Source organism: Drosophila sechellia, chromosome 2L (genome assembly GCF_004382195.2).
Source record: "Drosophila sechellia strain sech25 chromosome 2L, ASM438219v1, whole genome shotgun sequence".
Taxonomy (NCBI): domain Eukaryota; kingdom Metazoa; phylum Arthropoda; class Insecta; order Diptera; family Drosophilidae; genus Drosophila; species Drosophila sechellia.
In genome coordinates this window covers 3,845,519-3,952,028 of record NC_045949.1, presented here as the reverse complement: position 1 = coordinate 3,952,028, position 106,510 = coordinate 3,845,519, and the positions used below count along the sequence as shown (strand labels likewise).

Here is a 106,510-nt window from a genome sequence, read left to right as displayed (position 1 = left end):
CATTATATGTTCGATTTTAACTAACTGCTGCGCAAATAGTTTTTTATCATCTTGAACATATTATCTATAGTACAACTAGTTACATATACCTTGATACTTTTACTTTTTATTAACAATATATAAAAAAAGTTGAGAGATAGGAAAAGTTAGTGTGTTAGTTAGTGTGTGATACAAATGTACTTATGTTATATAAAAAAAAATATATATATAACTATAAGAATATTAAATTACTATTCTTCTAATTTAAAACAACGGAATATACTTTTTTGTTTTCTCAAAAGTTTTATTATATTTCGAAAAGCTTATTTTTCCAGTTATTGGGTAGACACAGCTGGTACTGGTACAAATGTAGTAGTGGTGGTGATGTTGTTGGTGGCAACTGGAACTGCAACCTGAGTGGGGACAACCACAACATTTCGGGACATCATCCTGCGGCACTGGCGACAAGGACGTCCCCAAGCCAGGGGATTTGCGTAGTACAGGACTCCTCGAGGATGGTTGCACTCGGCGCACTGGAGGTTGATATTGATGTCGGACATGGCTGTGTCTTATCCTGGCTCTCCTTCTATAAGTTGTCTCTGCTCGACTGCACTTCAATTTGGCTTTTAACTCTAACTTATAACCTTTTTATACAGCCAGTTCGATTGCGATAAGAGGAATTGATGACTTGCTTATCACAACAGTGATGAATCAAATTCGTAAATCTGCTGCAGCAGTCGTGATTCATTTAGAAATGGTAGTGCATGGCCTATGACTCATACTTCATGTTTCATTATGGAAATAAATTTAATTATTTCAATGACATTTTCTATGTTCATAGTAAATGCACTATGGAAACTTAATCACTTTTTCTGGTCAAAATCAATTTTCTAAAAGTCGATCGATTAATATAATATTAAATGCTCGCATTCATAATTGACCAATGCACATCAGAGTTATCAGCATTGCAATGCTTCAATTTTTATAAGCTTGTCTAAAAAAATTGTATATAACTTAAAAATTTTAACAATATAAAAATAAGATAGTTCGCTAAAAGTATCTAAGTAAACACAAAACTGCAAGCAAATTTATAAAATATACTAAGTATATTTTGAAGATCTAAATAACAAAATAAAACTAAGTCAATCTCTCACAGCTTATAACTTAGCATTTAAGAACTTTTAATCTGTAAATTTCAAAATGAGAAGCAAAGAAATGTTTGGCTATTTAGCTCTTATTAAGCGCTTAAACAAAAACATATATTACATTTTCTCAAAAAAATTTTTTTTAAATATGTTTCAATTCTTATAATTAATAAAAAACTAACAAGCAGCCTATCTAAATAGAACAACTCATGAACACATAATATACCGAACCCAAATGTATAAATACCAAATAAATAATTGAATTAATAGGTTTATATTTTTTTAATACGATATCTTTATTCGCATGAGCCCAACAAAATAGAGGAAATTTGAAATGCTACTCCCATATTAGTAATTTTTAGGAGCGGACATAAACCGGCGTAACAGTAGTGGTCACAGCAGGAGCAGCCAATCGAGTGGGCACCACCACCACATTTCGTCTCATCATCCTGCAGCACCGGCGGCAAGGATGTCCCCAAGCCCAAGGACGCGCTGCGTAGAGGAGTCCTCGGCTACACTCGCGTAGAGGAGTCCTCGGCTACACTCGCGTAGAGGAGTCCTCGCTACACTCGCACTGGATGCTGATGTTGCAGTCAGACATAGTTTTTTGATTTTTGGGTTCTTCCTTCGTTGAATGTTCAGACTTTTAGTATGCATTTCGCCAGGTTTTAGCTCTATTTATATGTGATAAGAAGGCCCCCTATCTATTTGTCAGGGAAAGCCCTCAATCCCTCGGTTTGCAACTCATATGTTCTAGGGATGTTGAACTTGTCGTTCTTGAGTGACTCATCGTAGTCCTTTTAAGTGGTTTGCTTGCCGTGATTCTTCTCTTCGTCAGGAAGTTTGTTATAGTTCCTTATTAGTTATTAATCCCCCAAACTCTTATAGTGAAAAATATTTTAAATTTGTATATATATATACTTTTTTAAGCCATAATTGGATGTACAATCCAAGAATGGTCTAACTTTCCATATAAAACAATAATTCAAATTTTACATTGCGTCCAGCAAGATTATTACGCCATTTAAATAGAGAAAACTATTGCCCAGTTTTCGTTTTAATAAAGCTTAAAATATGTTTATGTACTGACAGCACTAGTTGTACAATAATTGATAAGCTGGCTCCGACCAGAGGACATCAATCATTTCCCGCCAGTCAGATAGCAACCGAAGCCAAATAACATATACAAAAACCAAAAAATCCACGAAAGCAATTACCCGTACAGAAAATAGAGAGAGAGGAAACGGAATCATGACCATGACCATTGTTTATGGCGTTCGCCTGTAGTTTAATTTTCATATTTGTACCATTAACATTGCAAATAAATGCAGGCATATATATTCACAATATGAAAATGTGTCACAGCAAGTACCGACATTGAAAACCAATCAAGTATATTTCAATTAAGGTAAAGTGCATTTAAGTTATTTAAGCAAATATTTCGAGCGGATTTACAATTGCATTGGCAATAAGATTGAGCCAAATTAAAACGTCAGTTTACATGAGGAAATATGTGCGTAAACGTTTTGGTGGACTTTTTGCCAATATAATATAGAATATTCTTTGTAGCAACGAATTTAAGTAAAAATTAAATTCAAACATGAAGGAGTGAACTGTTTTTTATTTTTTTATTTTTATTATACAAGGGCTTATGTTTTGTAAAAGGTAAGTTTATAGTTTCTATTTGCAGAAATACAGGAAGTTTAATAAATATTTTGTTGTTCACTTCGTTGTTGTTCGACGGTCAGATTGAGACCACGCCTACCACCTGGGCGGTGGGGGCTGCTGGACAATGATGACCTCTTCCCTGGGAGGGGGACGCCGACCGCCTATGTTGAACTCGATGAAGGGGGCTCTTGGTGGCACCACATCCACCTCGATAATGGGTCGTGGTGGTGGCGGCTGGTAGACGGCAGCTGGTGTGATGACCTCCACCCTGGGCGGTGGTGGTGGATAGCGACCGCCCACTCCGATCTCAATCACTGGGCGCGGAATCCTCGGCGGCACAATGTCCACCTCCACAATTGGCCTGCCATGGTGATGGTGATGATGGTGATGGCGACGCTCCTCCTCGTAGTACGGCATTTTCTTCAGAAACTATCCAAGTGTTGTATCCTCAGTGGGGGAAGTGAATGCCTTTGACTGCTTTTTCGAACTGAACTTGCTTCTTCACCTGCTTAACTATTTAAGCCAATTTTTATCGCTAATGGGGGGGAATTTTTTCTAATTTTGTTATGTGCGTTTCGCACAGTAGCTAAGTTGGTTATCTTGTCAGGTGGAATTAATGTGTTTTTCGATAAAAAAATAAAATTGATAAACGCCATTTGATAAACACGAAGTTCCGAATTGAATTTCATTACGCGAGTTCAAGGTTTCCATGAATCACAATTTGCGATTTAAGGGGAAGGACATGATTCGATACTTCTGATTGATGACTCACACCAAATTACTTAAACTTAAATAATATCGATAATGCAGTTTTTAGAATCGTTTTAGAATTAAAGACGGGTATGTTTTTTAAAGAGCAAGATATTTTATTTATTTCGTTTTAAGGTTATACAGCACAACTAGTTTTTAGTTGATAGGAACCTTTAAAGTTAAATTCCAATTTTGATTTATGCACCTTCCTTTGGTTATTACTTTGCTACCTTAGTGGTAAGTAATGACAACACCATTGCACCATTTGCGTTGTCATTTCAACTTAAGATTAGGACAAAGTGATATTTGTTTTGATTTCTTGTTATCTATCGCTCCCTTCACTCCATCGATAGTACATTTTATTTGTTGGTGGTGGTTGTGTCTTAGTTTCCAGTTCGACCTCGTTCACCACTGCGGATACGGTGGATTGTTGTAGGGCTGCTGATACTGGTACTGGTACTCGTAGGCCTGCTGCTGCTGCGGATAGTATCCATTGGTGGTGGCCACCGTGACGCCGCCGTAGGGCTGCGGCATTATCACCTGGGTGCCGGGCACATATGTGGCCGCCGGGGTCATGTAGACTACCTCGGCGGGCCGAGGCGGAGGCGGCGGCGGATAGTAGCCGCCACCCCAACCGGGAACCACATCAATCTCGATATTTGGACGAGCATGGTGATGGCGAGCAGGATAGCCACATGGATCTTCATAGTACCGCATAGTTGATTAACTAACTAGCTAAATAATCAACCACCCAACCGAACCAACTTCACCACCCAGCAACGCGTTGAGTACTGGAAAGTCCGTGGCACTACACGTCTCGCTCGAAACAAACTGGAACTGCGAAGCTCCATCAATCAGGGTTTGTGGGAATTATTCCAGTGGTTAGTGGCAAAGATAAGATGGCTTAGTCACCCGACAAGGTCTGATAACATCGAGCGGACAGTTGTGCATTTACAGGTGATCGGGTTTCGCTATTTTACTCGCATTTTGTTTACTATATTAACTGATTCTGGCTTATCTATGGGTAACGCGTTATTATTTCTGAGATAGGAGAAAATGCGAGGAAAAGCCGAAAAATACACACAAAGTATTGGTGAAAATGGATTTAAGTTGTGCTACATAAACAAGTGGTTACCGTCTTAATTAACCAGGTGTTCCGATAAAGACGGATTAGAGATTTTGATAATAAAAAGAAGGAGCTCGATTGAAACTCAACCATTACTCATGACAAATATGCTAAATCCATTTGCTAAAAATTTGTTTATAAGGTTACACTTTATTGAGGACATATAGTTGTTAAGTAAGGCTACGTAGTATAAATTCATTGTGAAGGATTTTGCACATCAAAGTTCCTTCTCAATACTGTGGATTGTGGTAGTGGTTGCTGCCGGGCGGAGGAGGTGGTGGATTTTGGTAGTACGGTGGTGGAGGCGCCTGTTGCACCACCATGACTGGTGGCGGCGGCGGAGCCTGCTGCTGCACCACCACAACTTGGGGTGGTGGGCGGTGATGGCGGCGTGGCCATGGCGGTGCAATCTGTACCTTAATCACGGGTCCACGACGAGGAGGCGGTCCTCCGCAATGACCGTGGGGTGGTGGTGGCATAGTGGTGCTGTAATCTTCTGCAGAAACTCCGTCCAAATTGTCGACTTGTCGGTGGTAACTGAACTAACCGAATGCTCAGCTCATGGGACTGACTAACTAAACAAACGCCAAAATATTTGCACTCATAAAAAAGCTCAATATCAGCATTTGCTGATAGCGAATAGTATTGATTCTAGAGCACAGTTATCGATAAATCAACTGAAAAATGGTAAAGCTTTTTTTTCAAATAAGCTTTTCCAGTATAATTTGAGCCTACATATCAATAGATTTTCTCAGTTTCTTTAATGAGTCATGTTTGATTTTAGGGGATTTTTTCCTTTACTTTCTTATATTTGTGTAAATACTTGTTTAAAGTTTTAAAAAGAAATAAAGTATTTGCTATTAAAAACATTTCGTTGTCACGAAGAAACTAAATGAACCAAAGTGCAAATATTTGTGTCTGGTTAAATGCGATTAAATTCCTTAACTCTACTGAAAACAAACTTTAGCTTGAGAAAATGTTGTCAAGCCTCAAATATTTATCCAATTTTCAGCCCCGAAAAATTCCCAATAATTCTTTACACATTTTCCTTGGCCGCAAATATTTGGCAAACATTTGCACGTCTATTATGCAAAGTTTGCAGACACGATTTTGCCTCCAGGGGCGACGTGGGCAAATATTAAATGCATGGATAGAAAAACATGGTAATTTCTGACGGTCAATCAAAAAAAGTCTCTCGGGACTCTCTGAATCTCAATCACTTGATCAAACAAATTCGGAATTTTCGATTTGACAACCAGGAGAGCGATGCCTTTATGGTTGTACTTAATTGAGTGGTTCGTGCTGCATTTCGCATTTCATTCGCTCTTTGAATTGTCACTTCGATCAAGGAACTGGGGTGTTAGCCATGGGGTTAAGGGTTACGGCTTAAGGGTTTAGGGTGTTTGGCCTAAAAAGTTAAACATGCACAAAGTGGCAAACGAGTTTCGGGAAAGTTTTCAACTGCCGCAAAAGAAGGAAGGAAATGAGTGCCGCATAACGCGCAACATATCGACTGAGCTTTTGTGGGCGGTCTGCGTTGGTGGGGCGTGGCAGGCCGCATGACAGCCACTCACTTTAGTTATTATAGCCTTTTGAAGGAAATCCCAACTGGCTGTAATAAAATCACTGTCCATAACAAAAATGATTGTTTAAAAGTAGCCAATTCACTTTAGGGATAAGATATAATGTCAATTTTCAAGACCTCTGAAGACGAAGAAAATTTCTCAAGCGAATGTACTCGAAATAGTGTATTAAGTGCGTCTTCTTTGAAGCTTCTGCTTTTTCCACATGTATATTTTAACTCCTTGTGCATATTTTAGGAAATGAACTGCGTCCTGGCAAGATAAAATGTCTCCGTCCCCGATTGAAGAATCAAAATCAGAATATTGGGGCTTGGAATCGGGAGTTGAATCTGGATATGAATCTGCAGCTGAAACTGAGGCAGCACCCTCGAATCGATAACTGTCAAAAAATAAGCCGGCAAGCAACATGCAAGACAGGCGCATAAGGGGGCGTGCCGAAAGGGGTGCTGCAAACGGAAGGGAATGGGGTTGGGGTTGGTGGTGCTGGTGGTTTTTCGCGGTGGCGGCGGCGTCGCACAATTTAAATATTTATGGCGCTCCGCTTGGTGCACAAGAAACGGAACCAGGCACACGGCATAGCCAAAAAACCGTAACCGTAAGCCTAACCAAGAAACCAGGAAAAGCAGCTATCCGAAATTTCGCAACCCGTTTACTGAGAGAAAATTATGAAAGTATCTGCAAACTCAGCGTCGCACAAAAGTGCAAATTATTATTTTTAAAGGGACTTAAAATTTGAAAAAAAAAATATCGGTTTTATTCAGAATTACACCATGTACGTTGAAATATGTATAAGGGATTTATTTAAAAATGGATTATATGAATTTTTGTTCAGTGCATACCACCTTTACGAGGCTTCTTTAGCAGCGGCGTCAGAAAACGCATTTCCTGCTCATGTCATGACATGCAAGTGTGGCTGGGAAATCGCGTAACGCAGCAAGAGTTGGCAGGAAAATCGGGAAAGTTGGAAAATCGGGTGGTGCAGGAATGGGTAACCCAAAAGGAATCATTGCTTTTGTCGACATGTCATGGCAATACTCGTATCTGAAAAGTGTTTTCGGGGTTGGGCTGAGATGTTTTCCGAACATTTTCAAGAACATTTTATTGAGCTACCGTTTTCAGGCACTCGCTGCAAGTTGATGATTTATAGAGTTGTAAAACTGAAGACGGAAAGGCAAAATGCTGCCAGAGGTGAGGAATGACTTGACAGTTTTACTAAACTCTTGAAATGTTGCCGAATCTTTTCACCATTGAACAATATGCTCAACATATTTAATAATTCAAATATTTTTAAAAATATTATTGCATTCCTAAAGTCCACACATTTTGTAAATTAACGCAGAATCTTATGCACAAGAATTTTCAAAGCACTGACGCTTGCCTTCCTCTCAACTTTTAATTGAAATCAGCTCACAGTTTTACAGCCATAGGAGTACACCAGTAACCGCCACTCCCCCTTACGCCCACAAGGCCATTAAGGAACTTGTTAATTTGCATTTTCCATTTCCATTTGCATGAAAATTTGTTTCTGTTCGCGAGGCGCAAAAATTAACCGGCGAAAGAAACAAAAATGAGGCAAAAGTTGAAGGGAGTACAAAGTTGTCCCTTTAATGCCTGCGGTTTGCACTCCCAGAACTCCAGGAAAACCAAGGTCTTCTTATGCGTATAAACATGTACATACATATATTCCGTTTCACTTTTCGCTTTTCACACTCAAGGCAATTTCCGGCTCTCACTTTCATGTGCCGCCGTATAATTGCTTTTCACGTATTGTCGCAATCAAAACAAAAGCCCACGAAATTCATAAACGATTTTGCGCTTTTCAATATACTGGCAAATCCAAATATTGGGTAAACATTTCCGAGGGAAAGGGCCATCCAAGAAATCGGAAGGATAAAATGTTGCACGCAAAATGCTTGGCAAATATTTTTGTGACTTTGTTGCGTAACAGTAAGTGACCAACTCCCTGCCACACCCCCACTTGTGGAACTCCCCAGCCGCCCGCATTTTTTTGGACAGGCAACCAAGTGGAAAAAGCATCGTCTGTCCACTCGAGTGTGCAATTAGGTGAAAATAAGTGGTTCAACAAACGCCTCCGAGTATGCAATCATTTAAATTTCACTTCATTTGTCCTTTTCATGATTTAGCCCTCCCTTTGATGGACTTGCCTACACTGAAAATGAAATTCTAAATAATGCTTTGGAATTTAATTAAGTTTTATTGAACATTCTACATTTGTTGTCAACGATTAAATAACCAACAATATCTGCACATAAAGTTATAGCTTAAAATGCACAAAATGTCATACATGAAATATATTATTATTTATTTTGATTTATTATATATATTGATTAATATAGTGCCACATCAGCCTCATATGGAGTTTCATATTTTTTCGTCATTTTCATTAATTCTTTGCTTACATTTTACTTGTTCGATTTGTAAGTCGCCAAGTTTGTTTTTAAATTCGTTTTCGATACTTTGAATTAGTGTAGTAATTTGATTTATCTGATTCTGAATAATGCGATTGTGTTCAAAGAGTGGCCTTTGAGCGGACATACAGAATGCCCCACATTGATTAGGCGCATCCGTCAGGACGCACTCTGAATTTTTTCCATCCTGAGGACTAACCATTCCAAACGCGTGGAATGCGACGATAATGCAGAAATAATATGTTCCCAACTTGAACATTTTCTTAGGGCGTTGAACTGCGATCGGCGAAAGTTGCCAAAACACTGATTTTTCATTCAGTTTCCAACTTTCGGAAAGCACACATATTTGCCACGCATTTGTATATATTTCTAAAAATATTAAACAGTGTAAATGTTTACACACAGTTTTTGTTTTTGCAATCAAAAATCAACAGAAAAAAGATTCGAAGATATGTTAAACCATAAACAATATACATTTAAAGACGATCATTTGTACGAAAGAAATATTGCAGCTCAACCATATTTTTTTTAAGTGTACACATTTTCTGAGCCCATTGCTCCCCTTGTGAAATTACGGCCACCAAACGAAATTATTTTGATTTATATGCAGGCAAGCACCTGCTCATTCAAGTTCCGTGTTTTCCTTTTTTTGCCCTGATATTTTCCCGCCCTGGGATTTGTCTAAACTAAACGCTTTGATTTGCGAAACTCCCCACCAAGGAAACTGCCATTCGTTTCCCGGATGTCAACAAAAACGGAATTTGAAATGCAAATTTAATTTGAGACAAGACGCGCGACTGAAGGCCTCCTCAAGACCAGTGGTTCCTCGCTTTAATTGCCCCAATGAAAAGGACGAAGGTCCTGCTGGGAAAACCAGCAAGTGGGTGGTGGGGAAATAGAGGAAAATTCTGAGGAGCTGACAGCTAAGCGCCTGCTTTGCCTGTTAATTTTGCGCCAAATCAGCAACAACTTTGATTTCGATTTTATGCCATGTGCATAAAATTTTTGCGCTGACTCAAAAAGTTCGCACAAGTACAAGTAGTATATGTATGTATGTATGTATGTGTGGGTGTGCGGAAAGCGCTAGGAAAATTTTCGGGTAAATGGCAGTGAGGAAAATCAAAACCCTAGCAGTGCCGTATGGAGTGCTTGGCCTGATTGAAATGTTGGCAACTATTGCGCCAAGTACTCACAAGTTTATTGGCAAATTGATGAAGTGTGTTCGCCTTTGCATGCGCATGAGTTTTCCACAGCCTGCAAAACAATTTTCCATTTTCATTGCATGCCGCTTGCAATTTGGCGGCGCTGATATGCAAATTAAGTTGTTGCACTAAACGACGTGCCGGGAAACAGGGAAACCATGGGCGGCGGAAAATGGGGGGATTGGGCGCCCCCTGCTTTGGCTCATTTGTATTACAATTCGTCAGTGAAATGTTAATGTGTGTGTGGGTATGTGGCTCCGGGAAAGTTTATGAGCAGCGGTGCCTTTTCTAAAAGATTTCTTTTAGTTAACGAGAGGGGAGTTTAAAGTTATTGCAATGCGCCGCTCGCTTAATTTACACATTAAATATAATCATGTTGATAATAATTTGAAACTATATTAAAACTTGAAAAAACCAGAGAATGTGATCAATTTGCAAAGAATTTTCTTTGCGTACATAAACTTCAATTGATTGAATAGTCAACGAATTTACGATAAATTTGAACTTACATCCTGAAAACTGGTTGTACTTTCGGAGTTACACCTCGAAACTCAAGGGCCGCCGCTACATTATCCTCAGCTCAAGATCCCTCAATCAAACACCCATTTACATTTCCCAACCACACCCTCAATCTCCACTCAAATCGCAATCAAAACACCTTGAGCAACCTCCTCGAATTCAGATGATTTGTTGCCAGCTTAAGGGTGTTTCGATATATGTATATGTTATAACGCTATTCGTGGCAAGATTTATGTGCAAGTTTAGGAAAGGAACTGCTTTCCATGCATGCACTGCATTTCTGTATAAATTCGAAATAATCTCGCAACCCAACTCTAAATAAGCAAAAAGCGAGCGGCACGAAAAGCTCACTTAATAAGCTTAATAATTTGGCGATAAATTTGGCGGAAACCAAAAACATTGATCAGAAATGGCAAATAAAAAGCAACTAGCATTAAACAGAGCCAAGGAACAATTCAACCGTGGAAACGCACACAGAATTTCAGAACGACGAAGATACTCACTTTCTAAGAATGTTACGATTGGTTACTTTGGTTTATCCATATTCTTGGATAATTACAATTTCACTACTCTGGATATCACTTCTGCAGGTTTTTCTTACGAATTAATAGTTAGAACATTATTTTGTCACCGATATGCTTTCCGCACCTCAAAACCGACCCATAAATCCGCATATAATAAAGTTTCATATGACGCATCATAATCTCAAATTGTTGATGAGGAAATGCGTATGTGGCTGATGGTGAAATTGAAAAAGCGGCAGAAAGTGGGCCTGCTCTTGTCAAGACCATCATGGCGTATGCGTAATATTGTTTCCCCGAACAAGAGAACGCCAAACGCACAAATCACGAATGCCGAATCAAAATTCGCCATCTATAAATCGAAAATCACAATTTGGCAATTGCCAAAATCGAAATGCATAACGAACTTATCAAGGGATGGGCACCACAAGGGCATAAAGGGAGGAGGGAATTTAGGCAAGGGGGATTGACCTTGTCAAATGTCATATTATATGCTGAACGACGCTTAGCGGCAACGGAAATTCACATTACGAGCACTTTGTTATGGCCGCCAGCACGAGAACATTGTAGTTTAAATCACCGTACCCGAAATTTTGGATGTTTCATTTATCAGCGAGTGAGACAGATGCATCCGCCGAGTGAAAAGGGACGGGGCGAGGCTGACAGAAAGAGAGGGCTGGACAATTGGCCTGGCTGATTGGGTCGTTGGGTCACTGCGTATGGCTGCAATTTTAATTAAAATTTATTGATTTACAGTTGAATAAATGCACATTGCATCTGTAGCGCGGTTCACGAATGGCGATGTCCCTCACCGAATGGAAACGACCTTAAGCTGGTTTTTAAGGAGACTGGCTACTAGGGATATTTATCGGAACTTCTTATACAACGATCACGATATATATCTATATTTATTACCTAGATTTGGAGAGCTCCCATCTTTGCTTTGCCAGTTTTTTTGTTAGTTCAGCATTTGCTTCTATCCTTATTTCTGGTTTTAATAATACATTTTCCACTTTTAATTAAAGTTTTAGTTGTTCACCGATTTTTTGAGAAAGTTTCGCCCAAAAACAAACAGCAGCACCCGACCAAAAGCAGTTGGCTGAGGATTTGGCTGCAGATTTGGTGTCTCGCAGATTGTTGCATTTGTCGTCTCTATCCGTACACAGGTAAAAACAGCAGTGAATATTAAAATGAATACTTATCGGCAAAATGGGATAAAAGACTACATATTTATATATTTGCTATAAAAAGATAACCTTTAAAAATTGGCTGGGTAAATACTCCAGCTGTATTCCCGCTGCAGCATTTTTTGCTGTGCATATCTACGTGTCGTGTGCCACGTCATTAACAGGTGAAAGGTGAAAGTTTTCGCCATGGCACACATCATTTCGAAGCCGAGAGAGTTTTTAGGCAAAACAACCCGAAGAGCAAACTCAGTGAACACAATTACAATTGCGGTTCATTTGACAGTTTCCATTTAGTTTTGCCAGTTTGCCAGCCTGCAGATGGCAGGAAAGTCCGGAAAGGCCGGAGGAAAATCCGAGCAGGAGGAAGCGTCAGCAGACGAGGGCTGTTGCATAATTAACGGCAACAAAGTGTTAAGGAGTGCATCAAGCTAATGTTAACTGCCCAACAAGGGGACAAAAGGGGCACAAGGGTTAAGGAGAGAGCAAAACTTGCGGCTGTAAATTAGCCCAAGAGAACAAAAGCCATTTTTCTGTTTTTCATGCTGCATTCCCACAATGAAAATGGGGAAATGCGAAATTGTTGGGACTAAAAGAGGCGAAAAACGCAAAATGAGCGGAATTTGCTCTAAAAATTCTTTAGACTGTGATATAATAATTTTATTAGAGAAAATATAATTTGAATAATTTTTCTGTTATTATCTAAAAACTCTTAATCGAAGTATTTATTTGTAATTTAATACTTTTTTTTATGGATTTTTTACTTCTTTAATATTTTCTGCCTAACCATCTGCCGCTTAATTTCACACAGTTCGCTTGGGGAAAAATTTCGCGGCATAATTACGAATAAAATATTTAAAACCTAGACTCAGAGGAGGACTATACTTATACTACAATACTATACTTCTTCACGAACTGAAGCTTTTATGACTGCTCCGCGAAAACACATATCCTTGGGTAATGTGATAGTTATGAGTGCTCCCACGGGGGAAAATGGGGTTTCCTTTTGCTCAAGCTGTCAATTGAGGAAAGGCCTGAAAGGAAAACTCAGGAAACGAGGCCTCTGGAAATTCGTTCGCATGAATATTTAGTTGCGTAATGTGTCCACGCCCTCGAAACAGTTTAATTTGTGCGGCAGCAAAACAAAAACAAAGGCGAATGCTAATTTTATTGACATCCAAAACTCAAGAAGGCGGCGCGGAAATTAAAGTCTCGTCGGGTGGAGGACGTGTAGGCGTGGCCCCGCCCACGCAGTCATTAACACATTTGCGGAGAAAGAAATTCCTCCCCAAAACTTCCGCCCCTTTTCGCCGCCTGCTAATTAACACGTTTTGAATTGTGAATTTTGAAATGTGTTAAATAATGGAAACAGGGGTGCAAGAAAAACAAAACAATATGCAAAAAGGATTTGGTGTCAGGAATAACAAATCGCGGTCATAGCCGACTCAAGGAGCGAAAAGGAAATACTCTTTATAAAAAAAAAATATATACTAATTACCCGATGAGAAGGAGGAGCATTTTATAAACTATATAAGTTATTCTTTGGTTTGGTCCGTCATTAAAATTAAATAATGTATACTAATTCTTAAAAGTATAAAAAGCCCTTCAAGCTGTATACCTAGTGTATTTCATTCCTAATTTAATTGTTAAGCAGTTCTTATTTTTTTATATTTATATTTTATATATTATTATTTATATTCTAACACTATTTAAGTCTCCATGCTGATGAGTCAATTTCATTCGTTGATTCCTTGACATTTTCCTTCACGCCCCGAAACTTCAACACCAGGCCAATTGTCGGAAGTTGGCTGAGATGGGCGCAACCTTGAAGGTGTCAAAATAACATATTCGCCCCTTTCACCTATTTCATTACTCAATTCCCACCGCCCTCTGCCGTCTGAGCTGCTGAGGTGGGCGTGGCACTTGTTAGGCACCAAATGAAATTAAAACGGGCATAAATTATATGGCTAACACAAAACGTTGACGACGTCGATGATGAGGCGTCCCTGAATATATTAACGCATTTGCCACGTTTCGTTTGGATTTCCAATCTTATTTCTGCCTTTTCTGAGGAGCTGTCTTAGAAGTTCGGTTAATTCGGCTTACAGAGAACGAATTTGGATAATCTTGGCAGCAAGCGGCCATTGTAATTTCAAATTGAAAATGGTTAGAAAAGTATACAGAACAACAATTGGTTTTAAACTTTATTTCAAAGACATATGTATAGTTCTTAAAGTGCAACACGCAATCGTTGCTTCTTTTTTCCTGAATAGTACACCGTTTCCGTTTTTCTGACTGCATAATTGCTCAATAGTGCGTTGGCAAAAGGAAAAGGCGTCGCTTTTGTTTAAGCAATTAAGTGCGAATTGGTAGCCGGGGGTGAAAGTGGGCGCGTCTGCTCTGATTTATGTGCCACACCCCCTTTTGGACCCCATTTCCCAGCGTAGTGCTCATGTCATTTCACATTTGATTAACTGTAGTTGCTGTTGCAGCTGCAACCAAAAGTATTTCGCTACAATTTTAATTCCATCTGCACCTCTCATCAGTTCCCATCGCTTAATTCCCCCGGCTGCCACGCCCGCCCCCCACCGCTTTTCCGGCTGGAAAATGAGCCCACGCATCTTACGTGCATCACATGCCAAGCAGCTGCTGTCATGTAAATTAATTAAAAATGTTTAAACCGCCGCCGGTTTGGCAGCTGCTTTTCCTGCAACATTTTCAGGAGTGAAGTAAAAAAACAAGAGAGAATGCTATAGTCGAGTTCCCCGACTATCAGATACCCGTTACTCGACCATGGATGTGGCAGCTTCTCCTAAGATCTCCATGTCGAGCTCAGACAGACAGACGCACAGATCCCAGAGCTTGCTAAATCCCGCCAGATGCAACCAGATCCCGCTAAAGCCCATCTGGGCCCGCCCGAGATCCCGCCAGGTTCCGCCGTGTTCCGCCATAAAATTTGTAAATGTATTGCCAAAGCTAAAATTCCAGCTTTTTTGGTTATAAACATAAATTTGAGCTCATAAAATTGTTATAAAAATATATGCTGCTAAGAAGCTGTTGTCTACCTTTGACTATTGTAAAGACTGGTTCCAAAAGTATTTTCCTAGAATTTTTTATAGTCCTCTATTAAAGTTCAAAGTGTGTCGCATTGCTGGCTCTTTATTTAAATCGAAAAAAGTTTACACTGCGAATGGGTTTGTGTAGTATAGTGAAAGTATTGGGGTAGTTGGGGTTAAGTCTGAAGTTGTAGACAAGTTGCGAACTCCCCTCTTGGGGAGGTCGAAATGTTTGGCATTCACATGCAAATAAAAGAATGTCTACAAGCTACTGTAAGATACAGTAAAAAATAAAAATAGTGAATTTACATATTTTTTTTGTCGTTTAGTTGTTAGTTTTTTATAGAAATGATATCCTAATTAGTGTTATTATTTAAAATTAAATTTATTATTGAATTAAACATGTTGCTAAGATATAATATAAGTTTTAACAGATATTACCGATAAAGTTATACAAAAAATGTACTTTTTTTTATTTATTTCCTTTTATATACACATTTTTAATTTTTAAAAGACTTTCACTGTTGCTACCTCAACCCGTCAATGCGACTCCTGCCCAATGCTTTTATGACAACTCAATTTCGGAACACACTTTAGTTTGGCATCCTCAACGATGACTGCCCCGAACTACTCCACCCCCTTGATTTTTCAACCCCTCCTCTAAAGTTTCCAAACCCTCCGCCCCAAAATGAAATTGTACCATCTAACATGATCTACAAGCAAAGTTGAGGAGTTTTCGTGGGCAACACACAAAACGCATAAATTTATGTCAAACATTTGTGAGGCGCCTCCACTTCCGACCTCTCGCTTACTCCCACTACATCTTTCTCTTTCGCTGAAAGAGAAAATTTATTTATTCGGACTTTTTAACAACTTTTGTACATATCTGTGTGTATTTGAGTGCCAAGGTGTTGGCTCAACCTTTGTGGTGGTCTCTTTTTTTTTACTTTTTTTTTCCCCAAACTTGCCACATTTAGTTTGCAAATATTTTTTATGTGCCACGACATGTTCAGAACGGGGAGTTAGGGCTGCGAAACAACAGCCTAAGGGCCCGAAAATGTTTATCCTGCGAAGCGTGGGCCATAAACTACTCAGAAACATAGCTGATGTAAAATGGCAGACACTTTTGTTGATTGCTCAAAATATTCAGAAGGACCCTCCAAATATGTAAGTTTCAGTAAAATAAAATGATTTCAAGAACATATATTTCATGTGAAAACATAAAACAAAATGCAGAGCTTCCCGTACTTTCTGTCTGCACTAGTCAGGACCAACTGTTGATTGCCTTGATTAATAAAAACGAATGCACTTGCAAGTGCAACAAATCAACATGTTGCCAAAAGAGAAAGTTTCGGCAAGAGAGTGTGAGAGTAAGGCGCACGGAAAAGAGAGATGGGAACGAGTGAGACAGAACACAGTTGCTCTCTGGAAAAGTTAGCCAGGATTGGGGCAAAAAACTTGTCTAAAACCGAGTCCCAACGATTATGGTCCAAAACAAAATTTCGTGGACTAAGCTTCGTGTGTGTTTATGGCCATAAACAACATACTTCGACTGACCCCAAAACATAAATAAACCAAAGAGCAGAAAAGGGCCACAACAGCAAATAAAACTAATAAATGTAGCATTGAATTACGAAATAAAGTTAAAAAGTCGTCTGGACAATTATAAAGCCATATATGGCTTTTGATTCGAATAGTGATAAGATCTACAAACTGAAATGGTCTTTATAGTATCAACATGAATGGAAACTAAGATATTATCCAAAGTATGCGATGTTTGACAAGAAATAATAATGGACCGATTGATTGATTAACTATTTCATAAGACTAAGAATTATATTTAACAAAATTTCCGTTAATCCATGGGACAATTACGGGCCTAGGACAATTTGCGGCTCGTTGTTTTGAGTCCTTTCACTAGAGTTCCTAACCTACCACAAAAGTCTTTAGCCGCTCTCTCTTTTTTTAGCAGAGAACTTTCTCTCCGTTGGCAACATGTTGCCAAGCCTTTCTCTCAGCGCAGCCGCTTCGAATAATATTCAACAACCGAAATTGGCCACTTCGTCTATGGATTTCGTCACTCGTACGCGACAGCCGAAGTTCACTGTACTCGTGTATCGCAGCTCGGCATATCGAACTTCGTTCTTAAGCTGGAACAAAACCGAAATTGCACTTAGTTGGTAAGAAGCATTCTGCGGCCACGGGCGGCAAAGCGGAAAAATCGGGAAGAACTGGAAAGGCCGAGTGGAAAAGTCCCCAAGAGCAGGACCCCAAGTATATGTAGAAACCGAAGAAACGCGAGTGCGGAAAAGCGTTGCAGTGGAAATTGCGGACAGGCGGAAACCGCGTTTCGCTTACATGTGCGTTTGTAATTATGCAAATTGTCGGGCAACTCTTTCGACAAATGGCACTCAAGTGCAACTGTTGCCCCGCTTTTCCCCGTGACCTTGTCCCCCGCTTCAGCTGCCCCCCGCCATGCATATTTATGCCGCCAAAAAGCCAGAAACAGAAACTGGGCCAAAACTAGTGCAACAGAAATAGAAAACGGGAAAAAGAAATGAAATGAAATAAAATACGAGCAAAGCCCAAAAGGGGCCAGCAAACACAGTGACAAACAATTTCTGCTCAATTTAAAGCCGCTGCGAAAGTTGTGCTCCACTTACCTTCGCTCATCTGTCAAATCCGTATAATTTCCTCCTTTTTTTGTGCGTCCTTTCCGTTTGTGTGTCAGCAACTTGTTGTCCTTGGTCCTTGGTCTTTGGTCCTAGAGAACAAGTCCGACCCAGACTCCCAGGCTGGGCAAATAAAATGCAAATAAATTATTTTTATTATTCCACTGTGACAGCTGATTTGGGAGCTTTCTTTAGGATTTCTCTTGCTTTTTTGCCAATTTTTATGACGGCTGGTTATTTTGATGTCGTTGAAAGTGGTTTAGCTTAAAGTTCTTGGCAGTGCATAAGTGAATTAGGAGCTATGTTTAGTTCGCTGCGTTGTGAGTTGCCGAGAGTTTCTTCAATAAAATGTTGACTTCAATGCACAGGAGTCCAATAGTAAAAAATATATATTCTCATTAATATTCGATTCTGAAAATACAGCAAAGACAATCGAGATAAGTGTCAGCTAAAGCGTTTTGTGATAATAATAGTATTTATTGCTTAAAACACATAAATCTGCCAAAGAAAAACTAAATAAACGAGGAAAGTTTTGGAAAATATGCAAGTGGCCTTAATAAAACTTTTTAATATTCCAAAAATTAGATTTTGTGAAAAAATAGATGACACTTAAGTGATTAAATTGTAAGTTAGTGACTAAAAAACTTGCTATAAACTCAAGCTGTGTAAATGCATAAAATTAAAGGTGTTTTATTTTAAGTACGGATTATCTTTCCAAAGCTCTGGCTCAAAGTAAAAAAAAAAGCAGTCGCCATTAATAACTCATAATTACTTAGTGATTAGTGCCGAGTAACGGAGGAGATTTCCATTAACAATTGGGCAGTAAAACGCTCCGGCTTTGTGTCCCCTCGGCTCCGGTTTAAATAAATAGCCCGGCAATTGCCGAGGCTTGGTCAAAAGGAGGCCCATCAACCATTCCGGCGGAACCAGTTCACCTGGGGCTAGGATGTGGATGCGGATGTGGAGGGTGTGGGATTTTCGTTAGGATGAAACCTAATAAGTTTAGAGCACGCAAGCGATGGGCCATTTTCAAGCTATTTGACTGACATGCTGTCCGCTCATAAGTCGCTTTTTGCCGGGCATTGTAAACATGAATAAGACATTAGCAGCACAGTTTACATGTGCGGGCTGGAAGGCCAACTGAGTGGGCACAATTCCATTTGGGGGATCCATCTCTAGTCGGTGCTCCTGCAAATTATTATTATTTGGGAAATATGTTAATTTAATGCCTGGGCATGGCTTCAATTGGACCTTTCGGCCTCGGTCCGCTTTGCAAGCCAAAATTGAAATGTCTGAGCCTTTAAATATTCATTGCCTACTTCTAGGCGCCTTCCATATGCATTTTACATGAGCACGAGAGTGTGTGTGTCGCATTTAATTTAATTGAAACATTTAATTACTGTGTCCAGCCGTAGTATCGGCATCTCGAGTGCGTGAATATTTGAACGAGCATTTCAGCAACGCTGCAAAATCAATTCTCGAGTGAGCCTTTAAAAACAGCAAATTGAAACCGAAATAGAGAGAAAAAACGCACAACCGCAGTAACAAAAACCGAAATGTGTCTCGGGATAATCGTCAGCCAAATTGCATTTCCATTGCGACATTAAAATGCAATTTGGGCGGGTCGCCGACTCCAGTTATTGTCAAACTGTTGCCTCTTTAGCGGATTAATATTTCTGTAAATACCACCCAAAGAGCTGAACGAAATAAAAAAAAAAAACGCACAAGAAAAACGGGCGGAAAAACGGAAAATTCATCAGCACAGTCAAACATGTCGACCATAAAGCTGCTCATTATCGGTAAGTTTTATCTCACAATTAAACAGAAACAAAAGGGAAAAACCATTAATGGAGGCACGAACTCGAAATCTGACCGAAGCAGCGGCTGCTGTGGTTTATTTTATTTTTCTGTTTCAATTTTATTTCCATGACCCCTCATCACGAGCTTTAAAGTGGATGAAAAGAAACAAAATTAGGCCATTCAAAGTAGTTAAAACTGTTTGTTTATATTTAAATGAAACGCATCTGAAAGCTTTTTAATTACAGTACAATTTGGAATAAGCCGAGCACGAGCATATCATAATTTAAATGCAAGAATATAGTTTAATAATAGTATTGTCATATAGTGCTTTATATCCTTGTCTATAAAATGCTATTACTTTCTTATGGAAAGCTGCTTTTCTCGGTTTTATTAAGAAATTCTTTTAAGAGATGCACAAACCGCGCTGTTTGAAGCCATCGCCATATGCACCTCTTTTGCAACCCAGTCAATTGCATTTTCCCTGCCTGACTGACTTCCACATTTGCCCCTCCTGCATTTTCAGTTTCCATTTTTTCCAGCATGCCACGCTCCCGTTTTCCCTGCCACTTGTTATCTGGCCCTTCTGGCGGTTTTCATTTTTATGTGCGCTCTGGGAAATTTCACAATGCCGCAAAAGGCGTTTACGTGAAGGGGCGAAGTGGGCCGAGTGACCATAAACAAAAGACACCACCACCCACTCATCAACAACATTATGGACATCATCCTTCTTCCAAGCCCAATTCCGAAAAAAAAAATTCGGTTAACAATTCATTTCCGCGCTTTGGGCTCCATAAATTGCTTTTATTAGGCAGGCGCAACGAAAAGTGCGGAGTTCGTATATATGGGTAATAATAATATACTTCAAGTTTTTGCATAACAAATAAAACGAATCAAATTAAGAGGTTATGCAGGAGCGCGGGTGTAACGGTTCTCGTGCACGGAAAAAATTGTTATAATACATATATATAAAAAATTAATAAATGGCAATAACCAATAATCAAACAAAACCTACAAATTTCTAGCGATGAATGGGCCATATGAATAAATTATAATAGCATATATGATGATATATGTCGCACAATGAATTTGCATTAATGTTGGCTGTTTATGAACGTAGGTTTTTATAGGGACGATGAATTTCGCATATTTTTGTATAATTTGTTATTACCCAAAGGCAAAGCTTAAAGAAATAAGCGTACATAAACTTTAAAATTTGCATTGTTAAATTTGGTGTATAAACGTATGCAAAGGCAAGAATATTTGAAACACAAAAGATGTGCATAATATATTTATGTTTATTCGGGAGCCTGACAAAGCGAGAAAATCATTATTGTTTCCAGTGTAAACCAGCCCTCGAGGCAGTGACAAGTTGTGAAGCGGCCCAGTCAGGGTCAGCTTTTGGTTTGGACCAAGTTGTTGACAGCGCGTCCTGGGCACGCAGGCAATAAAATTCAATATTTCATTAAAACGCACGTTACGCATACGCCGTGTGGCACGAGTCCAAGCCAAACGAAACGGAAAAAGGCAACCGCAGACTGCGTGATGTTGTTGTTTTTATCACACGCAGGTCCGACGTTCAAATCGGATTTCGTGTTATTAGCACTGGACTCACCGCTCCCCATTTCCCATTTCCCACACGCTTTTCCGCGTTTTCCTATCCGAATTTCCATGCAGAGAGGAAAATATTCATTAAATACTTTTGGTTGGCATATAAAACAGCATCTTTTCTCTTTAAAACTTTAATCAAATTGTACACTTTTTATATTTAATGGAATGTTGTATCCTTAGATATGACCAAATTAGAGTTATTTTTCTCTGTATACCTCCTTTTTTTTTTTTGATTTGTGAGACAGAGCAAATGTCGACTGAGAGTTCTCGAATTTCGCCCACGAATTGAGTCGTTTGTCGCTGTGGACTTCTCACTGACATTTCCCGGTTGTTTGGCCATCTCTTTCGCACCACATGCCGCCATCTCTTTCCATTTCTCCGGGCTTTGGGATTGGGTTTGGCTTCGGGTGGCCTCTGGCTTTTGGTTTTTGGTTAGGCGGCTGCGACGCTGACAGATTATTTGCTTTATTATTCATAAGAACTACAGCGAGCTGGGGGTCATGAGGCACTGCTGTAATTCATTGTGTTTCAGGGGGTAACAAAGGGTAGATTGTTACGATTCCATCACAGTGAGAGTTCAGTTGTGCCGAAATGAAATTGCAATTGCAGTGGAATTGAAATGGATGAGTGCTTCTGGTTAGACGAATAAAAAGGAGCTGCGCTTTCTTTAGAGCAATTTACGTTAATAGAAATGAACTCAATTTTTTTGTTTAACTTTTGAATGTTCTATGAATTTCACAGAAAGTAAAATTTGAAATCAGTTGAATTAATGGAATGTTTAATTATAATATTGCTTTGAAATTTAAATAAATGTAATAGAAACATTCCAGTTAACTAACTGGCTAGAGGTTTTTTCACTCACCTCGCCATAAAATTTGTTAAGTCCCTAGAATCTGGATAATTCCTTAAAACCAAGTGTAATTAACTTTGTAGCCGGCAGGGGGCGTCAGCCACAAGTCCCACCAGCTTAATGAGCCCTAGAGGGAACCACTTCCAGCCGTCGATAAAAAGCATTTCAATGCCTAATCCGCTCGAAACGACGTTTACAGGGTGTTGGGTGCGTTCAGGCCCGTTGGCTAGTGTCTAGATTGTAATGTAGCTACTCATTTGGATTTATTAATTGCGTCCTGGCATTGTGCGTAGCAAGTAAATTAATTAGCAAATACTTGCTTTAATAATCAGTTTAATGGAATTTGTAATTTAATGCGCCTAACGAGGGAGTTTTATAAGGAGATTACGAAGGCATAGACGCCTGCCCGCCTTCCCCACACTTATTGATTTTCCTCGCATTGAAATCGCTCCGTCTGCGTTGGCAATGTTTTACTGTCTGACAAGTCACCGCACGACCAGACCACAATTTGTTTAAGCGGCTTTAAATATTTCAACATGCCAACTTGCCAATCGAGCCCGCAAATGGAAATGGATGGGGCCCGGGGTCAGGGGTCACTCAACTCCAATCGGCGAACTGGACAGTCAATCACTTTGTACAACTTTTTATGGCACGACATTAATTGATAGCCAGCCGTAGTGGTGTTACTAAATGCTGGCACTCGGAAAATAAAGAAAGCTATAAGTTTGTAAACTGGTAATTAGCCTAAGCTCAAGTCCAGTCTAATTACAAAAGTTTATTGCTAATCTATTCGAAGAAAGAGCAAAAAATGCACTGTGTCTAACACCAATGAAATCATTCGCAATTAATAAATATTCCGCTTGATTTATTTATCGAAATTAGTATTCCTGTTTTTTTCCGAGTGCATATTTAACAGAAATACGGATCGTAAAGCCAATTGAAATTGCTTTTTTTTGGCAAGAGCCGGGAAATAATTATTTGCGTGCCTGGCGAGTTTTCCATTTTACGATTTGATATGCTAAATAGCCGAAAAGTCGGCCATAAATTTTTAAAGCTTTCAATTATAATGACGATAAGCGTCACGTAGCCATGGCACCTCTCCACCTCCGCAGAGATAAGTTTCGTCGTATATTTTCCGGCACATTGCACAATCCACTGCAAAGCTCAAAAACACACGCCCAAACCAACGAACAAACTCGAATTGCATAAATTTCGCAAGAGCAAGCGGGGTGGTGGGCGTGGCCAAAGTTGGCCCGATAAACGCTGCTGCAAATGCTTAAAGACTTGTCATATCATTGCCACACACGTGTGTGTGTGTGTGTGTGCGGTCTCTCTGTGTGTTATCTTTTAATTAAACATGAAAGTGAGTTTGGCGAGCAAATTTGCTCAAACACACTGCAGCAAACAAGACAAACAGACAAACAAACCGCCCGTGGCAAGCACACAAATCATTAAAAAATAAAGCAAAACAAGCCAAAGGAATCGGGTTTAAAAACGTATTTCTAAAGTAAGGCTGGCTCAAAATTCACCACATTTTCCCGGACAAAGGTGAGTGTCAACGACTTGGAGCTGCGTCTGACAGCATGCCAAAGTATCGCTTTAAAGAAACTTTGGAGCATTTCAAGCTCCCTTCCTGATTTTTGGTCGTATTTAGGAAGTTGCTCGACAAAGTTTTGGTATTTCAAGCGAATAGTTATGGAATTTTAAAAGCAGGTCTTGTCAGAAAACTAAAAAGATACCGACCAATGAATACTAACACATTAATTAGTAAAGTACATTCTCGGGCAATGAGATGAAATTAAAGTGAGGCTTCTTGGCTTTCCTTCAATTTTATTAAATTCCGCGTAACTTAGTTTACCCCAATCAATTTCTGCCACCGCCTGAAAGCCTTCCCCTTCGACGTGAAGCTTATCCAACCAATTTAGACAAATTCCTGTTTGCTCAGTATGAGAGAAACCAACCGTGGAATCAACCCACACACATTGCCGCAAAAAAGACCGGAGACACAAGTTCCTTGTGTACCTTCAGCCATAAGTCCACGCCGTACAAACATGTCAACCGAGCACTAAACCACATTAAGAGGAGCGCAGATATAGCCCACTTTCCGCCCTGAAAATATAGAGAATGTGGGCGGGTTGGGATGGATCTTTATGCCCCGGCATCTTTTCAAGCGCCAGAGGAACTCAAATAGCGAAAGCAGTCAGTGACAAGACAATGGCATTAGTTGCACCGAGCTCGGCTGCCTTCTGTATGGTATACGGTATATGGTATAGCCACCATAAGTTATGAAAGTTATTCCAAAATTTATAAGATTTTTCCACCTGACACACAGAACACGTCTGCTTTGCTGGGCAATAAAAACGTGGCAAAAGTCCTAAAAACAAACAGCATACGCATATCTAATTGAAGCCGTTCCATAACACCCATACCCCCAAACAAGAAATGTGAACCACATTTTACACAGACGCTTATACCAGTCTGCAAAAAAAAGAGGAAAAGAATTATATAGAAGCAGGAGTGGGAAGTCGCTGGAAATCAAAGGCAGCGAACAAACCGCAGACACAATCACCAGAAAATGTCCTTTGGGTGTAAAATCGATTAAGGCTTCTTGGGAATGGGCGACAAGAGCGGAAGAACGGAAGTCAATCAGCGGGCTGGGAAATATCACTGCTCCCCAGACATCAGGGAATTACACATGCTCGGCATTACAGGTGTGTGAAGGCATGCGAAAGTGCCTGGCTAATAAGCCATCGACATCTCGAAGATCCCATCTCGGTCTTTGTGCCGGCGAAATTAATACTTGGGGAATGGATAAAGATTTAGTTGTTAGCATAACGACTATAAGATACCGAGCACGGGCTTGATACTTTATGATTTTGTGGGATTTTTAATGTGTAAGCAATTCCCACACTTTGATGTGATAGAACTTAACTTTGCATTCCTTACTTCATTTGCAAGATATATGTAGCATATTCTGCCTTCGCATATTTTCACTACAACTTGTTACGCTCCCTTATTAAGGGTATCATATAAAGAACGGATGTGTTTGGCATTAGCAAAAGAATTTCCCTCGTGTTTGCCGCGACGACAGAGCTGGCAGGGAGCTGGATGTGGAGTAGGCGAGTCCTGGGAAGACATACACGATAATGAAGGGTGATGGAGTGGGCGGTCTCCTGTTTGGTGTACATGCTTGGTTTACTGTAATTGCACGACAAAGTAAGCGCGTAACTGCATATTTACATATCACTCGGCGACAAGGACATCAACTCGATGAGGAGCGCGGAGAAGGGCGGGGCTGGAGAATGAATTAAAATAAATTAAAGCGAGCTTTCAGGCGCTCTTCGCGCACATGTAAATAATGCAACGCAATTTTTCTCACGCGAGAGTTCCGACAATGACTGCTTTTTTCCTGATTGATATGTCTGTCGTCCTGCTCGAAGGATCTTATCCGCTCAAGCTCAAGGTGTTGAATCATTTAAGATGTCGCAGCCATCAGCATCTCCATCTCGCTTTGATTGCAACGTTGCCCAAGGATGCTGATGAAGGATGTGCCCCCGAAGCACTCGAGTTATTACGACTGCTCGTGGCATTCCATTCCGCGCCCTGGGCGTTCTCCCCTTGAAAGGCAAATCAATTAGATACATGAATCTGGTGAAAACCAGTGATATATGTATATGGAAAACCTCGGGCGGTTGATTAAAGTGCAGTGCCAAGCAAAAAAGTAAAACGATGCATGGTATTCAAAGTGTGGAGATTGATTTAGGGTATGTTATGTTTAGACCAATTGATTTCATTTAAACATAAAGGATTTCAATATAAAAGAACTCTAATTAAAATGTATATCTGGTTGTATTACTGTTTAAATTTAATGATGTTCAGATTCTATCAGATTTCCAGCGAAAAGCAGCTTGCCATAGAAACTGAATGCTGGTTGTGGCTTTTAATTCAGTTTTTCTTCCATGAAGGGACTAAACCAAACATATGTGCACAAACGAAAGCCAACTATAAATATTCTGCTAGATAACACACATATCGCACAACTTTTGCTGAACAGGGAACATAAATTATGTGGTAAACTATTGCCAAAGCGAAAAGGAAAGCGCCGGACAAAAACGAAAAGCGAAGAATTCGGACTTTCAGCGGAACCGACTTGCAGCACCTTGGTTACCTTTGTCCACTCTTTATCCGTTCTTTGTCCGTTCTCATTTTGAGTCAGGTATTTTCCCCGCCTTTACCCCCCTTCCCACCCTCACAACTGTCAACTGTACACTTGGACATGTCTTCGCTACGCATTCGCCACTGGTCCGCCCCTATTTTCCGCCTTGCATGCTCCTCTTTGGCGGCAGCAGGTTGTTAATCCACATACAAATATTGCGCATACGCCCCGTGAAGCTGAAAGCAAAAACTAAACTACACACTCAGAGAAATATTTTGAAAAAAGATTAAAAGTTTTACTTATTTAAGCACATGTATTGTTAAAAAAATATTTCGTTGGAAATTTGTATATGCTATGCACTTTTTCCACTAGATTAAATTCCTGCATAAGCTGGCATCTGCTTGGCAAATAAAGATTTATACAATTGTTAAGCTAACTATTTAACTGCAAAACTTAGTGAAGCGTAATATAAATATGTGCAGGTAGATATTAGATCTGTCTTCTTTTTTCAGTTAGTCAGTCGTTTTGGTCAGAAAGAGTTTTCCCTTTTTGCGCATAGTGTTGGGTTGGACTTGCTGGGAATTCCAACATTTCGTTATCCGAGTGCATTTCGTTCACAACTAGGTGAGCTTTGTTTTGCCTTTGCTTTCGCCCTCACACTGTTGTTTTATTAACCCAATAACTAAATGGCGAGTGCCCCTTTAAAGCACCCCATTCTATTCTCTTTTTACGCGCGCGTCAGCCGTAGGCAAAAAGCCAGGGTCCAAATGAGTGGAATGCGGGTGCATTGTCTTTTGTTTTGTGTGTGTACGCTCCACTTGTCAACTGCAGGAGGTGCTACTACTGCACCGGGAAGCCACGTTCTCCGCCTTTTACTATATTTTTGCCAGCTACTTATCTAACACCTTTGACTCCATTACGTCGCTTCCTGCGGCAGCAGGCTTACCTGTCATGGCAACCCATCCCGAGCTTGGCTTGTCGGGATTTTAATTAGCACTAGAGATGCAACAGGACCTTCTCCTCCGGCTGCTCTGGCGCCCCACAAAAGCGGGGGATGTCCAGTGCAGAGTTTCCTGCATGTCCTTGCTTCACACCGTTTTAGCTGCTCGCTGGTTCGGCAAAACGTTTTGGCCCCCGTTTATCTGCTTTCCTTTCGTTGACACGCTCTTGTCGCTCATTATCCTTTATGAATTTTTCATAAACGGAGGAGCACAGCAGCGGCAGGAGCAGGATCAGGAGCAGGAGCAACAGCAGTAGCAGCTAAAAATTAAATAAAAAGGACCAAACGCAGCGCGAGTTGCCAAAGAAACTTCCAGCAATTGAAATTATATATTTCTCTTTTTTTGGCGGCGAAGGATAATTTCTTAAGCACGTGCCGGGCAAGCTAATGCCACAAAAGGCAGAAAGATGGAGCCAACCCAAATTAGATTTAAGCAACTCCATTGAAGTGTTACCCCGTAACCTTAGCTCAGCAGAAGTCGCCCCAAGGATGAAAAAGGTTTTCTTCCCCTTCTCCTTCCTAACTGGAAATTCGCCCTCTTGCCACGTGGCGTTGCATTTTTTATTACAATTTCGCACTTCTGCAGCTCTTTTCTTGTGGGGGCTGTCAGGGGTTAAAATTTGTGTGGAGTGCGGTTTAAGGAGGGGAATATGGCCCTTTGCAGGTGCTGGTTGCACTTTTTGTGATGCCGTATTCCCCTTCACTCGAAATAATATTTTGGCTACTTGTAATTTATTTCAAGCAAAGCTGAGCGAAGGGTAATTTCACAGAAAAAAAGTTTTTAAATTAATTATAATATAATACGTTTGTCATAGTCCCATTAAAATGATTTCTAGTTACTTTATAACATTAATATGACAATTCGTATTGAATTCAAAGGACGGATGATGATACTCTTCGCACCTTTCTCATTGTTTTCCCAACAGTTAATTGCTTCCTTTAGCACTTTCTAATTTCCAGGGTATCTCTGAGTGGCCATCTCTCCTGGGACATTTTCCCAGTGTTTCCCTGCCACCTGCAGAGAATTGTTACCCAACGGACGGAGCTGTGTGCATAATTTCTTTTTGTGCAAATTGCGGCGCTTAGTTTTCTTATTTCCCTCGCTTTTTCAGTGTTCCAGTTGTTGTTCTGCTTTCAATTAGAATGAGCGAGGCAACAGTTTGTCCTCAACCTTTTTCATCTCAAAGCCGCCGGCAATTGTCTTTCTGTTGTAAGTGGGATGCTAAATCTGCGGCAACTTCTTCGCATTTTATGCAAGGAAAGGAGGGCGCAAAGATTGGGTATGGGGAAAACTCGGAGAAAACCCAGGGAAAACCCAGGCTCAGTTCCACTTTTGTTTCGAGTCGCTGAGCCACGACACTCTTACAGTTTTTGGCCCCAAGGCCCAGACGGATGCTCCCTGCCATAACTAAAATAAGACACTCGTCGCTGCTGCTCTTTCCTTCAGGTTTTTCTTCACGTTTTCCACCATTTTTTACCGTGCACTTCGCCTTTTGCACTGGCCGTTCCATTTTGAATTCCCGCCTCTATTGTTGTTTTCCCACCGCCACTCGAGTGACACTTTTGGCATTGTACACACTGATATTTGGATCTTTTGAGTCTCTAATTGTTATGCTCTTTTAGAGGGTATATCGCCGTTTTTCTGTTTGTTTTCCAATTGCTTGTTTAAATTCCTAGTCATACATTAACATATAACCTCAAAAGGCATTAAATTCAGAAAAGATGCGGTATGAGGTTAATCTTTAAACTTGCTTTAAATTTTTTTAATTTGTATGACTTATGGTTATGTTATACGAATGGAATAATTTCATATGATACTTTACATTAGTATATTCATGCAGTCGTCGAGTTTTTTTTTTGTTTTTATTCATCATTTATTGTTCTGCCCTAAGCTGGAAATTAAAGAAAGGCTTTTCCTGACACCTGCATTGTTTGTTTGCCTGTTGTTTACCAGCTTGTGGTCCAAGATGTGGGACTGTCTGCTTGGCACCTCAGCTGAGTCTCGTTTGCAGTCTCGTAATCTTCAGCCAACTTTGATTATAAACGAACTGAATGCAGCGGTTACAGGGCGTCTCGTGCACTTGCACCTGGCTTTTATACTTCTTCCTTTCAGGGACTTCCCCTTTTAATTTCTCAGGACTCAGGATATCCTGCGCCGATGACAACGGCAGCCTTCGCACTTTCGCTTCAAAAGTTTTTCTCATCATAAAATACCATACCGCGCCAAAGGCCCTTTGACAGTTTTAGAAGGCGCGCGTTTTTAATCAGTCGCATGAGTTGCGCCTCGCTGTGCTTTACAACACTTTACGACCCCTTTTCCCAGCTTCCCACTTTGTGGCGTTCAATGTTCAGCGTTCAGTTTCAAGATTTTAGGGTTCAACGGGTGGTTTGCCGGAGCTCAGAGGGCATTCCATAGCGAAATGTGTGCGATTTTCGGTTCGGTATTGAATATTTGAGATAAAGTTCGCTTTGAAGAGGAGCTGGGAAACTAGTATAATGGAAAGTAAGGCAAAAGAGCTATTTTCTTGCTGCTGAGAGAAAATAACCAACCTTTTGCAGATTATTTCTTACAATAATTACAAAATTACTTATGTAATATACTCACAAAAATTTATTGATCTCATAGCTAAGCACTTGAAAATTCTTCTAATCACTTAAGCACAAACATTTCTTTCGATTCAAATCAATTTGATTTCGTTTGTTTGAAACCACAATCGAGCAATTGAAACGAAATTGCAATCGATTTTAATTAGCAAATTGTTGTTCCCAACACTCATTTAATAACGCCTGAATTGAATGCCTAGTGTCCATTGCTTAATAACTCAAATATCATAATTACAATGGAATTGAATTATTCAAATACCTGAGCAGCAGCTTGTGCGTCTTGTCTTCTTCATAATGAATTCACTCGCTTAACTAAATACAATATTTATGGATTAATTATTTAAAATGCCAGTCTTTACACGACGCAAACACTCGAGCTGAATTGAATCAATCCCATCAGACAGACATTGATGAGCTATAAGTGTGTCAACATGAATTGCAATCGAAGTGATGTAAACATTTGTTGGGCTCTTTTTTAATAAATTTTAAATAAACAGCGAGTCGCGAACAGAAGGTAAATATTTGCATTAGATGCGATACTTTTTCACTTTGAGTTGGGTCTCTATGCCAGCCCATCACCCCTCATCGCCGCTATCCAACACTGTTTATGGTATTATGCCAGGGACAACTTCTGTTTGCTTTATAAATTATTGACACTTTATTGACAGGAGTGTGGAACAATGGCGCATCAGCTTCATTATGCCTCTCGACGCTCATTGATTGTCGGATCCAGTGAACATTCACATTCATGTGTACATAGCTACCCAATTTTCCCCCAGCTCGACAATTACGGCAAAATGAACGCCTTTTAAGCCCTCACGCACAATTGGCCAATTTATAAATTATGAAAAAACTAACAGAATGTGTGCATAAAATATTAAAGTGCAACTAATAAATAATGAGTGTCACAGACAGAGAAAAAAGCATAGCAGCAAAAATGATAATATGAATTAAGTCCATTTGACACCTTTTGTTGGCATGAAAATCTTTTTTCCTTCACTTTGGCACGTCGCACGTGGTCGCAAAGCAAAAAATAAAATTAAGTGCAATATAAAGTTATTTATTTGCATAAATAATTAAATAACTTGTGTGAGTGGCGGTGCGTGCGTTGGGTGGGTGCGTAACCCCAACAAATTGATTGTGGTGCGCAATCAAGTGGAAACAGCCTCCTCGACTGACTGAGCAGCTGAAATTCAAATGAAATATCCAGTTCGCAGTGGGAATTGATTGATTACAAAGCATAACCAACCAGCTCATGGGATCAGTTAAGTGTATGGGTATTTATCTGCAGGGACCTCGAAAATATTTACAAGGAGCTTAGGATTTTTGGAGATTATAGCAGAAAAACAACATTCAAATATGTCTCATATTTACTGAGACTTAAGTTTATATATTCTTTTAATATAGTTGCACAAAAATGTAATTCGTAAATATGTATTTTACTCGAAATGACATAAAATGCAAATATTCATTTATATTGCGGGAACGCAAAAATGAATTGATTAAATTATAACGTAATCAAGTTCAACCAAATAATTTGTTGATCATTTTCCGAGCGTGCAAAAAGTAACATCTCGTGTCAATCAATTCAGGCGGCTAATTGCACAAATTTTATATTCCATATTCTTTACATCTCATATAAATTAATTCCCGTTTTTCCATCGATGTTGGGATTTATTCATGAAGTTGTCATGGGAATAGGGCCTCATATGAAGTGACATAAGCTCCATTTTTTGTATGGATTCGGTACCATTTCACTTTTATTTGCCCACCCACCTAGCCGATTCCGATTGCGATTCGTTCGTCACTTTTGTTTGTGCGACAATTGATTTATATCAATTTCCATGAAGCATTTCTCTTTTGTAACGTGTAACGCGCATGATTAAGCGCACACGGTGTTTTATGAGTTAAATCTGTTTGCATTAATTAAAAGCACCGCGTAAAGACTACAGTTGATGTTGACGAACTGTATTTGCGGTAATGACTTTGGCATGTCTACCACGCAATTTATGGAAAACAAAGGTGAAAAACTGAGCCGAACGCCCCCCTTCAATCACATTAAAGCTTTATTAAGTAAAAATTGATCCAGCTCGAATTCCATTTCGTTTTCATTTTTATTTCCCTCATCATCATCGCAAAAAAAAAAAAACAATACTTTTGGAGAGGGGAAAAACGGGAAAAAAGGGGAAAAAACACAATTTGTCTTAATAAATTTTCAATTAACGTTGAAACATCTCAGCTTTCCCGAAAAGCCACACACAGCTACATTTTAGCGGAGCGGGGTATGCGCTTGTCTAACTGATTGACAAGAAACGAGTCAAAATTGAAATATAAATGAAGCACCATTTTGCGCAGCCGAAAAGGGGGAAAATTCAGCGCGCAAAAGCGGAAAACGCTGGCGAGTTTTCCAAAAGCGAGCCAAAAATTCGCAATATAAATTTTGGGCTATCAAAAAGAGAAAGCCTGAAAAGCGAAAGAGCAGCGGACGAACGAATGAACTTGTGACTGATGCCATATATACAAATATATATCCTGCCGAGGAACCCATGTAAAGCAGTGATGCTCTAAAATTTAAATTTTAAAAAATATTCAAACTTAAAACAAAACCCACTCAAAGTATACTAAAAGCATATCCCATTTTCATTTCCAAACATAAATCGTTTTCTAGCTCTTATTTCTTTTTTTTGCCAAACAATTTTGTTATGAAATCGAAGCAGGTTTGTTTTCTTTTAATTTATTTTATTTATTTGTAATATTTTTCGCATCCACAATTAACACACTCCATTCCACTCCACTTGCACCTGTCCAAAAAATACACATACCCAAAAGTTCTGTGAGGACAAAAACTAAACAAGTTTTTGGCGTTTTGTCAAAAATCAAATTACGACTCTATGCCCAAAATGCAAATTTTTCGCCAGAGGCAGGCTCGAATTGGGGTCCAGTGATTGGTTGGGTGGGGAAATCACTGAAAAAACGAGCGAAATACGTTGACAGGACAGAGATGCTGCCAAAAGTTTAGCAATTTATGGCTGCAACGGAAAACTGATTTTGAATCTGAATCTGCCGGTTTATAACCGACATAAGCATGCAATTGACAGGCTGTCTGCTTTTAAAACTCCAGGTCCACTTCCTTTTCGGAGCAGATCAACAGGATATAATGAACATTACGCTCCCCCCCAATAGTCAATGCACAATAGCTAAATGAGTGGATAAAATGCCCGGGGGAGGATGAAGTTAGAATCTCGGAGTGGTGAGCGTTTCATCATTCAGTTAGCCAAACAATAAGGAGCCAGGATGCGGGGGACTGGGCAGGAACTCGGCTGCAATCAACATAATCGTCGAGCAGGAAAGACCCGTCCACCAACAACGGCGGGCCATGACAATTTCAAATGAATGTTAAATACCAGTGGCGGGCGGGGGGTCTCGTACTTGTCGGGGGGGCTCGTCGGGGGCACTGGGGCCTCAAAACAGAAACAAACGAGCGGCGTCGACAAACATAACAAAAACAGCGGAAGCAACAACAGGAGCAGACAGCAAAAAGAAATTAGTCGGTAAAGAAATAACTCGAATTGTGGATACCCCTTTTATTATCGGTTTAATTAGTAATACAACTGGAAAATGGGAGAATCAACTATAAGCAAGTAGTAATACAAGGAGTGTTCATTTCCAACTGTCTTTTCTATATATTCCTGCGTTCCTTAAAATTGATATAAAATTAGAGAGAATCATTTGTTTTGCCCCATCTCAAGAACCATACTTTCCCTATTGTTTTGGTGTCTGCATAGACAATATGCCCCATTCCTTATGCATACCTCACATAAAAATGTAAAAACAAGCAGAACAAGTAAACATTTTTGCCAGCAGCGACAGCGGCAACAAAAGCTGTGCCACATGCTGCGACGCCAGCAACAAGCAGCAATAACAATTGCTGCAACAGCAAACACACACCAACAACAACAACGGCACATCAACCGGCAACAATAGCAACAATAACTGAGGGGCAACAAGAAAGTTGCATAAAAGCGCAAAGGCAACGCACACAAAAGGACAACAGGCAGTGCACAAAAACAGGACATCATCATCTGTTTGTCTCAGCCTCCGTCTGTCTGTGCAGCAACCTACACAGAGAGAAAATAATCTGTAAGATGTCCTTTGAGTGTTAATTGAATATTTCCAATAGACAGTTGTAAGAGTATTACAAAAAATATAAAAAAAAAGTGAAAATGCTTGAAAGTCGAGAGTATCAATGATCATTATACTTCCTCAAAGGAAGTATTTTAATATGAAAATGCTTTTTATCTGTGCACTTTCTCATTCCGAAAAAAATGCACTCTGAAATCATCAGTGGCGGTATTGTTGGGCTACTCTTGCCTTCTTGCCACAGAATGCAGCATTTAATTGCCGCGCACTGCTGTCGAAGGAGTGGGAGGGTGGCGGTGGTCCAAAGGACCTGCTCCTCGAGAATCGGCAGCTAACCTGACTGAGCTGCGAACTCCGAAAAACGCTGCTCGTCCAAAAGCTAATTAAGCTAAAAGTCAACGCTGTCCACCGAAGTTCCGCTCACCACACTCTTGAGCCCTTGACTATAAGTCCTGCGAAAGTTTGCAACGCGCCAAAACGGACGACATTCATTTAAAATTAATTAAAAGAAAATTCGCTCAACTGTAAAACAAAAAGACAAAAGAACAGAAAAAAAAGTGAATGAGGTAAGGGGAAAGAAATAAAAATTGAAGGATTTTTCTCGTGTTTCCGCATATTTTTTTAAGGTAGCTCCTGCAAGGATCGAAGTTTGAATGCTCTCGAAACATTGAATGAAATGAATGGATGATGGGAAAATTGCATAGCTAGAAAGGTTATGAAAAATTGCAATTCAGACGTCTTTAACTGCGTTTCCTAAGTTCAAAATAACCAAACAAGGACTTTGTTAAGAATTCGAAGTTGACTAATTGGGATAAATTGCTAGATTCATTTAATATATAACATAAATGAATCTTTAAACATGTAGCAATCTTTTTGCAACCTATATTATGAATAAGCAAATATGTGTTAATAATAGTTGTGAACCTTTTGAAAGGGCATTGTTTGGAATTCACATTGTTCGGCATAAATGGCCGAAATGAAAATCTGTGCAAAGTATTTCCCAGTCGCCATCGACACAAATGTAGTGCAATTAATGTTTATTAACATTTGGCTTGAATGTTGGTCGCAATAAGCGGCTTTTCCGACTTACCGTTCTCCATATTGCCCCGCATCTGCCGGATGCTTTTAAGTATCTGTAACTGCGCCGACTACCCATTCCTTTTTAATTGCGAGGACAATCGTCTCGACGGAAGTCTAGACAACAACAATGAGTGGATGGGGTTTCGGTCGAGTGTCATTCCCATTCTCATTTATTTGCAATTTTCGGCTGGAAAATATGGCTTGTTTTCTTTGAATTTCCGGAATTTTATTCGCATGTGTGGATCACATAAATTATGGCTTTTGGGGACTTAAGGCCTTTCCTCATATCCGGCAGGCAGACAAATTGGCGCTTATACTCTCTACTATATCAATTGTTAATTATTTTTATGCCTAAGGCACTGCGAAAAATCAAATCGGATCGGATTTGGCTGCCTTTTGTTTGTGTTCAATTTCCTTCTAATTTTTGACTAAGCCCAAAACGATTTCGTATCGGGGGAAATGGCAGTTTAATTGAGTTTAAAGTTACAACCGAACGACTCGGTGCTGAAAATTTAAGATTGCCTGCTTGAATTTCACAAAAAGTTAAGCACTTTTTTCCACTTCCAGTCACGGCCGGCATTCTCCGTCTTCATCGGTAAAAATTGAAAGTGATCCTTGCCAAATATTTGTCAGCCATGTGTGTGCCTGCCGTTTTGTCAGAAATAATTAAATCAGACACACGAGCCACACAAAACTCGCACAGATAAACAAGCAAATTACGTGAGTTCTGCAGAAATGCGAGCCACTCGAATTGTAGCTATTCACGAACATTCAATACCCTACATACTAGAATATTAATATTATTAATTTTAGATGTTTAATTTACCAAGCAATGCATATGAAAAAGATATATATTTAATATTTAACATTCTGATTTCAATTAGTAAATATTATTGAGTAGAAGTGTATTATTAAACGGTTTCATTCTACTCAGGTGCTGAATTTATGAGGGTACACAACAAAGCTACGGGAACTGTGCTAAAACAATTTCGTAGAAATCGGAGATACACAATAGGTATAAAATATCAAAAAAAAAAACAAATTTTGCATTTCTACGAAGCCATACTAATAAATTAAACAAAAAAATGGGAAAATGACTGGCCTGCCTAGGGTCAACATTAAATATGACAGAATATAGATGAATACGTGTTAAACAATTAAATGAGCTCTATTAACTCTTGTATTATACACTTAGCTAAACGAATCCTGCAATAAACGCATATTTCGAATAGAGCCTAGACGTCAAACATTTCAAGGAATCTCTACACAAATATCACCTTAATCCGTTTAATTTTTGACCAACTTCAGTGGAAGCAATCCGATTAATGTATGAATACATCTGCTGTATCTGCACCCCCTAGAATTTCACACAAAAATTACCTCAGTAAAATGAATCTCCACCGGGGATTCGTTTTGCGAGAGAGGAACGATGGAGAATGCCTGGGCATTTTTTTCCATTTTTGTTTTTCATGTCCCTCACCTGTCTGTCTGAGGCTGAACACTCGGCTGTCAGGTGGAAACGGACAGCAACACCTAGGAAACTGCATACAATTAACAGCACACCGAACTCCTTCTTCTGAATTTGTATCCTTTGTGTTTCTGCTCTACGGCTACCCGCTGCCTTGGCATTCTAATTTGAATTTCTGCATTTCCCAGCGCCTCCGACAGCCTCAATTGAATTTTGACGCGGCCGATCCTGCTGCTCTTGGTCCTTTGGCTCTTTGGTCCTTTGGTCCTTCGGTTACTGGCGGCATTATCTGCAGCACTCATTTTTTTACGGTGTGCCACGGCTTGCATGTTTTATGCATGCCCCAGCTTCTGGATAGGGATGCAGATACACAAATAAAAAAAAACTGCTTGATATGCTGACGAAACGAATCCCAAAGTTCCGCGTTCCCAATCCTAGTATTGATTGCTCTTGATCCACTTTGTAAGATTTTCTATATCTTTTAAATCTTTCTTTGCACATTTTGGAATATAAATTTAAGATGACATTGTATCATGCCATATTTTTTGTTTCTGTGCATAGATACTTGGGTACCAACAAAAAAGTCAGAAATGGTCGTTTTTTCACCATGTAGTTTAAATGAAATGATAAATTTGTCAGGCAAGCGAAAATATCTTTAAGAATGTGGCAGCAAGAAAATTATCGAAATAAAAAAATTGCATGTAAAAATGGACCAATGCTGTCATAAAATATTTTATTTATTATTCAATTAGTTATCTATTCGATTTGTTTATTTTTTGACAAATTCCTTCTTACATTTCTGCTATACGTATCCTGACCCCCTTTTTGAACAGTATATTGAACTAGTGGGGTAGAAAGAAGGATGCATTCAAAAGTATCTAGGACTTGAGCTTTTGTTCGCTCTCTCAACTTAACGACAGCAAAGGATAGCTGCATTTTTTGTTAGGGGGACCAGAACGATTCGCAAGTTTTGGACGGTGGTGTTTATTTTAGTTTTAGTAAGGAAAACACACCTCAAAACTCCCTTTAAATCGCCATAACTCAAAATCTGATTTGGGTTTATCTGTGCTGCATGTGATTTTTCTCATACTTTGCGGATTTTCGCCACTGTTTTCCACTTCTGAAAATGCGATTCCCTTGTAGCGGACATATATGGTTTTTTATTTGCACAAAAAAGGGAATGTAGATTTTTTGGCTGCACTGCGTTTACAACTTTACTTATGCTCCGCTATTTCAATTCCGCTTTTTTCAGAAGTTTCAGCTGTGTCCTTTTTTTGTTTAACTATCGCATTGCATTGGGTTTTCTCTTTTAGTTGTATTTTTCTTCGTTTGCATTAAGCAAATTTTCTTTGGTTTCGTGTTTTTTTTTCATGCTGGCGTTTTTCCCTCTCCCAGTGGGTTTTGTGGCCAATTATGTTTTTCTGCTTTTCTTTCTCTGTTTTTTTTTTTCCTCTGCTCCCAGTCTTCTATTTTTATTTCATTTTTCCGTTTCAGTTCCCTTATGGCTTGTAGTTTTTCTGTTGTTGTTGTGATTGACATTTGACGTTTAAATGCCAAATTAGCCGGCATTTTGTGTGGAGGGTGTTTGTTTTGGCCCAAGATTAGTTTGTTGGCTTAAAGATTGACTCGAACTTGTTGGGCAAACTTTAAGGGAAATCTCTTCAAGCAGAGCAGCTGCAACTGCTGAAATGACGATAAGTTTTTCCGCGCATAATGAGTGGAAAAGTTCTGCAGTATCTTTTCTCCGAAGGTAGAAGCAAACAGTGAGAGTTTGGTTTTAAGTCCATGAGTCCATGCTTTTAGGGTATAACAATTGCATTTTAATGCTCACACAAAAGAATACTTAAAAAAAAAATGAAATTAGGAAGACGTCTTGCATTTCGTATCCACTGCAATCGCAGTGTTTGGCGCAATTTTCTTGCCAGCCAAAAATCTCCCTTAACAAATGAGCACAAAATTTATGCGGGCACAATAAAAAATGTTTAAATATCAATAAAAAGTAATACAGAAAGTTGCAAACTCGAAACTCAGGTGCACCTGCTTCATTGTGTTCGTGCGCTGGTGTATCTGTGTGCCGCATTGTGTTTGCGAGCGCATGTATATGGAGTATCTGTGTGAAGTTAACGAAACAGAAAATGCAGCAAAGGATCTGGGATGTTGAATGGGTTATGAGGGTTTGAGAGCCACTGACGCAGCCGAAAAGTTCAACTACATAAACAAGTCACGTGTGTGCAACGTGTGCGAAGTGCAGCGAAATGAATCGAGTGGCGAAAATCCGGGTTGCGGGGTTGGGCTGGTGGAAATGAGGAAATGCGGTGGAAAAGGGGTATCACCTGCAGACGTTTATGTGGCACTCGTAACCGGCGCCGCTTTTGTTTCCACCTGCCAACTTCGCCGTTTTGGAATCTTTAGTTTCTCGATGCACCTGGAAAAAGTCCTTTTACCAATTTTTTGAAAATTACAACTGGTATGAATTATATTTGTGCCCTTAAAAATTCATAGGTTGGTTCAGTATTATGATATGATATATTTGATATCTGATATGTAATTTCGAAGTAGCAACTAGATCGTTTTCTCACTGTTTTCCGTAGCTCTTGAGCTTCATTCGCTTCTAGTTCTTCTTGGTGCATATTTCACACCATGTGGCAACGCTCGCAAGAAGTTCGCCAGGCCTTTCATTCCAATTTCACCTGCTGCGAAGCGAAGCGAAATAACCGCAATGGCGGCGTGTAGAAGGTGGAAACCCACCCACACACACCCAAAAAGATTTACTACTTCTACGGCACTTCTCCCAACATATTCCCCATGGTCACCACACCCCTCGCCGCCCAAGAAGTTCGCCCAGCTGGCAGTAAAATAGTAACTGACGGCATGCAAATTTGTTTGCATTCGCCCGGGAAGAACCAGAACCAGAACCCGAACAAGAACAATGCGGCATTGGCAGCGAAAATGGCAAACGGCAACCTGCTGGCTGGGCTTTTATTATTACAGGTACAGGTAACACTCGGAAGAAGGATCTGTCCAAAATCAAATATCAAATTTAATCCTGCATGCCTCTGTATACTTATTCAAAATCTTCTTGGATTGAAATTTTGAAAAATATTACGGAGTTGCCAAACAGATTAAATTACAATTTTCAAAATTATTTTAGTAAATTGAATTATTTTACTATTTCTTAATATTATTATTAATTTTGTTAATATTTTATTTATATGAAAGACACGAGTTTCCACTGTAGAACGCCCTGATGACGCCTTCCATGTTGTTGTCGCATAAATTTTGCGGCTTCTTAAGTCGCAAGCAATAAAATAATATTAGCTGCATAGTCTATATGACCTCCGCCCCTTTTACCCAAAAGAATGCAACACGACAGAGCAATATGATTGCAGTTGGCAGGAGCAGAAAGGATATTTTGTGGGGGAAGGCGGGTGAAGTAGGAAGGAAACGGTCCCCACTCAGGACAAACGCATTTGTCGTATAATTTATGACAAGAACTGAAACTTTGTTGCCGATGAGAAGGTTAGACAGGAAAATACAAGCCACTCTGGGAATAAATAAATGACTAAATTCGGATAGTTTTAAGAACATTACATTGTGTACCATTAAATATTGGTTTTAATTTTTGAACACCAATCTTCTGCACCCAATTTCCCCCAGTGTACGGCAAGAAAGAGGACTCCGAATTAGGAACAGCCTGTCGGATACACTGTGATGTGTGAAATGCGATGTGTGGGTGGTGTGTTGGCCTTTTGAAGTGTTGCATGTTATTTATGAGCGCCAGCCTTGGACAATTTGATTGCCCAAAACTGCATGTCAAACCATTGCCAGTGGCCATAAAACTGTAGGTCAAGTGTTTCTCGCTCCGTGGAATCAGAGTAATGCCTATAAAAAGTTTAATGGCCATGGGGGGCCAGAGCAAATAGCCACATAAGTCTAAGGAAACACAGATAAAAGTTTGATGGGGCTAACTGGCGATCAACGATTTGGACTGAGGGGCTAAAAAAGTCGTAAATCAATCATTGCAATTGGGTTTATAATTTGAAATTGCATAGAGAAGCACAAATTTTATTCGTGCTCCGTAGAATTGCCGTAAAAGCTGATTGAATTTCAATCACTGGATTTCAGATGGATTTACCTATTTTAATTGCTTTGGGCTTAAGAGTGATATATATTAAAATGGAAAACTCAAACTATCCCACTGCCATAATCTGTTGATTTTTTTTTATACTTGATGTTTTTGAACTTTTTAAAAACTCGAAGGTTCCTTCAGGTCTAATGTATTTAGATTGTACCATCAACTGCAACAGTTATCTCCATTTCCTACTGCCAGCAAAACTACCGCTCAAAACTGTTTCACAGGTAACTGTCAAGCCGCAATCAACATTAGCTCTGATGTCCAACTATTCCTGGTCTAAGCTAGCTCACTCCCACCGCCGCCCCCTATTTTTCCAACGCTCCCCCCGACTTTCCAGCCCCTTAACGCCCCAAGCTGTCACAGCAGCCAACTCTTTTGCCAAACTGTCATTATGGGCTCGAAGATAAACGAGTCTCTGGCAAATTTTTCTTTTTCCGTGTCTGCCAGGCGGGAAAATTGGGTGGCAGGGAAATGGGGGAGGTGCTGCCGTTGACTTTTCATATGGCCGCGGTAGGAACAATTTAAAGTTTTGGCTATTAGGCGGGGCAACTGGAGGGCGGAAGCAAATGGAGGCTGCCGCCTGAAAATAGTTTCAAGTTGGCCAAAGTTTCAACAGTAAAAGTAGCGCAAAAAGAAAGGAAAAATGTAGTAAAACCTGGAAAAATGCGGGAAAACTGGGGGGGAAAACAAAAGCAGCATCGATTGACATTGCAGTGAATGTTGCAACTCTTTTTTCTTACTTCTTTTTCGCCCCTTTTGCTGAGTGTCTGTCATCAATCTGGGGGCCAAAAGTTTGACTCAGTTTGTGTCTGTTTTCTTCACAGCTGCACTGGGGAAATGTTGTGATAAAATAATCACAATTAATCTACAAAAGATGCATTTTATAGAACTCATAAAGTAGTGTGCCATAGTTTTATACTTTATAATAAATGATAATGCAATGATAGTTGCTATGCCAACCTGAGAAGTTTTTGAAGGAAGTTCATTGGAATTTATCAAGATTTTTCCCCACTGCATTTTTGTGCAATTTTTATCCTCAAACTATTTTTGTTTATGGCATGTCAACGCCTAATGACGCCGCCATTTTTCATGCAGAATTTTTTGAAAAAGGCCTAGATGGGTCAGCTATCATTCCGCCCCCTTTTCCGCAGCTCTGCTCTTTCGGAACTTCAAGTTTGAACTATCCTAACACTTGCACTCACATATGGATGGGGCAGGAAACGTTTAGTTGCAAGATAAATTACCCAGCCAGCTGGATAAAGGGGGCGTGGCACGTGTTAGGTGGTAAGCGGGAATGAAAAGCAGAAGTGTGGAAAAAGGGTAGGGGGTATGGCACTACTGACTAAACTGATTTCATGCAATTTGGCTCGCAGCGTTGGCCAAAAGTTGCAACTGGCAATCGTAAATTGTTCGCTACCAACATTCGTACTTCCTGGCACAGTTTTTCCAGTTTTCTAGGGAATGGAAAATTGAGTGGGGTGGCTGGCGAAAAATCAGAACATAAGTGAAAACTTTGGCCAATTAATGGCATCATTGAATTTCCACTTGACTTTTTCTTTTTGGCCCTCAAAATCCCGACCACCTCACACACATATATTTTTTGGATTTTATTTTGTAGCTGCCAAACTGGACGATGACTGGCCAAAGGGAGTTCAATTTTATATCCTTGGAAAGTGGGAAATGCCTCTTTCTTTGCCCCCTTTTCCTTCTATATATGGGTGAAAAGTTTGCTGGTGAAAAATGGTCCTTCGCATAGATCTTCTAGTGGAAAGTCTGAGAGTCTGAGTTTGAGCTGGGATAAAAGTGATAAATGAATTTTGCACAAAAGTAATTAAAAAGTAAAGGAACTGGCCTCGTGTGTTGTCTGCCGGCGAATTGGGGGCGTTGGAGGGTTAAAATCAGGGACTCCATCTGAAACTTTGCCATCAAAGAAATCTAATAAGATGTTTTAATAGTTGAACGAAGCATTTTTTTCGCCTGAAACTAAGCCAATCAAAAGAAAACAAATTTTCCAACGGAAGATTGATGATAAAGGTAATTTATATGATCTGGTTTCGAGGCTTGGATAATTTAATATCAATCATAAGATTTTCAGCCTTGATTAAAAAATTTTAATTCTGTTTGGCCGCTTAAAAATTCGAGTAAAACTTTTACATTCCATTCGTGTGTGCAAGAATATATTCGGAATCTAAACTAAGCTTGGTCCATTTCCTTTTTCGGATTTCCAATTTAAATTGATGATGTTGATGTTGATGCTGGCTCCACTCCACACACACATACGCACTTTAGAGGAGAACGTTAGGCGCAAATGGAAAATGAAAATCATTTACTTATTAAATCCTTTAGGCAAACATTAATTTCCAGCCACAGAAACAAAAAGCGCCAAGCTAACCCCGAAAACAAGCAAACAAGCGAGTGGGGCGAGGGGCGTGGGAAAGTGCTATTCAGCAGGTGAGGAAAAGCGGGTTACTCGTGGGAGAGTCAGACAAAAGCGCAAATTAACAGTTTGATTTTCACCATCATCCTCCCGCGCTAAACAAAAACGCAACGAAAAATCAACACAACCAGCGCCGGCCAAATCGATTTCAGAGGCAACGAGGAAAATCGGGCAACGGTGGGTTAAGATGGGGCTCTGTTTTGGCAGGGGTTACCAGTTTGGGGTAGCACTTTGTGAAAATCAACGAAACAAAATCAAAGCCCTATTGAATTTTCTACTAAATGGCATTTTGAAAGCAGCCAAACAACAGCGGGCAGAAGAAAATCGAGGAAAAACAAACAAACAAATGGAGGGCCGAAGGCTGCCCTTTCACCTTCGCCCCCTAACACCCTTCGTCACCTATTGGGAAGTCATAGAAAAGTGCACGAAGAGTGTTACGAAATGCCAACAAGTTCAAAAAGCTTTGACATGTGCTAAAAGGGTTCTCCCCAAAAAAAATATCCCCACGCATATAAATAAACATGCACTTGCAGAAAAGCCTGGGCACATTTTAGAGAGTATGGTAATATGTAATGTTTTAAATTAAAACCACTTCAAAACAACATTTCAAAAAGGTTAAAACTAAATTGTACATATTAAATAAGAAAAGTACTCACCGTGCGCGTTGAACTTCAAGTATTGGCTCTAAAATAAACAGGAATAAAATTATTGTTTTTTCAGGCAATTCAGTTTCTATGTGTAAATATATATATAAAAAGGGAAAGCGATGGAAAGCCAGGAAAAATCAGCTACACAATATTTTGCCACAACACCTTTTTGGGTTCCAGCATTCTGACCGCACACACACACAAGAGCAGAAACATAAACTCATATATGTAGCAGAGGTGTCACCTGCCTTTTGGCAGAGACTGTTTTAACCCTTGGCTGGCCTGGGGGTTGGGGAAGTTGGGGGATATGGCAGAAAGAGAGAGGACACCTTCTCGACCTTTGTCAACGTGTTCAACGACGCTCAGACGGAGTTTAGTTGTGACACGCTGAAAACCGTTGAGATGGCCGACGGGTTAAGAGGTTGCAATGGGGCGCGGACACGGGGTTAATAGGGTTAAGGGTTTTTGGGTCAACTCAAGAGTATTTTTATATTTGCGCGCGTAACGGCAATTGAAAATGGGTAATAATTTCCATAAATGTGTCATTCAGAGGCGACGCGAAGAACTATAAATGAAAGAAGGGAGAATGCTTCAGTCGAGTTCCCGACTATCAGATACCCGTTACTCAGTTATGGTCAGCTTCCTTTTGCCTGTAACATACTTTTTAACAAATCTAGTATACCCATTTACTCTACTAGTAAATAAAAAAAAAGGGTAAGACGATGGGCAAATAATTAGATTAAAAAAGATTTACCAGAACTTCTTAACCAATTATTTTACTACTTAAATATGTTTTGAAGTGCTGGCAGAATTTAGAAATTTTCTTCGAATGCAGAAAGTTATTATTATTCACCACAAAAATTGATTTGCGAACATTTTCCGACAAGCGGAAGCGGAAATGTCACATTCTATCTGCATATAGGGAAAATATAAAAAGTATATGTGCTTTTCATATTTATTCCTGCACTTTCGCGTACTGTCATGACCAAAAATAATGGACCACGTTTCCTACCAAATTTGTTTGCGTGCCAATTTTTGGCTGCACGTTGCCAGAGCCAAAGAAAAGCAAAAAGAACAATCTGGGGGAAAATTGCAAAAATCGCGGGAATGCGGAGAAAAACTGTGCCAGTCATTACATTTATTGCGAGCACATTCAATATTGAACGAATGGCCCGCGTGGATTTTCTATTTGAAATTAACAATTCAATTTCATTTGCATTTCAATGGCAAAATGTGCCTGGCAAGTCGAGCCTCATCCACCAAAGTGGGCGTGGCCAATTGGAACGGGCGAGACGGAAAATGGGCGAAAAGTGGAGCTTTTGTTGCAAGCAAAATTTATTTAACACTACAAAAATTGCAGGCAAAAGAATGTGAAAGCATTTAAATTGAACATAAGTGATGCAATGCAAGACATACAAAAAAATAAAACGAATTTCCTTTTGACAAGCCAAATTTAAATGGCATTTCTACTGAGTTGCCTGAGTAAATTAATGCGAAAGGAATCCATGAAGCGTGTGCAATATTTCAATATAAATGTACTTTCATAGTCTTGATTTTATGAGAAAACCATTTGCAATTTAGCCCTTACTTTAAGGAAAAGTGTTTGTTCTCTCATCTCGGTAGTTAAAGTTTTTCTCAATTTAAAATAAAGCAGAACAAAAGCGTTTATTGAAATCGAAAATACATGCCCATAAAGTTAAACTGATCAGCATTTAGGCCGCACTTCAAATAAAATATGTAAATAGAACAGAACACAGTACTCGAATTCGATTATTGATAGATGCGAATTGAACGAACAATGCATTTTTTATGTATTAAACTTTTGGGAAAAACACTTTATTTGTCAATGGATTTGCCACACTAGTGGCAGTATATTTTATATATATGCATCGAAACGGTCAGATGGGCAATTTTTAAATTGAGGGGAGCAATGAAGATAAGGGGTAAACTCGTTAGACTAAATTGAAAATTACAGAATAGAGGCGCAAACTGGATTTTATTCGACTTTTTTCCGGTTGCTGGTCGCATAATTTATGCGCAGTTTGGCAGCCACTGGACGAGTGGTTGATAAATAATTAAGCCCCCAAAACACGCTTACAAATCTCTCTTCAATTATTCATTCAACAGCTCGGCTTGCTGAGTGTTTCGCGGGCATTAGGGGGTTAAGGCTTAATGAAGCGGTGTGGCAGAAAGAGGAAAGTAGAAGGCGCGAAGATGTGAATCCTTATTTAGAAATGAGGTAAACTTTTGCAGAGATAACGTGTTTCAGCCAACAATGAAACCATTATTTATAAGTATTAAATAATTTCAGAACACAAAATAAATCACGATCTTAAACATTGTAAATCATTTGCACGCAAAAGCGGCAAAAAAGATCATAAATTTGTGTCCAATGATACGTACAAATTAATACAAATAGCATTAAATGAAATTTGTATTTTTCTGTAAAATCGCAAAATAATTAATTCACGTTTTTTGTAGACTTTTTTCATTTGCAACTCGGCATCACTAGTTGCGAATCTGAAAGCCTCATAATAGAAGTATTCGATTAGAAGAGATGAATGTTAGAGGGCCTTTCACTTCTCAGCTCATTTATAAATTATCATCATTTCCATCTGAGCAAATGAAAGGGGTTAAAAACTTTTTCAATGTTTTGATGTGTTATTTGTATTGCCTTGGGCTTGTTTGTTAATTGTGGCAACAAAAACAAGAATCATCAACAGGAGTGGAAGTGAAAGAATGCCTAAAGTTGGAGAACATTTTTCAACTTTAGCTTGCATTTGCCAAGTGATTTCATGAAGCGCATAATTACGAAAATTAGCATAAATGAGTGCCAAAGAAACTCCTTGTACAACTTCTATCCACTTGCCACATCTCGACTGAAATTGATAATTTGTAAGAAATAAAAATAAGGAAATATTGTGTTTCTAACACTTGACATTGATTCTTCTTTAGCATAAAAGTTAAATAATATAAGAGGCAATAGAAGCCAAACAATAAATATAAAACAAAAATCTATTTTATTTTAATTTTTCAATACAATTTTTTTGTTAAGTGATTAACAGCTTACCAATTGCAGTGTATTTTTAGGGACCTGCTGACTGAGGAAATGCATAAAAGACTTTTTTATTCCTTGGTTATAAATTATTTTTGCAAATTTTATTCGATGCAAAAAAAAAGAAATTAAAACTGGCGAAGTTGCAAAGGAGTGCCAAGTGTTTGCCGAGCCGAAAAGCAAAACATTAAAATAACTCGACCCCCTCCGCAGTCATTTACAACCCCCCGTTCACCATCACGACAAGCGAGGGAAAAAGTCATTTCAAATGTTAATGAGCTCGTGTAAATAGACAAACAATGGCGAAGAGGATTGAGACGGGAAGGATTTTCGCCTGCAAAGTAGTTAAAATTTTTCCAAGTGAAATTTGAAAACCGAAAATGTAGCCGGCAGAAAGGGACAAAATACAAAAGAGAGTTGCATTTTATGGCCAGCGCCATCAAATTTGCATGCTAAGCAAGCGAAAGAGACGGCAGCAGCTTAGAAGAAAGGGATGCAGCATTTCAGGAAGTAGGAGCTTCAGTTTGAAGTGGATTATATAACGAAATCTTGCCCGACAAGAGAATTTAATAACTTGCGAAGATTCTCTTGAGTAAGTTTTCCAAGGAGCTTCTTCAGAAGCTAAGACGAAACGTTAAAAAAAGCGAGCAGAAATAAGATAAATAGCCATCAAAGACTTAAACGAGCTGACAATGAAGCGGAATATAATTTCTTAAACAAATATTTAAAAAGATTAAGAAAAATATAAAAAAAAAACTTAATAATAATCACTAACCTCAAAGTGCACTTATAATTGTGGGTGTAATCATCGCCTCTTCCCTCCCGATGATTTCCTGATTCCTTCTAAGCACAAATTGTCTGACCAACTCCCGTATGCAAAGCCCTCAAAGCTGAGACAGCCATTTTCAGCTTACCCTTCCCATTTCCCAATCAATCGCCCACCTTCTGGGGACACACATAAATCATTAGGGCGGCTGTGGCGTTAATTGTTTGACCAAAGTCCGGGCCCGAGAATCGAAAGGTAATCCATGGGGACGGGGAAGGAGAGGGATGGCCACCGAGGAGGACTCCTGTCAGAGGAACATTATTGATGGGGCCGAGGACAGGACAAGTCGGCCATAAATGATTTGATTTGGACTCTGGCTGTGGCTGTCAATCCAGCTGCTGCTGCATTGAAACAAATTGATTTAATACCAATACTTTCGTTTTCAAAGCAGTCTTCTATGACATTTAAAGGAATAGGAATAGATTAACTTTTAATTATATTTGCCTTACGTACTACATAGCTAGCCCTTTAAAGCCTTTGATTTGGCCACAAAAATAATTTTAAAAAATGACCTTGTAGAAGGCACTCATATATATGTTTTATTTTTAAGCAGATTCCAGATATAATAGCATTATTAGGTAGCTAAAACTTAATAATAAATAAATGAGAGCTCAATAGTCGCCAATTAATTATCATAACTTAACTTAACTTAACTTTCCTGACAAGCACACATGGCGTATGCGTAATACTTTTGCACCTAACTTCGAATATTGAGTCGAATGAGAAGGGGCTGTATTCATGAGTGTGTGTGAGTGTTTCGATTGTTGTAATGTTAACATCTAGTAGCAAAATGTAAGTAAACATACGACATGGTCAAATAGAGGCTCCTGAAACGGATGGTGTTGCTGTCGCATAATTCAATATTCGATGTCAATTGGTAAGTGTGAGTTTGCTTGTCTAATTAAATTGACACATTGACAAGTTCGTGCTCATTAGCCAAGACATAAACAAACAGCGCGTCATGTTTTAGTTTGTTTCCCGATTTGCCCCATATTGCATCGCCGCACTGTCCCTCTTGCCACTTGTTAGTTTTGTTTAGTTTATAGATTTGCGTTTATTTATGATACACAAGTTCTGCCTAAAAAAGGGGGCGTGGCTGAACACGCAACACACACGTTAATAGGCCACACGCCATAAATCATTAAAGGAACCTGAAAGGGGGCGGTGGTGCGATGGTCAGCGGTTCACAGGTCACTGTATCAGTATATCAATGCTACACACCCCACCCACTTGGAAAACTAAAACAGCAAACTTGGCTCGAATTATTTATATAAAAAATGGCCAAGCCACGTAACGCGTGATTTATTTACTAAACGTGCAACAAGGCGAAAAAAACCTCAGCAGAAATTACAAGTGCCACAAAGGGATACACTGTTAAAAAAGGGCTTGATGAAAAGGGTACAAAAATAAATTGATGAAGCATAACATTTTCAAAATATTAAAAAGCCTGAAACATTTATATAGCGAATGGATCTCTGAAACATTTTGGAATATATCGATATATGGCTTAATTTGTATTGGTTATTTTTTACGTGCATAAAATACGGATACTAAGGCTATGTCGTAAGATCCTGGGCATTGTCTGAGCGCCTTGTTCATAAATAATTTTTCTAAGCCGCCCCAACATGCCCAGCAACATATGTTATGAGTTTTGGCCGTGTTTCTCGTGCTGCGGAGTATCTATGGAACCGTCATATATCTGAATGTTTGTGTGTGCCCGTGTGGGGTGAACCGACAAAAGCATTTGTCACAGTTGAACGCCGTTAACGGTTAACAAGAGAAAAAAACAGCACAAAAATGGCCAAAAGAAGCACCTTAAGCAGTTCAGGGAGAGTAAACAGGGAACAAAAGGAGCTGGAGTTTTGCAGGCAGTTTTGTGGTTTTTTTGGAGGGAACTCTCTGATTGCCAAACTTTAGCTGATTGAGCGCAAAAAATTCCCTTGCTGGCCAAATAGCCACAAGTAATCAAGCAATCAATCTAACAAATATTTGACTTGTCGAAAAGGGAGTTGGGTAATTGAACGAACAAATGCAATAAAACTGATCAAAAGTGCTTTTTCGATTTAGCAAAAGTTATGCAAGCGAAAGGATTATGAATATGTGTTTCACCAACTAACTTGTTCCATATTTAAAACTGACTTGTTATCTTGAAGCGAAACTATCTGCACATTAAATTAGACATGTTCACACTAATTACCGTTCTGGCCAATTCAACCCCTTTCCCATTGAAATCCCACCGAATAAATAGTTGCAATTGCGCGCTCATCATTTATGGCAGCATCTGTTTGACAATCTGCCCCCGACCACCGTCATTCATTATCTTTCGCTAATTGAGTCATCTGGCAGTGGCTTATCTATCATCTTATTTGTGTGGGCAATTTGGCCAGCGCCTTCCGCTGAATATCGTTTGAGTAATATCGCTGCTGGAACTGCGGGTTATGGCCATGCCTTCAATCATGTCCCGGGAAATGAGCCTATGCCACACACACACTCATCCAAAGTATATATACTTTATATAGATGTGCACACGCATCATGTTGGCCATTATTTATCTTTACTCCTTTTGAGGAAGCCTCAGCATTTTACCCACTTTCAACTCGGCATGTTGCTTTCGTATTTTTTTTTTATTTTTTTCAGATCCCCACAGTTGTTGTGTATATTTTTGGCACAAATTTCCTTTCCGCTTCCTATGGCGAGTTTTTATGACAGCTACGCGAAAAACAGTAGAGCACCCCAGCACAAAAAAAAAAAATGAAAACAAGTATGGAAGAAATTGTTGAAAAAATCTAGACAAAAAAAAAATGAGAAAATACCGTTTGAGTCCGCTCGTGCACACAGCTTGAAACAACATTTTCCTTCCCTACCATTAGTTTGGGTTTTGTGTGGGCTTTCGGTTCTTGTTCTTGAGCATTTTCCGGAGGACAACGCACTTCCTGCTTCCAAAAGGCTACAGGGTTCTGGAACTTAGGCCGAGAAGATTTTCCGCACGATTTCAAGTCGCTTTGGCTGCCAAGCATTAGCAGTTTCTAATTATGAAGGGAACCGGTTGAATTTGATACCATTTACAAACATTATATTATGTTAAAATGGTATTTAAACGGATTTTGTAAGAAATATTGATGGATTTTTTGTTTCTATACCCAGCAATTTCATTACGCTGCACCATTCCCAGTTGCACTTTTTTCTGCGCCCCGTTTGTATTAAGTCTTTTGGCCTATATATTTTTTTCGAAACGGCCGTGTGGTCATGTGTCATTTTGGTCATTTGTTTTAGACAAGCTCCCAGCCGAATAACCCTTCCCCGCCCCCCGCCTCCATCCCCCTGACTACCATCTGCAGTGAAGTGCATTCAAACGTAAACGGGCTGCATTGGCCGCAAAACAAAGCGGGCAACAACCAAAAAAATATGGGGAAGAACGGCAGAGTTTCTGGCAAAAAAAAAAAGAAAAAAAATCTAAAAGGCTTTAAAACCTAAAACACTAAAATTGCGGCCGGAGCAAAAGCGGCAAAAAAGTATACCGAAAAAAATAATTGGTTTGTTTTGTGAAACATAATTATTTATCTTGTGAGAAAAACAAAAGGAAAAAAGCTTTGGCTTCGTTATTTATATATTAAATACTTTGAGTATTACTTTATTAAAAGTGGAGAGGTTAACCCCTTACCACAAAAATAGATAGATAGTATTAAAATTTGATATAATCTATTCCTGCGATTAGCGTGCAACTGACACTCTTATATTATTTTCCCCCGTGCAGCAAACCGAACCCGAAACTCCACTCAAGCTGTGTGCTAAACTTTAGCAACACTCCGCCCCAAAAACCCCCCTTTTCGGTCGTTTTCTAGCCCCCTTTTAGACCCCCTCGTCGCCGTCCATTCAGTCAACAAATATGTTCAACATGCCAGAGCTTGGTGCTGCCCCATTGTGTTTCTGATCCTGATCACTGCGCTGTGCATTTTAACGCTGGCTCCGCTTTTTTGCGGCTTTGCTCCTCTTTTTTTTTTTTTTGGTCGGCGTATGCGGGAATTTGAATGGGCTTGCGACAGTTGGGGGCAGAGGAATTAATTCCTGTTTATTCATGGTGAATTTTGGGGGAGATCGAAGAAACTTTGAATGAAAATAAAGTTGGGAAAGATATGGTTAATGTTTCTGAACGGAGTTAAATACAGAAAACTAGTGGTTGCAATACCTTAAAGAAATGGTTATTAAAGCTAGAGGTTTATAAAATAGCATATATATTAAATGTCCCTTCTGAAATGTATAAAGTCACCTATTAAGTATTTTACTTAGTGCCGTCATTTTAAAAGCCCCTTTCCGACCTTGTTCGCCTTTTTGCCTTTTTTTTGTCTTCGGTTTGACTTTAAATGAATTTCTATTATTTTTGTGTTTATATGAGCTTTGTAGTTGCTGGCACTCCCTGTTTCGAGATTTACTCGGTTTTCCCCCACATTTTTCCTCTGCAACTCGGGATTCCTGTTCTTAGCCTCGTCTGCAGCTGTTTTATTCTGGCACTCATTGCTCAGCTTGGCTGTATTTCTTGCTTTTCCCTATTTTCCCCGTTGTTGTTTACTGCTGCACACAACTAAATTGGTATATCCGTTTTTATTAAGCAACATTTCCGGTTTCTCTGGAGCGTTTTGGCTGCACTGTAGCCTCGAAGGAGCTGGCGGAGGAAAGTGAGGGCTGGAAACGTAGAGTGGGCCACTCTCAGCCAGTGACAATTTTTCATGCTGTTGTCAGTTTTTCCTTCACGGAAATCTTACCCCTCGCAGTTCGTTAGTTTTCCCCTCGTCATGTGTGGGTTTGCTTGTATTTATCTGTTCTGTTAGTCTGCGCTTCCTATTGGATTTTTTGCTCCTGCTGCTGCAGAGGAAAAAATGGATCTCATTACATATACGCATCGTGGCGTGTCACGTAATTCACGCTTGGCTGGCATCGGGCAATTGATTTGTGTTCTACATTGATTGCCCCACTGCCCCCGAGGCTAATATCACTAAATCCCCGCTGGCAATGACTCTCAAACTGGGGCGTACCTTTTGTTTTTTTCTTCAATGGGGTTCATTATAATGCATGCATTCAAATTAAATTTGCTGGAGCCAGCGAAAAAATGCGAGTACAAGAAAAGGTTTCGGGTTCTAAATGCTCAACGCTTATCTGAATGAAAATCCTTAAGGACCTCATAAATATTTACACAGTGAAAAACCAGCCTTGCTACGATTCTAAAACCGACTTTAAATTACAGGATATTTGACCTGAATGTTCTGTATATAAGCAACAACTTTACTACTAAACATTGGAATAATTTTATTTCAAATATTAAATATGAAAAACAAAAATACAAATAATTCCGAATGGCATTGTTACGCTCTGTGCACAGATGTGTGAATAAAAGTCGAGCCCTTTTCGTGTGTTTAGCCACATTTAAACCACATTTAAACTTGTGCTAACCCAGTCTCTCGGTCTCGTTTTCTATCCCTCTGGGGCTGTGTCAAGGCGCAAGATAGTTTCAAAAGTGATTTGGGTACACTTTCGGGATTTGGTTTTTGCCCGCCTGGGTTGCCCTTGTGTTTTCCCATCCTTTTTCTGGTCAACAGCATATTAAAATAAAGCGTCTGGTCGTTGTCCCTTTTTTTCTGGGTGTCCTCGGCCCAAGTGTCAGTTGCAAGTGTCAAAGGTGCTTCTGTTTTTAAATTATCCTCTGACCAACAAAAACATCACAACAAATTTGTGTGAATGTGCGTTTCTATCTTTGCCCAGATAAGAGTCCTTGTCTGTCCGGGTCGCTCAAAAATATGGAACAGGGCAAATTATGCAGAAAACGGAATATATGAAAATAAAGACAAGGGTCGAGGGAGCTAACTGAAATGCTCGCTTGTAAAGTGAATCTGTTAAGAGATTATTCTAATGGAAAACTCATAATAAATACTGGGGGAGTGAGCCAAATGGGGATGAGAAGTGGAGATTTCTTTGGGATTAAATGTAACGGAGTTAAATGCTAAATGGTTGAATGTTTTCAAAAGCAATAAAGTGCAAATTAAAAGAAAAATATTCACTTGAATAGGTAAATGAAATTGAAGAAGGGCAAGCTAATTAAAAGTGGAATTCGGTAAGGACTTACAAAGCATTTAAAGAATATGGGATTATTGCTTAAAATAATGATTTTCAAACTAGGTGAGAAAAATTATTGTTTTATTTTGAATTCCCCACGAATTTTACTCAAACTTTAGTATTTAAGCACAAGTTTTCTGCTTTATAGTTTAAACGTAGATAAGTTTGTCATTTCATTGCGATTATAATTAACTTAACATATTTGAAACCAACTAATTTGATTTTTAGGGCACTCGAGGTTGTCAAACAAAATGCAACAAAGAAAAAGCTCAATTAGTCGCGCTCTCTCCACCAAAATGAGAATTTTCCAGCTACGGAAATGCACAGCACACACACATACACATGCAAAATGGCCTAATTAAAAAGCATAATTTAATTAACAGGCGTCAGCTGGCCGAGTTTGCTGGTGCTTGACAAAAACAGAAAGCGGCGCCGATTGCAGGCCAAAACTTCTGCCATATGCCACAAAACAAGGACTCAAAATCCGCACAGCAGAGGTCAAGAAAATAGCAAGCAAGATAAAGCAATTTAAATATAAAAATGTTAGGAATTGTCGTATATACCCCCCCTAAACTATTTAAAACGTGCTATTTTGGCTGACGCCATTGTATGACCCTCTCTTTCTTTGCGCATCGTCCTTTCTCTTTCGCCCGCGTGCAAATGCAATCATAAATTTTGCGGCAAGTGCAGCTACAGCTGCAGGTTCATGTTCGAATATTGCGCTGCACAAAACATGACAAACATTCGGCATGAGTGCCTCTGCATGCAACATGCCGAATATTTAGCATTATTTAATTTACAGCAAATTAAGTTTAACGTTTTACAACTTAACCGCATGATTTATGCAGTTCGCCCCACTCAATCACGGCAGCCTTTGACAATTGTCGAACAAATTATGCCAAATTAAATGCCCGGGAAAATGCTGAAAATGTTGTAGAAAGTGCAGAGAAGTAAGTGCTGGCAGAGGCAAAGGACAATTGAAATGGACTCTCGAAATTGCATTATGCAGGGAATTGAGGTCAAGAGTCGGGAAAAGCAAGTAGATAGTCATCGGAGATGCTTAGATACTTTTTAAATAAATAAATATCAAAAAATAAAAAAATATATAAGTCCACATTTAAGTGATAAATTATTTTTAGTCAATCAATATATACATTTGAAGTGCTTTTAAGACTCACATTTTAAAAAAGCACAATATTTTAAAGTACGTATTCCTATGCTATCTTTAAGTTAACTTCCAAAATAGCATTCGATCGGAATCAGCAGGAAAATAATCCCAATAAGGTCGCTTGTCTATCTAAGGTCATTGCATCTCTGCTCACCGACCTCATTAATTTGCGACACCTCGGAATTGCGTGTTTCGTATCTGTACTCCGATATCTTTGCCCACCAAACTGCATTTGCATTCTGAGCTAACCAAGCGGACCACTTTGGTCCACAGATACTCGCACGAGAAGGATGTGTGGTCACCACAGGCATATTCTCGAGCAGATTCTTGGTTTCTGTTGGGCCCGTTGACCCCCTGACTCCATCTGTGCGTGCCTTATTGACTTGGCTTGGCTTTCAACGCAACTGAGCCGCAAAGTCAATTCTGTGAATGAATCCACAGTCTCTTAGCCAGCGGATATGAAGATGGACAAGGAGACACAAAACGGGGACTTGTACACTTGCAAAAATTATTTAGAAATTTAGAAAATTGTATTTAATAAGTTTGTAGCATGGTAAAACCTTTTGAATTAAGTGTAAGTTTAATTTTCAATTCAACTTGAGCCTTTATTTTAATTCTATAGTATATATCTATAGTAGACTATCATCTTAAATAAAATATAAATAAATCAGTTCTGATGTTCTTGCAGTGCAAGTCAGGGGCGTAGGCCTCCTCATAGCTTGCAGCATAAATGAAGTTCTAGTCGCAATGTGACGTTGATTTTTCATTTCAATTTTCTTGCCATTCGAGTTCTCCACGACCGCTCCTCCTTCCTATTTTCCCAGTCCCCCATTTTCGACCCCCCCCCCGTTCATTGTCATCCCCATTCCGAAAATGTTTACTTTGCACTGGTCGCATATAAAACGGGGACCCGACTGCTTGACAGTCAGTCATGGGATCCGAGTGTTTTAGTATTGGTATGGGGATATGTCATCGCAAAGACCCCTCCTGCTCTTTATATGTATATAATGTATACCATATGTGTGGGTTTTAGTTTGCTCGGTTGGCTTTAACTGTTGTTGATACGGTTTCCGTTTGTCTAAAGCTCCGTGCGGCACTTAAGTGAACTTTAAACACTTTTATTAATGGCATATTATGTAATATACGTGCCCTGGCTGCCGCGGCTTTTTACCCACTCCCCATGCGTCTCATTTTAAGTGGATAGGCAACTTTTGCCAACATTACTAGCTGCAAATGTTTTAATTAAAGTGAAATTGGGTATTCTGAGTGGCACACAAGTCCTTACATCTTTCCTTCCCTGCCCCGCTTCACCTCTCAGCTTGCCGTTTTCCAGGCTACCCTTTTTCCGCCCCGTCCCCATTTTCCAACCAAATCCGCTGCAATCCCAACTGGCAGCGATTTAGCCAGATGTTACGCATACGCAGCGTAAAACTTTTCCCATGCCCACCAGCCATAAGCCATGAAGATGAGGAAACCATATTTCCATTTCGGGCACATTAGCTGCGCAAAAATATTCAAGTGGCACAGTGAATACTATTTCGGCGTACATTACTATATAATCGACATTTAATATATAATAACGAATTTTTGTTTGTATACAGCAACTAAATTCATTTTTTTAACAACAAAGAATTTTGGGAAGCTTTCGAAACCTACCTATATATGCATAAGTAGCCCTGAGGATTTGCAGTATAGATCCTCCGACCGTAGTCCCTGCACATAATCCCGCTAAAATCATCGCTGGTTTTATAATTCCAGATCCCCGGCGGTTGATGTAATTGCCTCTACTCAGCCTCCACTCTTCCACCGCCCATTTCCGGTTTTCCACTCAACGTCGTCCATCGCTTAGTCATCAGCCAGATTTCCCGCTTTTCCCACTCCCGAGTAGTTCCAGTTTCCAACAATTTCCCCCAGACTCGGCAACGGCTAAGCAAATACTTGGCACTGGCTACATTACGCATACGCAACGTTTGCAGTTAATTTGCAAACGTTTCACATGCCGACTTCTTAATGAGTTGTCTCACCGGCTGTGGCCATCAAATGGCTCGCAAACGAGGGCGAAAGGGTAAAAGAATTCATTACGAATCTTCAGTTGCTTGTTTGCCTTCCGATTGACTGACGATTGTTCATCGAACGAACGGATTGCAATCGCTTGTTATGCATTATGTGCGGCAAATATTTGTCACAAAAGAATGCCGCCCTGTTGCGAGAGCACTGAGGAAAACAAGAATTTGAAATAAATATCTATTATTATTCAATCTTAATATAGTTAGTTTTCATTGCACTCAAGTTCTAAGTGATTTTACCTTGCAAAAGCTAAGATAATGTAGCTTACTAACCCATTTTTTCAAGTGTATGCGCTTTGCAGGCAGTTCGTGTTGCACTTGCAGCTGCAATGTCTTGTTAAGCGTATGAACTGCCACATGTGGTGCAGCAAAGGCAAACACTGTGGATATGGGATGGCATATCCCTTATGCGAGTTCTTATCCCAGCCGACAAAGGATCCTCCCAGTTGCTTTGAGAGCACCACTAAGACTTATGGCATTAGAGCACAGTAGCAAAAGCAACCGCAACCACTTAGCGCATGTCAGCAACACATTACACGGAACACAGAGCCATAAACTTGAGTTTATGGCCAGAGTTGGAGGAAGCAAGTTGCTTTGCAAGGGGGGATAAACCAAAGTACGTCTATATCAATTCTAAAGGCACCTCAAACAGTATCAGTTGCGTTCGTCCAAGAAAGCAACGACTATTTGGAAATATTAAAAAGGAAATATATTGGAAAATCATTTATGTTTTAATTTTATAGATAGAAACCACAGCTTACTATGTTACTAGAGTAATTGTTTTTTTAGTAAGTTTAAGACTTGATTTTTCCCAAATGCATTAGAAAAGTGCACCTTAAGTCTAAGGAAACCTTTTAAGTGTCTTGGCCTTGCAATTGTAAGTCCAAAGCTGCCCAGTTTCCAAATAAGTTAGGCCAAAGTTAATTCCCCTTCAAGTCCAAAGCTACGCCACTGACCCAGGAATATCTCACATATACGTGCAGTTGATTTTCAGCCAGCAATTGCTATTGTTGTAATTGTTATGAGTAAGAATAAGGGGCAGGGTGGGGGATATGGGGCTGTTCAGCAACTCCTAGGTTAAAAAGTAATATATTTTACAACAACAATAGCAGGAGGCGAGACTACATATTATATTTATATGCCACACACACACACACAGACTCACAAAACACATAAGAAAAACAACAATGGCTGATGTTAAGAGCAGGAATTCACATTAAGCTGAAAGAAAAGCAACAACTGGTCAGGGAAAATTGAAGAGAGGGTTGGGGATAGGAAAATCCTAGCGTTGTCTCAACAGCAACAACAGCAACAAGAAGAAAACAGCTTGTTTTAAGTGTAACACACGCTCCCACATTAGTTGCATTTTGCTGGGGAAAAACGTTGCTTCAACTCATCCCAACGCTTTTCATTTTGTCGGCGTTGTAGCATGAAATCTGTTTTAAAAACTCCAGACATCACACACAGTGCCCGAAATGCCATAATTCTTGTCTACGCACAACAGTCTGCCTCACTTTGTGCGAAATAAATAATTACAAACAAGTCAAGCAGACACCGCCAGAAAATGATGTACAAGTGTTAGATGTTTCATGGCTCAAAAAAGGGGACGCGGGGGGAAATGTTGAGGGAAGGGTATGTGCAGGATACTCAAATTGCTGCTGGGGAAGTTGTAGCCAAAGTGCAACAATTCGGTTGATTATGCCATCCACTGAAAGCCATAAGTACATTAAATAGAACCATAGAACCAGCCTCATTCCGCGATATGAAACAAAATACTTAGTTATGTGATAGGAAATAAAAACTGATCTTAAGGAATATACTATATATTAACTAATTGCCAACTTTAGAGCATTTCAGCTTCGTTTCCAATAAACACTTCTTTGGCCCTCTGATGCCATTTGTGTTTATAAAGATGATGCGTCGTCGAACCCAAACAAAGTCCAACTCGACGTAAGCAAAACGGAGGGAAAACCACAGCCACAAAAACTAAAAAACTAAACAAAAAAACTATAGTGTAAAGTGAAAAAGTTTCATTTTTTTACGAGTATGTGAAAAGTTTTTGTTGTTTGCTTTGCGTTTGTTTGGGTTGCATTTGGCCAGACTTGACTTCTGCTCTGGCATCTTTTTGGCCAAAACGAACTCGGCCTTTATTTTGCCGCAAAAACTGCACTTTTCAAAACAAAAAATAATCATGCAAATTGAGTTAAATTCCCTGATGCATTTAACAAAATTAAATTAAACCTGAACAGAAATGTACTTAATCTACTAAGTAATTAATCAAGCATAAGAAAATCATTTAAAATGCATTTTTTTTCCAAGTGCACTTGCATTTATGAATGTTTAAGCATTTTGAGTCGGGCTGAACCCATCTGAACTGAATGGAGATAAAGTTTTCGGTCCTCAGTTCTCCAGCGAACAATTGAAAAATTCATAAAGCGAGTAGGAAAAGTGAGACGATGGAAAACTTTACCGAAACTCTAATGATGGCTAATTATTACAAAATACACACACACACATATGGGCCGGAATAAGTTTTCCCGCTTCGAGTGAAAACTTTCGTATGCAAACAAAGTTAATTTACATTTTAAAATCCATCAGATTGCAAAAGCTTGTTTAAATAATTGCAAAATATATTCCAGCCTTAATGAAAAAAAAAAAGCCAACTGAAGGAAAAGCTTGAAAAAACTTCAACACATTTTATAGAGTTTTTCCTCGAGCTCTGGCCAAAAAAAATTGTATTTTTCTTTCGACTCACTCATGGTAATTTAACCACTTCCCCCGTTTCCAGATCCGAAATCAACTTATATGCAGTAAATGAAATCTATATGCATATGCATTTCGTGCTTTTGTATGCTCAAGGGGGCGGAGTGGGCGTGGTCATGCTAATTGAAGGCCCTCGAGGGACAAGCTCTGCGTTCATTCATAATTATTTGCTGGGAAATATGTAAATCGGTAGCCAAAACAAATGTTAAACACGATACCCAGTCAGCTTTTCAGTCCACTTCTCGATATTTTGTTTATTTAGCTGAGCTTTCAAATTACCTGCGTTGATCCAACACTTTTTTTCACTCAGTTTAATTTGATATCGCTTGCAACTAACACTGATTAGAAAATTGATATACTATAAATGCTGCATTTCCGTTGACCACTGGATGAACATGTCCCCAAGGCAAAATTGATGAAAATCACTGTACTCACATTTTTTAGTGGGTAGATGCCCTGTTTTCATAACCACAAAGTGAGAAAAGCTTAAGTTGAACCATTAATGCAAGGGAATATGCAACTCAATTACATAATCTGCGTCATAAATAACACGAGTTAAATATACCCCATCACATATCAGATAGGAATTTTGTGAAAAATACCAACTTAAAGCAAACAAATGCCGACATCCCTGTTTTCCTGAATATTCCAAACTTTTTGTGTTGCCAACTGTTAATTACAATAGCAGGAAGGGAGCAAAAGTTTCCACATAATGCAGCTAAAAAAGAAAAGAGGAGGAAAGCGAAGCAGCAGCTTGCGAAAAAAAAACGTAGCATACATTTGAGCGTTCGGGGCAATCGAAAATGCAGCCGCAGTGCATTGAGTTGTTTGCATTTTGTACTATGCGTTTTATACACCAAAAATCTGAACACAATAAAGCTGTTGCTTCGCTTAAATATATAGCTTTATAGTAGAAGCCCAGTGCAACAATGTGGGGTGAAATGGGAGAACATTTTCCACAGAGTTACATGTATGGATGGGCAGATGCACAAAAAACAGATTTGCTTCAACAAAATACATGAAAATTGAGCGGAGTGGAAAAACAAGGAAAGCGGAGAATATAAAAAGCAGGAGCACACAAAAAACTAAAATTCAGGCAGACAAATTAAAACTAAGCGCTGCATGTGCAAACAACCGCCCCACAAACCCAGCATTTTTCCCAACCCCATTTTCCGACCAGCACTCGACCCAATGGCGTCCACTCGACCATTTGCTCCATTTAGCTGAATACACACTCGAAAAAAAGAGGGAAAACTGCCCAAACTAAACTGCGTGCTTAGTTTTATTTGACCGGTGCTGCTAAAACTGTAAAGCGACCACAAGTAAAAGCTCTAGAGTTTCAGTTCCCGCGTACAAAAAATGTGTAAAAAAATAAAGAAACGAACAATAAATTGCAGCCGGTGAAATTTGATTGGAATTGTTTTCAGAAAACTTATTTTGGAAATTTTGCACCATCAATTATGTGAAAATACTTTCAAGCTTATGAAATTCGGAAATTCTCATGTTGAAATTTTATTGAACGCCTACAAAAAGTCTTCGTATGCAATATAAATTATTTTTTGGGTAGTAGATGCCTGCAATAAATTTTATCTCGATTATTTCCGGTTCATTTGGTTCTCTGAAAGTTTCCTTATGTACTTTCAGCCAGAGATACAAATTTTTCGAATAATATGCCATGGATTCGAATTAAATATTTGTACATTAATGGCACATTTTTATGAATGAAATATAAGATTAAAATATGCAATATTTGCACTATTAAAATAATTTAATTTCCGATTGATGAAGTTAAAGTTAAAAATAACTTTTTCTGCTATCAAATGAATAAAATAGAATTCCTAAGTGGACTTTATGGGTAAATAATCCCCCAATTTGTGTGGAAATTCTTTTCGGGAACACAAACCAATTTGGATGCAGTTCTTCCACCGCCTGGCCATTGTGTTATGGTTGGCGTGGCATGTGAATTATTCATTTTTGTGGTATAGATTTACAATTTCTACGAGCTCCTACAATACCATTCTATTTTTTGTTTTTATTTTTTTCTGGCATTGTTGATTGTTTTATTTTTGGTGCATATACCAATGCTTCTGCTCTCTGATGGTATTGATTTTCGTTTTTGCTCTGCTGCGTTAATAATAGTGAAACAAAATAAATCAAATCAGTTTAGCAGCAAGGATATATCAATGTTGTTATATGAATTTGTGTTGGATTTCGACGGGTTCGCTCTTAATTAAATGTACGCAGGCTGAAATTTGCACAAGGTAATTGAATTGCTGCTGCCAGTTATACAGAAATAAATGCTGTATGTCTAGACTGGGAGAAACCAGTGTCAAAAATATTCTTAATGTTTCGAAAACATTTAGGATTTGAAGTTTTTAAATATTCAGATGTGCCATTTTATACTTAATAACCAAGCATATTTGAACATTATAAAAGTACCATTAAATCATTCGACTTAAGGTCTTAGCATATATGTTTGCACACTTTTGAATATTTATTTAGCTATTTTGCGTGGTGTATTCAAGCTTGTGTGTCATTCTGTGTCGTTGCAGGGCAACTTTGGCTCTCGATTGGCCTGATCTCCGGGGACGACTCGTTGGACACGCGTGAGGGCGTCGATCTGGTGCTCAAGTGCCGCTTCACCGAGCATTACGACTCGACCGACTTCACCTTCTACTGGGCGCGATGGACCTGCTGCCCCACATTGTTCGAGAACGTGGCCATTGGCGATGTGCAGCTCAACTCGAATTATCGGTAAGTTTGTGCAATGGGCCGATAAATCACGGACACAGGCCTGGTCTCATAAATTCCGCGCTGATGGCTGATGGCTGATTGCTGCTGCCTGATGCCTGATGCCCGATGGCTGATGGCTGTCAATGAGGCAGCCGGGGACATCGAGGGCTAAGGACATTTATTTAATTGCCGTTCAGGGCAGGATTGTTTTCCCTCGCGATAAAAGATGAAGGATGCGCCACCCAAGTCTCGGGCCTTCGACTGTTAAATTTATTAAAATTGCCAGCGACAACGTCATCGATGCCATTGTACATCATTAAATGTTCATCTGGCTGGCGATAATTCATTGCCAACAAGTTGATGGCTTCCCTTTTGGCCCCCTTCGTGTATCCTTTTCGTGCCTTTAAGCCATCTGGCGCATCTGTTGACCCATGATCTAGGCTGGTTGGTGAAAATTGTTGCTATACGATGGCAGGATATCGGAGTCAGAAGATGAAAGCTGATTACGAAAGTTGGTAACTTTGCTAATGGGCAACATGGAAAATCATTAAACGTTTACTGAAGGACTGTGAACAATTCTGTTTTATTTTCAAAATAACACAAATGCTAAATAAATAAATATTATATTGTGTTTTGAAAAAAAATACTCATAAAATAAGTTGGGTACTGGTAACACATTGCGTATAACGCAATCTATAATATATAAATACAAATCTGAAAAGCAGAAACTTTTCGAACCGGTCAAATAAAATAAGTTGAATACTTTTCAGAGACCTGCAGGCATATTTATTTATTAATCATAATAATCATTTTCCATAGCATTTTGGGCGTGAATAAACAACAACAAAACAGAGGCAAAAACACAACAAAAATAATAATAAAAGATGAAGGGAGTGGGAAAAGAACATTCAATGCGGCGTATGCTGCAAATCGTTTGGAAAATTTCAACAGGCCATTCAAAATACATGCCAGACAAAGAGCCCATCACAAGGTTAAGAGCAGCGGGGCGGGCCAGAGGCGGGGGGCGTGGAAGTAGGCGGGACCGAGGGGCGGAGACCACCAGACGACAAGCATAATAAATAAATGATCCAGCAGATACATGTACTGCATGTTTCCGCTAAGTAGCAGCAGCCACGAAACATGCAAATGCCAAAAACGTGTAAGCAGCAAAATGAAACAGAACAGAACAGAAGAGCCGCAAATGAAATAAGAATTATTATAACACAATTTTGCTAATCGCCCGTTAAACCATTTGCTTGATTTATGTGGCCCTGGGAATTCGACTAATGGCGCAAAACAGGATGTAGCAGACAAATATCTTAAATTAAGGTGGGGGTAAATTTGAAAAGTGGGTGTATCTTTCAGAGAAATCAAAGAATGGAAATCTGCAGTCCCATAAGGCATGAATTATTAAAAAAATTGTTAGTAAAACATTCTATACAAAAATCCACAATATTTTGCAAGTTTTAAAGTAGTATTCTTCAGTAAAGTGCCGTCGATTTAAGGGAAATCCCTCCAAACTGCCCATTATACTATATCCTCACTCAAAAGCAAAGGAAAATTCTCGGGTTTTCAACTCAAGTTCTAGTTGTTAAAAGGCCATCAGATTTCTTTCTTCCCTGCTGTTTTTTTTTTGTACAGCCATACATTTAGTCATTGACAGGAGGCGGTGCACAAAAGGCAATTGTGATCCTTAAAAGGCGTGACCGGCAGGAGCAGAAATCCTTACAATTTTTTATGCCCACAACTTGCACTGGAGATGAATGGGTAAAAAGTAGTGAAAAGGAAGGTTTGCCTGTTTTTCATTGACATCGAAACAAAAGGCTAATTGGGATGTTAGACAAAAAGCGCTGCAACTCTGGCCGATTTTTTCCAAGGTTTTCCCTTCTCTCAAAAATAAAAGAAGAAAAAATGCCTTTCCGAACACAACAGCAGCAGTGGCAGCCAAAAAGATAAATTGTTTTTTAAATGAATTCAATAAAGCGTGCCATAACAAAATACCAAATACGAAATACGAAACACAAAAGGCTGTCGACTTTCGGGAGATTTGAACATAAAACGCGTATACAGTCGGCATGGCTTATTTGCATTTCAATTTGCATAAGTGGAGAGAGCTCCAACACACCCATACATATATATATAGAAATATATATATTTCCATATCTCCGATATATGTCGCAATGGGCTGGAATCAACACACGTGTTGCCGTTTCCAGAGCCCAAAAGTCAGCATTTGATCTGCGCATTTTGATGTATGTCTGCTGCCAAGGTAAAGGTTAAACGTTGACCCGCATAAAAAGGCAAACATCCCGGGAAAACTGGGAAGCCTAGGACCATCCATTGATAACAACAAGCTACGTTTGCATAAATAGCAGAAATTATTGCCCCATATCCATCACCCAAAATGCGAAATGTGTCAGCTGAGTCGCAGCCCACATTAATAAATACAAGATAAACATATACAAACAAATGATGGCACAAGTTGGCTGGGAATATCCGAATGTATGAAATATTTCCAGATATGTTATATAATTTCTTCAATTGTTTTTACTAATAATTATGTATTTAAATTCATGCTGGTCTTTATATACCCCTTGCTTTCATTAGCCAAGTAAATTTACTTCTGCGTAGCTCGAAAATATAATATAACTATTGAGTGCAAGGGGCAAAAGCCTATAAGCTTTTTAAATCAATACCACAATACCAAAAACATTTTAAGCCATTTCAGACTCTCGATTCCTTTTAACCCGTGGGAGTATCAAAATTTTTGCAACGGCACAGGGACCACAACAAAGACTCATGGCGCTGTGGCAAATCAAAATTAAAAATCGATAGACAGCATGAGTTTCATATTAAATTTCTTTTAGCACAATTGAAAAATGCCTCCTACTGATGTTCCGGATGATTCCATTCTTTTTTCATTCTTCATGCTCACCGCTTTTATTTTTTTATTTTTATTCCGTATTTTGTATTTTGTTCTGTGCTGTGTATTTTGCTATCTGCTCAGTGAAAAGCAAATTTTTTGATTGTTTTGCACGCTCCACCAGCGAAATGTTTGCGGCACTTGAACAACAAGGGGCGGCCATCACGCAAAATTCCAATATCATTCAACAAACAGGCAGCTGGGCAAATAAAATGCGGGTTTGGGTAACATCCGAGGTTGTTAAGGTCATCAAAATGACAATTTTCGGTGGGGGGAACCGCAAAAGATAAGAGCGATGTATCGGACGATGGTCAAAGCGTCGGAAAACGAACCAATCCCAAGCCCAAACCCAATTCCGATTCAAACAATCCATCACCGAGTCTCTCTGATGGAGCAGGGCAATTGTTAAATTTGATTGATTCGCCAAACTTATTGGAAATTAGCTGGTCAAGCGGTTAGTTGGCTAAGAAGAGGCTGACTTGACTTTTCAATATACGTTTATATGTTTCACTGCAAGACTAACAGCCTCATTTGTCAATATATTATTGATGAGAATTTAGTCTGGCATAAGGAAGAAAGTGTTAATTCATATGAATATACAGCAGTTGAAGTTCTTGGAACAGGAATATTTTACGTTCTTATTCTATTTCCTTGTCAAAATAAATATAGGATGATGGCAATCTCTTTCGAAACGCCAACATATCAATTCAGAAACAATCGCCAATTAATCTGCGACCCAAATGCGGTTCGCAGCCGTCAAGAGCTGTCCAAAAACTGACCAAACTTCGACCAACTTGATTTCGATATATCAAAAGCCCCCTTTCAACGAGGCCATTTAATGATTTCCACTTTGCGCGGCGCATTAAATGACTTTACGACCTAGGACACAGATTTCGCAGATTTGCCCTATGGAATGCGCAAACCCCAAAAGGAGCTTAGTCCGCTCCATTTTGCCATGCCCCCGTTGATCCAGAAGCGGTTTTGGCCCCCCGTTCACCCGACACATTTGCACATTTGCCAGCAATGTTTTGTTGTTTCGGTGCTCGTGGCGTTGCGTAAATTAATTTCAGTCGCTAAGCGTAATTTAAAGTTAGCTTAAGCCGGCAGACATATACATAACACACACACTCGTACACGCAGAGAAACTCTATGTTTAATTCTAAAAAATTGTTTGTAGGTAAGTTAGGTTAATAGGAGAATCCATAACCAACACTTACTGTGCATAGGTGCCTTCGTTCATAGAAATATTAGCACTTCTTGCTTGAAATTTTTACCAGTGTACGCACACACTTTCGCAGCATAAACAAGACTCACAGCAAACGGTCTTAAACTCGCCGCCGCCCCATGCAAATACGCACATGCTGTGGACGCCCGGCCAAAAGTGAGAAGTTCTGGGAAACCTGGAAAAGGAAAGGAATGGCCGGGCAGGACAAGGCCAGAGAAAAACCATGGAAAACGGGGGGAAAATGTGAAGGGTAGTCTGGACGGCGGAACAGAAGGTGACCGACCGCCCGCCGGCCATGTGAAGTTCATAAAGCTATGGGGCAAACCGAAAACCAAAAAGGGAAACCGGGGCGAGAGAGCCGCCGCCGGAAGTTGTCCGCCGTACGAAGTGCGACTTGTCAACGTGTACTTCCGGCCGCCATTCTTCGCCGCAATAACCGCAGAAATGTAGGGTGAAGGGATGGGGGATGAGGCGCTGGGCGCAGAAACGCAGGAGCCGTGGCCATGACACACAGGAAGCAGTTGGCCCGCTCTTCGCTTCCGTCTGAGTCGCCAAACTTTATGAATAATTCAGTTAAAAGGCCTTTTTTTATTGCCAGCATTGTTGTCATTCGCTAGCTCACACTTGGCTGGATCGAGTTTAAAGACTCACAAGTGCCACTTATTTAATTAAATTGTGGAATTTGCTACATTGCTAACTCTCAAGTATATGCAGAAAACTTAAAATTTGTTGAGTTAGAGAAAGCATTGTTAGTTTCCTATTTAAATTCCGATTTATCGAACAAACATTTAAATAGACCTTAAGTCAGAGCAATTAATATTGTAAATATTTACCTACAATTGCCAAATAGTGTGACAGAATACGTAGTAAAACGCCTTGTGCGTCACATTACGCATACGCCGCGTATTGCACTGGGTGATGGCGTGGGAAAAGACAGTGGGTAAAGTTGATGTTGCTAAATTTGTTGTTTATTATTTGCTCGCTGTTATTGTTGCCAAGTCGTCGACAATGTCGCCGGAGGCAGAATCAGAATCTGAATCAGAACCAGTAGCGAGCATCCTTTGGATGGCCCTGTCTGCGGCGCTGTTGTTTCGGCGATGTTTCGACGTAAGTGATTTGGAAACACCTGCTTTACATGTTGCCAGGTAGACGAATACACCTTCCCCCAGCAGTTCCAGCCACCCACTTTTGTGTCGACATTTATTAAGGTTGTTTTGTGGCTGCCATAATACAGTTTAGATGGTGAGCGACAACCCAGAAGGGAAGCCATTAACATCCTTGCCATGTCTTGTCTCCATCTTCCCGAACACCTCGCTTTGCTTCCTCGGCAGCCGCTGCATAAACCCATAAACTTTGTCAACTAACATAAATTTGATGTAATAATTTTTCTAATCAGAAAGTGAACGTGCGACTCCACAGCAAGGTGTTGTGACTTAAATTTTAAAATTCAGGAAAAATATCTTTAAGCAAAATAAAAATATAAATATTTTTAGATGTGAAGAAGGGTTTCTTGCTCTTTTGTAATTTTTTTGTGCTGTGCAGTTTAAAAGTTAATTTAATTTTTAATCTAAGGACTCAACAATGTAACAACCTAGTACCTCAGCTTTTAGCAGCTCATCAAGTGCAATCTCACAATTTTTAAATACATTTTTAAACGCCGCAAAATGGCGTTCGTGCCGTCACTCTGCTGCTTTTGATGCTTTCGCTACTGCTCTTTGTCATTCGCCGTTAAAATCAATTTACGACAAAATAAACACACGCACTGTCGTGGAATTCTACCCCCCAACGCCCAAAAAACCCCTGGATCCCGGTATCCCATCTGCCCGGTGTTTGCATTGCTGCGTTGTTTGTTTGTTTCCTGCTGGCGCTGTCACAGGCACCGGCAACCAGGAACCAGGAACCAGAACTCGGCTCGCAGGACCAAGGACCTGCGCCAGGATTCAGGTTCCCGATGAGGAGTCTGTGGCAACGTCTGTCGCCGTCACCTTTAATGTAGAAATATTTTTCACCCATGCTCGAGCATTGACAGACAATGAAGAGGGTCTTTGAAAAGCTTATCGAAAATTGGCTTAAGGATCCTGTCCTCTCCCCGCTACCCTACAATTTAATGGGCCTGACCCAAGGCGGTGATCCGTTCCGGCGCTTTAATGCCCCATCCACGGCAACTTTAAGTCCACCCAGCGTATAGTTTATGGCCGAACTTTATGAGGGGTGAAGCTCATTAAGTGCGAATATCGGGTACTAACATCTATATAGAGCTGCAGTCCGGCTGCTCATTAAAATCTAAGGCTCTGAAGCTCGGCACGGATTTCGTGCTATCAAAGGGCTGCAAGTAACAAATTACGGAGCTTAAAAAAATATATATGTATCCGGCGGGGCATGTTTCACGCTGCTCTTCGGGAAAATTAAAGATGCACGTATTTACTCACAGTTACTTGGCAAGATTCAATTAAGACGAACACCACAGAAAACCCAAAATCAAATCAGTTAAAACTTCCACTTGGCAAACGACTATCAATAATAAATGCAGCTTTCTTTTGCGATTATACCAATTTGAGCTCTTCTCCGCTGGCGCATAAAAATCAAACTTTAATGGAAGTGTAAGAAGGCGCTCAACTTTTCGCAGACATCTTAAGTCGTAGCATAATTTTCGATGCGAGTACTTGATCTTTTCGCGTGGCGCGGTAATTAAAAATTCAACGTTCAAAAATCAACAGGAGAAATCTGTTAACTGCTATCCCGTAACCTGTTACCAATCAGGATTCCGAGATGAGCAGGTGTATCCAAGAAGTTTTCCCCACCAAGAGCTGTCTGAAAATAAAACAAAGGGCGGTGAATTCATGGGGGACTTTCCCAGCAGCACCAGCAGCTGTTGCCCAGTAACCCTCATTCCAGACGTTATTGCTCCCGCGAGGCAAGGAAAAATACATAGTTTCGTGACGGGCCCCAAAAACTGGTAACGGGGGTTAAGGCTGGCTGCCAAGGGTTAAGGACCCACCCCCTGGATGACAGCGCTTGTCGATGATGACTATGGTGATGATGATTAGAACGAACGGCCTCCGAGGATTCCACACGCAGTTGGGTCCTGTGGCCATTGCCTTAATTACGTGGAGATAAGAAACGCAAATATAAATATAGCACCGCCTCACAGGTACAGTGGTCACTCGGCGCACTGATTTATCAAATGTTATCAAATATAGAAAGCGCCCTTAAACTAAAATGAATTAAACAACATTAATCTGATTTATATTTCATTAAGAAACAAGAGATCTCAGTTGCCAATTTACTTTAAGTTTCTTCAAATTCACCCTTCACTGTACGCCCTTCGAAACGATAAAGTTGCAGGGTGCGGGGGAGGGGAAAGTAGGCGTTAAATGGGTGGCACAACTCAAAGTGGCAGTTGGCCTTGCCGGGCGGACGCAACAGCTGCGCTCACTAAACGCTCTGGCATAAACATAAAAAGTCTATGAAACTGTCATAAAGCAGGCAATAGAACCGAACGACCGGCGTGGGGTCTCTGCTCTCCAACTTGCCACGCCCCCACGAAAAAGCAAAAAAAAGAGGCAAAACCGCCTCCCAGTTGGCCTTGTCAGTTGGCTAAAACTCATTTGTAAGGCGTTGCTCATAAAAAGCAGAAGGCGAACAAAAAATCGGTCTAAAGAAATTAGACAGAGGGTGCGCTTTTACACGGAAAAATATTAATGATGTAGTTGGCTCTTCAACTTTTTAATAATGATTGAATAATGATTTCTCTTGTTTTTAATAAAATACATTTTTTGATATCGTGTCAACTCTATTTCAATTTAAAGAGAATACTGTTACAAATAAATATTCATAAATATAAACGAAATACGTATACGTAATTTTTCATTTTTAAATTCGTATCTGATGTATTTGGTTTCCTAAATTTCCAACGAATTCAAGCCGAGTTCTGTCTAATAAAATACAGACTTTGTTGATTTCCTGGCATATTTCGAATATTTTTCTCTGAGTTATCCTGAATGTTTGCCATTAGCCTGCGAACTTCTTCAACTGTCATTTAAGACTGCGCCTAGAAGTGAGCTTTAAAATTTGCAGAACAAACTGGGGAAAATTGGGGGTTTCAATGGCCAACTGAAGAGAGAGAGTGTGTGTGAGTGGCCCAGTATTTTTCTGGTCTGCCAAAGTCAAAAATTATCTAACAACAGGGAAAGGAAGGGAGAAGTTGACTTGGGGAAGCTTAGCCATTTCATTTTTGGCCTGTTGTGCGGGCGAATATGTGTGTTAGGAAAAGATTATGCGCTTATAATGGGTCCGCAAGTTTTTGGACCCGGCCAAATCTCTACGAAATTGGCTTTTGAGCGCACATAAAATGTGAAATGCGGGGCGAGCGGTGGCGAGTGTATTACACTGTGGAGCAAAATAGCAGAACCGGGAGACCAGATAGGCGAATTGTTCAAACAATATACACACAACGGTAAACAAAAGGCCCATAAATTAAGGCAGAAACGAACCGAGATATACTCGTATTCGGGAATATAGCCCCGCCTATATGTACCATATACATATGTGTGTGTGTGTGTGTGTGTACGCTGGTGTGTAACCCACCCCCCCTAAAACCACGAAAAAAGGGGGCACACACTCCCGCTTGTGTCGTAAAACGCAGCATAATGAAACATTATAGAAATCATAAAAATCAACATCATATTTATGCATATAAAGCGGGCAACAAAACATCGGACTGTCAGACAGACAAAAGCCAAAAATTGCTACTGCAAAAAGCGAAATATGCAAAATAAAATGCGACCAAGGAAAATAAAAGGGAGGGGCAAAAATAGGAAAAATGGGAAAGCGCATAAACAAGAGAACATAAATGAGATCGTGATACGTTTGGGATCGGTTAGACTTAAAATTTAAAGAAGGAACAGCACTACTTGCAATTGATATTTTATAAGCTATATCTTTAGTACCATAAATAAAAAAATATTTTCTTTATTCCTAAAAACTAGTTAACCGTCATTATAAAGCTTCTCTCTAATTTCTGCTAAAATAATTTAAATTGTAGGATTTCTAAGTCACTTGCAACACTAATAGAATCCTTTGAACATGTAGCAACACACAAATTATGCAAAGCAACGCAAAGTGTCGCAGGATACGCACACAAGATGTGTTTGAGCAGCATGTTCTTTATAGCCTCGAGGGTCGTAAATAAGAAATATATTAACCGAGTTCAAGGCTGAAGAGAAATGGAGAAAGCAGCAGATAGACGGAAAAAGCAGCCCGAAAGACTCATAAATTCTGCTCTGCAATTTTCGCCTAGATTCGAAGTTAACATAAGACTGGTACTGGTTCCCTTTCAATAAGGGCAAATCCGCATTGCTGACCAAAAACCTCTGTCATATTAACATTTATTTTTCACACCCATTTCGAGCAAGGCGACAACGCAGCAGTAATTTTTACTGCCATCGCTGCTGGTGTTGTTATTGCATTTTTCCGGATGCCAGATAAATAAAATCTGTTTGTACGAAGCGAATGAAAACGAAGCAATAGAAGAAAGAACGTGGCTATAACAACCAGCATAAAAAACTGCAGTTGCACCAAGTGAAAACACTTCTTATATAATTAAAGATAATTTGTTATAAGGCGTTGTAGCACTCCTTATAGATCTGAAGTAAGTCTTTTAATTTTACTAATCTAAGTCTTGTTATTAAATCTAGTTTTAATGAATCTGTTACAAAAATAGAAAACTTCTTACCGTTGGGTTTTGACCATAAAAAGTGGAATAAAGCGTATACGGACATATCTCAAAAAACAAACGAAGCCGCAAGCACAGCTGCAGTTTCAGTTTTGGAACCACCGAAAAAATCCACAGCCCCTCCGGACAAATCCCCACCCACATTTCAGTGGTCTGACTTTTGCTTAACACACCACGCCCCCTGTTCCGCCCCCTTTCAAGAGTGCAGGGTTTGGAACATCCTCAACCGAGTTATGATTTATGCACATTGCTCTGTGAAATCTATTGAGAAATCAGTGACAGTGGAGAAATATGCGAAGCTGGACAGCAGATGGCAGCTGCTTGTGGGGATTCTGGATTCTGGGTTCTGGGTTCTGGGTTCTGGACACGATGATGCATAGCTACATATATGGCCATATATATAGCGATCCCCCTCACTGCCCATCTCTCTACCGTTCGCACTTAATGCCGTCAGTATGAAGAGTCATTGCGGCTTTTAAGAGTGTCTTTCTCTGTTTTTTCAGCTTTTTGCCATAAATAAACATCGAAGCCACAAGCAAATGCAAACAAACAAATAACCAGAGATGGTCCCTTGAAAAAGGAGAACAAAACAAATGCAATCTCACTTAGCCACTCAACAGGATTATGCCCACGGAGTGCAATGGGAATGTTTCCCATAGACACTTTTCTTTGACATTCTCAACACACAATTCAGGACACATTTGTCGTGTAATTGACTTTGATTCCGATTTCTGCTCCGATGGCGTGAGGGAAAATGTGCAAATTCCCAACCATTAACGGCTATTATTGGCATAAAAGCCTTAAAGACGATAATGATCTCTACCTTGAAAATATAGCAAAATCATTATATATACATAATCCTTACTTTTAAATGGTAAGGTGGAAAAATTTGAAATTATCAATATTTTATGCGTTCACGAAAGGTTCTTTGAGATCCCTTATCAAGCCTAACAAGACCCAACTTTAATTTCAAAAAATTGTCTGAGAACTGACAGATATATAAGCCATAAATTTGACCTTCGGTGGGAGCCTTTTTCACGTAGCCCTTATCAACACCTGGTGACAATGACACTAAAACCTTTGCCAAGGATAATATGTGTGACTGGAAGCCCTGCTGTTGCCAGATCACAGCTACTACGGAAACGGTTCGGAGTGCACCGTAAATAAAACATTCTAATAAAGTTTTCATTGTAAAAAGAAATTCTACATTAAATCTTCTATTTGTACTTCATGCTAATATGGTATAAATCCATAAAATTTCAATGAATTCTGATTATATTAAGTATTCATTTAATGACTTAAATTTCGCTCAGTGTACCGCTGGAATGTCTCCTTTCTTTGTGAACGTGTGTGTGTCCGCCTGACTGCCTTGACCTGTCATATCGCTGTCATTTGCACACATTTACCGTTAACGTTAAAGAGCGAACGCTAACACACACATGCACAAAGTGCGATTCACAGGGAACAGCGACATCAAATGACGTGGGGTGGCACGTTGTGAAGGGGGGTGGGGGTGGGGCGGGGACAAGTGTAGCCAAGGCGACAACAAACATCACATGAGGTAAATAGTTTAGCTGGCAGTGCCACACTGGCAATACCCAGACCCTCCCCATTTCGGGATGTCGGAAGATTGCATTGAACTCAAATCAAAAGGCACAAAGAAGCAACCCTAAGCCACCTGTTCTACACGCAGAAAAATATTTATTATTTTTATTTATTATAAAGTTCTGCACAGTTAGACATTAGCCAAGGAAGGATCAAGTCAAACTCCACCAAATATACATTTCTCTAAGTGTAGCATCTACGTCGTTTTACCAATCCGACTTCCGTTGCCTGGACATCAAGCAAAGTCAGCACAGATACGATTGAAAAAAGGAGTAGGGAAGGGAGTTTTAAGGACATGACATCGTAGTCTCGTTAAAGGCGCGACTAAAAACATTGAGAGGTTAGCATTTATAGAAAAATACCCAGCCAGAATGCACAAAAAAGAGCACTATAAAGTCGAGTAACTGCTTTGAGATACTAAGTAATGTAAGTTAACGAGCTCTAAAATAGTTTTTATTTTTTTGCGGTACGATGAGTACAGTAAACAGGCTACTATAAATATATTTTATTATTCTAGTTCTTTTGGAGCAACCATATAATAGTTTTTCCCATGCAGAACAGACTGGGTCCACATGAGATTGGGCCAATAAGCATGATAGATACAGAGATGCGTCTCTGCACCCTCCCCCCCTCGGGCAACCACCCACCCAGTCACATTTAGCATGAATGTTGCCTTTGCATAACAAATGTTAGCAACATGTTTCAATAATGAGGCCGTCCCACTGTACAGTAATCCCCCCCTGGCAGCCACTGATGAGCTGCCATGTTGCGCGATTGAGACATGCATTGCAGACCAGTTAGACCCCCCTCCATTACCGCACCCCAGGCCACTGAATTTCCCAAACCGACCTCGGGCTCTCGCTTTCGGAATGCTTGGACAGCGTTTGAGTTTGGGATCTGAGCTGGGAACCAAATTAATCGTTTCCACTGTGCGGTTAGAATGTCGCCTCACCCATTGTCCCCCAAAATCAGCCCATGCCACCCTCCCACCTACCAACGTTTGGCCCCCCTTGGAGCGTCGAGTGTATGCGTCTCATTTGTTATGGCCATTTGCATAAATAAGTCACTGGCACTGCCAGTTGGGACCGGTTTTGGATGGACAGGGTGACAAAGGGGCATAGAAGGGGGTTGTAAGGATTCGGTGGGGGGAGAGACTGAGGGGATAAGGTTCGTCAGTGGACGGAGATTGTGTGAATAACTTGATGAACGCTACGCCGGAGGAGTGAATTCTGTTGTTCGCTGATTTGTTGGGCTGTTTGCATTTATTCGTCCTGCTTTTTACTGCTACTTGCTAAAAAGTTGACAAATTACGAAAGTTATAGTGCTCTTAAGGGACTATCAGAATTTTTAAGTGGTACAGGAAACAGACACGAATATTAATAAAAAAAGTTGTTGAAAAAAACTCGGAGCAAAGCCAATGGATTGGTTTAAAAGTAAGCTTAAGCACTTCATCATAAATATCTTATTATCCTTAATTACTACTTTTCTGCATTTTCTTTGACTTTGCAGTAGAGCTTAGAAAGTGATTAGGCGTACACTGAAACGCAGTTAATTAATCTTCAGATTATTTTGTGTTCCATGTTGTCCCTTTAGGTTCACATTTAAACAAAATGCTTCTTACTACAATTCCAGCTACTTACAACCATATTATTTACTCTCCGTGGGGAAAACAACAAAGTTTATGTCCAAACAACAGCAAACAAAAGCAGAGAAATATCCTGCCTTTTATTCGCTCTCCGTGTCCCTTTCACTGGAGATCCTGGCACATCCTTTCTTCACTTTCTCACACTTCAGTGTGTCAGGGAAGCGTGACAATATGCCGTTTAATTATACGCCAGGACCCTTCTTCACTGGCCCCCTACTTTGGCTTCTGTTGCTGTTGTGGCGATATCGCACACACATTTTAAAAGTCAATTATCCGCACATAACGCACATCGTTGAGGGGGCGTGAAAGGACGATCGCGGGTGTGGCGGGCCATCGTCCTTGCCACGCGTCAAATTTGGCGCGTTTACATTTTTTGCCCTCATCGGCTCCCTTTCGCTTTGCACTCCAAAGAAAAACGTGCACTAATTTGGAAAAATGATTTTTTATTTAAAAGTTTCTGATAGTTTTTAAAATGCATTTTGTTTTATATAAACAAAATATTTGCTGTTCGACATACTTTAATATGATTAAGTAATCTCTGGTCTGTTAAGTCTATATCATTTTATAAATTTTGGTAATCTCAATGAAAAATTTCGTTATAATCGAAAATTTTCCTAGTCTAGAGTTACATTTTTTTTCCAAGTGCGCAAACTTTCTTATTGAGAGAAAGCGAGGAAAAAAGTTTATTACTTTCCTGAGATGACTCCTTGGCATGCGAAATTGTCGGAGAGAAAATGGAGCCAGGGCGGCGGAGGATGTCCTGGTAAATTGAATTACATGAGACATGAGACGGGTAACGAAGAAAACGAGCCATAAGACTTCGATACTAAACCGATAATAACATAATCAGCCCACGCCCCCTTCTCCTGCCCGATTTGCCGCCGCCCATGACCAACTATAAAGTGAGCTTTAGTTACCGTTAACAAGCCAATTGGCGTGCCTCAGGTTTTCCCCCCTATTTCCTCCGCTTCATCACTTTCTTGCACTCCATCCCTTTCGTTCGATTGATAGTGGGGAAAACTTTGTGAGTTAAACTGGCCAGCCGACTTTTCTGGTGTCTTTAGTCCTGCAGAAGAATCTACACTGTTATGCAAGATTTTGGATAAATTTTATTTTAAGTTTTAATGTATGTATTACTTGGAAAAAGTAAGAAAAAGACATTTGTTCTAGATACGTATTTTCTTAGATTTTGAATCCACGACAGGCGTCGTCGCATATCCAATTACAAAAGACATGTAGGTCAGTGTAATTGTTCAATACTTTCCGTGAAGTGGTACGTGCATGTGGGTGGTCCTTCTTGTTGTGCTTATTGAGGCGAACAGAGGCATTGCCATGTAATTGGCAACAATTTGCATAACAATTCAGCGACTGTTTTGCATAAGTCCTGCGACGTTGCGACATAATAACCAATGGCAGGGGGACAAAGGATGTGGATGCTGAGGCAGCGCAGAAGTACAGCACTTACGTACACATTAGAAATTCCTTCTTTTCGAGCCTGCAAGGACATCAGAGGCCTCCTGGCAGAGGCAATTATGTGCTTCACATGCACGACGACGACGACTACTCCTTTCCCAGCTCCACACCCACACACTCCACAGCCATCCACTTTCCTCGCAGCTTCCACCCGCTTTAAGGATACTTTCAAGACAGCCTGCTGCCTCGTAAAAGTCGCTGCCGGAAATGCAATGGCAAAAGCTCCGGCAAAAATAGGAGGAAACCCCGAAAAGAAATCTCAGCCCGAACTACAAAATGCAACCATTTCTTCTCGAGTTTCCCATTTTTTTTCACCGCACACATATACACGTTCCTCTTGAAGAGTTATCAAAATTGAAAATTTTTTATGTTTTTTTTTTGAGCAACGAGTAAAATTTGCATCCCGTTGCGCTGCCCCTGAAGAAGTTTATAAGATCCACTTTAATAATGTCGAGTGCTCGATTTCTGGCACGGCTCAGCCCCAGCACACGCCCCCGTTTTCCTCATAGGAAATTAAAACTAAAACAAAAAATCCACGTCTAGAAAGCAATTTTCTGCAATGGGCTTTTTGTCATACATATATTATTTAGCAGGACAAAATGCATTACGATAGATGAAAAATTTCACACGTTTCGCACAGGAAGAGGATGAAAAGCGTTAAGCTTCAACATTAAAAAACAAAAACTTTATAAAAATGATATAATTTAAGGCTTTCTAACATAATTTTTGGGAATTTTTCGGGAACATTTAGGGAACAGAAAACGAAATATATCGCGGACGTATTCAGCAACTCCATGGCTATTACGCTTGATTGAGTTTTTCCATTTGGTTTTGGCCAGTCAATCCGGCTTTTTGCCTTCTTATCCCATCAGCTAGGTAACGCCTGCCATGTTAAATTAATAAAAATGTAATGCCCAAGACAGGACCTGCGGGCATCTGAAAGTCCGGCACAAGAATTGGGCTAATAAATTTACAAAAATGAGTTCGGCGCTTAATTTGCCATGAGCATTTTTCATTTTATTTCGCACCGGCCTCGGAACATGGCTTTTAAGCCCCACCAAAATGAAATCGAGGGAAAACCGAGGGAAACCTCAACGACATGCACACACACACACGCAGAGCGGTGAAAACATGGAAAACAGAAGGCAAACGAAAATGAAAATGAACAACAAGCTGAAGTGAGTGGAGGAAAATGTAGGTAGGGGCAGCGGAGGGGCAAGCTACTTAACGAAAACAAGTGAGGAGAAATTTATTTTCCAGGATCTCGAGAGCAAGGACTGCAGGATGCTCTACTTTATATAGGACATGGTTTTGAGAAGTATTTAGTAATGATAAGACATTCATATTTTTTCATTAATCAAGGACATTCATTCAGTACTCAATTATTATATTATAAAAACAAAAACATCCATAATTTTAAGAAAGATTTTTAATTTGCTGTATTGACCTATTGCACAAATTCTAATACCCTGCATGGCCAGCAGCGCATTAACTTGATTTGAAAGAAAACCTAAATATATGCGTACAGTGGTTTATAATAAGATAAACAAATATAGAAATAAATAAATTTAAGAAATGTGTGCTGTTGCCGAAATTCAACAAAAAGCGCAGTTAATTTACATAAGGAAAAACTTTTCCCCGGCCATACCCATAGTTAATAAATCGCTTTCAGGTTTATTCGGAACTCATTGCTTATTTTCTTTCTGATTCCTTTTGCTTTCAGCCTGGACTTCCGACCGAGTCGCGGAATTTACGATTTGCAAATCAAAAACACATCCTATAATCGGGATAATGGACGCTTTGAGTGCCGCATCAAGGCGAAGGGAACGGGCGCGGATGTCCATCAGGAGTTCTACAATCTGACCGTGCTGACGGCTCCACATCCGCCGATGGTCACTCCCGGCAACTTGGCAGTGGCCACCGAGGAGAAGCCATTGGAGTTGACCTGCAGCAGTATTGGTGGCTCACCAGATCCAATGATAACGTAAGGGAATTTGAAAGTTTAAATATCCCATTTAACTTCGTTTTAATATCACGTATAAGGAAATGATTTTAAAGTCCTATTTTCCCTTAGTTTTCATTTTTCCACATCTCCCTTTTGGCTATGTGGCAAAGTAAATCACTTAACGGGCGGTCGCCTTCATTAATAATCCTTCTAGGGCACATGGTTGCACATCCCGCCTTGCTTCTCCTATTTTTTGGCACTAAATCGTGGCTATCACTCGTGTATTTTTTGCAGCTGGTACCGAGAGGGCAGCACCGTGCCACTGCAGTCGTATGCTCTGAAGGGCGGATCGAAGAACCACTATACCAACGCCACACTCCAAATTGTTCCCCGACGGGCCGACGATGGCGCCAAGTACAAATGCGTCGTCTGGAATCGTGCCATGCCCGAGGGTCATATGCTGGAGACCAGCGTCACGCTGAATGTCAACTGTGAGTAGTTGGGTTTCGGAGTTGCACTCTAAGAAACAGAGTGAACTATTATCGATTTAGAACATGATTTTTAAAATATTACAGTCTTAAACTATAGCATAATGGATAAATTGTATCTCAGTGTACTTTCTGGCTAGAAAAGAAAGCTCTTCATGAAATAGAAGAAAATTCTCAACCAAATTATACTCCACTTCATTTAAAGCAAATAAATTTCTTTACCTCAAAAACTTGGCCAGAGGTAAACCGAGTATTTTTCATGGAAAACCAGACAAACTTGTTTTGCGATTCTCATTCTTCATTTTGGCCATTTCTTTTGTAATTAAAGTTTGGCAACTGCGTTATGGGAACATATGCTGTTGTCGCATGATCAACGTGACCAAAAAGCCAAGCAGATGACACGAGACACATAAAGTGTCTGCCACCCAAAACTACTCCCCCAAAATCCCCCACACATGACCACTTGATTGTTAGTTATTGGACCACAACAACTGAAATCTGCTGCAGAATGACCGGGGCATCAACTTGTCATATTAGTTGGCAACTTTAGCCCCCAAAACATCATAACACATTTGGGGCGGATATTAAATTTTCGGGGACAACGCGGCGTATGCGCAATATACTTGTCACCGCGCGCTGCATTTAATAAAAATCACTAGAAATGACATGTTACTGAATCTGCATAAAATTTATGCAATCAAATAAAGTAACAAACTAGCAATAAAAGGCAGAGAAAAAATACATACATATATATACAGTGGGTGGTTTGGGTTGGATTGTGCAAACTGGAGCAGAGCCGAGTTTGCCACAAATATATTCATAGGAAAACATAAATTGCAGCCATTTTTATACACGCCGGATTTGGAGCCGCAAAAGTAGACAACAAGAACAACTCATATATGTTTATATATATAAATATCTCCTATAAATATGTGTTCCCTGTGTGTGATTCTCCCCCCAACAAATATTTATAGTCTTTCTGTTTGGAAGAAAAGAAAGAGCCGAAGAAACGGGAATGATTGACTAAGAGATACTCATTAAAACTGTTTTTGAGAGATTTCAGAGCCATACGATTTCTGTAAATAAGTAAAATTAATTCAATAATTTAAAAAAAAATAAGTTAATCTTGCAAATATAAGTATGTCTTATAAGACAGCTAACACCCGGTTCAAGAAATGTATAACTTGAACCTGTAAGCAAAGGGTAACACATAGCCAAAGGAGCACTAACCGGGCCAAAACAGACACCAAACAGAACAAGAATAAATGACAACAGCCAAGTAGTTAAGAAAAGGGCAATAGGGGGAATCCTGCCAGTGGAACTCCTTTTATGGTTTCGGCAGGCGTGGCAAATGCAATTTTTCGTCGTGTGCCAGGACGACTTGCTGCTATTTATGGGGCTCATTTAAAATCCATTAGCAGCCAGTCGGCCCCTTTGTTTGCCCAACACACACATAGCCCCCGAGTCCTCTGTCCCGGGTCAAAAGTGGGCCTCCAAGGTGCATTTATGCCAAAGGAGCCTCCGGGTTTTGCTAGTTCCAACAGCAGCAGCCACATCAACAAACTTTGGCCTGCGATTTGCGAAACGTTCGACAAGAACAATTGAATTTGCAGCGGCATTTTGGCTTTTCCATGGCTTCTGAAGCGCCTGCAGGCGATCCATAAAGACCAAATTCCAAAGTCCAAGTTCGATGGCAGACAGCCAATCGAATACAGTTTGATAGTCATTGTGGAATGAGTGCCTGGGGACCAACGGTAATTTCAGTCCCTCGAATGCTAATTTTGAGAGCTGTGTTAAGTTCTTAGTATATTCAGACATATTTCTAAGTATGATCATTTTTCATTAATTTTGGTTTGTTATACAACTAGAAAACGTTAGCTGATGATAAAATTTGTATCCTTTAACTATTAGAAATACCTCTTAAATTTTAAAAAAATTTCGATTCTCTATGAACTTTAAAATTTTGTCAGTGAAAAATCAGAAACAACAAACTAATTTTCCCGCTATTTTTTTTGGAGTAAAACCCCAGTTTGACATTCACTGGGCGACAGCTGCATTGAGACAGATATGAATGCGAGGCGGAGACGGCGTTGTCGCTTGATTGTGATTGATAAGCAATTGATAGCACCAACCGAAGAATGGATGAAGTGGAACATAGATAATAAAAAAAAAGAAGAAAGCGAACAGCAGGGAAGCAGCAGCTGACATATGGCACAGTAGCTTTTTAATTGAAAATGTTTGCAAGGATTCTTGAAAGCGCTGCCAATGTTATTCGATTCATGCGAGTCCCATTGCCATTTCTTTCTTCGTTTATACACTTGTGCAACGCAAATTAGTTCTTAACTTAAAACTTTTGGCATTAAAATGTAATGATGTAGTGTGTGATAAAGGATAATCAATTTTAAATTAAATGTAAATTTTTAGCATTTATTACCAATATTGAAAATTTCATAACTTAATCTCCCACAATTGTTGAAATGATAAAAAGTGCTATTATTTTGATTGCTGCTGTATTTATAGCAACATATATCTCAGTTTGCCGACTCCATTTGTTTATTTCACTGTTCCAGCTGCTTGTGTGCGTGCATTGCGTGTTGTGCCTGCATTTGATTGATTTATGCCAGCAGCTACAAAGGAAAAAATTCAAAAAAGGAAGCGAGATTGGTGTCTCTCGCTTTTATACAAACTTAAACTTTTATACAGAAAAAATTGAAAAAATATATACGTATATTTTTTGGAAAAATAAACTCCCAATGCTTCATGTTGTCAGCGAGGCGATGACTTCTCTTTGGCCGTTGAGTGTTTTATAACGTGCGAAAATCCACAAAATGAAATTATTGAATATGTCTCTAGCTCGCACTTTCTGCGTTTTTCCTAGATGGGATTCGGGCTCGGAAAAATATGGTTTCAAAGTGTGTGGGTGCAGCAGGGTGCTCGTCCAGTGAGCGGCAAGGCCATCAAATTGCGCATACGCAATGTGGCCACGCATAGACAAACTAGGAGGGCGCCACCAGCACCGCCTTGTCAACTTGGCACAGTTTGGTGCACACGTGAGAGGCACGTTCCATCTTGTTGTCCCCTCGTCTTCGGCAAATGCAATCTCCCACCTGAGAAGCCAAACCCCCAGCCCCCACACCCGCCACCGCACAAGTGTGTCGTCCTGCACGTGACTTTTGTTCAGTTGCATACGCCGCACGGAATAAAGCCCTGCCCAGCCTCCACCACCCAAATAAATCCCACCTCACTTTTCATGCGCGCCAAGAGTGGAATTTTGTTCAGGGTATTCAAAATTTACAGAAATATAAGTTTTCTAAAAAGATATTGTCTAATAAATGATTAAAAAATTTATATCATAAAGAGAATTATTTTTTGGTATATTTATACTTGATTGCATAGATCAAACTATTATTGAGTAAGGGTGTTACAAATTCTGCTAGTGTTTCCAGCTGCCTATGCCTTTATGTACGTGCATTCCTTTTGTGCTTTCTTGCTTTTTTGTGGGATCCTGGGCCAAAAAGTCGCCGGCGACGAAGACAAACAGCACTCATGTGTCGCGGGCCGCTGAAGTGGAAAGCAAACCCGTTGAAAAGACATTTCAATTTGAATAAAAAGATGCTTTCGCCATGTGTGTGTGTGCGTGTGTGTGTGTGAGTGCGGGTGGACCACGGTGGAGCACGGCGATTTTGGGCGGTGCAGTAGGGCTCAGGTGTGCCGCATGCAAATGCCGAATGACAATAATGCGCATTAGCCAGAAGATTGCCCGAACAAACAGAACCAGCAATGGCAGTCGGAAACGCCTGCAAATTGTTTCTTTATTGGCAAATATTTGTGTTAAATTTTTGGTATCTGCTTTTATAAACAATTTAAAATGAATAGCTTTCGAATCGTGTTTGAAGAAGGACATTATCACCTTGCACGACACACAATTCCCACATCCATCGGTAATTGTGGTGCAGCTGCAGCAAGCCACATCGCACCACCGTCGACACCTTGACACGGCAGCCAAACATTCGCTGGAAGCGAGCCACGGGAACAGACCAGTACCAGTACCAGTACCAATACCAATCCGATTCCCAAATCCCAATCACAATCACATCCCGGTAAAGTCAGCACGTCTCGAGATTCGAGTCTTGCCAATATCATTGGAATAGCAGGAGACTGGTGGCTTGTCCTTTTTGATTATGCCACTGCCGAGCCACAAAAGTGCCAGGAACAAAAAAAAAAATATAGGAAGGAAAGGAGGAAAACTCGTAAAGGGAGGGTTAGAAAAATCAAGTAAGCGACGTCTGCTGACTTGGCTACACGAAAACCTTTTTACTTCAGGACAGGAGCAGAAAGTCGGGCTAATGCTGCACACAATTGCAATTAGTGTCAGTGCCGGGCAATGTCAGCCAACTGTTTTTGGTCTGGGCCTTGGTTATTGGCCTGCTCCTTGGCCATTTGCATAACCACAAAAGGAATGCGGCTCTGACGACGAATACGAGCCGAAAATTGTGCCTAGCAATTCTGTTACACTCACGAAATATTAAGTATAGATTTAAATATTCAGAAGTACTTCGAGATATTAGATATTTTCAATGAAATCAAACATATTTTCAACAAAATAAATTAAAGTTTAGACAAATACAAGCTAGCTTGAAAACTGTGTTCTCTGTGTACGCTTGAAGATTTCTGCTTGCTGGCGTTTTTTATTTTAGAGACTCCTCCTCAGCTTTCCTAAGCCGATTTCAAGTTTAGTCGACTTCTTTTGGGCAAGTTTAAAATTTCTGGCTTTTAACATCATTTTAATGAATGCGGCATTGTTGTAGTGGACCCAGCTAGACTTCGGACTTTCGAGTGCTCCACTCCGGCGGAAGAACTCTCTACTTGAGACTTCTCGAGTGGGTCGGGCAAAGGTATGTAGCTGGAAATAAAAAACTTTAAGCCGCTTTAAGCACAAATTATAGAAACAAATGTTGCGTCAAAGGATTCTTCTGGTCGAGTGTTTTTCGGGTGTCCTGTGCTTCAGCTTAACAGCTTTTGTGACAAAAGCAAATTAATTGCTTTGCCCAATTTCAATTAACTGCACTACACTTTTTGGTTCGCCCGGCACGGCAACTTCATCATCGACTCAACCGCAAGTGCTCCAAAGGACTTGGCCACTTGTTTTTGTTTTCGCAGTACTCACTGTACCCGCTGCACCCGCTACACCGGCTACAAAGCCAATTCAATTAATTTGCAGCAGCCATATGACACCTATGGACCAGTGCACAAAGCGCAATCAAGTGCACAATGAAGTGGCCACCCCATTTTGCAGGACTGACCCCCATTTTTGCAGGCCAAAAAAGTGCGCTACAGTTTTTATAAGCCATCGATTGTGGGCCCACAAAAGTGGGCCAAAAGAGTGGTTGCGATATATTCGCAGCATAATGATTACCCTCTTGTGCGAGCATCGCTTGATTTATTTTAAATCCGTTTGTATATATTGGTCATTTCAATGATGTGGCATTTTTAGTGGGCTTTCGTTGAATATCGAATGAATGGCAGGCATTTTGTGTCTATCAATGAATAAAAAATGCACAGATAAATCTAAAATCAGACGTATTTGAAATGTATTAACGGGCAATCCGAGGATAAAAGCGTACCTATTTATATGAAATTTATTTATGGCACGAACACATATTTGATGTTCAAAACTCAATTAACGAATCTGATGGCTGACTGCAAATAGTTCTCCACCCAGTTTTAGTCAGGAAAAATGTCTGCTCACGCCTGGTTTCTTAATTTGAACGCATTTTCCCCTGGCATTTCGATATTTATTTTTTTTTTTGGCCGCTGAAAGGCCGGAGAAATGTGCTGAAAATGTGCGGCGAAAATTGGGAAATCGGGTGGTGGTTAGGTGTTGCAAGCACGCGCGCCGGAAGTCACGTGATGTGTTCACTGTGACACGTACGCGACAGCAGGCAAAGGACGAAGGAGCAGAAGGATCGGAGGCAGCTGCATCCCTACCTTTAATTCAACATCCCCCCAAACGACGACTCCTTGGGTTTGCCGCCTTTGACGGGAGTAACTTTTCAATTTGAACAAGATGGAAAGCAGGGGCTCGGAAAATGTCAGTTCAACAAAGGGAGAATCTGCAGGCGGAGTCATAAACGCACTGCCAAAAAGTCTAAGCCATATCAGTTACATTAGCAATCAAAGCTTATCTTTACGCATAATATCCATGTTTAAGTGAATTATGTTAATTTACTTAACTTTTAATAATCGTTAATATACAATTTGAATTTGAATATAGTTGAATGTTTGATTTCTAATAATGGAAGAAGGTTGCTCATTAATTAAACTGTTTTGTAAATCTTAATTTAAAAGTAAATTGCACAAGTACAGCACTTGTCGCCCTTCCGTGGTTGTATTTTTTTTTCGGTGTCATGCAGTCGAGTAATAACCAGAGAAAAGCTTAAAGCCAAACTGCAAACTCGACTCATTAAAATCACTCCGAGCAGGTGTGTGTGATACATCCTGAAACAGCAAACGCGAAACCAGCTACCAGCAACCAGCTGTAAACAAAAAAACCCGAGTTCGGCCCAGTTCCGGGTTAAATAATTAAATTTCGCTGCAAAAATGGCCAGCGGGCATAAGTTACGCCACGGCCAACGCGGCGTATGCGCAACGTTTCATTTTTATTTAACGCTGCCTTGCCGGAAGCCAGGATCTCGTCGAGGCGGCTTGGGTTTTGGTTGTGGATTGGGATTGCGTTGGCTTGGGTTTTGCGATGGGCGGGTTATGTTTGGGCGGTTTGGCTGCGCAGGTGGAGCTGCAGGTGCAGGAGGAGCATATTTCATGGCACTAATGTAGCCGGTCATAAAATCACAATGTGCAAGGCGAAGGAGTGTCGAAATATGGAAGGGGCACGGGAAGGGGATGGATTCTAGGCGTAGCGGTAGGCGTGCCAGCATACATGTGAACAAGGTCCAACCCAGGCAACTCATTTAAAAAAATGTTGTTTAAAAAGGTTTATTTAAGGAAATACGGATTTTCAAATACACTTTCTTACTAAAAATTTCTTTAAATTTAAGATAAAGTACTTGCATTTCCATGGAAATTAGTTTTTCTGCCAGCAAATTATATATTTAAAATTTATTTCTCCCTCAATAAACATAAAGTTTATACTCTCTCGAATTATTGTGCTAGAAAAACCGAAATATTTCATGTTATTTGGGATGAACTCAGCAAAGACCATTCCCCAATCATTACTTCCGTCTCAAGGAATATAATTAATTTTTTCTCCTTTCTTATATATTTTTGCTGTTATAAGACTGTGCAAAAAAGAGCGACTATAGCAAATGTCAGGACAGCGAGAGTCCTGGACTAGGCTACTACTATTGGGGCGGGAATGGGAGAAATGGGCGTGGCAGCAACACCCCGACATCAGCGTGAAACTACATGGATGGCTGGGCATGAAAATGCCCCCAGGGTTCCTCTTCCTCCGCAAATGGGGTTTTTTTTCCAGGGGTGGAATGGTGGCAACAGCATGTGTTGAAATGCAAACTTGATTTTTTCCATCCTCTTCCGCGGTGGCTTCTGTTTTTCTGGTCGGGAGCTCTGCTCATTAAATTTTATTTTATAATTACACACACCAGCAAACACACACAACTACCGGCGTACGTACACGCACACACACACACACAGTCTGCCCCTCATTTAGGAGTTAGGCTTTAATGTTTTCGGGCGACGCGTAATTGGGTTCCGGATAACGCAGCATTTTTCTACGATTTTTTTGTGCAGGGTATTTGTGTAGGGAAAAGTTTGTTTTTGGGCTAAGGAAAATATCAACACTTGACTTAAAATTTCATGCAAGATAAATATTCTGGAAAAGCGTGCCTTACACACGCCATTTAAATAGTTATTATATTATTTTATTTTAAATTTAACATATTTAATATGTATGCCCTTTTTTACATTACCCCACTTCAGTTTATTGTTTTCAAAAAATATAAATTTTTTCTTGTCTTAATATTTGGCACCTTTAATATATTCCTTGATTTTTGTGTGACCATTTGAATAGTCCTGGTAGCTTAGAGCATGACGCAGGCACATTTACGTCGCTTCACGAATTAGAGCCAACAAAAACAATTGGCCAAAATGCTGGGCCGACAACAACAATGGGCCATATCAGCTATTATCGCTGGGAAATGGTTGAAAAGGGGGCGTGAAGGTCCGGACTAGGATGTCAGACTCAGTTCAGTTTGGGCAGACGGTGATTAAACTAAAGTGTTCGAAAGTTAATTGGCGCAACAAAAACAGCAGCAACAGCTACAATTATACTTAGCCACTATTATGCCTCACGCTTGACTGAACGCGCTTTCCGCGCCCGCTGATAAGTGGGTGGGAAAGTGGGAAAACGGGAAAATGGAGGGTAATGCCAACGATTCGATACGGAATGAAACTAAAGGCACTTAAACCAAATGACCAGCGCGCACAATGGTGAGCTAAACGACTAAAAGTCAGTGAAATGTTCGAGCACCGAGGAGATCAGGGTAAGGTGAAGGATTTCCCGAATCGACATTTGGAAATGGGAAAAGTTGGCAGATAAATGACAAATAAAGTCAGCTATAAGTGATGCTAGAATAAGGTGTTATCGTAGACATTTCAATGACTTCGAATTGATTGTTTTGTTGCAATGAAATAAATGATATAAATAGGTGATTCATTAACCATCAAAATTATATGTATATCAGAAACAAAACTCTAATAAAATCAGTTTAAAGAATTATGTAAAAAGTCATACAATTAATTTTTATAATAATTTTCATAAAAAATAAACTACACAAAAACTCAACTGCTACCACTGTAAAATGCCCACCAAAGTACTTGCGGCAATTTCCAGGGCTATTTCCCCAATATACATCCTAGTAAACATATATTGCTTTTTTGTTCCGCAAAATGGCATTATTTAAAAATGTCGATGGGTCACGCTGAACTCGTCAACGTCCTTCAGAGGTATAAGCGGTTTTTTTTTTTTTTGGGCTCCCAGGAAAAATGTTGCCGTCCTCGTGGAATTGAAAACGGTTATTGACAAGTTAATGGCCCGAACAACCAGCCAACAAAGAAGAGGATCTAAACTAACTACTGTAATTGCCTATTTGTATGCTAACCCAAATGAACCGAAAAAATAGAGTGAATAAATTATAAACTAGACTGCGCGCAATTTCAAAAATATTTGCCTTTTTATTGATGAGTTGATACTGATTTAATTAAAATGAATACGATACTAGTTTTTCATATCAATTTAACATTATTTAATGATGAAACCAATCCTCTAGTGCATGCATAAAAAGACCAATGAATATTAAATTCAAATTCATATACCTCTCATATTTGGTTTACTTAGAATAATATTTAACTTTTTATTAAAACTACTCCTATTTCCTCCATTCTTTATAGACTATCCCCGAGTGGAGGTCGGACCACAGAATCCTTTGAAAGTAGAACGGGATCATGTGGCGAAACTGGACTGCAGAGTGGATGCCAAACCAATGGTTAGCAACGTGCGATGGTCTCGAAATGGTCAATATGTGAGTGCCACGCCCACCCACACCATATATAGAGTAAACCGCCATCATGCCGGGAAGTACACCTGCAGTGCGGATAATGGCTTGGGCAAAACGGGCGAAAAAGATATAGTCTTGGATGTTCTATATCCGCCGATTGTGTTTATCGAATCGAAAACCCACGAGGCGGAGGAAGGTGAAACGGTTTTGATTCGTTGCAATGTCACCGCAAATCCAGCGCCCATCAATGTCGAATGGCTAAAAGAAGGAGCTCCGGATTTCCGATACACTGGCGAGCTCTTAACCCTCGGTTCAGTGAGGGCTGAGCATGCCGGAAACTATATCTGCAGATCGGTGAACATAATGCAACCGTTCAGTTCGAAACGAGTAGAGGGTGTGGGCAATTCCACGGTGGCTCTATTGGTGCGACATCGGCCGGGACAGGCTTATATAACCCCAAACAAGCCCGTCGTTCATGTGGGCAATGGTGTGACTCTGACCTGTTCGGCGAATCCGCCAGGATGGCCTGTTCCCCAGTACCGATGGTTCCGAGATATGGATGGTGACATCGGAAATACACAGAAAATTCTAGCTCAAGGTCCCCAGTACTCTATACCGAAGGCTCACTTGGGGAGCGAGGGCAAGTACCACTGTCATGCGGTCAACGAGTTGGGAATTGGTAAAATAGCCACCATAATCTTGGAAGTACATCAGCCACCCCAGTTTCTGGCCAAACTACAGCAACATATGACTCGTCGGGTGGGCGATGTGGACTATGCAGTCACCTGCAGTGCCAAGGGAAAGCCCACACCGCAAATTCGATGGATCAAAGATGGTACCGAGATTCTTCCCTCTCGCAAGATGTTTGATATAAGGACAACACCCACGGATGCCGGCGGCGGAGTGGTGGCGGTGCAAAGTATCCTGAGATTCAGGGGTAAGGCCAGACCCAATGGAAACCAACTACTTCCGAACGATAGAGGTCTGTATACTTGCCTTTATGAAAACGACGTGAATTCGGCCAATTCTTCAATGCATCTGAGGATCGAGCATGAACCGATAGTCATTCATCAGTACAACAAAGTGGCCTACGATCTTCGAGAATCCGCTGAGGTTGTCTGCAGGGTTCAGGCCTATCCGAAACCGGAGTTTCAATGGCAATACGGCAACAATCCCTCGCCTTTAACCATGTCTTCGGATGGTCACTATGAAATTAGTACAAGAATGGAAAATAATGACGTATATACCTCCATTTTGAGGATAGCACACTTGCAGCACTCTGATTACGGAGAATATATTTGCAGAGCTGTGAATCCTTTGGACAGCATAAGAGCACCAATAAGACTGCAACCCAAGGGATCGCCAGAGAAGCCCACCAATTTAAAGATCCTCGAAGTTGGTCACAACTATGCCGTCTTGAACTGGACACCGGGATTCAATGGCGGCTTTATGAGTACCAAATATCTGGTGAGCTACAGGAGAGTGGCAACACCCAGGGAACAAACCCTATCCGATTGTTCGGGTAATGGCTATATACCCAGCTACCAGATCAGCAGTTCGTCCAGTAATTCCAACCACGAATGGATCGAATTCAATTGCTTTAAGGAGAACCCCTGTAAACTCGCGCCCTTAGATCAGCATCAGAGTTACATGTTTAAGGTTTATGCCCTGAATTCGAAGGGCACCTCTGGTTATTCGAATGAGATATTGGCCACCACCAAAGTCAGTAAAATTCCACCGCCTTTGCATGTTAGCTACGATCCCAATTCACATGTTCTGGGCATCAACGTGGCCGCCACATGCCTGTCCCTCATTGCGGTGGTGGAATCACTGGTAACCAGGGATGCCACGGTGCCCATGTGGGAGATTGTGGAAACCCTGACATTGCTACCGTCCGGCAGCGAAACGACCTTCAAGGAGGCCATCATCAATCATGTGTCGCGTCCAGCCCACTACACCACCGCCACCACATCCGGAAGGAGCCTTGGAGTGGGTGGCGGTTCCCACCTGGGCGAGGATCGCACCATGGCCTTGGCCGAGACCGCGGGACCCGGGCCAGTGGTGCGGGTCAAACTCTGTCTGAGATCTAACCACGAGCACTGCGGCGCATATGCCAATGCAGAAAGTGAGTATTAGTGGTTGCAATAATAACTAACTATGCAAATTCAATTATGAATCTGAAATTAACTATTAAGAGTTCCCATAATCCCAAAACTAATCGTTTGATTCCCCTCTTAGTTGGCAAGTCCTACATGCCGCACAAATCCTCCATGACGACATCTGCATTAGTGGCCATCATCATCGCCTCGCTTTCTTTCGTCGTCTTCCTTGGTCTTCTCTACGCTTTTTGTCACTGCCGTAGGAAACACGCCGCCAAAAAGGAGAGTAGCTCAGTAGGAGGAGGAGTTGGAGGAGGCAACGCTAACTCCACGACTAATCCAGGATCTACCGGAGCCAAAGAGTACGACTTCGACTTGGACGCCAGCCGAAGACCGTCGCTAAGTCAGGATCCACAGCAATCGCAGCAGCAGCCACCGCCACCACCTCCCTACTACCCCACTGGAACTCTGGACTCCAAGGACATCGGCACGGGCAACGGCGGTAAGGAGCTCACCCTCACCGCCCTACACGATCCTGATGAGCAGCTGAATATGCAACAGCAGCAGCACCACAGCAACCACGGCCAGTACCAACAGCCCAAAGCCATACTGGGTATCTACGGCGGAGTGGCTGGCTCTGGGGGCAACAATTCCGGTGGACAGCATCCACATTCGAACGGCTACGGCTATCATGTGACAAGTGCCATCGGCGTGGACAGCGACAGCTATCAAGTGCTGCCCTCCGTTGCCAACTCAGCAGCCGGATCCCACGGACATGGCATTGGACACGGACACGGACTAGGAGCCGAAGAGTGTGAGTACAGGCAGAGAAAATGTTGTGCAATAGTTTAAAATTATACAAAAGTGATGGCGAAAGGGTCCGTAGGATACTAGACTAGAAACCCTCAGAAAAAACTACATTTTTACTACACACTGATTCGTTGGTGTATCCATCGATGTTCCATCTATTGAACTGCGAGTGTTGTTTACTTTTACCCATAAGTTCACACAGTTGACACTAATTTTTTGCGTTGACTGTGCAGGGCCGGACAAATTTCGCTTCAGCCCGGCGACAACTTATGAAGGGACGTGACTCTGTGGCGAGAAAAGTGGGTTGCGGAGGATTGCGTTTTCGGGGGCTCTGGAGGATTAAGGGGGTTTTTTGGTGGGCGTGTGTGTCTTGATTAAGCGACACATTTTTCGGCGCAGATTTATGGCGGCCATTTCGATGGGTGTCCCTGTTCCCTGGCCTGAGTTTTTGGCCGTAATTGCATTTCATGTCAATCTAGAGCTGCTCCTCCTCCACTTACCGAGCTACTCATGCAAATGCAACGTGGCCAGCGTTGGCCCTTTCCACGGATTTCCCACGCTTTTCCCCCGAGCTTGCCCACACATTTTCCATGGTGTTCGGTGTCGGGCATAAGCAGCTCCCCTTGGCAACCGAAATGACACCAATCGGCAACACAAAGCGCCGCCGGAAACGGGAGCGGCTGAAAATGTGGAGCTGCCATCGTAATTCCAATTATGTGAGAATTAAGGCGTTATCCTTCAGCTGGCTTTGTTCCCCCAATCGAATGTCCACTGTATGGTTCAAGTTCGGTATTATTGCCTTGTTTTTAATTGGTTACAAGGCAGCTTAAGGGATTTGAGAAATCAAATGGGATTGACTAAGCATTGTTCATTTGCTCACTTAATTGATTTGGTTATTTAATAGCTTGCCTTAGTTTAATATTCCGTTTAATTGAATGAAACGAAATGATATGATATGATATGATTTCTAGTACATTTAGTGTTCTTTTTCCACGTCGAAATACGCTGATAAAAAAATTCAATGAGCCGCAATGAAGGCGAAAAGATGGCTGCGATGAGTAGTCCAAAAGTGTAATAAACAAATTTAACGCAATTAGACAACTTGAATTCTCCAATTCTCTCCTCGAGTAATCCCATTAAAGAGGTCGCCTCTTTAATCCTATTAGGCCGGAAAACTTAACCCAACCCCGAAAGAACTTTTGCGCTTTATTTTTTACCCCTGCCCACCTGAGCTTCTCGGCAAAAGGGGCGTTGAACAATAAAGAAAGGAACTCTATTCACACCTAAATGGAAGCTACAAGTTTGAAACCGAGTAGATGGGTAAGCGGCACTGAGCAAATTAGTTGAACTAAAGGAAAGAAATACAATTAATAAACAAGTAGGAAAATAAGCTATACATTATAGATATATACAAGCACATATGTATGTTTAAAAACATAGGTTCAAAATGTGAGTACGAATCTGTAAGCTATTTAGTATTTTTGCTAGTTTCTGTATAGACTCGCATTTTCTCTGAGTGTTGCCCTCAGGAATGCATTTTAATTGTGGGGGTTGCGACCGGTCGCGGGCTTTTGTTGCTCCTTCTTTGCGTTCCCCTTTTGGCAAGCGTCAACTTAATGACTATTTCTCTGCCCCCCCTTCGCACACTTGCAAACCGCCACACACTCACCCACACACACATACTCATCGTCGTTGGTGTGCGGCTGCAACCGAAGCAGGACCACTTGAGGCGACACCACCAACATGCAACATCAGCGGCGGCGGCAGCAGCAGCAGCGGCATTAACCCAATGCAGCAGCAACATTCAGCACGCGCCAATCTAACGAACCAACCCACCATCGCCACTGCCAGCTCCACCAACAACTACAACACCAACACCCCCCACACCACCAACAACACCAACAACTGCACCACCCTGAAACGCGGCCACTTGGGAAATAGGGGGAGAGAGCGGGAAAGATGCCAGGTAACCGCAGCCACGGCGGCAACAACAACGGCACTGGCAACCACCATAACAACAACATCTCGCAATGCCAAGGCAGCAACAACAACAACAACACTAGCCATTACAGGTAACTCCAGCTATGGGCGACAAATTGAAAAGGCGAAACAGGAGCAACTATCGCACCATACGAGCAAATAAATAAAAACGCAACCGTCGTCTGCACAAAATGCACTTTAAAAAATCAGTATAGAAGAGCACCTCACACAATATTGTAGCTGATGTTTTGTTACTAACTGTTGTTGCACACCTAAATGGTTTTAAATGTTTCCAAATCGTTTCTCTTGATGTAAAACTTTTTCTAGAAATGCACTAAACTATACTATAAGTTCTGACAGTGGAAGTTTGTTGGATACGGCGTTATTGGTGAAACTATATTTAACTGGAAAATTTAAATTGAAGAAATTTAAACAAAGAACCGGTCCATAATATTAATAAAGTTATATAATATTAAGAGAATAACATAAATATGCCTACCTTTCCCCTACGTGTCCAATCGGTAGACACTACATTATTTTAACAGCCAACAAAATAATAAAAATTCTCAGATACAGATACATATACCGGAAATTCCGTCAACAAATTTCCATGATCAAAATTCACACATTTCGTTGGCATTTTATTTAAACTTCTTTGCAAAAATGCATTCAGTGTTGCCGTTGATGTATCGTAGAAGGAGTTCCCATCTGAAGGCCCTCCAATGGACGATCCAGTCGAGCCAGAACTTCTTCAAGATGAGCTTCAAAGCGCCATCGATAAAACTGCCTAAGGCTGCCGCCATTAAGGAATTGGCCAATAAGCCAACGCAACCTCAGTCCCAGCCCTCGCAATCGCAGTCTTCGGCAACACAACCAACTAAGCCGCCTCAGCCAGCGGAAATCAAGAAGAATCCTTTGACGATGGGCGCCATAAGCCCCGCACCACCCACTCCCATTAGCCCAAAACCCTCAGTTCAACCAAAAATCCCAGATCAGCGGGCCAAGTGGATGGCCAAGGTCTCACCGGAATCGCAGAGAAAAGCCAAATTGGCAGCTGCAGGAGGTTCTCCGCCTTCCGGTCCTCCAAAGAACCAGTTCAGCCAAGCAAGTAATCCCAGTTTCGCGATGCCCGGTCAAAGTTCGCCTGCAAACTTTGGTGCTGCACCTAAAGCTCAAGCCTCTTGGCAGCAAAAGGTGGAAAAATCTGCGGAAAATGAAGATTCCGGGGCATTCAAGGGTGCCTCTTCTGAGTCCCAACGGAAAAACTGGATGAACCGCATGCAGGGATCGCAACAAAGGAAACAGAATCAGTGGCTGAAAGAGATGCAGGCCAAACAGCAGGCTGGCAAGGATATTCAGGCTCAGAAGATGCAGAAAATGGAGTCTCAAAAGACCACGACGAGTTCAGCTGCACCACTTAAAGAAGCGGATCCATCTACTCCACAACCGGCAGAAAAACCCGAAGAAAAGAGTCCGGAACATTTGGCATACTTAGATGCGATTAGGCAATTGAATAGCTATCAGGTTTTGGAACCCACTTCCGGCAGAGCCACCACCAAGAGCAGTAGAAAGGAGCAGGATCCGGTTATCGAGCAAACTTTGGAGTGTCTGGAAAAGTCGGGACTTACAAAAAAGGATCTAAAGGCCATACCCGTGATACAGGTAGCCGGTTCCAAAGGCCGGGGCTCAACGTGTGCCATAGTGGAGAGTGTCCTTCGGTGTCATGGGGTGAAAACTGGTGTTCTCTCCTCGCCCCATCTGTTTGTAACCAGCGAAAGGATAAGGATCGACGGTGAACCCCTGAGCGATGTTCAGTTTACGGAGCTCTTTTGGAAAATCAACACTGATCTAGCGAATATGCAACCCACACCTTCCTATAACAAAATCATGACGGTCATGGCCTTCCACGCGTTCCATCAAGCCGGCGTTGAGGTGGCCATTGTAGAGGTGGGGAATGCAGGCGCCAGTGATGCCACCAACATAGCCTCGCATGCCCAGACCATAGGGATAACGACCTTGGGATGGGAGCAGAGCTCGAATTTGGGAAATTCTTTAAGGGATATAGCCTGGGCCAAGGCGTCCATCATGAAGCCGGATGCCAATATCTATACGAATGTCACCCAAACCGAATGCTGTGAGGTCCTAGCCCAAAAGGCCAAACAAATTGGCGTCGAACTCCGCCGAGTGCCAACATTTAACGACTATATCGAGGGTGATATGAACAACAAGCTGTTGATGAATAAGGCAAACTACTCTATGAGATTGAATGGATCCCTGGCCGTACAATTGGCCTACGATTTCTTGAAGCGACACAAGCCCGAATATGTGGTAGGATTGGAGCATAATTCTACTCTGTTAACACCGGGAGCAAGTCGCGGAATCGAGATCTTTGAACAGCCCGGACACTTTGACTTCATGCGACACGACATGTTTAACGTCTATCTGGATAGCGCCGATACCTTTGAGTCGATGATGGCCTGCCGGGATTGGTTTTACACCAGAACACGCGCGAATCGACAGCCAAAAATCCTGCTGTTTAACAAAGTCAACGAGTTCAATGCCAAGGATCTTCTGACTATCATACGCAGTAATTTGCGCTTCGAAGAGGCCTGCTTTGTGCCCAGTCCCAACTACTTCGAGGGCGAAATCCTGGCCGAGGAGGATGGAAAGGCCATGGTGTGGCACGGCATGGAGGAGCTGCAAAGGGCCAAGAGGAATGCCGGAAATTGGAGAGCTCTCTGCGAGGAGAACGGCAAAAGGGACAACTCGCAGCTTTCCATATCCATCAATGCCTTCTTCGAGTACCTGACTAACAAGTACGGCAAACAGAAGTACGGAATGAAGAACGAACTGGATGTCCTGGTCACCGGGTCCCGGCAATTGGTTGCCGCTACCATATCGTGTCTACGGAAAATGAAGTCATCGAATCCTTGGCAATGAAAATATAGGCTTAGAGAATTTTCCTACGTTTTATTCGTCTTAAATTTCGTCGTGGTTTAAGTTTACTTGTCTTTTTTTTGTATATAAATACAATTGTCACGTATGTAAAATGTTTTTTGATGCAGTTTTACTAAGAATTTTAATTGACGCACCCCAAAAACATTTGCATTAACTGACAATCTTTATAATTAAGAACTAATATGTTCGGAATTGTCAGAGGAAGTTGAAACCTTTTTATTTGGCATTATATTAGCTCGTGTATGATTAAGCATGGCTGAAACTAATTTAACATTACACTTTGCTATTCAAACCGTGTTATAATAATCCTTTGGACAGCTGTCTGATGAGAATGACCGGGCATTATTGCCATATATATAGATGTGTTTATGTTAGTGCGTGTTTTTCCAATTAGCCACTGTGACTCTCAAGTTTTCCCACTTACCGCAAAGCACCTGAAGCACTTTGCACCCACTTTCGACACCTTTTTTTTGGTACATCTGCACAACTATATTTACTAGCTGTAGCCGCCCACTAAAATGGCCCGTAATAATCCAAGAAAATGTGGTAATTTGCAGGGTCAAGCAGCAATTCGAACGAGAATAACTACAGTAACGCCAGGGATCTGTCGCAGGAGGCATTGTGGCGCCTCCAAATGGCCACCGCCCAGTCGCAGCAGATTTACGTGGATCGACCACCGTCGGCATTCAGTGGCCTGGTCGACTACAGTGGCTATTCGCCGCACATCCCCACGGTGACCAGTTCGCTCAGCCAGCAGAGTTTTAGTCCCACGCAACAACTAGCGCCCCACGAAATGCTGCAGGCCGCCCAGCGTTACGGAACTTTGAGGAAATCCGGAAAACAACCGCCTCTCCCCCCGCAGCGAAAGGATATGCAGCAGCAGGCGAAGCCACCTCAGCAAATGGGTGAGTTTATTATTATTTATTGGAAGTCAAAATGGGCTTGCTAGCGGCAGTAATAAGCAAATAGCAGTATAACATGTATCTAGGACACGTGTTGCATTTTATAATAGATGCTGGCATTGCTTTTGAGCAGAGAATATGAGATTTATGCGAGATGGGGTTTCCGAAATCTCGTACCCAAAACTAGATTATTTCCGCACAAGCTGCTCGACGAGCAACAATAAAATCTCATTGGGAAAATAATCCATCCACAAATCCAATCCGGACACAAATCCAATGCCTGAAAATCCGAAATCGGTTGAGGCGACTAAGAAATCAGTTTGATTGATTATGCACTTAAGTGTTGGGAAATGTTTGGCCAAGAGTTTTGCTGATGCTTCGAGCTGAAGCTGTTCGGATAAACAAAATAGAGTTTTCACAATGGAAGGCAGGGACAGCACACACACACACACACACACACGAACATTTACCCCTCTTCAAACACAGTGCAGCATGCTTTCACCGAAACCCATCTAAATTTCTGTACAGCATTTGCATTTGTACATCCTTTTATGCAGCAGCAGCCAGAGAAGAAGGATACACCAGCTCACACAGATAAATGCACATAAAATACATACTTTCATACATAAAATACTTTCCTTGCGAAAACGCCTGGAAAGTGCTCAGCCTTCTATCAAGAACAACAAATCGCTTGCAGCGACAACTATCGCCGCTTCTTTTTTGAAAAAATGATGTTGGAAAATGTTCGAGGGGGTGGGTTAAAAATACCGAAAATATACCAAAAACAAACTGCGATGAAGGCGAATGAAAAGGACTTACTGTGTAGAAAGAGAGAGTGCTATTTAAAATGTAAAATGCTGAGCTGAAAATATTTCACAAAATCAAAATCAAACAACGCTGCTAGCTGTAAGCGAAGTGAAATAAATAACAACAGAAGCTGGCGTACACTGAGAGAAAAACACAGCACTGGTGGGAGGAACAAAGCTACTCAAAACAGCAGTTTCATGGCATTAAAAGCAAAAATCTACGGAACAGGCGTAAAGGAAAGCATCTTTAAAAGGCGTAAAGGAAAGCAGCTTTTAGTTTGCAATTGATTTTAAAATAAAATTTTTTTAAAAATTTTCATGTATCCTAATCAAAAAACGACCCCTAATAGAATATTTCCCAGCACGACGCCGACGAACCAGAAACCGATTGATTTTCACCATTGTCGGCCGCAATGCCACATGGAATGCATAAATAGGACTGCGATTGCAATTGCGAGTGCTCTAGATGGTCTATGCATTTACGCTCAGCAATGGCTGCGGTTTTTAGTACGTTCTCTCTTGCACACACATACACACAAACACACCAAAGTACACACGGCGTATGCGTGACTTTTGTGTTGTTATGCATAAGATATCCGTTCCGCATACGCCCCGTATGCCAGCGCATATTCCGCATACGTCGTGGGATCTAGTAAATGCTGCTTCAATTAGACAGACAGACAAAGGCAGAAAGAGAGAGAGAGGGAGAGGGAGAGACTGCGATTGCGGTCCACTCCACAGGATGGACCAAAACAATTGTCTTTCAACCTCTGATAGAGGAAAACGTGAGGGGAAAGCTTCCTGGCCAGCATTCATATTTAGCCGCATACATTATGAACTGATTCTAATCGGCTTAGAAGAGAGAAGCAGCTGCAGTTTACTGCCGCACAGCAGCCAGCGGAGAAGCAAAAACATTTCAATTAAAACAAAAGCCATGGCCGAAGACTCGACTTCCCCCACTCTCGGCCAGATCCCCTTTTTGCCGCATTTTTGGCCACAAAGCAACGAAAGCAGGCCAAAAAAAACGAAAATATGCCAACTCAAGATGGGCGAAAAGAAAAAGTGGCAAGGATGAACAGCTGCGGTCCAAACGAAGCCACAAATACCCTTAATGATCATTGATAAAGAAACTTTGCAGCCTTTACAGCATTTTGGTTGAGCACAAGTAAAATGTATATTAATTTGGTTAGTCATTTCTGGCATTGAGGTCGCTTTTCTAACTTTATGTTTTTAAGATAACTATTAACTATTTCAAATATATTTCTAAATTGACGGTCAAAATAGATTGCTTTTCTCTTAGTATAATTAAGATATTTAAGCCCAAGAATTAAGTGCAAAATTCCAGATGTATTTCTATTGAGCAGGGGCTAGCAAATGTGAAATCAAAAGTAAATACCCCTTGTGTGCCCTACAAACGCAACCAAAATCGGTGCAGTTGGGCCAGAAAGGGTTGTCGCAGTGTCAGCAACGGATTTCAGATGAAGACGAGCTCGGGGACCCGACAGTTGCTTCACTTTTCTTTTGTCCCTGCACCTTTTTTGTTGGCCAGGACTCAAGTTGAATTGCAAGTGGAGCTGGAGTGCCAGTTTAAAGCAATAAAAGCTCTGGTTCCTGCAGACTTTTGTTAACACGCTCGCCATCCTTCCGACCACTCTATAATGCCTTCTCGTTTCTGACTTTGATGAGCGTGCAGCTGGAAACAACAAAAGAATCAAACAAAACAGCGAAAAAGCCAAGTATTTCGCTGTTGTTTCTATGCCCGAAATTGCGCTGCAAAGTATGCAATGCTTTCGAGCTGGCGAGTTTTCTCGATTTGCACAACCCAATTGGCGATTTGCGGGATCTACTAGAAGCCCATATACAGATAGAAAAAAATAAGTAAACGGTGTCTGTGATATAACAAGCAAAGTTAAATAATAACAAGTATTGAGCATATTCACAAATTTGTCGTTCTATTCCAATGTATACTTCCGCCTTGTTATTTATACTTGATATTATAACATTATAATATCTTCTTTCTGTGTAGTTGAAAGTGCGGAAACCATGAGACTCCGTTCCAAACAATACAAATGACGCAGAGCGTTACGCAATGCCAAACATTTTTATTTCAAGTGCTTTACTCTATTCACCATATCGAGTTGCAGTACAGTGCGTTTGATTCAATTCAGGTTGTTTTCGGGTTGGCTTTTAGCGTGAATTTCAATTAGTGCTGTTCCTGATATCATTTTCTCTTAGTTAAGGTGTTGATATCCGGTTCGAAATTCCGTGAATTTCAGTTGGCGTTTGAGTGATTGAATTTCTACGGAGCTAAAGTTGATTCGATTGGATTGTGAAATGGAAGAGCACTACATTTAGCAACAAATGCCCAGCGTCAATTAACCGTATTAGTAACTAAACTTTAGGTAAAAAAAAAAAAAATAAATACCATTTAAGCTGAAATTTATTTATTTAGTACCGAAAAATCAATAGTCTCTTTTTCCTTTCGAAAATTCATTCAACACGAGCACATTTTCGAACAAATTAATTACATGAATATTGAAAAATCCGGTCAGACAAATCAGAGCGGGGAAAATCATAAATTTTGGGTTATCCATTAAATTTGTTGGTTGCTCGCTCGGTCGGTTTGTTATTCCTGTTGATTAGATTTAGCTTTTTGTTTTCGGTTTCTATTTGCATTCCCTGTGCGTATCTTTATTTGTATGATTTTGTGGTTTTCGGAAATACAAAACGAAATGCAAAAATTAACAATTGGAAGCATATTAACCGCATCAATTTCCGTACGGCGACGGTGGCAAAAGTCAGCGAGTACACAGATCATTAAACATACATTCACACAGATACTACCACGCACACACCTTCCACATTATTTATTACGCCACGGGGCGAAAGCCACAACTTTCGACAAATTTTTTGGCAAAACATTTTACGTAATAAATTTATTTTAATTACAACGCCAAAAGTGTGGCGTCGCAAGGGGCGCAATGGCGGTTGTTGTTTGCTCTGTGTGGTTGGTAATGAATGCGCTTCAATTAAATGAAATATTCATAGGCATAAATACAAGAGCAGTCCAAAAGCATTCGGGTCTGGTTGGGAAAGGGAGTCAAGAAAAGTTCAGGTAGCACCACGGACTACAGCATCCCACCAACTGAACGCATCTTATAGCCGGCAAACATGTTTTATGGGCCAACAAAAGCCATTGGACTATCATCATGGTGGTCCTGCAGCTGGGCAGGAGGAGTACGGAGAACACAGTTTCTGGGCGGTAATGGGGTCAACATTAACCGACTTTATAGTGGGCGGACTCGCAATTCAATTACAACGATCGCAGAATACCCTAGCTGCTATAAGTCAACATGTATTCAATAAAAAAGACATAAACAAATAAAAACGTAAGACAAATGAAAATACGAGATTAAAGGTATAGATTATTAATTTTCTATAGAACGACGGCTTTATCCAATTTTATTTAAATATTTACCTGCTTACATGCGTTTTAACAAGCACGTAGCTTCACATCTTCCCTCGAAAAAGTAAGATATTAAAACAGGAAACTCATTGCCAGCCCATTGGAGCCGCTTTGCAGATTGTTAATTATGGATTGGCCAAAATGGTTGGCTGAAAGGCGGGCCAAACGGTGGATAGGGGTTGGTAAATCGCGAGGAGGAGCAGACATAAAACGGAAAAAAAAGGGCAGGACTCACCGCGTGTAATGCATCTTTTCAAACAATTTACCAATTTGCCGTGTGAGCAACTGGCCTGGCTCATAAAATGTTTATTAGGTAATCAAACATAACAACAAGCGGTCAAACATAAAGCTCAAACGACTGTGTCACATTCTGTGAAAGGAAACCGTGAAGCGTTAATTGAGTTTTGTGGGGCCGGAGCGAGACATACTGAAAGCCGGGAAAATCTGTGCGGAAAATGCATTGCGGCTTTTGCGTTCAGATACATTTTCGCTCCGCGCAACGCCACGCACTCAGAATGCATCAGAAACGCATTCGAAAGTATTTTATTGTGTGCGAGACGCGCCAACGAGATTTTCCACAACCACTTGACTCGGAAAATTCAGAAAATGTATTTATGCAAAAGTCGCAATTGTCAGAGGCAAGTCAAAGTGCATAAAGTGTCGCTTCTCAATCGGCGAAAAGGGGGAAAATATTTTCCCAAAAGTCTCGCACCTCGAACGGATGTGAAGTGTTTTGGCATTTGAGCCGGGTTTTCGAGATGGCAACGTTAAACACGCCTCAAGTCACACATAATATGGATGGATGGGATATAAATGCATAGAATAGAATGCGGTTGAAATATGATGGAGGATATATAGAAATAAAATAAATACAACTGCATTCGGTCCATTCAGCAGCGCATTATGCTGATTGAATGCAAATGCAATTGCAGCGAATTTCTATAAATATACATATAAATAAAAATATAATGCAAGCATTCGTTTGACCCCAATCTAAAAATCCAAATGAAATAGCTGCATAAAAACTAAGCCCATCTCTCTTATTTTTTGCGCAAATTAATAGCTTAGTGGAACAGCCCCCGCTCACACACGCATTAATTAATTTAAATTGCATATTTCACCATTATTTATTAATGAGCTTAAATCGCACTAAACGCAAATCGATTTTTGCCTCTCTCGTTGCAGCGGATATAATACAGGATTTGGCAAATTAAACTAATTGCCAGTTGAGAGACAACAAGAACAAGAGAAAACAAAAAACAAAAAAAGGCAACCAAATACATTTCGACATAAGCATTTGAGTAAGTAAACATAACAAAAAATATATAGATAAAAACACAAGCAAATAATCATAAAATAAAATAAAATTTTTAGCTGTTCAAGTGGCGTGAAAATTGCTTGCAATGCAAAAATAACATGCAAAATAAAAAATCCTTGCCTATTTCGACCAAAAAATCAAGAAAGAGTTCTGTAAATGTGAATAACCGACAGAAATACGAAAAAGAATAGTAACTACAACTCCAAGTAGGTTAAGAACTAAAAAAGTATTTCACAAACCTAATAATTCCCGAAGGAAATTTATGTTGTTTAGCAAGAGAACAAATTCTCGTAAAAATCTATTTCTTTCTTTCTTAATATCAAGTGAGCATAATTATGATTATTATCAAATATGAGTATTGACTTTTACAAATTTAGAGACTTTAAACATTTTATGTTAATAACTCATCTATTAACATTTGTAATAGAAAGTGTTCAGTCGAAAATCGAATGCAATTTTCTGATTAAACCCAGCTTATTTTGCTCACCGCTTATTCTATTTATTTTAAAATAATAATGCCATACATACTTTTTCAAAACTGTGGCCAAAATATTGAGGTTCGTGGCGACAAACTGCAAAACTACCGCCATAATATTCTGGTCAAATCATTGTTAAACCGACAGCCAAACACAAAAGCCACCTTTGAGGTTTCTATGCCTTTTTTTTTAAATATGGAAATTGTTCTCGTTTAAATCAAATAAAAGAGACAAAATGTCCATTTAATTGCTTTTCCGCCCAGTCAGCCCAAAATGCAAAATAAACATGACCAATAAAAATCAAACTTCGACACAATGCGAAAAAGGGGAAAGGTTGGCAAAAGTTTTCGACTCCTCATTAGCTTTTGTCTCCATTGGGGCATTAAATTGGAACGAATATTTGTTTGCTCGGTTCGACTAATTGCGCTGCTAATTTCAATTGTTCGCATTGTTGGCAAGCAATAATAATGCAAAAATTGTAATTACAAATTAACAATTGGTCGTCTGGGTCCCTCGGTGACCTAAAATTAGATTGTGTAAATTTGCAAATTAATTTGCCATTGCACAAAGAGCTCCGTGCAATTCAGCTCGGCAAAATCAGAGCACACAATATCAATTTATTTACTGTGCAATCTGTAAATAGTAGACATGGAGTCATTAAATTGCAACTGCAAAAAACTTTAAAATTTAATACTGCCAGTCAAAAGTCCAAGTGAGTTGCATTTACATATAAATAGGCTAAAAAATATCTACACAGCGTCATACAAGACCGCAAAAATATGGAAATTCAAATAAAAACAGTATCTTTTAGAGAAAAAGAGAAAATCTTTAAAATAAAATCATAATAGCCGGCAAATGGAATAATCAACAGACATCAAAACGAATACGAATTAAATTTTTAACTGCGGGAAGCTTAAAACTGATTTTGTAAACTACAACTGGCTGAAAAGTTTATTACAGATACTTTTGTTTACTTTTCACCTTCATTTGTGGAAGGTGATTACCGAAAAATCATCAGCCAACTATAGCAAAACTTTCTCCCAACTTGCGGGGGAAACTAAAATAATACAGATATTGATTCGTTTTCCTTTCTTTTTTCGCTCTAAAATTATAAAATCGAAATGGGTTGTAAAACCAATCAGTTGTACAGATTCTTTGCTTGCTTTCAATTGTTAGTAAAACCCTTGAGCACTCAGTGATATAGTAAAAAAACACAAAATATTCAATTGCACAGCAAAATATAAAAGATGGGGGAAATATCTTTAATCCAATACTTGTTTAGCTCCGTTATGAAATATTTCAGTAATAAATCCACATAATTGATACATTTAACAAACAAAATAAAAACGTAATATGTGAACATTGAAAATGAAAAATGTATCAGTATTTTGTGTGAAGATTTGCAAGCGGATGCACGGAATTTAGTAAAATAAAATAATTTAGTTTTTGAATGAAAGTTACATAAATTTCTCTTAGCAATAAAAACTACTTAATGGATATTTAAGACTTAAGGACATTGTAAATAGATAAACAGAGTAAACCAAAGAGTTTAGATATTTAATTTGAAATAAATGTGTTTAAAGCATAATCTGAAATATTTATTAGAATAGTGAATAATATCTGGATTTTTATGTATGGATTTGTGTGGCGTTGAGTTAGATACATCTATAAATGGTATTGCTTATTTAATTTATGATCTTACATTTAACTATGTATAATAAAAATTAGTTTTTAAAATAGTTAAGAATTTTACTTTAGTCCCCAAACAAACTCAGACCACCCACGCATTTTTCAAATATCCACCTAGATATAAACAAAGATGTACTTGTAATCCAAAACCAAATATGATCAAAATAGCCAATAACTGTAGTCTAAGTCAGCGACTATGTTAAACTGTCCATTTTTTTAAAGTTCGTTCTATAATTTCCCCTCAAACTAAATGTAAACTATTAAATCTGCTCTCAAAAGAAAAAAACCGAGAGAACAGAAATGTTCACGCCAGGCGATTGAAACATTTTACTGACCTTTTTAGTGCGAAACCAAAAGTTTAAACAAATTTTAATTGTAAACCTAGACAGTAATGATATACGATATTATACAATGTAAATCAGAATATACGATAATTATAAAGTAAATAAAATGAAATTTAAAACAAGCAGTTCGTCTACACCGTTCAATTGGGGTAGGCATACAAAATTCTGTCAAAATTTGTGTAATTTTTCGTTTAATTTTTTGTTATATATCGTTTTGGTAAGATGATTATGTACCCAATGGAAGAGCTCAATCCGGCTATGATGGTCATAGCCATCACATTGTTAGCCCTTCTGCAATGGGGTATTCGTGCTACAATTAAGCCCAAAATAGCGGGCCCACAGAAAAACGCAATAAAAAATAAAGTAAACAAAAGGAGGAAAGGCCTTTCCGCCATGCAGGTAAATTGAAAAATGTTTGCAATTGTTTTTACCATCTATCTATGCTCTTTTTTCGGCGCGCGCAATTAAGGTGGAAAAAACTCAGATCGACTGTCAGATATCCTTACAGAGAGTATATTTTGCCTATCTGAGCATTGAACAACAATGTACCATAAATGAAAAGCAATATCAACTTTAAAGACCGGTATATATGTATAATGTATAATTTATATTATTTATA

General features: G+C 40.2%; 6 protein-coding genes across 11 annotated transcripts; 2 read left to right on the top strand and 4 right to left on the bottom strand.

The window, feature by feature from the left end:
* Nucleotides 1-259: 259 nt before the first annotated feature.
* On the bottom strand, nt 260-602 carry LOC116801712. Its single transcript, XM_032722855.1, has one exon. The coding sequence runs from the start codon at nt 537-539 to the stop codon at nt 315-317; it is 225 nt and encodes a 74-aa protein (XP_032578746.1). The 5' UTR covers nt 540-602; the 3' UTR covers nt 260-314.
* Nucleotides 603-2,733: 2,131 nt separating this feature from the next.
* On the bottom strand, nt 2,734-3,288 carry LOC6613305 (leucine-rich repeat extensin-like protein 3). The gene has a single exon (XM_002037746.2). It carries the CDS (start codon nt 3,207-3,209, stop codon nt 2,886-2,888), a length of 324 nt encoding a protein of 107 aa, XP_002037782.1. The 5' UTR covers nt 3,210-3,288; the 3' UTR covers nt 2,734-2,885.
* A 347-nt stretch (nt 3,289-3,635) lies between these two features.
* On the bottom strand, nt 3,636-4,364 carry LOC6613304. Its single transcript, XM_002037745.2, has one exon. It carries the CDS (start codon nt 4,257-4,259, stop codon nt 3,948-3,950), a length of 312 nt encoding a protein of 103 aa, XP_002037781.1. The 5' UTR covers nt 4,260-4,364; the 3' UTR covers nt 3,636-3,947.
* Nucleotides 4,365-4,796: 432 nt separating this feature from the next.
* On the bottom strand, nt 4,797-5,248 carry LOC6613303 (leucine-rich repeat extensin-like protein 3). Its single transcript, XM_002037744.2, has one exon. It carries the CDS (start codon nt 5,145-5,147, stop codon nt 4,899-4,901), a length of 249 nt encoding a protein of 82 aa, XP_002037780.1. The 5' UTR covers nt 5,148-5,248; the 3' UTR covers nt 4,797-4,898.
* Nucleotides 5,249-17,352: 12,104 nt separating this feature from the next.
* Nucleotides 17,353-106,013, top strand: LOC6613302 (hemicentin-2). 6 transcript variants are annotated; one of them, XR_004361216.1, is made up of 10 exons: nt 17,353-19,633; nt 62,295-62,496; nt 78,804-79,064; nt 79,320-79,516; nt 88,937-91,168; nt 91,282-91,956; nt 93,668-94,024; nt 97,448-97,795; nt 103,250-103,365; nt 103,439-106,013. XR_004361216.1 is itself a non-coding variant. In XM_032714151.1 (10 exons), exons 2-10 carry the CDS (start codon nt 19,606-19,608, stop codon nt 103,276-103,278), a joined length of 4,329 nt encoding a protein of 1,442 aa, XP_032570042.1. In that variant the 5' UTR covers nt 17,353-17,522; nt 19,244-19,605; the 3' UTR covers nt 103,279-106,013. The 6 variants fall into 6 exon arrangements, 5 of the variants coding, with proteins under 5 accessions (XP_032570042.1, XP_032570036.1, XP_032570029.1 ...); XM_032714151.1 differs by having other exon boundaries at nt 17,353-17,522; nt 19,244-19,633; nt 103,250-106,013; XM_032714145.1 differs by having other exon boundaries at nt 17,353-17,522; nt 19,160-19,633; nt 103,250-106,013.
* Nucleotides 94,418-96,986, top strand: LOC6613300 (folylpolyglutamate synthase, mitochondrial). The gene has a single exon (XM_002037741.2). It carries the CDS (start codon nt 94,596-94,598, stop codon nt 96,870-96,872), a length of 2,277 nt encoding a protein of 758 aa, XP_002037777.1. The 5' UTR covers nt 94,418-94,595; the 3' UTR covers nt 96,873-96,986.
* Nucleotides 106,014-106,510: the final 497 nt, after the last annotated feature.

Excerpts from the sequence above, each read along its gene's own strand:
- LOC116801712 (XM_032722855.1), bottom strand. The coding sequence starts at position 539 with ATGTCCGACATCAATATCAACCTCCAGTGCGCCGAGTGCAACCATCCT.
- LOC6613305 (XM_002037746.2), bottom strand. The coding sequence starts at position 3,209 with ATGCCGTACTACGAGGAGGAGCGTCGCCATCACCATCATCACCATCAC.
- LOC6613304 (XM_002037745.2), bottom strand. The coding sequence starts at position 4,259 with ATGCGGTACTATGAAGATCCATGTGGCTATCCTGCTCGCCATCACCAT.
- LOC6613303 (XM_002037744.2), bottom strand. The coding sequence starts at position 5,147 with ATGCCACCACCACCCCACGGTCATTGCGGAGGACCGCCTCCTCGTCGT.
- LOC6613302 (XM_032714151.1), top strand. The coding sequence starts at position 19,606 with ATGTCGACCATAAAGCTGCTCATTATCG. Across the intron at positions 91,169-91,281 it reads CGCATATGCCAATGCAGAAA|TTGGCAAGTCCTACATGCCG; the intron begins GTGAGTATTAGT and ends TTCCCCTCTTAG. Across the intron at positions 94,025-97,447 it reads AACAACACTAGCCATTACAG|GGTCAAGCAGCAATTCGAAC; the intron begins GTAACTCCAGCT and ends GGTAATTTGCAG.
- LOC6613300 (XM_002037741.2), top strand. The coding sequence starts at position 94,596 with ATGCATTCAGTGTTGCCGTTGATGTATCGTAGAAGGAGTTCCCATCTG.